The sequence below is a fragment of the Pleurodeles waltl genome, chromosome 8 (genome assembly GCF_031143425.1).
Source record: "Pleurodeles waltl isolate 20211129_DDA chromosome 8, aPleWal1.hap1.20221129, whole genome shotgun sequence".
Taxonomy (NCBI): domain Eukaryota; kingdom Metazoa; phylum Chordata; class Amphibia; order Caudata; family Salamandridae; genus Pleurodeles; species Pleurodeles waltl.
This window is the reverse complement of record NC_090447.1, coordinates 415,067,666-415,211,844: the sequence shown is the minus strand read 5'-3', so window position 1 is coordinate 415,211,844 and position 144,179 is coordinate 415,067,666.

Sequence of the window (144,179 nt, the reverse complement as noted above, 5' to 3'; positions counted from 1 at the left end):
CAGTGTACTCTCCTGTTGTTCTGGAGGCCCATACAGCAGTCGGTACTGGGGTAGGACCCCATCCACCAGTCGCTCCAACTCCACCGAGGTGAAGGCAGGGGCCCTTTAACCAGTAACACGAGCCATGGTCGGTTTCAGACAAAGGTAACAGCAGCACTTGCAGTGTAGGTCCTCTCCTGTTGAAAGTCAGGTAGCAAGTGAGTGAACAGATAGAAAATGGCAGTCACATCCGCGGCGGTGTGTACAGTCACTGCTGGCGTACATCACCATTGGCCACTGTACCCCAGAAGGCCGCCCACCGCAATGGCACACAATGTCCTCATTTCCACATGCCCCTCCTTACAGGACAGGCAGACACCATTTCAGGGGGGGTGCAGGCCATGGTTCCTAACTACGTCACAGTACAGAAATGCATGATTTGGACATCTCAAAAAAAATAATGTTACACTCACATTCTGCATTAACTGTAGTGGTGGGAATGTACAGATAATGACCAGCTGATCACTCTTTTGCCCCATAGATTGCAACCACTGCGGATGAATAGGAGATGGAGACATCCCCCGTGTACAGACCCCTGGTGGACTTGGCAACAATGGAGGACAGGCACATTATCCTCACCTATAGACTTGACAGGGCTACAATCACAAAGCTGTGTGCCCAATTGGAGCCTGACCTAATATCTGCTATGCATCACCCCACTGGGATCCCCCCTCTTGTGCAAGTGCTATCTGTGCTCCATTTTTTGGCAACTGGTTCTTTTCAAGTGATAGTGGGCTTGGCAGCAGGTATGTCACAGCCAATGTTCTCAATAGTACCCACCAGAGTGTTTTCTGCCCATATTAAACACATGTGCAGCTATATAGTTGTCCCCCAGGTGGAGGATTTGGCCACAGTGAAAGCTGACTTCTATGCAATGGGACATATCCCCAACATCATTGGGAGAATCGATGGAACACATATTGCATTTGTCTCCCCAGTGAAATGAACAGTTGTTCAGAAATCGAAAGTGTTTTCACTCCATGAATGTCCAGATGGTGTGCCTTGCGGACCAGTACATCTCCCACGTCAATGCAAAGCATCCTGGGTCTGTGCATGATGTCTTCTTCCTGTGGAATAGCAGGATCCCAAATGTGATGGCCAAACTCCAGAGGCACATGGTGTGGGTAATAGGTGAGCCCTGGTTCCCACCCCTTGGATGTTGGTGTAATGGTATGGTGTAGGCCCTATGGGTGAGTGTGTGGCTAACAGTTGTTCCTCGATATTTGCAGGTGACTCTGGTTACCCCAACCTCTCATGGCTACTGACCCCTCTGAGGAATGCCAGGACAAGGGCAGAGGAATGTTACAATGAGGCACATGGGCGACAAGAGGGATTATAGAAAGAACCTCGGCCTCCTGAAGGCCAGGTTTGGTTGCCTCCATCTAACAGGTGGATCCCTGTGCCACTCACCCAAGAAGGTCAGCCAGATCATCGTGGCATGCTGTATGTTGCACAACCTTGCCTTGCGACGCCATGTGCCTTTTCTGCAGGAGGAGGAGGCTGGAGATGGCCGTGTGGCAGCAGTGGATCCTGTGGACAGTAAAGATGAGGAGGTAGAGTTTGAGGACAACAGAAGTGCAATTATTTGTCAATACTTCCAATGAGACACAGGTAAGACAGTGTTAATACACATATAACTGTAAGTTTGATGTCTGACATTGTCACTGGCAGGCTGTGTTTTCCTACGTCTATGGCCACTCACTGTACCCTTTGACATCTATTTTTGCAGATGTTGGTGCCCCACTATTGATCCTGGTGTGTTCAGTGCAGCCAACTACAGGTTTTTCCTATGTAAACATTACTGTACAGTTAAATTGCAATGTATGAGCCTGGTTAAACGAATACATTTTTAAAACATTTGACATACACCATAATTGTATTTTATCAAAGTGTGTTTATTGACATGCTCTGAAGAAGAGGGGGTAGTGCAATTGGCTAGGGTGATGATGGAGGAAAGTCCAGTCTATTTGTATAACAGGTGCATTGTCCAAGGGGGCATAGGAAGGGGAGCAATGGCAGTTCAAGGTGAACTGGGTGACAAAGTGGGACACAAGGGTGAAAATCAGGAGAGTCTTATTTCCTGGTGGGGGTCTTGGCAAAAGTTTCTGGCTTCTGCCTGAATCGCAGGGAACGTTTGTGCGGTGGTTCTCCTTCTGCAGGGGGAGGGGTGCTGGTGGCCTGTTGGTCCTGTGGCGGGGCCTCCTGTCCACTAGCAGCAGCGGAGGTGGAGGGCTGTTCAGTGGTTTGGCTAGTGTCAGGGGCCCGGTGGTGTGCTACTGCCTCCCTCATAGTGTTGGACATGTCTTCCAGCAACCCTGCAATGGAGACCAGGGTGGTGTTGATGGCCTTCAAGTCCTCCCTGATCCCCAGTTACTGTCCCTCCTGCATGCCGCATGTTCTCCTGCAACTTGTTCAGGATCTGGCCCAGGTTATCCTGGGAATGTTGGTATGCTCCCAGGATTGCAGTGAATGCCTCCTGGAGGGTCGGTTCCCTGGGCCTGTCTTCCCCCTGTCACACAGCAGTCCTCCCAGCTTCCCTGTTGTCCTGTGCCTCCATCCCCTGAACCATGTGCCCACTGCCACTGACCCCAGGTCTCTGATTGTCCTGTGTTTGTGGGTTGGCCTGGGGTCTTGTAGTGGTGGACACACTGCTGATTGACGTGTCCTGGGGACAGAGGTATGGGCCTGCTGGGTGGGTGCTGTGCTAGTGTTTCCTGAGGTGGAGGCTCTATGGTGGTGTGAGAGTGTGCCTGGGTAACCAACTGTCCGGAGGTCCCTGATGGGCCAGGTTGGTCATCCGGATCCAGGTGACCAGAGCTGCTGTCATCACTGTGGGCCTCTTCGATGGGGGGGCTAAATGTTGCTGGCACCTCTTCGCTGGTGATATTGGCTGGGTTACCTTTGGGAATGTAAATGTAATGATATTGTTTCTGCATGTGACATATTGTATCTGGGTGTGTTGCCCTCTATGGTTGTTATTACCCTGCCAGCTTTGCCTTGTGTGAGTTGTTATTTGGTGGGCTAGGTGATTAACTCTAGTGTGCATGCTGTGGTGATAGGTGTCCATGCGGTCTGTGAGGGGTATCCATGCATTTGTGTTGTATGCAGTGCTTGGCATTGGGATGAGTGGGTTGTGATCGTGGGGTGTGTGTGGGGTGGTGGAGTGATGGGAGTGAAGGTGAGGGTGAGTGTGGGGTATGTAAAGGCATGCAGGTAGGGGGGTGATAGTAATAGGGAATTGACTTACTAGAGTCCAGTCCTACTGCTATTCCTGCCAGGCCCTCAGGATGCAGTATTGCCAAGACTTGCACTTTCCATATTGTTAGTTGTGGGGGAGGAGGTGGGGGTCCACCACCTGTCCTCTGTACAGCGAGTTGATGTCTTGCTGTTATGGAACCCACCTTCCCCAGTAGGTCGTTTCACCTCTTCCTAATGTCATCCCTTGTTCTGGGGTGCTGTCCCACGGCATTGACCCGGTCCACGATTCTCCACCATAGCTCCATCTTCCTAGCAATGGAAATCTGCTGCACCTGTGATCCAAATAGCTGTGGCTCTACCCGGATGATTTCCTCCACCATGACCCTTAGCTCCTCCTCAGAGAACCTGGAGTGTTGTTGTGGTGCCATGAGTGTGGTGTGAGTGGTGTGGGTGAGGGTGTGTGTGGTGATGTGCTAGGGTGTGTGTTGTGAGGTGCGTGGGTGGTGTATAGGTGATGGTGGGATCTGGCTCTGGTTGTGTGAGTGGTCTTGCTGTCTCTCTCTGGTGGCAATTGTTTGTATTGGTAAAGGGTTGTGGGTGATGTGGGTGTGTGTTTTATAGTGGTGTGGGTGTGTGGGTGTGGTGTGTGTATGTGTGTCAGGTGTGTGTGTAGTTTGAATTGACCAATGCAGTGTTGTTTTGTTAGGTTGTGTGTATTTTGAGCGTGGCGGTGTGTACCGCTGTGAGAAAACAGGGCTGATTGCAGAGGCCCCATAACTTTTTGCCCCCATTTTCCTCTTTTTGCTGGTGTTTTCCTGACTTTGATGGTGCCCTGGGTACTGCTAACCAGTCCCAGGGCCTGTGCTCTGTGTAAAATGGATATATGCAAATTAGGCTAATTATAATTGGCTAAGTTAACCTACCTATAAGTCCCTAGTATATGGTAGGGCATGTAGGTTTAGGGACCACAGCATAGGTGGTGGACACCTAGGTGCATTGCTGAGGTGCCCAGTGTCATTTTAAAAGCAAGCCTGCCTTGCTGGCTGCTTTTAAATTAAAGTTATATGCAAATTCGACTTTGGAATTAAAGGTACTTCCAAAGTCTTAAACTACCTTATTTTTACATATAAGTCACCCCTAAGGTGTGCCCTATGTGCCCCTAGGGCTGGGTGCCATGTAACTATAAGCAGGGACTTTATGAAAATAGATTTATAAGCCCTGGTGAGGTAAAAACAGCCACATTCGTTTTTCCCTCATTGAAGTAAATGGCCTTCATAGGCTAGAATGGGCAGACTTTATTTTAAATTTTAAAGTCTCCTTAAATGTTGCATACCAAGAATTTGGTATCAAATTAATTGTTGTAATAAATCCTACAACTTCCAGTTGTTGGATTTATTATAACTAGTTCAGGTAAAAAGTTTAGACTTTACCTAAAAAGTTGCCAATTTCAGCTCTGCATTGTTTTTGCTGTTGTGCTCTGATTGGCCAGCCTGCAGCAGCTTCTGTCAGGCTGCCTTGATGAGGTGTGAAGTGGCCAGGCTTCACACAAAGGAATGTGCTTGGGGGAGAGAATCTCCCCTCAGCAGATGGTGAGGCAGGAAGGGGGAGGGCTGCCAAACTGGTCTTCAAAGGCAGAGAAGGACATTTGCAGCACCCAGCAACACCCCCACATCCTGCAACCCCAGACAATTAGGTGCCCCCTTGATTAGATTAGGAGAGGGCAGGAGAGGGGTGTGTTTATGATTTTTAGCCACACCAGTGGGTGGGCTCAGCCAGATGTAACCTCCAAAAATCAGATTCATCCATGTTGGATTTTTAGAGACTGTTGCCTTCTGGGATGGATTTTTGCCACACTTCCCAGGAAGTGGTCATCACAGGGGGACGACCCTGTCCCTGATTGGAGAACCAGGGCCCCCCTGCTTTTCACCCAGGAGCAAGGATAAAACTGGCAGACCTGCACCCACGCCTCAGATCCCCTCCAGAATTCAACAAGAAAGGAACTAAAGAAGAAGAAGGACTGCCCTGCTGGACCCCTGGCCTGCACCTGGACCCTGCACTCAGAAGGACTGCACCAGCTGCACACTTGGGCTTCACCACAAGAAGGACTTTGCCTGGCTTCAACTGGTTCAAGGAGGGACTCCCTGTTTGCTACAGGTGAAAAATTGCTAACCAGAGTCCCCTGCACCAACTCCTGAAGAAAGCGACCAGCTGACCACTGTCCAGTGGCCAAAAAGGAGTTTGCGCCAGGTGCATTCTGGGAGTTGAAGTCCGCACCCCCCAAGGACCATCACAGAACTTCTGGACCCTTGGGGTGAGCTGTGGACCCCAAAAGAACCTTAAAAGAACATCTGGGTGAAGCCCCAGAAGTTTGGAAAAGATTTGAGAATTTTTGGAAAAAAGCTCCAGAGAGGGACCGACCCGCCGCAGAAATTCTAGCCGGCTTGCCTCAACCGCGACCCGGCCTGACTTCGTGGTTCGTCCCGGTAAAGAAAAACATCCAAAAAAGAGACTAAGTCCGAACGTAAAAAGTTGACCGGGACCTCCCAGCCATCGTATCCGAGAAGGGCTCCATGGACGTCGGATCAAGATCCAGGTTTACCCCGGTCGAAGGATTTTCATCTCGAAAAAACAACTAAGTCCGAAGGTAAAAGTCTCCACCGAGGAAACCCACATCGCGTATCCGGACAAGGGCTCCAGGAGGTCGGATTCAACTGGCAGGTTCGTCCCGGTGAAGAAAAACTTCAAAATAAAGACTAAGTCAGAAGGTAACTTTTTAACCGAGGCCTCCCGCGACCTGTAGCCGAGCAGGGCTCCATGGCGGTCGGCCTGAAAGTTTGACTTTGCCCCGGTCGAGGTGCAACCAGATGACCCGATTGGCGCTTTTTGTTTCTAAGTGCTAGAAAAGTAATAATTCTTTAAAAATTCATATCTCCGGTTCCCCTGAACCGATTTTAATCGTTTTTGTGTCATTTTAAAGATAAAAATATAAACTATTTGTATAAATTGGTTTTGGATTTTTAAACTGTTTCCTATGTTTTATTTAATTACTGTTTTGTGATATTTGAATGCTTTACACTTTGTCTCCTAAGTTAAGCCTTGACGCTCGTTGCCAAGCTACCAAGGGTTGAGCTGGGATTAATTTACTGAGACCTAACTGTACCTATGTGGAGGTTAGTGGCTTGTTGCTAGGTGTAGGTACCTACCTGCCCTACCAATAACCCATTTTCCAACATAATTGGAAGCAGCGAGGGGATCCTGTACTTGTGTTCAATATCACGTTACAGTTTTAGGTAAAACAAATTAAAAATCCTTTAAATTGTCCTAGTGCAAAAATTGTTTTTAATTTTTTTGGATTAATTTCAATTATTGAATTTTTTAAATTTTTCTAAATTCTTGTTTCCAATTTTTGCAAAAAGTTTTTGTTGACACAAAACTAGGGAACCATGGAGCTTGATCTGGCTAGCCTACCCACACTGACAGTAGTCCAGCTTAGGGGGTTGTGTATTGAAAGAGGGTTGCCTGCAACCACTGATCTCAGGAAGCAAATCCTGATCACATCCCTGACAGCATGGGCTGAGGCCCAAGAGGTAGAGTCAGAAGAAGCTCTAGAGGAGGGAGAAAGAAGGGAGGATGCAAGCTCTAACCACTCAGGGGAGGGAAGGCATCTGAGCCTAAGTGAGGATGAGGAAGAACGGTCCTCAGTAAACACAGTCACTAGGGGCAGATCCAAAGCTAGTGGTGGGAAGGGGGTCCTTTCAGGAGGAGAGAACCCATCCATCAGAGAAAGAGAGCTGGAGGCCCAGCTAGCATACATAGCTTTGGAAGCAGAGAAGCTGGCCCTAGAAAAGAAAAAGTGGGCATACAAAGAGAAAAGAGATGAAAGCAGCGATAAAGAAGCTGAGGTGTCCATGGGTGGGGGAGGTTGCCCCAGATTACCCAAGGGGGTGGTTCCTGCTTATGTAGAGGGGGATGACATAGATAAGTGGCTGGGGGCCTTTGAGAGGGCACTCCAAATGAGAAGGGTTAGGCCTCAATTCTGGGGTTCCCTTTTGTGGGAGTTGGTCCCCAACTCAGGGAGGGATAGGCTTCTGACCTTAAGGGGGGAGGAGGCAGATTCATACCCTAGTATGAAGAGGTGCTTAGCCAAGAAGTTTGGTCTGACCCCAGAGCAATATAGAATGAAGTTCAGGGACACCCAGAAGGTCAGTACCCAGTCTTGGGTTGACTTTGTGGACATTTCACTAAAGGCACTAGAGGGCTGGATTATTGGTAACAAAGTAGATACTTATGAGGGGTTATACAATCTGATCATGAGAGAGCACATCTTGACCAATTGTACCCAAGAAAGGTTACGCCAGCATCTAGTGGACTCTAAGCAGACCAACCCTAGAGAGCTAGGGGAGGCAGCTGATGAGTGGTTGAGAACCAGGGTGGTTGTCAAGTCCCAGGGGGGAGAGTCCAAGAAGGGGGGGACAGGTCCCCAAAAACCTAAGGAGGGAGGTGATAAGCCCACCACAGAGACTCCCTCTGTACCCCAGAACCCTAAGAAGGAGGAGAGTAAATCCCACTCCCACTCTGACAAGCAAAGACAGGGAGACCCAGGGTTAAAAAAACTCTTGGACAGTAGGGCTTGCTTTGACTGTCAGCAGACAGGTCACTTCAGAGGAGATGCAGCCTGTCCAAGGAAGGTGGTTAGCACTGGGCTGTCCAGTGTAGCCATAGAGGAGGATTCCTCAGATGATGAAGTCCTCCTAGCATTGAGCTGGGAGACAGGACCAGATGGTAAGCTGGTGATCCCTGAGGGTGGGAGTAGGCACTTCCACCACATTCAAGTGAATGGGATCCCTACCACTGGCCTGAGAGACACCTGTGCCAGTCACACTATAGTGAGTGACCGGTTAGTGACCCCAGACATGTATGTCCCAGGAAAGACAAAGAAAGTCAGGATAGCCACAGGGGAGGTCACCTCCAAACCTGTAGCCATAGTGCCCCTAGAGAGGGAGGGTATCCTTGACTGGATTAGGGTGGTAGTCAGTGCTGACCTTCCCCTAGATTGTATCCTGGGCAATGACCTCCCAGAGGTGAGTCTGGTCACAGATGGGGTGGTCGCCCAGGGCGCCCCCCCAAACCAAAGTCCTGGGGAGTCAGTCCCTACAGTTAGGAGACAGGGGTCCCCAAGAAAAGGAAAGAAGAAAAGGAAGGGTAGGCCACTCTTAAAGAGAGTTCCAGGGAGCCAAAGGCCTTCTGCCCCAGTAGGGGGGGAGCCCAGAGTTGGCACTGGTGAGGCCTCACCTGACCCCAAGGAAGTCCTGAGTAGTCAGGCAGCTGTCCAGATGCAAGGTGTTGCCCCTGCACTGACAGAAGGGAGAGTGGAAGGAGGGTGTCTGCCACAGGAGGTGGTAGCCCCCCACTCTAGACAGCAAGAGGGGTACCAGGACCCCAAAGTTGCCCCTAAAGCAGCTCAGCCACCTGTCAGTGGAGAGCTTAGGGTGTGGTTCTGGGTACTGACAGCTGTCAGTAGCCTCTGCTGGGTGCTAGCCTTCCTGGCAGCACTGTACTTGGCCTGGGAGGCAGACCCCAAAGCCAATAGCAAAGTAGGCCCCCTGACCCTATTGGTCATGGTGGGGTTGCTCAAGTGTTGGGTGACCTCTTTGGGTAAGCTAGGTGTTGCCCTAGCAAAGTTTGGAGTAGGGGAGGTGGGCACCTCACTACCCAAGTTGGCAGAGAGAAAGGAGGAAGACCCCCCTAGAGGAAAGTTTCAGTTTGAGTTGGGTCCTTTTACTGTTGGGATGGCTTCACTACCCATAGGGAGTGACCCTGACAGGAGGATATAAGGCAGAGTAGGCACTGCAAAGGGACAGCCAGTTTTCTTCACTGTCTTCCTCGCCTAACAAGCCAGTTAGACTCTCCCAGGGTTGGGCTGAGTCTCCTGGGCGTGTGGGCTGGGGGGGGGGGGGTTGTGTGAGAAAACAGGGCTGATTGCAGAGGCCCCATAACTTTTTGCCCCCATTTTCCTCTTTTTGCTGGTGTTTTCCTGACTTTGATGGTGCCCTGGGTACTGCTAACCAGTCCCAGGGCCTGTGCTCTGTGTAAAATGGATATGCAAATTAGGCTAATTATAATTGGCTAAGTTAACCTACCTATAAGTCCCTAGTATATGGTAGGGCATGTAGGTTTAGGGACCACAGCATAGGTGGTGCACACCTAGGTGCATTGCTGAGGTGCCCAGTGTCATTTTAAAAGCAAGCCTGCCTTGCTGGCTGCTTTTAAATTAAAGTTATATGCAAATTTGACTTTGGAATTAAAGGTACTTCCAAAGTCTTAAACTACCTTATTTTTACATATAAGTCACCCCTAAGGTGTGCCCTATGTGCCCCTAGGGCTGGGTGCCATGTAACTATGAGCAGGGACTTTATGAAAATAGATTTATAAGCCCTGGTGAGGTAAAAACAGCCAAATTCGTTTTTCCCTCATTGAAGTAAATGGCCTTCTTAGGCTAGAATGGGCAGACTTTATTTTAAATTTTAAAGTCTCCTTAAATGTTGCATACCAAGAATTTGGTATCAAATTAATTGTTGTAATAAATCCTACAACTTCCAGTTGTTGGATTTATTATAACTAGTTCAGGTAAAAAGTTTAGACTTTACCTAAAAAGTTGCCAATTTCAGCTCTGCATTGTTTTTGCTGCTGTGCTCTGATTGGCCAGCCTGCAGCAGCTTCTGTCAGGCTGCCTTGATGAGGTGTGAAGTGGCCAGGCTTCACACAAAGGAATGTGCTTGGGGGAGAGAATCTCCCCTCAGCAGATGGTGAGGCAGGAAGGGGGAGGGCTGCCAAACTGGTCTTCAAAGGCAGAGAAGGACATTTGCAGCACCCAGCAACACCCCCACATCCTGCAACCCCAGACAATTAGGTGCCCCCTTGATTAGATTAGGAGAGGGCAGGAGAGGGGTGTGTTTATGATTTTTAGCCACACCAGTGGGTGGGCTCAGCCAGATGTAACCTCCAAAAATCAGATTCATCCATGTTGGATTTTTAGAGACTGTTGCCTTCTGGGATGGATTTTTGCCACACTTCCCAGGAAGTGGTCATCACAGGGGGACGACCCTGTCCCTGATTGGAGAACCAGGGCCCCCCTGCTTTTCACCCAGGAGCAAGGATAAAACTGGCAGACCTGCACCCACGCCTCAGATCCCCTCCAGAATTCAACAAGAAAGGAACTAAAGAAGAAGAAGGACTGCCCTGCTGGACCCCTGGCCTGCACCTGGACCCTGCACTCAGAAGGACTGCACCAGCTGCACACTTGGGCTTCACCACAAGAAGGACTTTGCCTGGCTTCAACTGGTTCAAGGAGGGACTCCCTGTTTGCTACAGGTGAAAAATTGCTAACCAGAGTCCCCTGCACCAACTCCTGAAGAAAGCGACCAGCTGACCACTGTCCAGTGGCCAAAAAGGAGTTTGCGCCAGGTGCATTCTGGGAGTTGAAGTCCGCACCCCCCAAGGACCATCACAGAACTTCTGGACCCTTGGGGTGAGCTGTGGACCCCAAAAGAACCTTAAAAGAACATCTGGGTGAAGCCCCAGAAGTTTGGAAAAGATTTGAGAATTTTTGGAAAAAAGCTCCAGAGAGGGACCGACCCGCCGCGGAAATTCTAGCCGGCTTGCCTCAACCGCGACCCGGCCTGACTTCGTGGTTCGTCCCGGTAAAGAAAAACATCCAAAAAAGAGACTAAGTCCGAACTTAAAAAGTTGACCGGGACCTCCCAGCCATCGTATCCGAGAAGGGCTCCATGGACGTCGGATCAAGATCCAGGTTTACCCCGGTCGAAGGATTTTCATCTCGAAAAAACGACTAAGTCCGAAGGTAAAAGTCTCCACCGAGGAAACCCACATCGCGTATCCGGACAAGGGCTCCAGGAGGTCGGATTCAACTGGCAGGTTCGTCCCGGTGAAGAAAAACTTCAAAATAAAGACTAAGTCAGAAGGTAACTTTTTAACCGAGGCCTCCCGCGACCTGTAGCCGAGCAGGGCTCCATCGCGGTCGGCCTGAAAGTTTGACTTTGCCCCAGTCGAGGTGCAACCAGATGACCCGATTGGCGCTTTTTGTTTCTAAGTGCTAGAAAAGTAATAATTCTTTAAAAAATCATATCTCCGGTTCCCCTGAACCGATTTTAATCGTTTTTGTGTCATTTTAAAGATAAAAATATAAACTATTTTTATAAATTGATTTTGGATTTTTAAACTGTTTCCTATGTTTTATTTAATTACTGTTTTGTGATATTTGAATGCTTTACACTTTGTCTCCTAAGTTAAGCCTTGACGCTCGTTGCCAAGCTACCAAGGGTTGAGCTGGGATTAATTTACTGAGACCTAACTGTACCTATGTGGAGGTTAGTGGCTTGTTGCTAGGTGTAGGTACCTACCTGCCCTACCAATAACCCATTTTCCAACAACAGCCAATGGATTACCGCCATTGAATGTCTGCTGCAGTGATTCGTGGGTCATAATGTTGTGGGTGTTGTTCTGTTAGCGTAATGGTGTGGGTTTGGATACCACCAGTTTATCACTGACCTTTGGGTTGGTGGACTTGTGTGTGTGGCTGTATAGTGACAGATTGGTATGTGTGTGTCATAATATGGTTGGCGGACATCCGCTTCAGCGGCGGTATGTTGGCAGCAGTCGGCATGGTGGTAATTGGGAATTACTGCCAATGTCATAATGAGGGCCTTATTTTGTAATCTTGAATCTCAACGATTACTATAGTAAGCAAGGGTTTTCACATTGGTTACCCCCCTTTGACAAATCCTGGAAGTAGAAGATTTGTACTGTAGTAGTTCTCATTAGGCACTTTTAAGGGATGGGAAATAGTTCTGCCAGCTGTTATTTTGTACCTATTGGTAATTTAATGACTGCATACCTTATGGCGTCCTTGTGGGACAGTGTATGTTCAACATAGTAGGCACATAGTAGGCCTGAGTTGGTTATGGTGACAAGCCAATGATAGCGGCTATATGTCTAATTGATTCCTTTGGGGACATCATTTTTAACACATATATTAAAAGCCAATAAAGACAAATTGGTATGGCAGTGTGTGAAAGTCAGTAGAAAGGCATTTTGTTCCATAAATCTCACAGATTACTATAGTGAATAATTGTTTTTTTAATTGCTTATACCCGTGAGAAATACTATGGTAAAAGATTTGAACTTTGATAAAAATATATAAAAAATAGTTAGAGGCATTGTACATAGTTTTGCCAACTGTTCTTTTGCACATCACTGCATCAGTATTTGTATTTTTATTTGCTTTGCGAATAAAGCTTATACTCAGTGCAGAAGCCCTGAGTCAGTTATGATGACAAGCCATTGACAAAGGGAATACACTTGTTTCTTCACTGGAGAAAGTATGCTTTGGCCATAAGTCCAATCTGTGTAACTCAAAAAGTTATGACAAATTCCTAACTGTTATAAAAAGCATATGTTGAAGTGAATTACCCTTTATGAATGGATTGTTATTATGCTGTGTTAAAGCTTGTAGATAGATATTTTTTACATGGAATCTCACAGATCACTAGAGTATATTAGGGTGTTGGTGCTGGTCATCCTATCTGATAAAAACTGAGGGTAGAAAGTGTTTAGTATGATAATCCTTAATAAACTCTCTTAGGATAGGTTGACAGGTTTAGTTATCTGCCAGGCTTTTGCAATTAAAACAATTCAGCAAAAATACATGCTGTTCAAGTGTCATACACATCCTTCTTCCATACATGACTGCATACAACATGGGGAAGTGCGACAGCCCACTATAGCTATGGGATCTATTGTCCTTCAGTGATGGCTGATCACATGTGTACATTCCCCTTAAAATGAGTAGCCTTCAGTGCCACGACTTCTGGGGCATTCATTTCATTTTTTATTTTCTCCTTTTGAAAGGGTCCCTGTAATTTCTTCTGTTCTCATGTTTATTGCGTTTTTATAGTCTCCCGCAGCTCTCCAGGCAGCTCTCCTTCTAATCATTTTATCTGCAGTGTGATGCAGCCCACACAACCATACTTCTAGACCAATCAACAAACATCTTAATATGTTTTTCTCCCCAGAGTATCAGCTAGGATTGATACAACAATGATAAACTTTGTACAATACCATTCAAAGATGGCCTCCCACTGCAATGTTTATAGAGCAACCATTTTGGAATGGTATTGCACAATGTACCATTGTTTTAACACTCCAAGATGGACAACACATTCTTCTAAACCTGGCAGCCTTGTTGGAACTTGAAAACAACAATGCACTGTGGACAATGCTAATGTGGATGGGTAAGTGGGTGAATGCAGTTACTGTGTAGATGAATAGATTCATGAGTGCCAGAATGAAAGACATAGTACGTTTGATGACGTAAGTGCCCATACTCACCAGTGAAGATGCACGTTCATGTATAAGCCAGACCCACTTGCATTGCTTGTTTGCATTGTCTCTACTATTGTGTGTCTCTGCTGCAAATGAATCTTCTTGTGCCTGTGCACTCTGTTAGTGGTGCTGAACTTTCCTTGTTGGTATCCCTAGGGTGTTGGAATGATTTATGTATCTACTCTATGTTTTCTTGTCTTCCATTGCAATATAGGCTTCACAGTCTACTGCTCATTCTCCTTGATGTGCTCTTCTTAAGTGGGGCACTACCTGTCTTGCAGGTAATCAAAAAAGACAGTTGTTTTAAAATTGAAAGCTAAGGATTTTAAAGATAGCAGAGAAAAGTCACAATTGTTTTAAACTGTAGGATTTAAAGGAAGATTTACAGGCAGCTGTCAGCCTAAAAGTCGTTTGAATGCCTGGACAGTACCAACAAAATAGTATTACAAATAACTTGTAAGATACACCTTTTAATCTCAGTGACACAGTTTCTGAAAGTCATTACTTCAGTGACCTTTAGTTATGTCCCAGATTTTACCCCATTTGTTGATGAAGTAATTTGTAAAATAAGTGACTAAACAGTTTACAGAGTTCATGTGTTGTGATGCAGAATCCTTAATACTCTTCTCAAGCGATATCTAATGCCTTTGAAAAGGCACTAAGCTTCCTTTTTCAGATGCTCATACCTGGACAACTCTACATTGGTTTATACCGCAGCCATTTTGTACAGAAAAATACAAAGGGCCAATTTCATAAAAACATATAATCTAAAAATATGTATATTGGAATTTGCAACTTCCCACCAGATTCACATATATCCATTTTATAGTACAGATAATGAAAACCATTGTATAGATCACAATCAAATAACACATTAAAAGGAAGCAGTAATTGTAAAAGTGTAAAAATGTATTGTAAATGGTAAACTCTAAAGGAGTTTACAAGACAAGACAAGACTCACAATCACTAGTCAAGGAAGTATCACCATTTTGGGGATGGCTATGCCGCTACTGACAAGAAGAAGGACTTCCAGAAAGGCAGGTGTGACATAATAGAGGTGGCCGCTGCCAACAAGTTACAATCAAGAAGGTCTGGGACATGGAATATCTAAATGACCAGCCTAAAGAAGGTTCCCAGTGAATAGGGACCCTCCTCATATCATTGTTCTGTGGTGTAGCCCCAGTAGCAGTGGAAACATACAGGATTTTCCCCAGTAGACGATAAGTCCCAACACCAAGCTGAACTCTGTCAGGAGAGTGGCTATTGAAGTTAGGTCGGAGGTGACATCCCTCAAATATAGGAGGAAATTACCTGCATGCAGTGCAATTGCATGAGGGCCATCCAGTAGGGATATTTCCTACTCCTCCCCCTCACCAGTGTCCTGGCTGCTAGCGGCTCCATCACCAGGATGAACAGGAGAGGTGAGAGAGAGCAGCCTTGTCTAGTTCCTCGCCCAACCAGGTCAGAGTCATAAATGCAACCCCTAGAGATCTGTTGTGGGTGGGTGTTTAATAGTCAGATTAGCTTGATAATGTAGGGGGCGAAGCCAAACTTTGCCAAGACTGCAAATGAATAGTCCCAGTTGAGTAAGTCAAACACTTTATTGATATTTAGAGCAGTTGTTTCCTGCCTTCTTTTTTGTATTGCCTCCATTATCCAGTACAGCTGGCAAATACACATAGAGGTATTACTTTTCAGGAAAAAATATATGTCTTGGTCCTTGTAAATCAATCTTAGTAATACCTGCTATACTCTCTGAGTTACTACTATGCTCAGAATTTTGGTACCTATATTCAATATCATAATGGTGTGATGGAAAGCGATATCTAGGGAGTCCTTACCCAGTTTTAGTAGCAACACCATGGAAGTCCCTCATAGTGTAGTGAGAAGGCTCCCCAGTGTAAGCACTGTCTTGTATAGTTGAAGTAATTTGAGTGCTAGTGCTCCCTGGAATGCCTTATGAAATTCAGCTTGGAAGTCATCCATCCCTGGTGATTTACCACTTAGCAAAGCCATTGTCACAGCTTTCACCTTCTGGACTATAAGGAGGTAATGAGGTCCCCCCACTCTACTGGAGAAAGTCAGTGGAGGAGTGCCAGCTCCATTAATGTTTTGAGGCCTCCAAAGGAGGGCTGTAGAGGACTGCATAATAGGACGTAAAGACATCATGTATTGCTTGTTGCATGTGGAGAAGGCCTTCATTTGGGCCTCGGAGCTTGGTCATGGATGGCATTTTAGTTTCTCTATTTGCAGAGCGTTTAAGTTCCAGGACTATATTGGGATACAGCCCTTCCTCATTGCATGCCCTGTAATAGAGGGTTATGGCTTGCAGTCTTATTTGTCCCACTTGCCCAGATAGTCAGGTGGGACAAATAAGAGTGCAAGCAGATTATGCATCTGGCCATGCATAAACCCTGTGTACTGGAAAGCAAAATCCGTAGAGTCTGGTACCTGGATAACGATGAAGCCAGGCATCTGTCAGGGCCCATTGTTTCAGCCAAAGCTGCAAACTCTTAGCATTGGTGACCCTGATGTCACTAGGGAGTGGGAGGTGAGAACGATCCATAATAGGGACCAGAACTGAGTTAAAGTAGCCCTTAGTGACAATGTGACAAGTGCCCATTTAGGCTACTGGATAGTGGTGATAGCAACATGGACTGTTATAAGTTTGGGGCATATACTCTGCCTATACAGATGAGTTTGCCATTCAGGTGTGTTTTGAGGGGTCAAATCTGCCCTTTGGATCCACTTCCTGCAATAGGACCTCAACAAGGGCCCAACCATCACCAGGATAAGCGCACCTCTGGCATATGCAGAAAAGTCAGTAGTAGTCACTGACCCCTCCACCATTTCTGAAGCCAGGCCCATTCAACCTGAATGTTGTGCAACTCTTGTAGTTAGTGCAATGTGTTCCCCCGTCTGCTTGAGAAAGATATGGATGTGGTAGCGTTTTGTGAGGGTTTCTATCCCACAAATATTACTGAAGAGCACATATGACTGATGTGTCATAGGTCTGGGATGAGGACCCCTTGCCTATGACACACCATATGGGGGCATGCAAGGCTTGGGTCAGGAGCAAGGGGATGGTATGCTAGGGGTACCCACCAAGGATATAGAGTATTAGCATGGTGGATAATAACCTTTAATGCAAAAGTCAAAAGAACAACAAACAACAAAGAGCAACAATACTGCAGGCAGTTTGGCAATGGCCTGTTGCCCAAACTAAGTAACCAGCTCTTCATCTGGGAGGGGTGAGATCAGATAGAAATTCTCAGGTGTTTCCCGTGGTCAAGTATCTGATAGAATGGGCAGACTGAGTGACTCCCACCCAATCCAAGAGAACATCCGGGCCATGGAGGGGATGAGGTCAATATGCTAGAGTTAGGTCCCAGCTAAGCTGTTTTGTAAAGTGCAGCCATTATTCTATATCATTTTGTCTGCTAATTGCCGGTCACATGTAGGAGTGAGCTCATATGTGGCAGACAGGAAGCTCAGGAGAAGAAAAAGAAGAAGTCTGTGGTTGTCTTGGAGGGCCAGGTTAGGTTGGTGAGCTTCCTTGAGGAGTGGGTCACAGTCTTTAAAATGTAGGAGCTTGGCAATAGTTGGATGCAGTGAAGACCCCAGGGCCCTTCACCAGTAACTGGTGGGCTCTTTTGATGGAGAAAAATGGGGTAAGGTCCTCACCTGGCAGCAGGTCCTTAAACCACTTTACCAAATGAGACATCATATTGGAGCACTTGCTTCCCTGAAGAAGACCAATTATGCAAATGCTGCTGTGTTGAGTGCTCCCCTCTGCATCCTTAGCTCACGCTGCCAGGAATTGCACCTGCTGGCCTGGCCTGGTATGTAGTGGGTACCAAAGGTACTTACACCTTATACCAGGTCCAGTTATCCCTTATTAGTGAAATGTAGTCAGTGTCTAGAAGCAAGGCTGTCTAGAGGTAGCTGTAGGCAGAGCAGCCAAGGAACTAGGAGACATGCAAAGCTCTTCCAATACCACTGTAGTCACACAGTAGTCAAACATATGAAAAACAATACTCATTGTTACAAAAATAAAGGTACTTTATTTTAATCACACAATGCCAAAGATACTTTGAAGACTATGGGGGTCATTACAACCCTGGAGGTCAAAGACCGCCAGGGCTGTTTTGGCGGATTTCACCACCAGCAGGCTGGTGGTGAAATCCCTGGTATTATCACTGCGGCGGAAGCGCCGTGGTTGCACCGCCGGGACCGGTGGTTTCCCGCCACTTTAGTCCCGGCGGGAGTAATCCTCCAGGGCAGCGCTGCTTGCAGCACTGCATAGGGGATTACGAGTCCCCCTCCCGCCAGCCTTTTCATGGCGGTTTGCACCACCATGAAAAGGCTGGCGGAAAGGGGAGTCGCGGGCCCCTGGGGGCCCCTGCACTGCTCATGCCACTGGCCCCCTGCCACGACCCGTGCAGCTTTTCACTGTCTGCTATGCAGACAGTGAAAAGCGCGACGGGTGCAACTGCACCCGTTGCACGGCCGCAACACCGCCAGCTCCATTTGGAGCCGGCTCCTGTGTTGTGGCAGAGATCCCCACTGGGCCGGCGGGGATCTCCTGATGGCCGCGGCGGGAGTGCGGCTGCATTGGCGGCCGCCTGGCAGTCAGACCTTGGCGGGCGGCTTCAGCCGCCCGTCAAGGTCGTAATGACGCCCTATAATCCCTTAGGAGGTAAGTAAGTTACACAATATATACGCTAGTAACCAAAAACAGGCAGGTAAATAGTCAGAAAATAGTGCAAACAGTGAAAATTACAATAGGTTGAGATGGGCCTGGGGGAACACAAACTATATACTGAAATAGTGGAATATGAAAGTCGGTTTCCCACTTAGGCAAGTGTAGTGTGCACAGGGGCACCCAGAGTGTAAGAAAACGCCAAAGGGAAGTAAATACCCCACCCCACAGCCCAGGAAAGCAGGAGTAAAACACGGCAAGTTTCCTAAAACACACTAGAAGTCGTGTTAGAGGATAATGCAAAACACCAACAATGGATTCCTGGACCTGAAGACCTATGGAAGAAGGGGACAAAGTCCAAGAAACATTGAAGAGCCCAGTGAGAACAGGAGCCCCTGCTAACCCCGATGAAGGTGTAAAGGAGGAACCACTGGTGAGAAGACAAAGTCAGTATTGCACCAAAGAAGACAGATGCAGGTTCCTGGTTAGTGCAGAAGATGTCCCACGCCGGATGGATGACTGCAGTCTGGTTTGCTCACTGGATTCCGCCAACAAGCCTTGGCTCACGCAAAACATGCAGTTTGCAAAAAATTGCGCTGCCGGGACCAGGAGGGACCTGGTAGCATCTACTAAGGAGTGGGATGCAGAGGGGGCTCTCAGCAACTCAGAGAGCCCTCAGATGACCAGGCAGCATGCACAGGAGTCCCACAGCATGGGGACAAAGGAGGTGCAAATGGAGGCCCACGCAGCATGACACAAAGGATTCCCATGCCACCGGAGAACCACTATGGAAGCTGTGCATTGCAGGATGGAGTGTTGGGGGCCTAAGCTGTGCATGAAGAACTTCTTGGAAGAATGCACACAAGCTTTGGCAACTGCAAGTCACATGTGTCCACGGGGGTACTGTCTTGTGTGGGGAGGCAAGCTCTTACCTCCACCAAATTTAGCAGTTGGACATTGGGACTGTCGGAATCACTTTAGTCCACCACCTGTGTCACTGGATCCATGCCTGTCATCTGGAGAGGGGACCCAAGCCACCAGTCATTGCTGCAGAGAGGTGCCTGATGAAGCAGGAAGTGACTTTGTCACTCCACAGGAGATTCCTTTGGTTCTTCTGGTGCAGGCTGAAGACAGGCAGTACTCGGAGGATGCACAACCTGGAAACTGTTGCAGTTTCTGGCAGGGCCTGAAGATACAATGTTGCAGAAGTCATCTTAGCTTCTTTGTTGCAGTTTTGTAGAGTTCCTGGAGCAGTCAGTGGTTGATCCGTCTGTAGAAGATGAAGTAAAGGATGCAGAGGATTCCTGTTTGAGTCTTGCAATCCGGATCTGAATAAGCACCCAGGGGAGTGACCTTAAATAGTCCTGAGAGGGGGATTTGTCACCTAACCAGGTAAGCACCTATCAGGAGGGGTATCTGATGTCACCTGCTGGCACTGGCCACTCAGATGCTCCCAGAGTCCCCCACCAACTTGGAATCCAAGATGGCAAAACCCAGGGACACTCTGTAGGAGCTCGGGCACCACCCCTAGGGAGTTGATAGACATGGGAGTGGTCACTCCCTTTTCCTTTGTCCAGTTTCGCGCCCGAGCATGGACTGGAGGTCCCTAAACCGGTGTAGACAGGATTGTGCAAGGAGGGAACCATCTGTGCCCTTCAAAGCATTTCCAGAGTCTCTGGGAGGATACCCCTCCCCGGCCTGTAAAGCCTATTTCCAAAGGGACAGGGTGTAACACCCCTCTCCCAAAGGAAATGCTTTGTTCTGCCTTCCTGGGATTGAGCTGCTCAAGCCCCAGGAAGGCAAAAGCCTGTCTGTGAGGTGGCAGCAGCTGGGGCTGCAGGGAGAACCCCAGAAGGCTGGTTTGGAAGTACTGGGGGTCCACTGTGGAGTCCCCAGAGTGCATTGGATTCTGCAACCAATACTGGAATCAGTATTGGGGTACAATTCCCCACTGTTGCTAGACACCTTACCTGGCCATATTTGGAGTTACCATTGTGAAGCTGTACATAGGTATTGACCTATGTGCAGTGCACACTTAAAATGGTGTCCCCGCACTCACAAAGTCCGGAAAATGGGCCTGGATGATTTGGGGGGACCTCTGCTAGTGCAGGGGTGCCCTCACACACAGGTACTTTGCATCCAGTCTTCAGAATTGGAAGACCTGATATAGGTGATTTATAAGTGATCTGGTGCAGTGCAAATGGCTGTGAAATAGTGCATGCACTATCTCACACAGGCTGCAAGGCAGTCCTGTAGAAGCCTTTGTATGTGCTCCTTATGGGTGGCAAAATAAATGCTGCGGCCCATAAGGATCCAGTGGAACCCCAAGGCCCTGGGTAGCTAAGTATCATATACTATGGACTTAAAAGGGGGACCAGTATGCCAATTTGAGTGAAATACTGAGTCACTAGTATGTAGTGACACATTTAGAAACAGAGAGAGCATGAGCACTGGAGCTCTTATTAGCGGGACTCCAGTGACAATTTAGAAAACAGTGAAAGACACTGACAAGCAGGCCATAAACCATAAGCACTGGGATCCTGACTAGCAGGATCCCAATGACACAGTCAAAATCACACTGACATCATGCAAAAATAAATTGGAGGTAACACCAAAAAGAGGGTACTTTCCTACACTCCTCCAGGTTCCACAGATGCTTTTGAAGTTATGAAGCTTGAGGTTGGAGGTCTGACATAGACCTCTTTCCAGGGGTAACTTGTTCAACCAGCTTTCTATAGTCTTGCAGGAGTAGTTTATTGTCCTCAGCTACAGCTGATACCTCGGTCTGCAGGCAAACCTGGGATGTCTCATTCACTGCTAAAATGGCATTAATTTTATCCTGATGAGGTGGGCCCCCTACTACCTCCAAAACCTGGACCAGGCAGCAGACCTCATGGGTTGGACCATTGTTTTAGCTGGTGTCATTCACCCCATTGTGCGGTTCCAGGATGTGATAGGGTGCTGTTCAGGCCCTCTTACGTTGCTGCTAGCTTTAGCTGGGAAGTAGAGGCAGCATGAGCAGTCTGGTTTGATGCACATCTCTGAGGCCTCCCAGGGGGAACTAAATGGACATATCCTCAGTATTTGGCTCTCTTCAATGATTTTATCCCTTGGGACGTTATCTGGCCAGTTGCCTGGGCCCCCACTAGGAGGGTTCCAGCATGGGCTGCATCTATGCCCCTCAAGCGGGAAACCATTAGGGTAGTAGCGCATGACGTGGCAGCACAACCACTCCTACAGGTCCAAACTATGTATGGGCCCCCAAAATCAGTCTATCTATGTGCCTTAGGGCATTCTTGTGTTATTTTGTTTTGTGTTTGAGGGCCCCATCCAGGCAGATATCCATGATGTCCCAAGTCAGTGCCCCCCGGGGGAACAACCCAATTCTCTCTCTTGGCAGGGCCTACTTACCCCACCACAAGCATAACACCGTTGGATGGGGCAGCATGAGCAGTCTTGGTGGGTTCTGTTAGGGTTACTCCAGTGTAGACACCTAGTAATGACCCGTCTTGTGTCACAGGATCCAGTGCTGCAGGGGCCCCCGGTTTCTTTCACACACAGCTCTCCCTTAGAGCTCGTATGCCCAGGGTAGATCCTCCATTGGGTGCCTTCTTCTGGGCAAGGGCTTCAGTGAGTCACCAGGCTCCTTGTGAGCTATCGCTGGAGCCAACCGCAATACGATGTCGAGACACCAAGCGTCTCTAGGCCAAGTGCCTGCTGCTGCCTCAATCCAGCTGGGCTCCTCGCCGCTCAATACTCTCCCCCGAATTAAGCACATCAGGGACCCCACACCTCTTCACTCACTGCCTGGTGTCCCCAGGTTGAGTGTTAGTGCTTGGAAAGTGTGTAGCATCTATTGCTGGCTTCCCAGCTGCTGGGGCTTTGTCTACCAACTGTACTTCACCTTAAAAGACCAACCACAAGTTTTAAACTTTGATATCTTTGGAATTGTAGGTGTTAGAGAGATTCAAGCAGGATACCATACTTAATATTTAAATGTTTAGATCCCATGGTACTCATTGGGAATGGGCATGGGCTGATACGTGACCAAGAGATGGAGCAGGCTTGCCAATGATGATGCAAAAAACATCTCTGTAGCTTCATGACCAAGACAATGCTTGTCTGTCCCTTTGTTTTGCTTCTTGTTCAACTATGCTGTTGTACATCATGGTTCCTGGCTGGCCTTGTTTCCTTGATGCAGGCTGTGTATTGACCTAGTTCTTGTGCAAATCTTCAAACAGTAAGGGAAGCTCCTCTAATTGTGTGTTCTTCAAAAGTGCACAGAGCAAAGGTGTACATCACTGCAGGCTTTTCCCTATCCTGAGGTAGAGAAACCACAAACTAAGGATCTGCACAAGGTAATGCATTTTCTGTAATCTCCTTGGAGTCTACGTGTTGTACAGTTGAATGTCTCAAGGCAGCTAGCATTTATCCTCCTTTGGAGACCAGAGTGGTAAGTTTGGGAAAAATAAAGGTTTGAAAAAAATATCAAATCACTCTCTCATTTCGAGAGAAGTGAATCTTCTTTCTATGAGTGTAATTTTTGCAAGCATCCGGAGGGGGGGGGGAGTCCAGTGGACTAGTCATGTTTATAGGCATTTAAACAACAGAGAGTCTCAACAGAATACCACTGGTGCTAGGCAACAACTAGGCGCTTTTCCCCTAACAGGTAAATCTACACTGAATAAAGAAAGAGAAAGAAAAGCCTCCTCTCAGCCAAGAGGGAAGACTGGTTTCAGGACAGTTCTCTAAACCCTGGTGTTAACCTCACTCCTATCCCTTCCAGCCAACCACGAGCCATAAGAAGACCATGCTCGGGCACACTATGCAGGGGACACAGGTAGAGGGAAGAGAGAGAGAGAGATAAAACACTCTGCCACTATCTGAAATACTTGAAGGTAGTGTAGTGGGCATCTTGAAATTGGCTGGCTGGTCGCTCTTGATTGTTACTCTTATCCCCCTGACGGTACAGCAGAGTACAGGTGGCCCTTTGAAAAAAACTGGGTTAGGAGAGTCGAGTGCCAGAGAGGTAGACCAATGCTTCCCTAATGATCCGAGGAGCGGATGAAACAAGAAAGGAAAATACAAAAAAAGGTGCAGGGACACAAATGGTGAAAACTATTACTATCGGAGCAGAGAAATTGGCAACTACTGTTTGTAAGTCAAAAGTGTGCGGTTGTAACTGATGCTTAAATCCCACCTTTTTCAATTGGCACGGAAACCTATCAACTTGTTCTTACTTTTCTTATCGTGCACTGGAAGCCATATTCCACAGTCTTATGTGGTCTCTCATCCTTCACCTTTCAGTTTCTAGTTGCTTTTAGCAAATCTGTGCTGTGGAATTCTGGCTATGTTACAGTGCCTTCCAGGCATTTGACAGTGCCTTCTAGGGAAGGATTCCTGCCAGATTATGCAGACTGACCTCCCCCCATAGACAAAGAAGAATCGGTAGAGAGGCCATCTTGAGCACCTATACGCATGGTGTTCAAATGAAAAACGTCAACAACTTTCGCCATAAAGATCGTTGACCTCAAAATCCATTTGAGAGTATCCTGTTCCTTACCAGACACACTAGCGAAGGCATACCATGCAAGACCATCACGGGAACAGGATTACAAACACAATACCACAGCAAACACAATTGTTTATAGCACGTAAACATTTTAAATTAAGTATATCGACAAATCGTACAGTGATACATTTCACTATATTGTGAGGACACAATTACCTTTTCTCATATTATTCAATCAATAGCAAACAAATAAAAACTCAAATTAAAAGGAAGGTGTTTTGTGGCAAGTAAACTCTACAAATAGTTTAACTTCTCCAGAGAAAAAATAGGCCCTCATGTTTTCAAGTCTTGCATGCAATGCAGTGTCATCTGCAGCAATTCTCACTAAACAACTCTGGTTGCTGTTACAATGGCCAAAGGCTATTATGTCTAAATAGTTCATGTCTAAATATTAATAGGATCCTGAAATACAAATACCATTAGGTGCTCCCAATCAGTCAGGACATGAGAACAAATGCAAGCGCTACAAAAATCTGCAGCTTTCCAGGATCAGCTAGCTTTGTGAATTCTCGAGGTACAAGTACTATGAACATATCACTGAGCAGCGTGTCATGTACACACACCTCAGCGAATGGCTTGCAATATGCATTTAGACCGGGACTTGTGTTTAGAAGGGCAAGTGTGGGAGGCAGAGGTAGAAGGGAACAAGGAGCAAACTAGGGCCCAGATTTACTAAGATTTTGCACAGGGGTTAGGTCACTTTTTGGCAGTGCCTGACACAAACTTTATTTTGGGATTTATAAACCATGCAACTCCAAATTTATGGGGTTTTGTGAAAAAGAAAAAAAAGTAATGCAATGCAGTGCATAGTGCTGCCTTGCATTTCCATTGCATCAGGTAGATGTTACATAGGTGGTGCATGGGCATTCATGTGCATCTACACATGTATACTTGATGATCATATTTGAAAACATCAGTTTGTGCCAAACTGGTGCACCTCCCAGAGGCTGGCGTAACATGCAATGAATTCCTGCACAAAAACTATCCTGACCACAACACAGGCTTTGCGATATGACCCAAGGGTGTTGGCTTTGGCACCTAGCGGCCAGAAGTGAGCTAATGCTAGGAGAGAGCAGAAGTATGCTGCTTGTTTGATAGTATGGCACAGTACTTCCCTATCTCTTTCACACAATGCAACGCAGCAACTCCACTTGGCGTGCATCTTTGCATGAAATGTTTGTAAACCCGGCTCTAAACTGCAAAATATTCATCAATAAAAAATCAAAATAAAGATAAAGTCCCAAAATGTACAAACATCTGAGGCAAATATATATCTGGTAACTTCCAAACAGGAGGAAAAAAACCATGCGACTTAAAGCAAACCTCCTCCCTTTCCACCTTTGGTGATAATGACAATTGTTGGAAATGCACCTTTTATGCAGGGCCACCCCAGATGATTTTGCCGTTTACTGACAATTTTTGCTGGCTGTATAACTCTGTGCACTTTAGCCCTGCTAACCAGTGATAAAGTGGTTGTACCCTCCCTGTTAAAGCCTGGTAACATTGATATACACCTGATTAGCACATTTAATTTACTCTTAGTCCCTAGAATTTGGTATCACATTTCCCCATGGCCTGTAAATTAAATGCTACTAGTGGGCTGCAGGATTCATTGTGCCACCCTCTAAAGTAGCACTGTAAAGCATGTCTCTAGGCCTACCACCTCAGTCTGATTGTGCATTTTCAAACTGCCAATTCAACCTAGCAAAATAATCCTTTTGCTAGAACAAAACCTTCCTTTTTAATTCTTATACGACACCTCCAAGCTAGGCCCTAAATACCCAAAGGGCAAGGTGCATGATATTTAAAAAGTAAGGTATAGACTCTTTTATTTGGTTATTTAATTAAAACATTTCCAAATTAACAATAAAACTAATTATACAATCCTGATAAACATGAAAAATGTGTCACAAACATTGTGATCAATTCAAAGTACTAATGCGTCCTTAATCCATAAAATCAAAATCACTAGTAATAAAACCAACCTATTTCTCTGGTGAATAGTAATGACTTAGTTAATGCTGGTACAGTACTTTCAGTGCCAGAAAAACTCAACTGTAATCCTCACTAGATAATTTAAACTGCAGTTAAAGTAATATATTTCCAATCCCATCAATATAAACGTTTTTTGCTTATTGATTAATATCTCACTCATTTGCCCTTTTAGTGAGATGAGGCTTCAACAACCAAACAGGGAAAGCCATTCATTTTGCACAATATCCGAAAGCTGCCATGCTATATGGGGCTTGCATCTAATACTTTGTCCAAAAATTTAACTAATCTTGTCATTAAGCTGCAATCAGTTCCTTGAAAACAATGTGATAGGGCGAGCTGGTAGGAGTTTATACTATGTTCTCAAAATAAAAGCTTGAGCGATTTCCATCTTTAACAATTAAAAGCTTGACAGAAACAGAGAACAAGGGCCAATGACTTCTTCAGATATGTGCAAAAACGGCAAGCTTGACTAGTTCTGGTGCATTTCCAACTTTGTGTACTCTCGCCAATATCACATAAGCCCAAACACAATATTACATTTTTTAGTTTAAGTTCACAAAATATTGGCATCAATGAATATTCCAGCAGTGCCAGTTTCGCATAGGTTGTCATGGTAAACTGATTTTTTTTTGTATTAAAAAAAAACAAAACACTCAAATCGAGTTATTTAGACTTTGCTGATATTGTGCTATTTGTAAAAAAAAAATAATAATCTTGTATGACATGTTAAGAACCCCTGGAGGAGTCATACCTAATTCTAGGGATGGGTGGAACTCTTGGAGTGTCACTCCATGGAATTCTGTGGAGTCACATAAGAGCTCCTCAAGATTCCACAGAGTTCGGTCAACAGGCGGAAAACATGCACATGTGCTGCTCAGTATGCAATTCTACACCAGTAATGTGAACAGTGCTGAAACGTCAGCTCAAATGGCACCATATGGTTGCACAACAGTGCACAGCCATTCCATTCACTCCAGCAGCAGCAAATCTATCTGAGAAGCAGCCCACGTCCAAGATCATTTGCGACTGCCTACATTAGAAAATCACCATAGGGGACACCAAATCACACTCGCAAGCTCACATTTCTGGAGCTGTGCTTGAAAAGAATTTCACGACATTACACAAACCTCAGCTTAATTCACACAGAGTAGACGTAATCCAAGGTACGGATTTAGAATGAATGAGTTCTTGGCCAAGATGGTAAATAAAAGAGCCAATAATTGCCTGTGTAATTAAAAAAAAAACATTCCAGTAATGCTGCCTTTTGGGCTAGTATCTGCTATGTGAGACAGAACTCGAAATGAATCTGGACTTCCCACGTAGAATTAGGGAGTTTAAAGATCCTTATATTCATCCGGGATTGCACCTGATTAAGCCATCAACTAAATTTGTCAGGAGATGCTTCAAGCCCATATGTTATTGAAGGTTAAATATTTGGCATTTTTAGCTTGGAATAATGGTAGCAGTGATGGTCCTGTGAGATTTCGATTCACTTTGTGTAAAGTGAAGGCTATTTCTTTTGTTTTTTGTTAAAATAGAGCTCAATTGATTCTCATAATATAGCCTTAGAACCCGCCGTAGCGGGCTCTACCGGCTATTAAAGGCCCGCTCCCGAGTTAAATGCCCGAGCCGAAGGCAAGGGCATTTAACAAGGGAAAGGGCCTTTAATAGCCGGTAGAGCCCGCTACAGCGGGTTCTAAGGCTATTAGAACATTCTGCCACTCAGGGCAGAATGTTCTCTTAAAAAAAACAAATTGCTCACAGAGCCGGAGGGGATTAGAATCCCCTCGGGCTCTGTGAGGCTTTGTTCACAGCTGCTGCTGTGAACAAAGCCCATTGGAATGTTGGCGCTGTGGGCTTTTACCGGCCAATTAATTTGCATGCAATTGGATACCTACATACTTAAAAGACTGAACTCTAGTAATAACATAAGATTCTATTTTCCATGTTAGGCCTTGATTGGAATGTTTTCTCACAAAGGTCATTACTTTTGTTTTCTTCCTGGTAACAGCCAAACTATTATTTCTACAATAGCTTTCAAGTTTGGTTAGAGAATGTTGGAGTCCTATGGTAGAATGATCCAACAAGATTGTAATCAGCGAATTGCAGAAAGCAAAGTTGTTGACCATTTGATTTTTGCGGACAAGCACTCTGATTTAAAAATTGATATCTCCATATCCGCGACAAACAATGTAAATCAATTAGGGGCAAGCACACACATTTTTTAAGCCTTTATTTACATATGATTAGAATACAAAGCTGTGACGGGATTTGACAGGTTTATTGGCAGACCTCATTTGTTTAACTTTAGCAATAGCAAATTCCTGTTAATGGTGTTGAAAGCATTCCTAAAAACGATAATACGTGCATTCAACGGCCTTGTACTAAATACAGCATCGCGAGCTGATAGAACCAGCGTCACAATATTGTGGATGGTTCCGTTGTTTATCCAAAATCGAGTTTGGAACGACGGTGTCAGACCCACCTGTTCTGCACACACTTGGATATCATTTAGAAGTATTGAGGCATAGTATTTGCCTTCCATGTCCTGAAGGGCTACCAACCTATAATTCAAATGATCATCCTTATTTCCCTTTTTATTGATTGGATAGATGTAGGACCCCTGCCGGGACAAAGGTAGTGAGTTGGTCAAAAAAGATTTCCAAAACACTTTACCTAATGCAAATATCCAGAAGAAGTGGCTGATTTTAAAGATAGTAGTTGGCATCCTATTTGGCCCTGGCACGCCATAATTCCTACTCTGCAAGATGATCGTCTGTAAATGTACCCATCCTGTAACAACTGCTTATTTATCATCCCACACTGCACTATTTAGATGGTTTGTCAGTGACAACTCAGTTGGCATGGATAATTTAATAAACCATTTCCAGAAAACATTAGAATTTGTTGAAGAGTATGCTTTATTTAGAAAACATCAGATCTGCTCATTTGAAGTTCTTTTGGTCTCCAATATTAGCTTTTTATAATTTTTACAATGGTTGACCATCACACTTCCCCTTAGATCTGTCTCATATTGCGATTTTGAAACTAATCTTGTTAAATTCATACGTTTTCTCTTCTCTTTGAGTAAGGCAATAATGCACCATGAGTTCTCATTTTTCGACAGGCAGCTTCTATCTTACATTTGGGGTTACTATTATTCAATTATAGATAATAATTCCACCGCTTCTGTCCAAGTTTGTTGGCTATATGGATTATTGTCCAGGAAAATGGTATCGATAAAGTAGAGCAACACCCTTGAAGTAAATCTATCCATTTGCTCTTCCACTTTAGATGATCACTTCACCTACATTGCCCTCAATCTCACAGTTCCTTCATATATAGGGCAAGACCTTGGTAAATTGTGTTTGCCATTGTTAAAATGATCTCCTGTGGGAACTTGTCACTTTGTGAGCGGTGCTTGATTGTAAACTCTTTCACATATCCAAAAAGGTAGAGGGAAAGAGTTGTATAAACAATAACAGCATTACGTTTGGGTACAACATGGGTGAATGCAGCAGAATGATCGAATTTAGTATGCCCACTGATTACTCTTAGACTAACAGAATGAAGTGTTTCAGTTAAACATTGGCCAAGGGGATCCCCTCTCTCCTGGTGGAATTGTGATGGTGTAATTTTTTCATTTTACATCTTGAGCTCTGGTGGACGCTGCTTCAGAATGAAGAGTGCAAGAGTGTTAGAAACTGGGACTCTAGTTTTGAAGCAGTGTTCACCCTGTCCAAGGAGGGACCACAATCCTAGTCAGATACACACCATCTTGGCACAGAACAGTCAGGCTTAACTTAAGGGGCAATGTGTAAAGTATTTGTGCAACACTGAATAACAGTTACCCAGTGAAAGAAACCACAAAAAGATTCAACACCATATTTATCTGATTAAATTAATCATACCATATCATTAATATGGAGTCATACCAGATATTAGATTGCATAGGAACTGAGTTGTGAGTTTAGAAAAATATTTTTGCAAATCTCCTCATTGTGTAAGAGGAGTGGTTATGGCTTGGTGGTGCCCAAGTTATAAGGTGGAGACGAGGGAAAGGTCTTTCCTCCGGTGTCTTCCCTAGTAAGCCAATGAGTGGCGTTCAGGAAACAGGCTTGTTCTGCAAAATCTATGGGCCCTCTCTTTATGGGAGTAATGGTGCAGGTTCACAGGTGGGTTTGCAGTTGGAGGTTTCTACATGTCCTGGGGATCCCACCCACCCAAGAGTGGTGTCTTCTGCTTTGTCGACAGAGAGACCCCGTGAGACAGGCAGCAAACTGAAAGAGCAGCCCCTAGTGCAACCCTGGCAGGTAGAGGCAGCGGCAATACACTTGGGGCCATGCTTACATGTTTTAGAGGACAAAGCACCTGCATTTTAGCAGTGGTAAGGTGCACAGTTCTCTAAATGCCAGCAAAAATCTTGGGGACAGCCACCCAATCACTTGGGAGTTCTCTTCAGTAAGGTGGAAGAACCTGGAGACACCATCAGCAATGGCGTGGTCTGTGCCAGCATGGTGTCCCAACGTAAAGTCCATTCTCTGTAGGAAGATGGACTACCTTAACAGTTTGGGATTCTCACTCCTCATCAGTAATAACCATCTGAGGGGCCTGTGGTCTATCCGAACCTGGAAGTGAGTGCCAAACAGGTATGGGCTTAGGGTCTTCAGCACCCGCCCCAGAGCAAAGGCTTGCCTTTCAATTGCGCTACACCTCTGTTCCCTGGGAAGTAACCTCCTATTCATGAAGGATACAGGTTGATCCAGGCCCCTTCATTTAGCTGTGAGAGCACAGCCCCTATGCCATGCTCTGAGGTGTCCGTCTGGACAAGGATTTTTTTTTAGAATCCTGGGGCCTTGAATGCTGGTACCATGCACATAGCTTCCTTCAGGGTGTTGAAGGCTTTTTGGCAGGCCTCTGTCCAGATCACCTGACGTGGATGTATCCCGGAAGTCAGCTCTGTCAAGGGACAAAAATGGTTCCATATCGTTTGACAAATCTCCTGTATTACACAGTGAGGCCCAGGAAGGCTCTTACTTCAGTCTGGGTCTTGGGGGTTTCCAAGCCAGAATGGTGTCAATCTTGGATTGCAAGGGCTGCACCTTGCCACCCCACACTTTGTGTCCCAAATAAACCACATGTCTGAGAAATTAAATATGATCATTCAAGATTAGACTTGTTAGGGTATAACAATACAGTTTTTATATTGAAAAACGTAATATCAACAAAAGTATGAACAAATAGTGCCACAGGTGGACTGTCCCCAGTGTCTATATCGTGGGAGCACCATGTAGTGAGCCCTGGTGTAAGGGAGATCAGTGAAGAGAACTGCTCCAACATCTGGCGCAGTCCCTCTGATGGGCTAGGGTCTAAGTAGGGGAGAAGTTGACAGCCTCCACTGGCCCATCCTGCTCCTTGGGAGACACGAGGTCGGGAAGAGGTTCACTCTCCTCTTCCACTCCATCATCAGTCACCAAGAGCATGGTCACTTCAGACCTTCTGTAGTGGGGCTTGAGACAGTTCATATGTAGAATCCTCAAGGGGTTCCTAGGAGTTTTGAGGTTCACCAGATAGGTGACATCGTTCTTCCACTCTTTACCCTCATAGGGCTCAGACCAACAGTCTTGCAGAGCACTGGGCTCCACTGGCTCCAGGAAACACACCTTTTAGCCAGGCTGACACTCCACCAAAGTGGCATGCTGGTCATACCACCATTTCATGTCCTTCTGGCTGGCTTTAGGTTCTCTTGGGTGAGCTTCCTGAAGCACGCAGTCTGGTTGTAGAGCAGGGCCACCAACACATGTTGCACCAGGCTCAGGATCCTTAGGCTTGCTATACAGGAGACCATTCTTCCAATAGATCAGGTCTTGCCAATGGATTCACCAGCTGTCTAGCCTCAGCCTGCTGCCAAAGACCCTCCAGAGAAGGTCACTCCCTCTGCGCTTTGCAGAATTCCTCCCTGGTAGGACCTCCTTCCTGCTGCCAGTTGGAGACCTCAGGCAGGTTCCCCAGTCTGGCTATGTCCTCTCCTGTAGGTACCCGGGAGTCCCCCTCCAGGTCAGCCTCCTCCTTGACCATCAGAATGTCTGGAGTGGGCTTTTCAGTGCCCCATGCCCTTCCACTGGTTTGCAGTACACTGGGCCATAGTTGTAGGCTCCACATCCCTCTGACCCTCCTCTTGGGCTGACATGGACCATATGATCAGGCACACCCACTCAGGTAACCCCATCATCTCCAAATGGGACCTGAGTTCCACGTCTATCCAGATGATGTGTTCCAGGTTGTTCCCCAGCAGACATTCCACAGGCATGGAAAAACTCACAGCTACCTTCAGCAGACCTGAGACCCACCCCCACACAAATGGAACATGGGTCACTGAGCAGTGGCTCTCATAGTTGTCAGCAGCAACCACCTGGTGGAACATTTTAGGGACTATCTGCTCTGAAGGCACCAGATGGCACCTAACCTTGGTCATACTGGCACCTATGTCCCTCAGAGCCTCCACCTTCTGCCCATTGATGGTCACCTATTGCCTATACATTTTAGTATTTTCAGGCATGTGGGCTCTATGGACCACCTCCCCATCACCCAGGGACACTAGGGTTAACTACATCTCCTCCCCTATCACCATCTAGGGACATCTCTTCCTCAAGCACTATACTAGCCATTCCCTGTGGCTGCTCACAAGTGGGCGCTGTGTTCGCTTGGGACACTAAGCATCTCCCTTGTAGTTCCCCTCCTGATGACATTCAAGGCACTTCATGGGAGCTTCCCTCCAGATTTCTTCCCATGGGACCAATTTTTCTTCTTCTCGGAATGGGGAGAGGAACTATGGCCCACAGAACTATTTTGGGGCCTTTTTGAGCGCTCCCTACACCTTTTGTCTCCCCTCCTTCTTCTGGTGAGGACCCTGCCCACCTTTGGTATAATCCCCCCCCAGAAACCTTTGTATGGACTTGGATGTTAACATAACAGTCCGCCTTATTAGCAAGCTCTCTGGGGTCAGTGAGCTTACTGTCCGTAAAGTGTTGACGTATATCTATAAACCAAAGATTGAACAGGTGCTTTGTTGCAAATAAATTACACAGCCCCTGATAACCTGTTACTCCACTTTCCTTCACCCAAACATCCAGTGCCTTGAAAAAAGTATCCTGGTGAGGGAGCTTTTTACTATCCATGAAAATGTGTCTGTATTCTTCTAGGGTTAGACAAAACTTCCTCATAAGCCTCCTTTATGGTGGGATACCTCATCTGATTATCATTTGGCAAGGCCGAGAAGGCATCTCTTCCTCCATTAGGAATGAGCCTTCACAAGCCAGCTCCCCAATCTGCCTTAGGGACCCTGTGCAAGCATAGGGCAATCTCATATGCCTCCAGCCACCTGCCAATGTCACCCCTACCACAAATTCGGATGCTAGATTCTTAGGTATGTGTACTTTGGAAGACACAGTAGTATTGCTGCCACCATCCTTGCTTGACTCCACCCGCCTGGCCTTGTTGTCCAGCTCCTTCACACTCAGCTCTAGTTTTAATTGTCTCTCCTGCCACCTGTCCTCCAGCTCCTCTGGGGACAGGCCTTTGGATGAGACACTACTCCCTGCCATGGAAGGGGCCCTTAATCCTAGGAATAAGCTGCTCATCTCCCCAACAGACAGCAGTCCAAAGCCTCCAGTCCAATCCTGTTTCAAGTCATCCTCCACATCCACTTACTCTTCAGTCTCCTCTGAGGTCTCATTTGCCAAAGCATTGGCTTCAGAATAGGCTCTCGGAGCCTTTTGCAATTCTGCCTTTTTTCTCCTTCCCTGCAGCCCAAAAGCCCTACAGAGATCCTTGATCTGGGCCACAGTGCACTCCTCAAGCTTGGCCAACTCAAACTTCATCCTTGTAGGTGCAGATGTAGAACCTCCAACTAGAGACATGATTTAGAATTTTTTTTTTAAATGACAATCAGGGAGAAATGAAAATTTGAAAATGCCATTTGAGAAGAACAGGGAGAGCAAAACATGCCAGTGGAGATGAGAGACAATTAACTCGAATTGGTTTAAGTGTGAGAAGTAGTCTACACCAAATAACTGTAAAGCACTGCACAAACACAAGTTCTATCCTCCCCACTTATCACCAATGTTAGAAATTAGGCACCATATTTACTAAAAAGTGGCGCAGTGCAGTGCTGTGCCAAAATTGGCAGTGCCGCACTGCATCACTTTAGAAACGCAGGGATGTGCTGTATTTATTAGAATACGGCACACCCTGCAATTCTGCCTGTGCTGGCGCTAAATTGAGCTGCCTAGCTCCAAATCAGGCATCCTTGCACCATCATGCAAGGATGCCTGCGTTGAGGCGGTCCTGCACATAAACAATCACTAATGGTGATTTGGCACAGAATGCAGCACACACAGAAGAGGCAAAGTATAATTTTGAAATGATTGTTTATATGCGGGAAGGTGTCCCTTCCTGCACATAAACAATCGTTTATGGCGTTTTGTCTTTCTCTGTGTGCTGAAGAATGCAGCACACATAGAAAAAGTAAATAATGAGGACGAATAAAAGTATGCACCTTGCTAATGCCACCTCCGTATTCGCGTTAGATTTTGGAGCTGCCTCAGGCTTACGAAAACACGTAAATCTGAGGCAGCATCAAAATGCAATCGGTGTTGCTGTGGCACACCCACAGCAACACCCATAGAACGCCCCTTCCAAGCAAAGAGCTGCGTGGGAGGAGGCTGTATTAACAAGGTGGCGTTAATCCACAAAAAGTGGCTTAATGGCACCTTATAAATGTGGTGCAGGGCATAGTGCCACCACAGCGTCACATAAAGTGATGCTACGTGGGTGCTAGGGGCTCATAAATATAGCCCTAGGTCTCTAGTTGGCGGTGGATTGCACCCTGTCCAAATAGGGACCACAATGTTAGTCAGGGAAGTCAGATAAGCACCCTAAATTAACCTGTGCTCACCTCCTTGGTACAGAGCAGTCAGGTTTAACTTAACTTTTGCACAGCTTAATTACAGTAACTCATTGAAAGACACCACTAAAAGACTCCATACCAGGTTAGAAAAAGTAAATGATATTTATCTGATTAAATTAAAACCAAAACAACAAAAATTCAATCAATTAATATAGAGTCATACCATGTTGGAGATTGCACAATAATTGAGTTGTGAGTTCAGAAAAGGATTACTGAAAATCTCCTCATGGTGTCAGAGGAGTGCTTATGGCTTTCTGGTACCCAAGTTATAAGGTTGAGGTGACGCAAAAGTGTTTCCTTTGGTGTTTTCCCCAATAAATCAATGAGTGGCATTAGGAGAACAGACTTGTGATGCAAAATCTGCAGGGCCCTCCCTGTATGGGAGTTATGGAAGTTGTTCATGAGTTAATGTACAGTCACAGGTTTCTACACATCCCATGGCTTCCCTGAAGCCACAAGAGGTGTCTTTGGCCCTGCTGACAATGGTACCCCACAAGACAGGCAGCAGCCTGAGGGAGCGGCCCCTTCATGACCCAAGGGAGAGTTGCTCTGTTGTGCAGCTTCTCAGGCTGTCGGCACCAGGTGCTTGGGGTTGTTGGTGTTGGCAGCCCTGCATAGACACTTGCCCCACTTCCTGGGGTTGAGCTGCTCTGGCAGCTGGCTTCCTCCAAGGTAGGTGGGGCCAGCGGCAGATGTCTCTGGTGCCGGTCGCTTTGCGCTCTGCTTGCTCGTAGAGGCTGCAGGATCCCGGCAGCATGGGTCTTACTGAAACAGGCATGCAGAAAAAAATGTTGGCAGCCAGGGTGATTCTGGTGGAATTGATTACATAGCACAATGCAAACCCCAGTTGGGCTTGGCAGACAGTCCCAAGGATGTCACCGCAGGGTTGAGCTCGCAGGAGGCTCCACACTGAAATTCTCCCCACAGCATTTGGTCACGCTCCTGGACTTGAGCATGCAGTGAGCAGGGGAGGTGGTGACACAAGGTACTTGATGTTCCGGGGACTTCACAAGGAAAACTGGGGGCAAGCCAACAAGCCCTTGTAGACCCTCTGTGAAGTCACAGGGAGGCAGGTCCAGTCCCTCTCTTGCAGAGTAGGAGCAGAAGGCCAGCACAACAGAGCAACAGCAAGTTGTCAGTCCCTCCTACAGTCCAGCACACAGCATCAGTAGGCCAACACAGCAATACAGTGCAGGGTGTAGCCCCTCCTTTAGTCCAGCAGTCCTTCTTCTTGGCAGAGTCCTTGTTTTAATGGAGCTCTGGTTTTGTGGTGTTTGGGATACAGCATTTACACTTTGGTGTCCAGTTTCTGGAAGGTCAGGGAAACTTCCAGACCTTCCTTTGAAGTCCCCAAGGTCCCTTTCCTGCCCCCACCCCCAGAACCTACACAGGAGGTTATGCAGTCCTATGTGTAAAGAGAGACACAGCCCTATTCAGAAGTAAGTCTCAGCTTCTCCCTCCCATACAGCCCAGGAAAACCAATCAGCCTGATGATGGGCCATCAATATGCTAATGCCACACCCAAGCGCCCTTTTCAGATTTACAGTTTAAAATCCAACTTCATCATGAGTTGTGATCTCAAATTGTGAGTCCAGGGACACCAAACTCCATATTTCTATCTCTTCTCATTTGGATTTTTTCCTTAAAAGATATTTTAAGGCAATCCCAATGTTGTGCTATGGGAGAGATAGGCTTTGCAATAGTGAAAATCGAATTTTGCAGTTTTTCAGTACCTAGACATGTGAAACTCAAAAAGCACATTTCCAACCTTTTATATACACTACACCCTGCCCCTGGCGTTAACTGGGGTCTACCTTAGGGGGTGACCTACATGCACTAAATGGGAAGGTTTGGGTCTGGCAGGTGTGTACACTTGCCAGGTTGAAATGGCAGTTTCAAACTGCACACACAGGCTCTGAAGTGACAGGCCTGAGACATGTTTGATAGGCTACTGAAGTGGGTGGCACAATCAGTGTGGCAGCCCACTAATAGCATTTAATTTACAGGCCCTGGGCACATATAGTGCACTTTACTAGAAACGTACAAGTGAATCAAATATACCAATTGTGGAGAAGCCAATGTAACCATGTTTTGGAGGACAAAACACCTGCACTTTAGCAGTGACTAAGTACACAGATCTCTAAAGGCCAGTAAAAATAGGTCAGAAAACAGGATGTCAGAGGGCAAAAATTTGGGGGAGGCCAGGCCAAGGATGCCAGGTCCAACAAGGAGATTGAGATTAAAATTACCCGAAGCTATAATTCCTGTGCCTGGGTTGCTTAGGATCAGCTCATCAAATACTTTCCTAGAAAGTCCACCGTTAAACTAAGCGCTTTAGATCCTGGCCTTAATATATGTTCGATATTATTATCTTTTGATGCTCGATATATGGGATAGACAGATCAACTCCCAGGAGCCATGTTTTCCAGGTAATTCATTATTTTACTTGGAACTTCAAAGCAGTTCTTATAAAAATTGAGAGACCAAATGTCTCTGTTTTGCCGATGTTTTTGTTGCATAATTAAAGTACATCTGGTAGCCTGCAAGAAATGGTGAATCAATTCCCTATGTTTCTTCAAGAAACATTACATCAAACGTGGACAGATATTTCATTGCTGGGTTTTAAGTTGATTCCACCATGCTCTTTTCCATGAAAAAATCTGTAATTGATTGATTTCATAACTACAGGGATCTGATTGCTCATTAATTGCTCCAACTTTAGGAGTACTCTTGGTTAGCAAATCTATTGTTGATGTTGGCCAAGTTGTTTTGTGATATGGCCGTTGAAAACCATGGCCAATCCTGCCACATTTGATCACCTTTGTTCAAGTTATAAACCCTGGTCCTCTGCCTACCAATATTAGATGTTATTGTATTGGTCTCCATGTAGTGAATGGGCTAACGCCTAGGTTTTTCATCAACCTGTTCAAAATAATTGCTCCGTTCACTGCTATGTCTGCGATGAATGGCCACATTTGATATAAAAAGTGAATTGCTGCAGTCAAATGATCCTGCCTTGCATTATCATTTTGTCCCACATCCTTAACATTAGCAACTGTCTAAATCATCAAAACAGTTAGAAGTCGTTCAGCCTCTATTTGTATAAACTGAATTCCCCACTACAGCACGTGTTGCTTCTGAGCTGTTATTCATTCAAATTTGGATTTGGAGCTCAAAATGAATTTACCTGTTTCATTTAGTTCCCACAGGCCCTGAGGTGAAAATGCAACTTTATAAAATTGATTGAGCAGAAAATAATGATTTACTGGAAAGAAGTTTTAATAGCTTGTAAATGTTACTGCATTTTAGGTAGTCTTAGGTACCATGTGAAGTATAAAATGGTTTTAGTAATACTGCTGGTTCTTAGTTGCAAGAATTGATTCCTGTAAAATTCTGTGTGATCTCAAGAATTGTTTGCGCCTCCATTGCCACATCGATGTTAGCTCCACAGTTTTGCAATTGAATATTGTTTGAGCTTGTAGTTAAGTTACCTAAATTTGAACACTTTGAATATTAGACATATTTTCTCTCACTTTGGCAATTTCTTTCTCATTAGACACATTAACTGCTGAGTCTAAAGTGAGGTAATAGACATACAAGTTGATGACTGTGGTTTTAGCAATTTATCTTCAGCCTTGGATACCAGAGAGGATCATGCAGATGATTGCACTTCTTGACTTTCTTCTTCATTAGCTGCTGATTCAACTACAGATTGCTGATGGGATGTCTCTGGAGATTTAGCTATTTTCTTTCAAAATAAAAGGGTACAATCTATATTTCAGTAGAGACTTCCGTTGCTTTAGCAGTGGTCAGTTGATTTTCTAGAATGGTATTTTGCCTTGAAGAGCCGTTATCATTACACCATTCAATGCAGCAGTAAATTCAGACCAAATGGCTTGGTCATTGTTTGCATCCTCAGATATATTAGGTGCTGACCCCTCTACGGTATGGAATCCCAATAATTTACAATGCTAAATTCCAGGAAATCCTTGTTGGATATCCGATAATCGTTCATGTAGGCCTTTTGTCCACTATCAAGTACCACTTTCAATTTGTACAGCTCTTCATGACTGAGGGCTAATAGAAAAGAAGCATTTGCAATGCAATTGGTCTCGCATTTCCTCGAGTTGGGGCAATTAGCACTGTAAATTCCCAACTAGACTTTTCTTGCCACATAAATTGAAAATGAAAAGTAAAACAGTTTACATAAGTGAGCCAATTCGGAGCGCCACGCCGCCATAAGCCTAAGCACAAAGGAGAGACACAAAAGGTGAAAGGAGTTCACTCACAGTCAAACGTATCAGCAAACGTGCAATTATCCAAGTAACAAGGTCAATGGCCAAGGCGGTAACAAACCTGGCCCACGGAGGAACAAACGTAAGTTATTTACGAATTAAAACAAAGGATTTTTTAAAGGCAAGCGCACGAAAGAGTGATAGTGATGGGTGTGTGGTGGGCGTGGTTAAAAGCCCACAGATAGATTACAACGTCAGAATGCTTGTGCTCGACCTAAACATCCTCTTTGTGCTCTTTAGAAAATATTTGCATAGTGCTGACTGAGCCAGTTCATTCACATCTTGCTGTTTCGAGCAATCACTCTAGTTGCACTTATTTTATTTTGGAAATGAAGTCTTATTCCATCACTTTTCTTCTTAAGTTCTTGATTGTTAGAAATGTACATTTGTGACTTAAGCAGTTCCTTGCTGTTTTGGCTGAATCTAATCATGTCCCTGTCAAACGTGTTACGTGACTTCAGATTCAGATAATGTTGAACCTATGCATCACTAGTTCTAACCATTTACGCTCCTTAAGTAGTTTAGGTTGATTTTATTAAATTTGCTTTATTCAAGCTTTTCTTTTGAAGGCGTTTTTTAAGAGCAAAAGTGAATGTTGTATAATTTACGTGAAAATCGTAGTTTGATAGTTGTCAATTGATTCCATGAAAAATACATTTTTTAGCTTGATAGTTTTTAATTGATTCCTAATTGGTTCCTTGAAAAATTGATTGATTCCTTGGAAAAATTAATTTGAAATGTAATGCTTTTAAAAATAAAACACCTAGGCTAAGTGCTTCATTTACAAGGCCCTAGCAGCACACTGCACCACCAGAGCATCATTTGTCATGATGCTCTGGTGGCACAGTGTGCCGGCCCATATTTACAAAGCCACCCAAAGCCACCTCACATGGCTTTTCATGGCCTTGTAAAAATGACCCCCGTTCACGCATAAATCTTCATGAAAGGGGTGTTACATGGATGTTGCAGTGGGGGTTTCCATGCAACACCCTTTGAACCTCAGGGAATCTGATGGAGTCCCAGATTTACAAGGCTGGGAATGCGTTAGATTCCTATGCCACCTCAGAGGTGGCATTAAAGTGGTGCAACGAGGAGAAATAACATTATTTCTCCCTGTTTTTTCCTCTTTCTTTGTGTGCTGCATTCTTCAGCACACATAGAAAGAGGAAAACACCCCTAATTATTGTTTATGTGCAGAAAGGTGTCCCTTCCTGCACATAAATATTCATCTCTACAAGGGTGCCTGCATTGGTGCTAGGCAGCAGTTTGTGCCCCAGTGCAGAGTAAAGTACAGGGATGCATCGTGTTTCTGTAAATACGATGCATCCCAGCACTTTCAAAATGATGCAGCATGGCACAGCAAGCTTGCTTGCAGCGCCATGCTGCATAATTTTTTTGAAAGTGAGACCCAGAGGGGTAGATTTAAGAGCCCCTAATGACTACTTGCGCCACCATAGCTTTATTATTTTTACGTTAATGTGACCCAACAAGCCTAAAATCGCTGTGCCAAATTTAGGAAGTGGCACAATGCATGCATTGCACCACTTTGTAACCCTTTGACCTACATTACGCCTGTGCCAAGAATTATGTATGCAAAGGGGGCGTTCCCCCATAAGGCGGGGGCGAAAAAATGGTGCATAAAAATCGAAGAGATTTCTTTACATCACTTTTTTCTGCACTTTTAATGTCTGCTCAGAACAGGAGGTAAAAGGAGGCACACCATTGTTTACAATGGGTCTCAATGGGCTTTGCAGGATTAGCATCAACATTGTTTACGCTAATCCTGAAAAGCTCTGAACTAGCGTCAAACATTTTTAAGTTAGTTGCCCTAAGTACCGCCATTGTGCGCCATATCCTAGATACGGCAAACACATGGTGACGTTAGGGGGGCGCTAAGGGGTGCAAGAAAAGTGGTGTTGCACTGGATGCAACACCATTTTTCATAAAATCAGGCCCTAAATCTGATAGCCAGACAGAGTCCTAGATGGAAAACGCACTGGGAGCCCCCTTCACTGGCTGACCTGTCTGCACTCCCCTCACTCTCTTCTCAATCACTGGCCTCTCACACAGCACAACTCACTGGCCTATCCAAATCTGCTTACCAGCTCTCTGACCTTAGGAGCGGTGTATGCGATACAGAGGGACCGGAGGTCATGGAGGGGAAAGCCTTGGATCCTACGGTGGCAAGAGCACACCAGGATGTTTCTGCAGCTTACCTGCCCTTAGTTGGAGAAATAGATGATCTAGTAGTTTGGGCAGGCCTGAGTGGTTAAGAAACTGGAGCTGAAGGCCTCCAATCCTGGTGTTTAATGTCCTTTTTCTTGCCTTCTCCAAGCTAACCAATCAAACGCTCAAGTCACAAAATCTGGGAACTCCAGATGATGCTAAGAGTAGGGACCAGACAAGCAGAGTGCTCCACAATCTTGCCTCCCTTTGCCATACATCCTGAGATCCAATCTCTGAACCACCTCTTGCTTGGGGGCCAGATGGGAAGACTAAAATCTGTGCAGGCACCCGGGTAAATATGTGTGTGTATCAGGTACATACTGCATACCAGTAAAAGAACCAGCAGCAACATCTGTCTTCCTCTGGCCTTTCACAGTCTTCTGCCTCTGAGCATGCATGCTGTTAGAGGCATGAATAAAGAGTACGGTAGAAATCCACATCAAGAGCTTTGGCAATCTAGGAAGTAGGGCATGTCCTGGGTGTGAAAAATTCTCAAAATCGTTTTTCACAGTGGCCTGACTGAATATCCCATAGGTTACCACTGGTTTACACTATTACCTTTAATATGTGCTAAATTCGGTTTGGGAACAGATAGAAAAATGGTTCAAGGACTCAGTTTATTAGTAATTTAAAAACCAACATTGTTGGAGGTGGCACATTCTGGTTGGCTGAGATGAGGCCATAGCCAGGCAGAACCTGCCACTCCTGTCAGGGATGGGTGACAACACTCACTGTATAACCTGCGCTCACCCTGGTGTAGCTTGGCAGAGAGCAATCCTGCTTATCACAGAGGCAATGTGTAAAACACTGGCAAAGGACGTCCACACAATATGTACACTGAGCATCACAAAAGAGTCTTCACATGATGTGTATGTAAATAAAGTTTCAATTCACCACACACATGAATTAACACTACATGAATGTTATGTAAGTCTGGGCATAAATCACATTAAAAAATATTACTAATAGTATGAGGCCCAACAGTGATAATATAAAATCAACAGTATGTACACATGAGAAAATGAATAGTTTCCCTCCCTGAACCCACATGTGGTGCTACTGCATTGGAAGCACCAGACCCACCCCAAAGTTCACCCCAATTCAATCTAAAACCATCGTAGGTTGCATCTCGGTTCCCAACTATAGCAGCAATGTATACATCTAGAGAAATATAGCACTTTTGAAATAACTCCGCGGCCGGGGTGACACCAGTAAATGTCAATGCCAACCACAATAGTAAACAGCGTGCACAGCTATGCGGCAGTGCAGTGAAATCTACCAAAGACACCATCTCCCACACACTCACTCTGCACTGCTATGCAGTGCCACAGATATCAGCTACACTTGTCTACACGCACTCACACACACTTGCTTCCAATCCTTTAATATGGTGCTCTGACTACTGGCAGGTGAGATGTAAATTCACTGTAGACCCCTCTTGGACCCAAACCCACCTTCACCCTCCAATCAATTTCCACCCCCCTCTCTGAGTTAGAAATGCAGCAACCTTTCCATAGATACTAGGCCGCTCTTGGCTGGTGGTTACACTTAAACAAAATCCAGAGCATAGGTATTGGGGAAGAAGGAGAGATTGGCTGAAAACAGTCTGCAAATGGTGCTTTTTGGTTCTCACTCGATGAGTTCACTCAAGGGTCTCCACACTGGCCTTCTGGTGCACGCCCAGGTTGGCAAAGCAGAGTGGGGAGAGTAGCCTTGGGACACAATGTTCACGGTGGTGCCCAGCCAAGCCAGACACACCATTTTGCAGATAGTTACCAATCTAGCACCTCCCAGGACAGGAGGCACCACTGCTGGGGTGCAATGACTTGGACCACCATAGGCATTCTGGTTGCCCACAATAAATTTGCCATGTCCAGTCCCCTCCAGGCATGGGTACATGGTCTGGTGCGCGATGACCTGAGTCACACAGATACTTCCAAACAGAAATGCAAAGTGCTTGATTCAGGGCCTCCCTCCGATGAGGCCCAATGTCTGGTGTGCGATGACTTAAGTTGCACCAGACAATCCCGCTTGCACATGACAAGTTACCAATGTAGTACCTTCCAGAAATGATACACCATGTCTGCCACACGATGACTTGAGTCGCACCAGACTATACTGCTAGATGAAAAGTTACCACTGCAGCATCTCCTGGGGATGAGACTTCCCCGCTTGGTGCACAATTAATAGAGGCACACCAGGCACTTCTGAACACACAGTCAGTTCCCATTTCGTACCTCCCTGGAATGCGGAATAACATCCGATGCACAATCACTTGAGTCGCACCAGACAAATCCAGTCACTCACAGAGAAGTCAGTTCAGTAGTACTGCATGACGTAGAATACTGCACTGCTCCTGGTATATCCCCACCTCTGAGGGTCACAATCAGTGACATGGACATCACACGCAATGAACGTGTAGTCGGCAGTTACACAGGATATAAGCGGCACACTCAACAACACCGGGCCACATGGGGTCCCACAACCAGTAATCCGTTTACTACGAACCAAGTGCTTGGGTGCAACGTGGCCCCTTGATGAAGGGCCACATTCCATAAATGCGGGCTGTACTTTGCGGGCTCCGCACCAGGCCAAACTGGTCTCTAGGTCCAATACTTATATCAACGCTCACACTGCTATTACCAGGTGGAATCTAGCAGACGACATAGATGCATCGCAGGGCACTGCTATCCAGATGACACGGTAGATGGTGCAGGTCCCTCACAAAAGGTTTTGGATGTACCTGAGACCTCCTTGCAGAACAAGGGGCAAGCCAGCAGGCCCTTGGAGAGCACATTTCTGAGTGTCACTCTACAGCAAGCAGTGTGCCCATCTATCCAAGATGCAGAAAGGTGCGCAATTCCTTCACAGGACATTAATTACTCCTGTGCATAACATATTCCTTTGGCAGTGTGCACCACGCAGTTGGGGGTCTCCATCCTTTGCTTCTGCAAAGGTATCTCTAAAATGCTGAAGTGTGCTTCCCCTAGTTATACAGAATTGGGCCTTTGAAGTTTGGGTGGTTCAAAGGGTTCCACTTTGAACCACAAATGGCGCCTCTAAATTTCAGTCCTGTCTGCCATGGGGCCCTGGAATGTAGATTCTTATCTTTAGTGGTGCCATTATCTGGCTCCAAGTGGCCAAGGCACATATTTTCTACCCTGTTTGCGCTGAATTAGTGTAATTTATTTTAACGTTAATTCAGTTCAAACTTAACTCCATATTTATATTTTGACGCTAGACTAGTATATTGGAATTAAAGTCATTTTTGGATGTGTGAAACCACCTTGCGTCAAAGAAATACAGGGTGGGCATTCCCATCCAAAAAATTTCTCTAAGGCCCTAGCACCTTATTTATCCTCCTGTGCAAAATGGAGCATGAGAGGGAGGAGGGCCTAAACAATGGCACTAAACCTGCTTAGCACCAATATATAATGCCTTGGTCTGGGCAGGCGTTAGGGGACCTGTGGACCCATTTCCATGGTCAAACACCATGGAAAGACCCCACAGGTGCCTTCCCCAAGCCCCAGGAAAACCTCCACCCACACCGAAGGAACACCACAGGACCCCATCCAGGTAAGTAGAGGTAAGTATTTACATTTTGTTTTTAAAGTGCCATTGGGGGCCCTGAAATGGGTGCCCCAACATGGCACTGGGTGCAATGGCCATGCCCAGGGGACCCTTGTCCCCTGTGCTGGCCATTGGGGTGGTGGGCATGACTCCTGTTTTTTATGAGACAGGAGCCATGTGGTGTGGATGGCTTTGCATCAAGAAATGATGCTAGGCTGGTTAGAGTCATCTTTTTTTAACCAACCTAATGTCATTTTTTGGTGCAAAACACCATTCTCCCATACCGCCACCCCACCTGGCTAACGTCGTTTTCCATGACATTACCCCACCCTTTGCACCAGACTATGCCACAGATATGGTGCCCATTTGGTGCCCAGCTGGTGTCCTGGAATGGCGCAATCCGGCGCTCTATTTCTTGACGCAAAACTGCACAAACGCAGTTTTACATCAAAAAGTATAAATCTGGGCCCAAGTGTCAAAACATCTCTCTCCAATCTACCCAGCCAGGCCCTCAGATGGCAGAGGTCTGTCATTTCAGTTCTCTAAGTTTTATAGTTGTTACTGGGGAATGCACAGAGGTGTTTTCCCCCAGCCCCCAGTGAAGTGAAAATTGAATTGAAAAGGCACACAAAAGGGATTGTAGAAGTGGCAGTTCCAAGGTATTACGGACAAAAACACCTTTACCATTGGGAAGAGTTTGTCTTTAGGAATCTAATGATAGTAAACATGATAAGGCTGCTCCACTGCAATCCACAATTGCAGATAGGATTAATTATAAACGTACCCCGATCTTAACCTATGGGCAGAGCAGCTCTCAATAGTAGTGAAAACACACATGGGCATTCTTCACTCCATTGGCACATGTCCCCTGGCACACACCCAAGCCTGCAGTGGCAGGCTGAAGACACAAGCTCTGAGAACACCACAAGGGTGCAAGTGCACCCCTACAGGCCTGTTGTGCAGGCTAAGTACATATGTAAAAACCCTCATGTGCAAGTGTGCACAAACCGGCAAGCTGTGCCATGCTCAGTATACATACAGCAAAGTTCAAGTATGCACATACAGGCAAGTCATGCTAGGCTCAATATATATATAAAAACACCAATGTGCAATTGGCCACATATAGGCAATTCAGGTCAGGCTCAGTATATACATGAAAGCTCTGATGTGCAAGTGTGTACCTGCTGGCAAGTTGCGCCAGACCTAGTATACTTCTGAGAACACCAGTGTGCAAGTGTGCACATATAGGCAAGCCTGGCTATGATCAGCCTACACATGAAAACACCAGGGTGCAAGTGTGCACCTACTGGCGGGGACCCCTTCTTTACTTATGTAGAGAGGGTGCGTGTGCCCTTTTGCCCTGTACCTACAGTAGAAATGTGCATCCGGATCTAAGGCAACTCAGAGAGGATCAGCAAAACCCCAGGGAAGAGCCAATCTGCTCAGTAGGGGAATCTATGTGGGGGATCTCTCCTAGCAGGTCAGGGATGCCTTTGCGTCCCTGCCCTGTCTTGAGCCTACCCTCTGCCCGCCCTCTAGGGGTGATGTAGGGGTTACGGAAGGCCTAATCAGGGCTGATCCCAGTGGGGAAGATGCCACACTTATCGTAGGTGCACCTGCTCCTCCAACACCTGCAATAACAGGCCTAATACATGTTTGTTAGACTACTCTGGTGGGTGGCACACTTTGCGCAATGTCCCATTAGTGGCCAGGGCTGTACCTGCCCCAGGTATGTGGGGTACCTTTTTACAGGGCACTCATGAGTCTGGCACCTCAACCAATCACATAGGTGCCTCTTCATGGCATGAATTGTAAAGGCGCGCACACTTTCCCCCTGCAGTACAATGGGAAGGTGCCCAGAGTCCTAAGGTCACACACAGAGTGTCAGCAAAAGACTGCAAGAAAAAAAGCAAAAAGTTTCAGGTAAATTCCCTCAGAAAGGCCACGACCAACAAACGTGTTAGTCAAGTCGGGATTTATAATGCTACTTTGGAAATTACACTTTTAAAAAGTGTCCAGCTGTCACCTGCCCCCAATGACTCCTCTGTGGTGAGATGTGTATTGCTCTCAGACAGTGGACAGAAGATTCTGGGTATAGGGCGGGAGACTCCTTTCTTTACAGGAAGCCCTGTGGAGCTGTGTCCAGTTGATTCCTGAACTTCAAAGGATTCCAGCCTTGTCACTGGCAGATGATGCCACATCTAGGCCTGTTCTCCCTTTGTCTGTCTAGTTAGGCTCGCCCCAAACCCAGTGGGACTATAGCACTTATCAAAGTTGGTTTAGGAGGTTGACAACATCTTGCCCTCCACTCACAAGCTTGAATTGGGCATAAAAGTGGACATCACTGATCACTCCCCAGAACACTCCTGGACCTGTGAGGAATCAGAAGAAGGACTTTTCCACAGTCTGAAGAGCCTTAAAGGAAGACTGTGCCTTCATGCCTTTAATTCAGAGCCTCAGATGTGACTCCAAGGGACTGCTCGCTGACCTCCTGTTTGAGCTACAGAATCACAAAAAGAATCCAGAGGCCTCTCTTCCTGCAACTGCCTACCTGTCCAGATATACTGGTCCTGCCCTGGTTCCCTGCTGCTAGCCTACACTGGAGTGAGTCCTAGGCCCCAAGTGGCAGCCCCCAGGGCCTGGACACTAGTCTGGTGTTAGAGTGCCCCCCTCCTGTCCCCTAACTGCAAGAAGTAGAGGGCTTCATTGGGACAGACTCCGAGCAGCATTCAATGCGCATCAAGGCATTCCCAGGAGTTAACTTCAGACTTTACCCACTCAGAGTTTTCCTACCAGGACTGCGATCTTCAGGTACCTGCCATTGTCAAGCCCTGCTTCAGATCCAGCTCGCCTCATTGACAACTCGTCAATGACCACTTTTTCTCTGCAAAAGTGAAATGGTAAACTTTCCACCAGGACAAACCTGGTCCTTGTATCTGTCCCACTCTCCATCACAATCAGCCTTTACTTTTGACCAAGTCTAGCCCAACCAAGTGGCACTTTTTGCAGCCATTTTTTAATGCAAACTTTAAAAAGTCATATCTCTGGTTCTACTGATTCTAATTGTTTCTCATTTTGTTGACATCTAATGTTTGAAAAATATTCTCTATTTTTTTTAATTGGTTTCGGATTTTTGCTTGTGTTGTGTTTTCACTTTATTACTGTTTAAGTACTTCACAGATGCTTTACACATTGCCTCTAAAATAAACCTCACTGCTTTGTGCTAAGCTGCCAGAGGGTTAAGCACAGGTTTATTTAGTGATTTAGTGGTTCACTTTGCAAGGATTGTGTTTATTATTTGAGATGTGTTCTCACCCCCTCAACTAATGTTCCAATTTCTTACAAAAATTATGCCTGCATCTATAGGACACAGGCCTTAAGAAATATATGGTGTGCATTTGGACTTTAATGTATATAGGCCAGGACATGACTCTTTGAGCTCGTAAAATCCTCTGCATCAAGCCAACATGCAGGTCAAGCTGTCGCGTGGGCTCTCATTATCCTAAATGAGACTACTGAATTTCTAGGTAGCAGGGTCGTTCCTGGTGTGGGGGACTGAGTCTGACCCACTTAGAAGGACCTCTATCACCTTCAATCCGGTTTTGCTCCGGCTAACTAGCAGTGCCTCACCTCTCCCAAGGGGGATGGATGATCGGGCAGCCGAGCCGAGCGCATGACATCTTTAGAACTTCTCAGGGAAGTCGTGGTCACTCATTTACAGTATGATCTCATATACAAATGACAAAGGCAGTTTAAGTTTTATAGATTGTTTTTAATAAAACGACTGCATTTTAGATAATAAGGCGTGAGCCGCAATAACCAGAACCATACAACACAGTAGGATTGAAATAGTAACGATGAGAGTGAAACATAAGAACAACGCTATCATAGTGTTAATAGATTCTGTTCTCTCTAAGTAAGTTCTATTTCGAGCACAGCATGTTAAGCTCTAAACTTGCCTTTCAGATTCCCTGGGAAGACATCAACCCTCATACTTGAGCAAAGGCCTGTGATCTGGTTCAGCATCTGCAACAGGGCAGTGAGCGTCTAGTTGTGGTTCCCTGGTTGGAATCTCCCTCTTGCGTGTATTAGGACAAGGAAGTGTTTTTATAAATAACATGTCAGTGTGATCACAAAACGTCCCTATGCAAGAATGTATATCTGCAATCCAAAGACTAAACTCCTACCACGTCTATCGGCAATGTACCAGACTGTCTCCTTGACTGCAGCACAGAGTGAGCAAGAATGTGTTATTGAGAACTCCAGTGCTGAAGTAGGCTAAACAGTGTGATATAAAAAATAAAACAAGACCGTAGAACTGGCTATTTGAAAAATAACAGTACGAAGCTGAATAGAATGCATTTAGAGCAAAGTGCACAGAGGCTCTATGCTGCGAGCAAAGGAATAAAATACATACAGGGCAAAGTGCACAAAGGCCTAACGCCTGAAGCTAACGCGCAAAGGATACGTAACAATGACCACACTACACCCTCCCCTTGTCGGTAGTAAGTGGTTCTAATCAAAACGAAAAATAAAAATATGCCCCAGATATAAAAATATACAAAATACATTTCGACAAGTCCAGAGGACACCAAAGCACAAAAGTAAATTTAAATTTGTAAGAATGTGACGGAAAAGCCAAATCGTTACAATGTCAATTTAGAAGAAACCCAATTTCAAGCCACGGAAAGCAGGATATCCTCCACTTTGGCAGATGTCAACACCGGAAAATCCACGCCAAATACTATCATGGAGCAGGTGTGTTCCAAAGCCCCAGAACCATCCAAGGCGGCATCCCGTGCAGGGCCTATGAACGAGACAATACCATCTTCCTCCAGGAAGGGAATCTCGTAAACCGCCTCACGAAGCAAACGCAACCGCAGTGCACATGTCTGGGAATGAGCCCGAATCGGGAACATCAACAGATTAGCATCAACCACTGGGGGGCGCAGCAGTGAGAGACAGAGAGCCTTTGCATGTTCAAACGAGCACCAAAGGCACCGAAACAAGGGTTGCACACAATCCAAAACTGGTCGGAATGACAGAGACCAGCCACACTCCAAATATCCCAGGAGTGTTGCTCCAAAATGCTGCATCATGCGCTCACGACACAGCTGTGCTAATGGGAGCGCCCACTTTGGATCTTGTTGCGGCGGGACAGCCATTGCGAAAGAACAACAGCAACAGCAAAACACCAGCCAATAAAGCCAAAGTTATCGGAAATCCTCCAAAAATGCTTCCGAAAATAGAATGAATAGCCGAAGGTATCAAACCGAAAATAGAAGATAAGGCATGAGCAAACCAGCACCAATGGCTTTGAAAAAATGTACAATTCCAGCAGTGCTGGACGCATTAAATATGCGTCCCACGAGTACACCAAAGTGGCTCGGAAAGTTAGTATTTAACAGGGACTGTATTTCTGCAGATCACCTCGCCACCTGAAGTGCGTAGGTCTCGCGTGCAGATGTAAGGGCCACATTCTTTTGAAACAATAGAGCCTTTAGTCGACTCAACTTTTCGAAATTCACCTTGGAAGTAGCAATGTGAGGCCAGATGTCTGCTACCTCCCTTAATTTAGTGGGGGGAAACAACACATTCCCGTAGCACGTATCGGCCTTGGTGACCACGACCACGTAAACTATTCCGGCCCGCATACCACAACAAGCTTCACTGTTAAGAAGCACGTAGCTGCCGTTTGAAAGCACCTGGAATGTGTTCTTAATCACGGGGACTTGAACTCCCTTTAGATAGCAGGCCAAATTTGCAACCGAGGCATTACACGCCCCATGCAAGGACAGCTGCTTACAAACCATTGAATGGCTGACAGAAGTTTTGCATTCGTTACCGCTAAGAAAAACCTCCCTCATACCATTAAGACATCTGTATAAAAAGGGAAGCTCCCACACCTCATGTATGTAACTGTCTCCCAATTTCTCATATCTGCCCACCGGAATATGCTTCAATCAAGAAGTGAATTGCAGAGTGGAAATAGGCAAATTTATAACCCCGTGTATCAACCATTCAGCTGACGGAATCTCAGCCAAAGTAAAAGGCAACTTCTCCAACTTTTCAATATTCAACATAACATATGTCGCCTCCTTTTTTGCCATCCGCTGTTGTTGACGTGTCAAATTAAAGGAAAAAAATATTTCCCTGGCTCTGATGTGTTGCCTTCAATGTCTGTAGTGTCCAACCCAACTGCATAATGGACCGCATTTGACTCTGTCCATGATATAAAGAAGACATATCTGATCTAATAATGTCTATAGCAGGGGAAACAATGTTGTCAATCGTATATACATGGTCGGACAGGGTATGTATTCCATTATCCACAACAGACAATGCTTGTTTCAAATTTTCCTGATCTATCCGCCTCAACCGGGCCGCCGCCTCCTGTTAGGAAAGTTTCCATATCTCATTGTATACTTCATACAAAAAACGTTTCCTCCGGGGCACTCTTGGACCTGACAAAAAATCTTGCAAGTCAGTATAATTAGACAGTAACGTGAGATGTGTCTTAACTGCATCTAGCGTGGATGATTTTAACCATTGTTGACAAAGTTTCCCCACGCTATATGTAGTAATGATATCATCATGTTCTGGTGATATGTAGCGAAGGTCTGCCCTACTAGTCCTGAAACCCCCCGAGGAGGTGACAAAACATTGATGACACCCATTAGTGTCTATGGGCAACAATAACCACCCGCCTGGACGTGTCAATGAAGTGTTAAGCGTACCATTCTGGACCCAGTCTGTAAGCTCACTAAACGTGGCATTAATATATTGCTGCCAATCTTTCATTTTGGAAGGGACAGGTATGCCAGGCATATTCAAATCTCTAATCGTCGCTAAGCCCAAACAGCTAGTCTGTTGTACAGTGTCATTTAGGAAAATCATTTGGACAGGAATGATACATGCCCTAAACAATGTTTCCCTACCCCGCGTTTGCCAATGTTTTGTTCCCCAAACACTTTCCAAATCAACAGTTTTGGACCAGTATTCATACCCTTCAATAGATAGTTGGGAAACAAACAAATTTGAATACAGTAATTTAGTATCAGTCAACAACATTTGCTTATTAGCATGCGGAGTATCTTTAAAATAATATGACTGAGCACTTTGTTGATGATGCCCAGAAAAATATGCAAAGTTGTCATAATAAGTTTTAGAACTCCCCAGCTGCGGAGGAGTCAGGAAATGTTCCCATTGCATATACTCAAATATCGAATTAGGGCTACTGCCCTTATAAATAAAGTGGTGTCCATAATAATTATAACAAAACATGTCACCATAATTATCTCTAAATTGGTAAGCATCTTCATTTTTATAGACAGTATAATACTGCAATTCTGTCAACATAGAATCAACTGTCTTCACATCCCAATCATCGTATACAATGCCTGGTATAACTATATCATTCATCGATAACTTTTGAACATACGGTATTTGAATTATTTCAGTGGGACCATATATATCAAACATTACTCTATTCCACACAATCCCATCCGAAATAGGTACAGCAGAAATGTTCACAAAGGACAAGTCTCTTCGAACCATATGCGATGAAAAATGTGGTTTCAACACCTTCTCCACCTGCTCAATCTCTGATCGTTCAGGAAGAAAATGACCATGTATTACCAGAAAAAAGGTAACAACAAACCCTAGCCACAGGAAAAAAGCCATCACAGTCATGAAAAGCCACAGATAGTTCCAAGTATGTTTAAGCCAATACATCAGCTTACGCGGACCCAGGTCTGGTGTTGAAGAGGACGAAGAGTCCGACATGTCATCATCATTGTTATTAAAGCAGCCGTAGGCAGTTCTCGCAAAAGGTGCCACCGTAAACAAAGGAGCAGTTTGTGTCTCTCGCCGTGGTACGCTGTAGATAACACCTTCAGCAACATCAGTAGTCACAGCAACTTGATCAAAAGAATCCAAATTATTTGCTGTTAGTGGAACAATCGTAAGATCAGCTTCCACCCTCCCCAAGCTCGGAGAGGAAACAGCGTTGATGCAAATCACCTGCAGCGGAACATCTTCCCCAGTAGTGAGAGGGATTCGGGAACTACTGGGCGTTCCTCTTGGTCTGCTGTGCAGAATCGGCCACATGTTGTAACTTGACATTGTTGATGGATACAAAGCGATTTCCTTTGGCCCCTTGCAATGGTGGCAAAATCACAGTTCTTGTGCCGTGGATCCCCAGTACAGGGACTGGCGCTCGATACGAAGGGCCAAATTATTTTTTCACTGCGACCTTTTCACGCACAAGATCCCCAACTCTGGGAATCCAACCAGTAGGCGTTACTCGTTCATTCTTAATTCCTGTGGAGGCAGCATTTGCAGAAGAGTTATCTTCACGGAATTGTTGTAAACCCTGCAAAACAGTGACACAATCATTTATGTCAAACGGTGTTTCCGCCGCCTCCACACCAGGACCATCTAGATCTGGAACAAACATTTGTGTTCCAAACAGGCACTCATATGAAGAACGACCCCCCAGGGACCTTCTAGGCAAGTTATTCAGTGCTCTTTGTACTCCATACAGGTGTGCTAGCCAACTACGACCTGTACCTATAACTCTGGCCGTTAAGGATTGCTTTAAATCGCGATTTAAACGCTCCACAACAGAAGTTCCCTCGGGATGAAATGGAGACGACAACTGGAGCTGGACCCCCAACGAAGCCATGGCGTCCCTGAAGCAGGGCCCTGGTCCAAATGGAAAGCCGCAACTGCATATATATCGACAAAGATGCGCAAATCTTTAATAACAGTTCGAGCGTCAGCCGAGCGCTGTGGCCACACCCACACAAATCTGGAGCACGAATCTACAGCTACCAATATATATTTGTATGCACTATCTGGTGTCAGCGGACCAAAATGATCCAAGTACACACACTGTAATGGTTTATTTGATATTAGAAGGGGCGTCTGCTGCGGGCGTCTAGCCGTGGAAACTTTAATTTGTTGACAGATGTCACAACAAAGGACATACTGCTTCGTCTCTTTATAGAGACCAGGCCACCAGTAACGGGCCTGTAAGAGTGAAATTGTGGCAGCCACGCCAGCATGTGCAGATGCCGCCCCCTCATGAGCTGCAGATATCAATTGAGGTCGCACAATTTTATTGGGCATGTCGCGTACACCAACGCCTGGGATTTTAACTTCAGCGTTCAGCATACTACCTATGGAGTAATGATATTTAGACGGAAATCCTTTAGGATATGGCGTGCCATCAGCCGTAGCTTTTATGGCTGCCAAAATCTCTCTGTCTGGTTTGGAATTCGAACGAGTTACTGCGCCCACAGTGGCAACAGCCACTGCCTACTTTGTGGCTTCATCAGCCAAAGTATTTCTAGCAACGTGTATTCCAACACGCTGGTGTCCAAGTGTATGTACAACATGGACCTTAGGAAGCGTCTCCTTCAGATCCGCAACCTTCCCCCACAGTAACCTGTGTTTTATGGTGTTACCCTTGGAATCTCTGAACCCATTCAAACTCCAGTAATGCAAATATTCATTGAAAGACTGAACACAGTAATAGGAATCACAAACAAGCAGTGTAAACTGTGCCGGATCCGCATGTTCCAATGCTAATAACAGAGCTTTCAGCTCAGCCAACTGTGCCGTACAGACTCCCAAGGTCTGTGTATAAGTCTGTTGGGGGCAGAACTTCTCCCCCTCCATATAGCCGCTCACCACCGCACATGCAGCAGAATACTGTTGTTTAGTTCCCACCGCAGGTTGCGCAGAGCCATCGGTGTACATGACCACTTGATATTGATCAATAGGCAACGTGCCAGCGGGAACCGGGTATTCCATTTCATATTGGAGAAATTCCTGTGTCTGCAGTTTTGGGTCAAATATGTAATCTATATCAGTGGCTGTCAAAGACGTAGCCCATTGTATCCATCGCGGGTGTAAAGCTTTCGCATTAGGAACACTCGCTTTTGTAACAGCTTCTAAGGCTGGAATCGGGGAAACTTGAGTACAAGAAAAAACAAATGAGCTACAACCAATGTTCACTTTTATCCAACATAAAAAGAAACAACTAAGCTATAACAAAATTTCAAAACAAGAAATATTTATTACAAATGTATGTCAAACAGAAGCACATGTCAATATTCAAATGTGCAAATATATAAAAATAAACATGGGAAAACACAAAAAGAATTTCTATAAATATTTACACCTATACACAAATTGGTAGACAAAGACGAACTGACACATCAGACAAAACAATGAAAATAATCCAACCATAGCATAACACAAACATATACAAAATATATATATATTTTTTATATAAAAATACAGTGCAAAGAAATACAAACAAAGAATATACACTTTCTTTTTCTGGAGCTGAAATGATATTCACACAAGTATCATATTACAATTCAATTCCTGATTATGTCTCCATTTTGCCTGATTGTGTCTCCATTTTGTGTGATAAAAGATTTTGGGTTTTTTTTAAATATAAATATTTCGACACCATAAATTCAAGGTCCATGTAAGCAACAAATCATAGTAGGAACAAAGCCAAACAACAAATAATAGTAGGAACAAAGCCTACGCGCGTTTCGGTGGTTACCACCAAATTCAACAAGCCGCCTTCTTCAGGGCCATTCCTTTCCCATCCTTATTGCATAATATCGCAGATTAAGGAGGTTCTCAACATTCCCATTATTATAAGTCCTGATAGACACAAAAAATAGAACAAGATGATACATTTTGATCCAGATTCTTGAGATTCCACTATCAACCAGTGACTAATACCAACAAGATCCCCTACCAATGAATAATAGAGTGGAAAACAAAAAATGCAAAATACCAAACAAAGAAATAATAAGGTGAAATAAAATAGGGTGCAAAGTGATCCAATAAAAAATGAGACGTGAAAAATCACCAATAGAAGTGAAATAAACAAATAATTACAAGACACCACCGTCACCCTTGTGTATAGAATCACCAATAGCAACATTCATAGAATAATAAATAGATTAATGAATAAATACCCGGCGATGGTGTTGCTGAGTTTCCTCAATTATAATGCAAACAAGGTTCAGTTTTATAATTTCTACTTCCATTCGCAAGTGAATCCTTATGAAAACACATAACCAGATATAAGAAGTTACCTCACTTAGTTTGCCAAGACACACTAAATAACTAAAAAGGGTGAGACATCCTAAGACTCTACCCCGAGAACAAAGGCTGATTCCTTACACCTACCCGAATGGTCTTTAAAGTAGGAAATTTCTCAGGGGGTTCCTCCAAATGATTCACACACCTCCTCTGGCTGCATACGACAAAGGAAACAATAACAGAATAGAAGGATTTGTCAGCAAAAACTAATCCCTCGTGTCCCTTTATCAAGTAATCTATCATTTTGCATTCATTTCAATTGGAAGCACCGTTCACATGGAATCCGACAGTACAAGAGACTCGTGTTCTCACTAATGATGTAAAACACCTCACAAACACAGCAATCTAAATAGCTTTGTAGATTTTAAAGAAAACTAAATGGATAGCGCTAAAACTATATGTTCCCTGTCTATTGTCAGCGCAGGCTGATTTTCATACCAAAGGACATACCTGAACTTTCGCCGATTCTTGCAGACGGCGCTAATCTCGAGCGTCCGATGCAAATATTGCTGAATAGTGCTGACTCCATTTTAAAGTCAGGCAACGAGTTCCTGTCCTCACATAAAAGAAAGCGAGACTACCCACATCAATGCGGGATTGCCGATTTTCACAAAAACAGTGTTGGCCATCTTATAGTGGCTCCAAGTACGAATATCCTTTGATTCTACTAGTGCCAGAGTAAGGGTGCACTCCAATAGGTACAGCAGTTCACCCAAAATGTAGAGATTCATATTAATGGCGATGCACTTCCTCGAGGACATCAAAAACAATAAACTTATACTAGAGTTAAAGAATAAAAGTAAAAATCAAAATAGAGAATAAGGATAAAAATAAAACTAGTAATAAAAATAAAAATGAAAATAAGACTCTTTGACTAGAGAGTCACAGATTTGACTTGCTGTTACAGTCATTAAGTCACATCCACTCATATTCGGTCTACTCACTTCCAATCAGAGAACGACCGCATAAGCTATCAGCTGTGTAATAATGGCCATCGGGGATCAGTCAGCTCTTGACATGCCAGAGGGGAAAACAAGGGAAATTTGAAAATAACACAGAAAACTGTCAGCCATATACAAAATAATCATAGTCTCACAGGACTAATAGGGAACCTCTAACTTTTGACAAGAAACACATTCTGAATACCTAGGGGCATTCAACCTAAAGCATTTTCCCAAGGCGTACATTCATTGAGCCCATTACAGTGTGTATCCAAAATAAAGATCCAAAAGACTTCCCGCTTTTTTCTTGTGTTCTCCCTTTCTTTCCCTGGTATGTCCTTAATTTTTTCAAGAATTGTCCAAGACAATTCATCCAAACAGTGTTTTTCTTTCAACCAGTGTTGTACCAAGGGAGCTCCCTCCCTCTTATTGCGAATATTGGATAGATGTTCTGAAATTCTCACTCTCATTTCGCGTCCAGTCTCACCCACATACCCAGCTGGGCAGGGACAGGTAATCAAATAAATACAATTTGATGTTTTACAATTGGTCATATCACTCAGCTTGTACTCCCTTTGATTCCACACTAGTGAGTAGCCCATTGTATCCATCGCGGGTGTAAAGCTTTCGCATTAGGAACACTCGCTTTTGTAACAGCCTCTAAGGCTGGAATCGGGGAAACGACAATGATGCGTTGGCCCTGGGCAAGAGGTCGTTCTTTAATCACAGCCATCTGTACAGCAGTGAGAATTTTCTCAGTTTGTGCAAAAAGTTGTTCAGCAGTAGAATACAAGTGAGACTTGTATCCTATCGGGACTGTCTCACCCTCATTAAAGGTGACATACGTAAACTCAACGGCCCCAGCTATAACCCTGATGACCAGATGTGTCCTATTGTCCTGTGTATGTAAATGCTTAGCAGCTAGGAGATCAGTTTGCAAGTCTAGAAGAATATGTGTATGCTCAATCGTCCAAAATCTACTTGAAAAATCCGGGCGAATCAACTCGTACAATGGTTTGATACGTGTAGCATAATCAGGAATGTAAGTTCTGCCAAAATTTAGAAATCCCAACAACGACTGGAGTTTCTTAATCGTATTAGGAGGTTGCAACTGTGCACATTTTTCTAAAAAGTGAGGCGCTAAGCTCTTACCCTCGTATCCCAGGAAAATGACGCTGAGGAAGGCAATTTTCGACTTTTTGAAGTTAAATTTGTAGCCAATTTCAGCAAATCCCACAACAATGCGGGCTACCCACCTTAAATGTTGTAGTAACTCGTCATCTGTGAGGTATATATCATCAACATATGACAAAGCTTCAGGGTCCAACTCGTGCACAATTTCAGTCACACGAGCCGAAAACAGTCATGGGCTATTCCTATACCCCTGAGGCAAACAACAACAAAAAATTCTGAGAGCCAAACGCACTAAAGCTTGTAAAATCCCTACTTTTGGGTGCTATATTCTGGCAGAAGAAACCATTCGAGATATCTAAAGTGGTTTTGTATTTTTTACGCACAATATTATTCATGAGTGCTGCGCTATGTGAATTTTGTATAGCATATGTGCGTGCATGTCCGTTTAAATGTCTGTAGTCCAACACTATCCTATAAGAATGGTCCGGTTTAGCTACAGGGAATAAGGGATTATTCATCGGCGAGACACAGGGTTCAATTACTCCCTGGTACTCCAATTGTGTAAGTATGTTCCTTACCGATGCCCTTGCTTCAAATTTTATAGGATATTGCGGTTGTGGCTGAGGTTCGCCCTTAATCGGAATTACATGATAAGGTGAATCCCTATCCCACCCAACATGATTTCTATATAAGGCGGGTGCTTGTGCCAGAGCCCATTTAATGCTATAGGACTCAGCAAGTTCTCCCGGAACAAGTGGTGAGAACGAAGGTGTAATAACCTCCTCCCCAACTGGACAGTCGCGAACAAAGTCAGGGGGCCAATCCTGTTCGGCCAGCAGAATGTCATATATTTTTACTACACGATCCCAAAAGATGGCGTTTATAGTGCGCTCAATGTCCCCTTCTAATAGTAAAGTTACTGTATAAACTCTATCGGGATCAGAGACACGCATATCTGCTGTTTCGACTTGTATGAAGTCATCAGTTGCTTTCACCTCCAGATGCTCTAGAAGATTCTGGCGAACTATTGTGACCTCTGCCGCGCTGTCTAACAGTGCTAGTGCCCATGTCTTGTTCTTCAAGAGAACTCTCTTCCAGTGTGGCATGTCTAACTGAGACCGCCGCCACTTTTTTCTTTTTGAACTGCTGTTTTTGTTGGATCGGTTTCTCTTCCTTCTTGAAAGAAACCTCCGATGATTCCTGTCTCGGTTTCACGTACTCTGTTCTCCGCTCTGACTGCCCACCTCTCTCATTTTTCTTTTCCAATGAGTCCTGAAAGGAACGAGATTGGCGTGTATCAGTATATTGATATCTATCAGGCGTCTTCAAATTATCCCTATTTCTGAGATTATACCTTGCCTGCGGGGTCTCCGGTCGTGGAGATTCTCCCCTTTCTTTTTTAGGTGTTTGTTGTTTTTTCTCCCAGCGCTTTTTAGTACCCTCAGGTTGCAGTGGTTTAGTAGTATCCTTACTAACCTTACCCTGAAACTGTGGTTTCTGTGGTGTAGCCCCTAGGCTATCACGACCGATACTAGAATATGTCTCCGCTATTATTCTCGCAGTTCCCGCTCTTGATCTAGCTGCGGGACGTCACGAAGACGCATACGCACCGCCAGTGCTACTGCCTCCCCTTTTAGATTACTCAATATGATGGAAGAAACCGTGGCAAAATTGCCTATCAGCTGCATCCCTAAATCTAAGGCCGGGGCAGCCCCATATTCATCTTGAATTTGTTTGAGCACTTCCGGTAAATTAGCCAATGTCGGTGTACCGTGTGCTGTAGTATAGAGCGCGGCAAACACCGTACCCCATGTATTACAATGGTCCACAGTAGGAACCATACCAAACGGCAAACTCATCGTTAATATTCTATGTTTATCCTGAGGTCCCGTATGGGGAAATACTGCTTCCAGCGTATACATTTTTTGCGCCAGCCAAAATGGAGTCTCCTCTCGTTTAGCCGGTACTTTGCCCATAACAGAGTGCACAGCAGATTGATACCCGGAACTACTGCATGTGGTTGTGCCGGAGCAGCACGCTCTGGGTTTGTGTTTAGTGTCTGCATCACAAATTGAACTAAGCGTTAGAAGGACCTCTATCACCTTCAATCCGGTTTTGCTCTGGCTAACTAGCAGTGCCTCACCTCTCCCAAGGGGGAGGAATGATTGGGCAGCCGAGCGCATTACATCTTTAGAACTTCTCAGGGAAGTCGTGGCCACTCAGGTCCCAACCAGCTCTCTCATTTACAGTATGATCTCATACACAAATGACAAAGGCAGTTTAAGTTTTATAGATTGTTTTTAATAAAACGACTGCATTTTAGATAATAAGGCGTGAGCTGCAATAACCAGAACCATACAACACAGTAGGATTGAAATAGTCACGATGAGAGTGAAACATAAGAACAACGCTATCATAGTGTTAATAGATTCCGTTCTCTCTAAGTAAGTTCTATTTTGAGCACAGCATGTTAAGCTCTAAACTTGCCTGTCAGATTCCCTGGGAAGACATCAACCCTCATACCTGAGCAAAGGCCTGTGATCTGGTTCAGCATCTGCAACAGGGCAGTCAGCGTCTAGTTGTGGTTCCCTGGTTGGAATCTCCCTCTTGCGTGTATTAGGACAAGGAAGTGTTTTTATAACTAACATGTCAGTGTGATCACAAAACGTCCCTACGCAAGAATGTATATCTGCAATCCAAAGACTAAACTCCTACCACATCTATCAGCAATGTACCAGACTGTCTCCTTGACTGAAGCACAGAGTGAGCAAGAATGTGTTATTGAGAACTCCAGTGCTGAAGTAGGCTAAACAGTGTGATATAAAAAATAAAACAAGACCGTAGAACTGGCTATTTGAAAAATAACAGTACGAAGCTGAATAAAATGCATTTAGAGCAAAGTGCACAGAGGCTCTATGCTGCGAGCAAAGGAATAAAATACATCCAGGGCAAAGTGCACAAAGGCCTAACGCCTGAAGCTAACGCGCAAAGGATACATAGAAATGACCACACTACAAAGCAACACATGTTGAACTAGCACAGAGCCTCTACCAGAAGAATAACGTTCAACTGGTCAGGGTTGTTTGTATGGGATCACCTAGGATCTAAAGGTTTTGAGCTGCCTGCACATGGCATCTATGGTGGCTGACCATCAGCCAATTGTAATTCAACCCACTGTTTAGCACTTCATTGCCAGAGCTTGATTATGTCGATCTACTACAAGCTGGAATTAGTAACATCAGACATTATTTGATATTCACATATGACTCTGTCTCTCATCTGCAAATATCTGCCTACACGCTGAGACACTCAGGTCTGTCACTATTTCTATATTTCATTTGATCTGAGCTGCTCTTTGAGCTCTTTGAATGAGTCTGGACTTTATATGACACCATTAAATTCTGTGATGGTTTTGTTATTTCTTACATCATTTGTAAAATTAGTTTAATTAAATCTTTATTTTTCATGTAAGTTAGGGCCTGCTTTAGAAGTCGGTGGAGGGGAATAAGGTGTCACTAATGTGACAGATATGAGATTTTCCATGTTATAATCCCATTCTATCCTATGGGGATTGTAATATGGCGGGCGGGATATCTGTAATGTTTGTGACGTATCATTCCCTCCACTGACATCTAAATGAAGCCCTTAGTTAGGCTCTTTAAGTTATCCATACTACACCTGTATTGTTGTTTTGTTAGCTCTTGAAAATACCACACACCATTTTTCACAGGGCACATTGCAGCTCATGACAACCTACCAAAGGCAAGCCAAGCCCGCACAAAATAGGTTAACCTTATTATCAGGTAATGTAAGCCTTGTGCAAGCTCTGTCACAACTAACACCAATATCATTGCCTTTTATTCCCCTTGTTTAAATGTCTGATTCCCCATATGACTGACCTCTTTGGTTATTGGCACCCTTAATTAAATATATTTTGGAATCTCTTTTGGGTTAAAGTAGGGTAAGTATGCATCTACTTGTGTCCAAGGGTTAGTAATAAAGATGTTTGAGCAAGAATCCTGCTATGATGCTATTACCGTATTTTCCAGTTCAATATCAAACTCTGGAAAAACAATCTTGAAAATGTTATTCTTTTCATTTAATTTCAATTAACGCAGTAAGGAAAATGTAGGATGTGACAAAGAATTACTATAGGAATGTGTAAAAGGAAGTACCCAATATCAGCCAAAGTCGTTGGGCAAGGCAGATATCAACCAATGTCATTGGGCAGTAAGGTTGGGGCTGAACTAGGATGTTGTTGAATTCTGATTATGGTGTGATGAAACACTGTGTCCTCAAAATCATCTGCATGCATATCACCCATGGACTACTGTCTACTCAAATACAAACTTTTACCAGCATTCACAAAAGGGGAGGGGTCCCAAGAGATGCCACTCTTCCCCTTTGCGAATGGGTTACCACCTCCTTTAACAAGACAGTAACTTTCCAATGGCTTGTGACCAGAAATGCATTCTAAAGCCATTAGTACATTGCATACCAAATCACAGTTTGAAAGGGGCGTAACCCTTTACTAAATTGCAATATTGGTTTAGTAAATACAAACAAAACAATTTGTGATTGCAAACCCTGGGACCGCAAAATGGCTTAGTGCATCTGGCCAAAAAGTATTTAAAATATATGAGTTCTTAAAAAGAAAGGAAAGAAACGCAAAACCAATATAAACTTCCTAGTAAGATTTTCTTTTGTAATGCCTGTTACAGAAACATAAGGTACAAGGTTGTATTACGTTGATGCGTAAAGGTGTAGGAAATAGAAAACCTCCGAATGTAAATCTTCATGCTATGAAGGCTAAAATAAATATTGCTTTTATGACAGATATGAGGAACAAAAACATTCAAACGACGATCTTGCTTTTTGTATATAAATAATTGCTACTCTCAGGAGCCTTGTTCCTTCGTAATAACTAGGGTATGTCAAAGGCCGGTGGAGCAAGTTTGCACTTTGCAAAGGGACAATTTTACACTGAGGCCCATATTTATAATCTTTTTGCGCCACATTTGGGTAATTTTTTGACGCAAAAGCTGGCAGCGCAAACTTACAAAATGTAATTGTATTTTGTAGTTTGTGCCACTTTTGCGTCAAAAAGTGACACACATGCGACGCAAAAAAAGTATAAATATGTGCCTAAGTCTGGACCGACAGCAAGTGCAGATTGACTTTCTCACTGTACGAAAAGTGAAATACGAAGTTTGCACCAACGAATTTTAAAAAAATCTTTATTTATCCATTTAATGCTGTGAAGCAATAGAGTGCAGAAAGGTAAACGAAAGCACCTACCAATAATGACTGATTTCCCCTGATCAGTCAATGCAAATGCCAGTTCAAAATTGATCCTCCACAGTTGAAAACTTCTGATTCACCGGTGCAAAGCGCATAATCTAACAGTTTATTACCTGCTTTGGGAAATGTGATTTCCCAAAGGGGGAGCTATATCAACTAGTACATTTTCTTGTTACTTAATTATAGTTTACTGCTATCTTCGTATGCTAAAGGCAGAGTTTTGATGCAAAAACCGTCTAGAACATTGTTTACCCCATTTTAACATACCTTCAGGTACATTTCTGTTTTGTGATTTCGACTCACTTAACCATTCGTGTTCTTGGTTTGCAATTTAATACCCAAACCCCAGTAGGTAGCATAAATGTGGGCAGGGCCAGCCTTTAGCATGGACGAGCTGGATGCAGGCCCCGGGCATCGACCTCCAGATTGGCGCAAAGATGTTTTGACAAAATATAAAAGTAAAACTATTGTGTGGACAAAATACTGTGTCAAGAATATCGTGGGCAAAAATATCTTGAAGGTACACATCTGTGGGAAAGCAAAGTTTTACTATACTTAACTCCACACGTCTCTTGACAATATATATATATCTTCAAGTTACTTAACTGTGGAGATAGGAAAACTAAATCTATACTTTGACATGATATTCTGTTCACACAGTAATTTTTACATCAATATTCTGTCAAATAATGACCTCACTGTAATGAAAAGTGTGTTATTCCATTTTTCCAGCACACCCACATTCACATTTAAAGAAGGCACATGGGAGGTTGGCTCCAAATTTGGTTTCATCCAGGGTGCAATCTGTGCAAAGGCCAGCTCTGAATGTGTTTATCACAAATTGGGCCCTGTGCAGTTCTATTTTAATTCAAGCTCAACTGAGGGAAAAAAGGTCAATTTTGTAAGAGCTTATATTAGTCTTGCTGGAGGGATGAGGCCTTCTGTTTGTAAAAGGGGGGAGCAAGCAAATATGAGTCAACCCTTAAGATGCCTTTAAAAATGGGACATGAACCTCTTTTTAACATATTTATTGCTGCACATAATGCTCACTGGAGTTGTATTAATTCAGCAGAGTTGTCCTAATGAGGCAAAGGCAGAGATTCCGCACACAGTTCATAAATTTGAAGTGAGCAAACCAAGGGCGTTTGAAAAGAAAGATAATTTAAGGTTAACAGCGGCACACAGTAAACGTCAATTAGACCTTGTAGTGTTGCGATATTAAGAAGTCTGAAACTGGGGAGATGCATTTTGATGGTCTCCTAAGTAGGAGAAGATAGTTATGTTTCAGACAGCATATTAGAAAATCTTTTCAAGGGCACTGTGAGCTTATCTGTCACGGTAAAGTGCAAATATGAGTATATTAAATATTGTAAATTGTTTCTAAGTAGCACCAACTATGATAGGGAAGCAACTAGTCTCAAACTTTGGTGGAGGCTAATATATCCATTAGTGGAGGTGGAGAACAGGGGGTCTCCCTTTAGATTTCTGATGCAGCACATAAAACACAGAGTCATTCTTTGAGACCACATGAGGCAAATAGTGCACTTTAAAGCACACTGGTTCAGTTTACATTGATCTCGGTATTTCAGGTTTTTGTGGTTCTCCCTCAAGGAATTTTTGAACGTGAAAGGCAAATGTTTTATTTTAGTTAGGGCTCCCAGTTTCATGTGTCTATTTTTTAAGCATATCTGTCTGTATCTATCCATATTTAGTTTTTAGCCATTTTATTGGTATATATCCATATTTATTTCATGTTTCAAGAATGAATGGATTGTGAAATTGGTTTATTTCCACCGTTATTTACCTGATGAACATGCATTCATACTTTTATGCCTTTCGTGTTTTAGCAAATTAAGGAGGCAAATATAACAAAACACTACGCCAAAAGATAAATATCAGCATTGTATACAAATGTATGTTAACAGATGCCTATACTTAAGGGACTCTCATCCTGTTTTTAAAATCCCCTTGGTGTCTGTCTGCTTAGCAGTTGGTCTGTAATTCATGAAAAAAAAAGGGAGAATCGCTCACAAGAAGCACAATTTTCTATACTTTTCCGCTTTTAAAAATAAATACAGACAGGAAATAGGTTGTTTTTTGGCGGTATGTATTTGTATAAATCAGTAAAAATGGAAAAATGGAAGCCTTAATTTTAATACACAATAAGCCACCAAACGTCGTACAATGTGAAACACCAGATTTTATTTTACATTACAATCTTTGTCAAATCATAAAATTCAAACACACGTGTCTAGTTGTGTCAACATAACCAGTCTTAAAAAATACTTTTACAGGATATTTGAGCATCCTTCTTGCAAAAGAAGGTTGGAGAAAATGGAAGCAAATAATGTAGTTTGAGCACGTTTCTTTGGGTATTGTTCTGTTCAAGCTTAATTTACCTGCATACAATACTTCAATGCTATTTGTATAGTAATCAGTTTTGTAGCTGTATGGTGGAGGCTGCTTTATACCATAGCTCTATAGCACATAGACAGTTTAATATATATTCATTAGTACTTTGTGACAGCTCCCACCAAATATTTTCGGATGTGAAATGCTTGGATAGTCATTTAGCATAAAACACAATCTATGTTTGATAACATTTGCTCTAATACCCTGCATTAAAGATAGAAACTGAGCATATAAGTGTGATTATCAATGATACCCCCACATCACACATGGATGTCAATCTAGGATTGACAAGGGTACGCGATGTTGATCTAGTTTTGCATTTAGTACTCATCACAATGCACTTGTTTCCCCATGTCTCCGTGGAAGGATCAGAAAATAAACAGAGCTTTAGAAGTCTTATTTGTTTTCTTTAAACTACATTTCAAACCCTCTACATAGCCACTGGGCAGCAAGTATTTAGCAGTTGTGGAGCTAAGCATGGGTTAAGGGATCAAGCTAGGATGCCACTTCAACTATTGCTGGCATTTTTGTGACTAACTGCCATGGCCATCTCAGGGCTGATATCCAAACTTGCAAAATACCCTTGAACACAAATTGGAGCAGATTATTAAATAGTAATAACATTCTTGATCATAATTTGCAACAGTGCTTGAAAAATTGCAATGTATTTACTGATAACAATGTTTGCATATTTTTATTGAATTCTTGTGTGAAGCAAATCACATATGAAATAAGACTTCCTGGGGGGAAGTTTAGAAGCAGCACCAAAAAATAATCTTAGAAAGAACTTTGGCTACATAAGGCTGTCTTCTAATAAGAATGATGGGGCTAAATTAGAGCAATCACAAAATGTTCTAGAATAGTCATAGTGTGGGAAAAAGACTGGGATGCAGACAAACTAGTGTTTGTTGTGGCAGGCAGAAAATTAGACACAATCAATAGGTCCTGCAAACCTAATCCCAACCTCATTTGAGGTAAAATATTGGCATAACTGAGCAGGAAGCAATTGCGCCAGAGAAACAAATGTCCTTTCCTTAGCATTATCCATTGTCAGCACTGCCCCTTCTGATAACATAGCCTTCACCCCCTACAAATTATTGCTGAAGACAAGACATCTCTAATCATGCTGACTTCGGTCCTCAAAGAAGCCATCTCTCTCTTCCAAATTCCCTCCTGCTGTCTCCTCATCTAATTGTAACTTCACAGGGAGGATCATACAAGGTCTGCCATGAGGCCCTATGTAGCAGGTAGGCAGCTCCTGCTTCAAAGGGGCTCTTCTTGGCCTGCCCTTATATCTCCTGGACAGTCCACCTTCATTTCTAACTCTATGCTATACCCAACCCTCTTACTGTTATTCTTCATTCTGAAAAAACACTTCTTTTCCTCTTTTGATCCAGCCTTCTCTTATCAGTTCCAATGTTTTCTTTTCCCTGTACCTTTTGGCCAGATGACCATGGAAACTATATGTAAAACACTGTTGAACAGCCAGTTTGAGATACTAATGTACTGAGTAAGTCCTGCTCTAGCCAAAAGGCTCCATTTTCATTTATTCAGTCTTGTATCCTACCTTTCTTGCTCCTTTTTTCTCTTTATTTAAGTCCACCCTCCATCAGTGTTTACCAAGAAGAATACCAATAAACAGCATACCATATAAAGTTTGTCTGCACAACTGTAGTAACATTTTTTCAAAGTCCAAATTTCTAAACACCTTCAAATTGTGCCAATGTTTATACAAACATAGGCCCTCATTCCGACCCTGGCTGTCGGCGATAAAGTGGCGGTAATACTGCCAACAGGCCGGCAGTAATTACCGCCAAATTATGACCATGGCGGTGATATCTCCGAAAGACAGCCAATGTACCACACGGACCGCCAGTGTGGAAACAAGAACCACCATGGCGGTAGCCGTCTACAGCCAGGCAGAAGTCAATGCTCCGCCCACCATATTAAGACCCTGCAAGCCACCACCTTTTCCGGGGCGGTACCAACGACAACAAAAGCCTGGCGGAAACAGAGTTCAGAAGTGAAATGCCTCACCATTGGAGACACAGGGAACAACCACGCCGCCATGGAACCAGAACAACGATATTCTACGTTCTGCTCCGCCATGAACGCCAACGCCGGTGAAGACGGTGAGTACAGCCGTCTAGCACACAAGGGAGGTGGAAGGAAAACAAGAGTGACACACACACGCACCACACACACCCCATACACACACCCCATACACACAACCAGATGCACAAGAAAGAAAGTTAATCCCCCTAAATCAGATGAATAATGCATGGACAAAACAAATTTACTAAACTGAGTTTAATAATATCAACACAGTATAAAAATAACTTAACCAATGTTACAGGTATCTATGAATGTACAGAAAAAGGGACACTGCCCAGTCCTCAGTTTGCGTGGGCCACATGGCCACAGGGCAAAGTTCAAGGCCCTACTTGTCACCTGCACCCATATGGAGAGAACACTGCAGGGGCATCAGTTGGCAAATAGGCAGGCACCTCAGGGCACCTCAGCAAGATGCGGAAATAAGACCACTGGTTCTGGAGAGGGCAACATGCCCTGTGCTTGGTCTTGTGGAGTGATGGGCCACAGTCTCTCGAGTAGGTGTTTTGCCCACTGGTTCTGGAGGGGGCAGCATGCCTTGTGCTTGGTCCTTGGGAGTGATGAGCCACAGTCTCTCAAGTGGGTGTTTTGCCCACTGGTTGTGGAGGGGGCAACATGCACTGTGTTTGGTCCTGTGGAGTGATGGGCCACAGTCTCTCGAGTGGGTGTTCTGGAGGGGGCAACATGCCCTGCACTTTGTCCTGGGGAGTGTGAGGCCAAAGTCTCTCAAGTGGGTGTCTTGCCCACTGGTTCAGGAGGGGGCAGCCCGCACAGCAGCCGCTGGAGGCAGAATCACACTGCATCCGCCGGTGGTGATGGATGCACTGTGGTGGTGGTTGTGGGAGGCTCCTTCACATCCCCTACACCCTCGGATGGATGCACTGTGGAGGTGCTGGTGGTGGGAGGCTCCTGCACATCCCCTGCACCCGTGGATGGATGCACAAGCATGCTTGGTGGTGAGGGCTCAATGATAGCTGCTGGTGCATGCTCTTGGTCCTTCTTGTCTGCCTGTGCAGACTCCCTGCCCTTTTTGCGTGCTGGTGCAGGCTCCTTGCCCTTCTTGCCTGCTGGTGCATGCTCCTTGCCCTTCTTGCATGCTGGTGCAGGCTCCTTGCTCTTCTTGCCTGCTGGTGCAGGCTCCTTGCCCTTCTTGCCTGCTGGTGCAGGCTCCTTGCCCTTCTTGCCTGCTGGTGCAGGCTTCTTGCCCTTCTTGCCTGCTGGTTCAGGCTCCTTCCACTTCAGTATAAGTGGCCTGGAATCCTTTCCACCACGAGGAGGTGTGGATGGATCTGGGGCCATGGACTGTGTGGCTGAGGTGCTTGGCTGGGTTTGTGATAGCCTGTCCATACATGCAGGACGGGGGAGGGGGAGGGAAGAGGACTACAGTGGATAGGAAAAGTTTATTAGGGACATTGGGGCGGGAAGAGGGAGAAGGAATGGGAGTGGAGGATGAGGGAGTAGTTGTTGGAGGTGTCTGTCTGCTGGATTTGGGTGCAGGTGCATGGGTTGTATGCTGTTGTGAGGTGGATGGCTGTTGGGTGTCTGAGTGCTTGTGTTTGTGTACTTTAGGAGGGAGGACAGACACAGTGGGAGAGGACACAGGGGACGTGTACATGGATGTTTTGGAGTTGTCTGCCAGTGGTAGTGGATGAATATTTAGTGCATGCAGGTGTGAGTATGGACGTGACTGGGAGGGAAGTGGTGGAGGGAGAGGTGGGGAGACAGTGGAGGCAGTGTATTTTGTATTGTCTGCAACAGTATGGTGTTTGCATGAGTGCTTGTGGGATGAAGTGTGGTGCTTTTGTTTGCCTGTGACACTCTTGGGTGTTGTTCTGAGTGCATGCTCGTCTGGCTGTGTGCTTGGGATGGGTTGGGGTAGAGGAGAATGGGACTGATAAGAGGAAGTTGGAGGGGGGATGGTAGAAACAGGGACATTGGCTGCCATCAGAGAGGAGGCCAGAGCCTGGATTGATCTCTGTTGGGCCGCCAATACAGTTTGAATGCCTTTCAGGAATGCATTAGATTGTTGCATCTGGGCTGCCAGCCCCTGGATGGCATTCACAATGGTTGACCGCCCTACAGAATGGATCTCAGGAGGTCAATAGCCCCCTCGCTTGGGGCAGGAGGGCTAACTGGGGCAGGGCCTGAGGTACCTGCGGAGAAGGAGATGCCCATCCTTCTGGGTGAGCGGGCACAGGCAACTCGATGAGGGGCTGTTGGGAGGGCGGTGCTGGTATAGGGGGTGGCGGCTGTAGCTGGGGTGGTCACCGAAGGGTCCGCCACCACCAGGGAGCTTCCATCAGAGGAGTTATCTGTGTCTGAATTGTCCCCTCCAGTCTGCCGTGGAGCTCCCCTCGCCCTATGTCCCACTGGTGCCCTCAGTGTTGGTGGACTCTGCCTCCTGGGTCCTGTGGGATGAAGCTCCCTCCATCGCCGGTGCCTCTGCTCCTCCGCCAGATGATGCTAATGCAAATAAGGCCAGGATGACAAAACAAGAAAGCGGGGGAGAGACACAAAGGATGCACTGGGTCAATAGCTTCACCACCGTTGGCGTACACAGCACCTTCACACACAGGAAACAGGCCTACACTCTATGCATTGCACCACCACTGATATCGCTAGCCACCAAGGAATGAGGAGGGGCACACACCGCCAAATGCAGCACACCTGGGACCCATGCATCCTGGACCAGTAGTGGATGCTTACAAGCTAGGTAGGCAGGGTTACACCTTCAGAAACCTAGCCCCCAGAGGACCTACACTGCTATGTCAGGCCTGCCCTAGGGGCACCCACTGACACACATCCACCACCCGGATACCACTCCACCAGCCATAATTTATAATGATAGCCACTGTACTCACCCGCTTGAGGCTGCTGTGATGACCTCAAGCACCCATCCAGCTCTGGATAGGCCACCACCAGTATGCGGGCCATCAGGTGGATCAGGGTTCGATGTGCACCCGTTCCTCATTGGGAGGCCATCCCCAGCTGGGCCTCCGCCATCTTCCGTGCCCAGCGTCTCAGGTCCTCCCACCGTTTCCGACAGCGTTTGCTCCAAGGTCCGCACCTCCTTGGCGATGGCACGCCATACACCCTTCTTTTGATGGGCGCTGACCTGCAAAGGAAATACACACAGGAAAACGCCATAGACAAACTGTCCAGCCTGTCACACATATGGCCAACCATACCCGTTTCCATCACCATTGGCACACACATAGCCCAGCACACAGGGTGTACCCCGCAAAGAAGACATCCCCCCCCCACATCGAGGCCTTCACACACACAGCTCCATGCATTCATATCACATGGATCTTGCCAACAGTTTACTCACCTGTTGGTCTGGAGGCCCATACAGCAGTCCGTACTGGGGTAAGACCCCATCCACTAGTCTCTCCAACTCCTCCAAAGTTAAGGCTGGGGCCCTTTCCCCAGTCACACAGGCCAAGGTAGGTTCCAGACGCAGGTCACAGCAGCACATGCAGCGTGGCTACTGTCCAATGGAAGGCCAGGGAACAAGTGAGGAATCAGACAGAAAATAGCAGTAACGTCTGCGGCGGTGCATACCGTCACCGCCTGCGTAGATCACCATTGGCCACTGTACCCATTAAGGCACAATATTAACCAATGAGGAGTTGCACAGCGGTTCCCGACCACCTCCTGCCACGGGGCACAACGTCAGCGGAATTACTTAACTTCCACCTGTCCCTCCACACAGGACAGGTGGACACCATTTCGGGGGGGCAGCCCTATGGATTCATGCTGCATCACAGGAGAAATAGACACATACTGGACAAATCACACTGACCCATTACAAGTTTACAGATTGAAAACTACTGTTGTGGCTCCAATGTCACGTTTGTGACAGCCTCCTCACTCTTATGTCCCTTAAATTGCTACAGCTGCGGATGAATAGGAGATGGAGACATACCCCCGTGTGCAGACCCCTGGTGGACTTGGCAACACTGAAGGACAGGCACATTATCCTCACCTATAGACTTGACAGGGCCACAATTGCAGAGCTGTGTGCCCAATTGGAGCCTGACCTGATATCTGCTATCCGTCAACCCACTGGGAGATCCCCTCTTCAAGTGCTATCTGTACTCCATTTCCTGGCAACTGGTTCTTTCCAAGTGACAGTAGGATTGGCAGCAGGAATGTCACAGCCAATGTTTTCAATAGTGCTGACAAGAGTGTTGTCTGCCCTGATAAAACACATGTGCAGCTACTCGTTTTCCCCCAGGTTGAGGATTTGGCCACTGTGAAGTCCGTGTTTTATGCACTGGGACATATCCCCAACTTAATTGGGGCGTTTGATGGTACACATATTGCATTTGTCCCCCGCAGAAAGAACAGGTGTTCAGGAATCGTAAGAGTTTCCACTCCATGAATGTTCAGATGGTGTGCATGGAGGACCAGTACATCTCCCATGTCAATGCTAAGTATCCTGGGTCGGTGCATGATGCCTTTGTCCTGAGGACTAGCAGCATTCCAAATGTGATGGGCCAAGTACAGAGTCACAGGGTGTGGCTAACAGGTAAGCCCGGGTTCCCACCCAGTAGATGTTGGTGTATGGATATGGTGTGGCCCATGTAGGATAGTGTGTGGCTAAATGTTGTCCCTCAATATTTGCAGGTGACTCTGGTTACCCAAACCTATCATGACTGCTGACCCCTGTGAGGAATGCCAGGACAAGGGCAGAAGAACGTTATAATGAGGCACATGGGTGAACCAGAAGGATCATTAAAAGGACCTTTGGCCTCCTCAAGGCCAGGTTCTGGTGCCTTCATCTAACAGGTAGATCCCTGTGCTACTCACCCAAGAAGGTCTGCCAGATAGTAGTGGCATGCTGCATGATGCACAACCTGGCTCTCAGACGCCATGCACTTTTCTGCAGGAGGAGGAGACTGGAGATGGCCGTGTGGCAGCAGTAGACCCTGTGGACAGTGAGGATGAGGAGGCAGAGGATGAGGATGAGGACAACTGAACATCAGTTATACGACAATACTTCCAATGACACACAGGTAGGACAGTGTAACTTTACATTTCAATGACTTTGGTTGTAATCTGTGTGGCAATGGCATACTAATATTTCCCACTTTTATGCCCACTTACTGTTACCTGGCAATTCATTTTGCAGATGTTGGTGACTTGACATATACTCCTGGTGTGATCACTACAGCCAAATACAGGTCATTAATCTATGCCCATTCTATTAATTTGCAATGTTTGTACCTGTTTCAAATAATACATGTTTGATATACATGACATACTCCAAATGGATTTTTTTCAAAGAGTGTTTATTGAAGTGCTAACATATGGGGGCAAGTGCAATGGGATGGGGTGATGATGGAGGAAAGTCCAAGGTATTGTTCCAGTCTGTTTGGAGCACAGGTACATTGTCCAAGGGGACATAGGAAGGGGAGCAATGGCAGCTCAAGGTGGAAAGGGTGACTGAGAGGGACACAAGGGTGACAATCAGGAGAGTCTCATTTCCTGGTGGGGGGTCTTGGCAAGTGTCTCTGGCTTCTGTCTGGATCGCAGGGAATGTTTGTGGGGTGGTTCACCTTCTGCAGGGGGAAGGGTGCTGGTGGACTTTGAGTCCTGTGGTGTGGCCTCCTGGCCATTAGAGGCAGCGGAAGTGAAAGGCTGTTCAGATGTCTGGGTAGTGGCAGGGGCCCATAGGTGTGAAAGTGCCTCCCTCATAATGTTGGCCATGTCTGCCGGCACCCCTGCTATTAAGATCAGGGTGTTGTTAATGGCCTGCAAATCCTCCCTGATCCCCTGATACTGTCGCTCCTGCAGCTGCATGTTCTCCTGCATGTTGTCCAGGATCTGGCCCATCGTGTCCTGGGAATGTTGATAAGCTCCCAGGATCTCAGAGAGTCCCTCCTGGAGAGTTGGTTCCCTGGTCCTGTCCTCCCCCTGGAACCCAGCACTCCTCCCAGTTTCCCTGTTGACCTCTGCCTCTGTCCCCTGAACTGTGTGCCAACTGCCACTGACCCTAGGTCCCTGATTGTCTTGTGTGCGAGGTGTGGCCTGGGGTCCCTGTAGAGGTGGGCACACTGCTGATTGATGTGTCCTGTGGACAGAGGTGTGGGTACACTGGGTGGGTGCTGTGGTGTGGATCCTGATGGGGAGGCTCTGTGGGGGGGTGACAGGGCTTAGGTAACTGGCTGCCCAGTGGTCCCTGATGGGCCAGGTTAAGTCGTCCAGATCCTAAAGACCAGAGTTACTGTCATCACTGTGGGCCTCTTCTGTTGGGGGACTGGATATTGCTGGCTCCTCCTCTCCGCTGACATTGGCTGGGGTACCTGTGGGGATGTAAATGATGTGCTATGGTTAATGTGTCTGACATATTGTACATCCATGGCTTCACCTCTATGGTTGGATTTGTCCTGCCAGGTTTCACTTGTGTATGTTAGTGTATGGTGAGATTGTTAGTTCTCTATGGTGTGCATGCTTTAGTGATGAGTGTCCATGCAGGGCTTTGAGGCGTTTCTACGCATTGGTACAGCATGCAGGGCTTGGCATTTGATGAGTGAGATGTGAAGGTGGAGTGTGTGTGATGTAGTGGAGTGATGGAGTGAGATGGCATGCATATATGGGGGTTGATAATAATAGAGAGTTGACTTACCAGAGTCCAGTCCTCCTCCAACTCTGGCCAGGCCCTCAGGATGCAGTATTGCCAAGACTTGCTCCTCCCATGCTGTGAGCTGTGGAGGAGGAGGTGGAGGTCCACCGCCAGTCCTCTGTATGGCGAGCTGGTCCCTTGCTGCTATGGAACTTACCTTCCCCGTAGGTCGTTCCACCTCTTCCTGATGTCATCCCTAGTTCTTGGGTGCTGTCCAACAGCGTTGACCCTGTCCACGATTCTCCGCCATAGCTCCATCTTCCTAGCTATAGATATCTGCTGCACCTGTGCTCCAAATAGCTGTGGCTCTACCCTGACAATTTCCTCCACCCTAACCCTTAGTTCTTCCTCTGTGAAACGGGGGTGTCTTTGTGGTGCCATGGGTATTATATGAGGTGTGTTGGTGAGGGTGTGTTGGGTAATGTGTTGGGGTGTGTGATGTGGAGTGCATGAGTGGTATATAGGTGTGAGTAGTGTGTGGCTCTAGTTGTGTCAGTGGTCTTGGTGTCTGTCTGGTGGCAATGATTTGTAGTCGTAAAGGGTTGTGGGTAATGTGGATGTGTGTTTTATAGTGGTGTGGGTGTGTGGGTGTGCTGTATGTATGGGTGTCAGGTGTGTGTTGTTTGAATTGTCCAATGTAATGTTGTTTTGTCTGTGGGTGTCCATTGTGAGTGCAGGGCTATGTACCGCCAATGGTTTACCACCGTTGAATGTCCGCCGTGATGATTTGTGGGTCATAATGTGGTGGGCGTAGTTCTGTTGGCGTAACGGTGTGGGTTTTGATACCGCCAGTGTATCACTGACCTTTGGTCTGGCGGATTTGTGTGTGTGGCTGAATTTTGTCGGATTGGTGTGTATGTGCCATAATATGGTGAACGGAAATCTGCTGCTGCAGCGGTAAGTTGGCAGCCGTCAGCATGGCGGTAAGTGGGATTTACCGCCAATGTCATAATGAAGGCCATAATCTACCTGTATTTTGGAATTCAGAGGTTATATCAATGCTCTATATGCGGAGTGCTAGGTTCACTTCTTTGTGTCAGTTACCTCTCAGGCACTGGTAAATTAATGTAAAACCAAAAAAATATATTTGAGGCACCCGAAAATAGGATTAACAAAGCAGTAACTAAAATATGCAGTTACATTTGGAATCCTAATTTAGTACTTCACGTTGAAAGTAGATACACCCACAGTATTTAATTTCTTTTAATCTTACTCAACATATATGAACAATTATTTGATTAGTAATGCAACAAATGATTATTGGTAGTTGCATTGGACAATGTATCTTTCATGACCCTGTCACTTTTTGAGTGCTCTCAGTTAAACAAACAACATATCAGCAGTCTCAATCAAAGGATCTGATGTCAATAATCATCAATGATTATCAAGGATAATGAGTAAAGAGGTTGGTAAGCAATATGAATACCTTCAAGGTGACAAGAAACAATTAGCCTTCACAATTTTGATGTCATAAAGGTGATGTTTAGGTGATCTCTAGAGACTGAATTGGTCAATTGAATAGTATTGAAGCTGGATCTAGGTCGTACATCCTACTAAAGCATATTCAATTAAACATATCATATTAAAGACACATAATACGGTCTAAAACATCAGGGTTCTGCTGTGAAGTTTGTCAGTGAGCTGACACACTGATGACCTCCACAGTGAAATCCTAGGCATAGTAGGATGCATATCCTAGCTCTATAACCTATTTCTATCCAATCAGCATGAAATGTTATGAGTATTTGTATACTGCATTTTACCATGAGTATGGCACTAAGATTCTTCTTCATTCCATGCACCCTTTTTGTATGATTTCCAAGAGGTTGGTGCTACTGAATGTTGATCTCTTACCTGCATCCCACCTACCCCTGCCTTTTCTTGATTGTTTCTACCGGGAAAGAGGCCCCTACCACCGATCGCTGACAGAATATCGAGGAAATGAGGAAAATAATATTGTATGGACAGAATATCATGTCAAAAATACCCCAGTACACCTATATTAGTGGGCATGTCCAGACCATATGAAAGAAGTCTGCTGAGTCCCTTGCACACCGTGGACATTGAGCAGAAGGGCGACGACCTGCCCAATAGAGCCGGTCAGGGGATAGGTACACCCCATACAAAAAGTACAGCTGCACTGCATGCAGTCTTGGAGACACCACCAGTATTCTGGGTGCCATTAGTGCTTCCACCCAATCAGTCTCTTCAATGGGTCCCAACCAGCCCTCCCATTTGTTCCTGATATGGTTTAGCTTGCTTGGAGCATTGTTAATTAACGTCTTGTACATTTGGGATATACCATTTTTTCCCAAGGCTCCCATTAGCAGCTCAGCCTCTAGTGGACTGTATTCCAGCACTGAGTCTGTGCAGGACAAGTGCTTGCCCAGGGCATGCTGGAGTTAGAGGTATCTGAAGAACTGCACGCAGGAGAGTTAAAAGTCAGATTGCAAATCATGAAAGTATTGCATGGCATCCCCCACCCATATGTCCCCTAGGTGCAAAATGCCCACAAGGTCCCATTTCTCAAACCCTCCCAATGTGGCCAATTTGCTCAGCCGTCTGTCGTGCCACAGTGGAGTCTGTTGGGTGATGTCACTGCTCTGAGTATGTTGCAGTGCTGCCCGCCAAGCGAGAAAGACCATCCTGGTCACTGGATCCATAACTCTGGGAAGCGGTGAGCCATGAAGAAGACCTAGAATATGTGGAAATCCCAGTGTGTTTAGCTCTAACTGGTCGGCCAGGTCCGTCCACCCCCCATTAAACCAGTCATGCACCACCAGGAGTTGTGTCGCCAAGTAGTACAGGTATTTGTTAGCCATACGCATCCCCCATCATAAACCCCCCTCTGGCAGTGCTTTAGTGCTATCCGGTGTCTCGCGCCATACCAGAGGAATGAGGTGGTAGTTCTCTCAAGTTTATGGAACCAGGACGTGGGATTAAAAACTGAAAATTTTGGAGTTTTATATAAGGCCACGCGGCCCAGGATGTTTAACGGCAATACTTGCCATCTTTGTAGATCCGCCTTGATTTGGGATAGCAATGGTGTCAGATTTAGGGTGCTTGTGAGTTCCGGAAGAAGGGCCACCCATATACCCAGGTATTTAAAGCTCAGCTAGTGAATGGGAACCACTCCCTGCCAATCATAGCAGTCTTGCGACAGTGCTAGGGGCACCAACACCGATTTGGTGGGGTTCATTTTGAGCCTCAATGCCTCTTCATAGCAACGCAGGAGGTGGAACCTCCTTGGGCCCGTTTCACTGGGCTCCTTCATGTAGAACAGAACATTGTTGGCATACAGGGGCACAAGGTCTTCAGAGGCTTGCTCCCCAATTCCAACTGTGATATAGGTCAATCCACTTCCTAGTATAAGGCTGTAAGGTGCTGTACATGGTTGTCCCTGAACACTTTATAATATTCTGACGGGAACCCGTCAGGCCCAGGAGTCTTACCCGTCCCCAGCGAGGAAATGGCTTCCCCAATTTCTTCACCTGTTAGAGGTTCGTCAAGTATTTTTGCCTCTGCAGGGGGCAATTCGGGGAGGGGAATGTCTGTTAGGAATTGGTGGGCATGATCTGACTCAATCACCGCCGATGCCTGATATAAGACTTTGTAATATGATGGAAACATGTCTGCCACTTTTTGGAGCTTGGAGACAAGTTCTCCATGTGCTTTAAAGATTTCAGGGATAATTCTAGATGATTGATGATGGGAAGCCAACCAGTAAAGCAGCATCCCGTTCTTATCCCCCCATCATTACACCATGGCATTGGCTGCTCGCCAAAGGTGTTTAGCCGGCTCCAGAGAGTGGTCACGGATCTCCTCTCAGATCAGTAGGAGCTGTCTGGCCACTTCTTCACTTGGCTGCTCACTCTGTTCCGCCTCCAGTTGGACGGCCCAGGCCTCCAGCTGAGTAATGTAAAGGGACTGGGAATGGTCTCGGGAGCAGATAAGGCACCTGGCCGCCCCCCGCATCACTGCCAAAGGACTCCCGGTGATGGAACCAAAACCCTGTTGAGGGTGAAATATTCCACGAGTGTCTGCTTCAGTTGTTGGACATGAGGTTTGTGCTGCAGGTACCACGCATTCATTCGCCACATAGGGCGAACCATCGCTTGAGTGGGCCCCATAACAAACTGGAGCAGCGCATGGTCAGATATCCCACACAGTAAGATTTCAATGTGCATGAGATGACGGCAATCTGTGGCCAGCAATAAAACAAGGTAAATTCTAGACTGCGTGCGCTGGGCTGCCAAAGTGTGTGTAAGGTGATGGTGCCATGAATCGCATAGCCCTATGGACACCAGCCACCCTGACAATCGGGCAGCTGTGGCCCGCCTGTGAGCCGGCGGGGACCCAGTCAGTCCAGTGTGGGGTTGAGAACTGCAATGATGTCTCTCTCTAACATGGTGGCTCCCCGGGGTTGATCCAGGAGCAGGACGATAAGATCATTTAGAGTTGCATGTACTGCTGCGGGTGGTGCATATACGCTAATGGCATTGATAGTGAGGACCTCAACTTTCCCAGTGAGGGCCACATATGGCCCCTGTGGTCCCTCCACACCTGGGTGACCGCAATAGGAAATGGGTGGTGGAGCAGTATCGCCACTCCCCTCAAGCCGTGCACAATCCCGGCATGGTATACCCTGTCAAAGCCCTTAGGAGCCAGAATTGGACAGCGGCCCCCAAGAAGATGAGTCTCTTGCAGCATAAGCATGACAGGCCGGTGGTGGTGGACATATGCTAGTACAGCTGCGTGCTTGACCATATCTAGAAGATCATTAACATTCCATGAGATAATGTGTACCGGCCCCATTTTGTCTACGGGTGCATGGCAATGGAATTGGGTCCTCCCAGGTATCCTTTGGATCCTCCCCCAATAGTGTTAGCATACTGTCTCGGTGTGTGTCATACTCTCCGCTGTACAGCAGTGAATGCCAACCTCCCTGTGCATTTGTGAGTAACAGCAAACAAATGATGAACCTTGCCAACAGTAATGAACACCTTGTCCCATTGCCTGAACTCACAAACCCCCCAACTCCCATCCCACCCCATACTTCCCCCAAGAAGCATCTGTTGCCCTTGTAAAACATCTTACTCACTAACACAGCGAGTTCTAAACACCAATCTATTGAGCAGTGGTGGACCCCTCCATAGCTACAGATTAAAGAGTGTTGGATACTAGGCAGTTATAATGCAGTGTGTGCCACTTTTTGGAGCTTGGAGACAAGTTCTCCATGTGTGTGTAGTGTGTGCTCAGTGTGAGTTGTACTCACCCTTCCCCCCTCCCCCCTTCCCTTCCCATTTTGAAATTACAGCACCGGACTTTGGGACAGATCGTAGCCACTAGCTGCCTCCAAGAGTTCAGGCATTGGTCCCTTTGCCTCCTCCAGGGCCACTGCTTACTGATTGCTCCTGAAGGGTCCCCGTTGCGGTACCCCCGAAGGGGGCCCCACGGGGAAACCAGAGTGCGACCCCCTCCACGCCCTGAGCCTCCTGCTGACTGTCCACTGGTAATCTGTCCCGAGTGTGTCATGGGCCACTACCAGGGGGACTCAGAGGGACATCCTTGGTTATCCATGTCCTTGCCGCCGTAGGGTTTTCTTATTATTATGCACCACTCGGAGCCTCGCAGGAAAAAGAAGACGGTATGGTATCTCCATTGCTCTCAGTTTCTGCTTGACATCTGTGTAGGATCAGCATTACATGTGAACATCTCTTGTGTAATCCGGAAACACAAGGACCTTTGCTCCATCGTAGCACAGATCACCTTTGGAGAGTGCCTCCTTTAGTACTGCATCCCTGTCTTTAAAATTGAAGAAACAAAGTATCACCGGTCTTGGCGGGGAGCCCGGCAGAGGCCTGGCCTGCAGGGCTCTCTGAGCTAGCTCTATAGCGAACCATGGCATGAAGCGGTCTCCAGGCACCCAGGATCTGAACCAATCTTCCAAGAAAGAGGCGAGAGAGGAGGCTGCTGTGTTCTCTGGAAGGCCTACGATATGAAGGTTATTGCGCCTGGATCTATTTTCAATGTCCTCTGCCCTGCAGTGTAGTTCCGATGTATGGGCCGATAGCGTGGACACTTGTGTTTTCAAGGCGACCAACTCATCTTCCATGGCACATATTCTCGATTCTGCTTCTGTGATCCGAGCAGTAGCAATACGAAGATTCTGGTGCAATAGCGCCACATCTACTTTGACCTCCCCAATTTTGGCTTCCACCACTGTCTGGGATGTTTGAATGGCCTGAACAATGGTTGCCAGGTCTCTGGTGGGCACGGATTTCCCACCAGAGCTGCCCGGTGCCAGGTCTCCAAAATGAGTTGCGATGGGGCCTGTAGTAAATTCATCCATGTGCGTTTGCGCCAAGATGGTCCTCGTCGGCTTGTCATTGCCCATTATGGCTATCGTAATATACTGTTATTTCAGTAAGGGACACTATCTCAGCAGCCCACGCCAGGCCAGCACCTCCCCCAGCACAATCAGCTGGGATCTCTGCTACTGGACCCCAGGCTTCGCAGGGCCTCAGTGTGCAATCCAAGTCTTTCTTTACAGCCCACCATCAAAAAAGGCTCACTTCAAAGCACTGTCTCACCCCGAGGCCGCAGTGCCCGGGCTTGGAGAAAGACGCATATAGTGGCCACTGCTTTACCTAGTCGCACCACTCTCTGACCCGCTGCAATCCTGCCTCCAATGGCCATGGGATCACTAGGCCTCTAGCTCTACCTTTGTGATCTTCATTTGGAGTGCTCACTCCATGCACCTCTGGCCGTCCCACCTCGGTGCGGCCACTCCGTCTCTCCAGTCGCATCACCTAGCTGTCCTCACTCCACTCTGCGGTGTCGCCGGACACCGGGGGCACTTTAAAGGGGGCCTGCGCCTAGATCCAAGAACCAAAGCAGTCCAGGCCTGCCTGCCACCACCTCTTATTGGCCCCACCTTCTGCACACCACCTGCTGCTGCCTGGGTTGCCTTTCCCTCCGGGCGGCCTCCGATCTCTTGCGTGGTGGGCAGGGAAGCCATTCACCTCTCTTCCACGCTGAGGCTGCTGATGCCCCGGCACAGCCATCGGATGAGCGCCTTGTTAGCAGCGCCCAGCTGCCATTTTAGGCGCGACCTGGTCTGTGTCGACTCACTACACCCCTGATCCCCGGGGCTCTGCTTTCCAGTTTAGACGCTCCGGAGGCATCGGATGGTCTCCCGGCACCTGTCCCGCTCAGGAGAAGGGCTGAGATGGGCACTGCCTGAGGTGGATGACAGAAGGGACAGGAGCACTATGAAGGTGCGACCGCCATCTTGATGCCTTGGCCCCACCCCCCCCCACATTTGAAAATTAACTGGGCCAAACCACTTAAGTTCACATAACTCAAAGTTTTTATACATGGTACAAAGATGTGCACTACAACATACAACAGTTAAAAAACATATCTCAAAAGATTTTGAAAGGCATCAATGATAGTGCTTTCATAGCCAAAACTAATTCTAAATTACTACCATTACTCCACGCCACAAGACATAATTTGGATATTTGTCAAGTGCTGTGATTTTAAAAAGCAGCATAACTGATGCACTTCTTCACATTTGAGACTTTTATTTATAGGGGGCTACAGTATGCAACACTTTGCAACTTTAGCATTTCTTGAAAACTGTTTAATTTAAATATACAATTTGTGTTCTACATTAAAAAGGCTACACAATATTTTATAGTTTTGCAGGATTGTAAATGTTCTGAAGTGTTACCTTTTTATCAATCTCAAAATGATGAAAAGGTAAGATGCCATTGTTGGATTTTGAATTCATATCCTTGTCTGGTGGGCTTTAGGTCTCTGTAAAAGTAGAGTTGGTTGAGACTGAAGGTTCAAGCCAGGCTCATGCCAGATGCCTTGCTCTGGCTCAGTTTGAGGTCCTCTTAGACCCTTATGTCAAAAATGAGCCAAACTCGCTTGAGGTTTCTCGCTGCCACATCAATGCAATGTAAAACTTTGTGCTAAGTTTTGTTTTGCTCTTTGCATAGTAATGACGGTCTAGTATTTCTTAAGGTCATATTGGTTTGGTATACTAATTCTAATTCAATTTTGGATGAAGCTGAGGATGGCGAAGTCTTTTCCGATATGAAATGATACTTCTGAGTGCCCCCGATTCTTTGAGCATCAAGAAGTTCTTTAGATTGGGCTGCTCACATTTTCTTTTCCCAAAGATCATATGATGGGTGCTGGGGAGTTTTCCATTGTTGCAAGATCAAAGATTTTGTGATCAGTGTTGCAATGAAGAAATATTGCTTTGAATGTTTTGACAAACCAAAATGCTCAGATATGCCAAAAAGTGCCCCCATTGGTTCTGGTGATAACAATACCTGGAGTCTCACATTGATCAACTGACATTTTTTTACCCAGAAGTTGGTGATGATAGGGCAAAGGTAACAGAAATGAAGCCAATCACCATCCCTGCAATGATATCAGAAACAGTTGCTCAAAATTGATGGAACCAGCTTGTTAAGTTGTACGGGTGTATAGTAGAGCAACCACTTTATGAAAAATGACATTCTTTTAAAATTAGCACCTCTTAAAGCATTAAAGGCCTAGATATTATAATGTTTCCATGACTGAGGATCAATCACACAAGCTGTAGCAGCTGTTATCCTGCTTAGCGCAGGAGGAAGAACTTTGCCTGGCTACTCTTCTTGAAGAATATGATACCAGTTGCCAACCCCTGTCCATTTCTGAATCCACATTGCTTGTGTAATTTCAAAAGATAGTGATTCAGATGAATAGTAGGCTACAGAACCCATTGATTGAATAAAGTAAAACATCTGAAAATAAGAAAAGCTTAAACATGCTGGAATAGCTGGATTATTAACTTTGAGTTGCACCCATGTTTTAATGCTATCTCCTATTATGGAATCCTAGAGCTTTACTAACCCCACATTGTCCTAATCATTTATAACTTTACTGGTGAGGGTGGAGCCCAAATGCTAAATCTTTCCTTAGGGAAATAGTTGGATGGAAACAAGTAAAGGTCTAACTTTGTTGAAGCTCTGCATCTCTAGACCAAAGAAGGTTTGGCATCTTATATCTGCTACGTTTCGGGAGCCATGGCACTTTAAGAAAATGAGATAGATAGATGTTATTTTCCAGAAGCATCTGTTTCAAATAACAGTTCGAATCCACATAGTGTGTAGTAGCAGCATTTACAAACCAGTCTATACAGGTTACCTCATAATATTTTTTTTAATGGGGTTAAGCTAGGCCTCCATCCTCTATAGTCAGCTGGATTGTCTACAGCTGAACTCAAGTTTTTTTATTTGCCGAAATGAATTTGTGTAGCATTGTATTAAGATCCTTGAAAAACTTTTGGGGAGCCTTGATCATAACGTTGGAAAATATGAATAAGAATAAGGGTAGTATCATCATCTTAATCAGGGCGATGCGACCACTTATTGTGAATGATGAATTCTGCCATTTGCTCCTAAGAGCCTGTGCTTTCTTGAGGGTGGGGAGACAGCTCAGCGAATAGAGATCAGACATATTTTGAGAAACATAAATACCAAGATATCTGATATCTGATAGGGTGGGGAGCCTGGTAATTATTTTGCTTCTCGACTGGCAATATTGTATCTTGGGTGTTAAAGAGCAGTATCTCAGATTTCGATTTATTAATCCGTTAGCCTCCCAGATTAGAGAACGTTTGGATTTTACTGAAGGCATTCTCAATATTCTGACATTCGGCCGCAATATACAAGATTGTATCATCCGCAAAAAGTTTTAATTTGGTGCGGCTAGCATTGGGGGTTTTATTGAATTTTCTTGCCTCAAAGCCTAAGCCAATGGTTCGATAAAGAGAGCAAAGAGGACCGGAGACAAGGGGCATCCCTGTCGAGTCCCATGCCATATCAAAACCTTGCAACTACTCGTTAACTAAGATGTTGGCCTCCATCCCTTGATAAAGGTTAGAGAGAAGTTGCACTATTTTGTTGGGAAATTTGAATCTTCTGAGGATTGCAAAGAGTAGTTAACGTTGCACTAGATTTTCCGCATCAAGCATTATTACAGCCTCCTTGATTTTATTCTTAGAATAGTCAATTGCCTGGAGCAAGAAATTTGTGTTCGTAGAAATAAATCTTCCCAGGAGAAACCCACTCTCATCATGATGAATAAGGTCCTGGGCTAAGGGTGTAATGCGGCTGCCAAGATTTTCATAAGGATCTTATAGTCATTATTAAGAAGGCTAAAAGGGCGCTAAGAGTCAGTTTTTTTGCCAGGTGTATCTTTCTTAAGGAATCTGACTAAGACCAACCGGGTAAACGAGCTAGGTACTTCTTGTCCATTGAGTACAGCCTTAAATAATACAGCTTGGCTCACTGTAATCTGCTCAGACAAGTCATTGTACAATGCTGCAGGAAGATCATCTTCGTCAGACGCTTTGCCATTTGGAGAGCTCTTAATGGCTTCAGCTACTTCTAAATTAGTGATTGGCTGCAATAGTGCAGTCTGGAGCTCTTATTGAGACTCTGTAGAGAAACTGATTCAAGATACTTATTAATAAGATCGTATTGTACTACTGTCTTGGGAGTATAAACATTTGTATAGTGTGCTACGGATACCTTTCCTATCTCCTTGGCCTAATCCACAGTACGCCCTTGTGACTCATCAAAAATAGATTTGATTAACAAGGCGTTCTGACGTGTTTTGACGTAGTGTGCCAGAAATTTACCTACATGCTCACTCTCTTCGTAATACTGCTGAAAACATGTATTGTGATTCACGATCTCTTGTGATAACAAAAACATTTTCAAATGGGCTTTTGCATCATGCAGACGAGTCCATTACTTATGATCATGGAGTAACTGATGAAGGCGCATTGCATGATTATGGCTATTTAATTTTTCCTTCTTAGTTTTTCTAAGAAAGGCATTGAAAGCAATGGCTTTCCCTCTAATATGTGCTGTGCAGGACTCCCAGATAGCAAAGATAAAGGTAGTTGCTTCATTTCTGGATAGAAACTCGACAACTGATACTCTCAGAGCAGAGATCCAGCCCGCATTGGTTAATAAAGATTTGACTAAAGACCACCTGGGTCTTTCTATATATCGACAAGAGGTAGATAGTTGAACCAATGAAACAACATGGTCCGAAAAAGGGTTGGATATTATGTCTGAGCCAGCTCTATCCTACGAATGAGAGACCAAAAAAAGTCAATCCTTGAAGCCGAGTTGAACCTTTTTGAAAAACAGGTATAACATTTGTCTTGTGGAAGGTCCAGCCACGAAGGATCCTGCAGTACCAGATTGCAGATACATTTTGTCAAAATTCGGGAGGCTCACGGCTTATTTTGTGAATGATTTTTAAAGCAGGTAAAAAGAACTGCAACCCCACGGATGGCTGCGCTAGCAGAGGTGAAAAAGGAATGGGAAATAAAGTTAGGAATGCTAGGAGAATTTGCCTTTCACTTAAAACGAGTTTCCTGTAATAAAATCACCTGGCCTTAAAATGATCTTAACCAATGGAGTATAGCTCTGAATTTATGGGAATTGTTCAGCCCGTTCGCATTGCATGAAACAATTTTGAAGAAGCTGGAGCGGCACATATTGGTTTGGCTGTCAGTCATTTGATAAGAAGATAGGAGTCTTTGAAGGCCTGTTGGCCCTGAGCTTGATCTGGCAGTCTATTGGTGGCTATGAAAAGCGTATCCTCAATGACCTTTGTCCTCAACATACCATTTTTCCTCAGCACAATAATCTTAAACCAAACATTTTGAGCCTCCTTGTGCTCGTCACCTGCTCTTTTCACCCATCCTAGTGCAAGGATCCACCCACCAAGTGATCCCACCCTTCACCCACAAAAATGGGCCCTACCCATCGTGGCCTTGCCCTCCCAATGTCCCCGGATTCCTCCAGTGAACAACTCCCTGAACCCCTGATAGGAGTGCACTGACATGGCACCCATTGACCCTGTGTCTGGAAAAAACAGTAAGTGTAGTCCAGTGAGAATGTACATTAAATAGATACACCAGGGGAGGAATCAGAGAAAAAAAAGAGCTTGAGATTGAATTATTGAGGCCATATCACTAGTTGTCATGAAGATTCTCATTATGTTAATGAGGCTACTGGATTTGGGCGGCAGAATCACATGGATTATGGGTACTGAGTACAATTCCACACCAGGTGACACCCATCAGCCTAATCCAGGTTTTCTGGCTAACTGGAAGCGCCTCATCTCTGGCTGAGATGATTGTGGCAACTGGCTGCATGACAAGAAAGTCTCCTCAGGGGAATCGTCGTCAATCAGATCTCATCCATTTCTCTCAGTTGCCAAAGTCTCAAATAAGCTGAGACAAAAGAGGCAGAACATAGCTCAATAAAGATTTACTGAAATAACTGCATCTTAGATAAAATAGCACGTATTGCAATAACTAGAATGATAAAACACAATAAAAGCAAGCATAAGACTAAACAAGTGAAACACAAAAACAGTCCTACCATACTGTCAAATAGGAGGGGTCTATAATCCTCCTGCCTATGCTATGTGTGAGCCCAGCATAATAAACCGAATCCGCCGTTCAGGTTTCCCCTTGGAGAACATCATCCCTTATACCTGGAGAAAGAAGCCTGTGGTCCAGACAGACACCGTCACCATGTGAATCAGGGGTTTGGCCGTCTAAGCAAGCAGCTGTATCAAAGCAATCAGCATACAGTTGTGGTCATCTGGATGGAATCTCCCTCTAACGTGTTGTGGACAAAGGGGTGTTTTTTATAATAAAACAGATGAAATTCTAAGAAGTTGTCCTCTCGTATGAGTGCGTGTTTTCTGTGAATATTGGAGACACAGCATCCCACGTTTGTCGGCAAACCTATCTGACTGTAGCCTTGGAGAAAGCACAGAGTGCCTACTAAGAATGTAATGCTTTCCTAGGCAAAAGGACGATGAGATAGAGAAAATAAAAGAGCACTGCAAACATGGCTAATGCTAGAAAAATAATGCAATGCTGAATAAAATATATCTAGGTGAAAGTGCACAGCTGCAGGTCTAGTTAGCTAAAATAACGTGTCTAAAATATGGCTAAAATAGCTATACAACATAGGCCCTCATTCTGACCTTGGCGGTCTTTTCGCAAGACCGCCGAGTTACCGCCGCGGTGAAGACCGCCGACCGCGGCGGTATGCCGCTGTGCGCATTCTGACCGCTGGGAGCGTTCCGCCGGAAAACCGCCAGCAGCCACACTGGCGGTCGGTGGGAAAGTGGAGACTGGTCAACCTCCACCGCCACGCCAGCAGAACACCGCCCACAGAATTACGACCCACATTTCTGTGTGGCGGTCTTCTGTTGGCGGTCTTCTGTTGGCGGTCACCTCCCCATGGCTCCCGTCGCCTCCCGGAGGACCAACGCACAAGGTAAGTTGACCGTCCGTGAGGGGAGGGGGTGGGGGGGTGTTGTGTGATGTGGGCGTGCATGGGGGTGTGCGTGTGAGTGTGTAGAGGGGGTGTGTGAGTGCGTGTATGCGGGCGGGGGGTGCTGCTGTGTCTATGGGTAATGTGTGCTGTTCGGCAGGTGCGCATGTCTGCATGTATGTGTGCGGGTATGTGTCCCCGTTGTGTATGTGTGTGTAGGGGGTGTGTATATGTGCATGTTGGGGGTGTGTGCATGTCGGGGTGCATGTATGTGCATGTCGGGGTGGGGGTGGGGAGGGGGTTCGTACCACCTCTGGGGGGTGGCAGGGGGGTGGAGGGTGTGGGGGGAGGACTCGGGTGGGTAGTGGGGGGTGGGGGAGACCCCTATCAGTGCCAGGGAAGGAATTCCCTGGCCCCGATAGTGCTTACCGCCATGGTTCGCACGGCGGTTCCCGCCCGCAAGAAACCGCGGCGGTAGGCAGGGTCATAATACCCTTGGCGGTCTTGGGACGACCGCCGGGCCAGAGTGCGCAAACTCCAGCCCCGCGGTCATGACCGCCGTGGCGGTCGGAGTGGAGAAGTGGCGGTCGGTCGCGGCGGGGACCGCCGCGGTCAGAATGCCATTTTTAATACCGCCGGTCTGTTCGCGGTCCGACCGCCGTCTCTCCGCCGACCGCCAGGGTCAGAATGAGGGCCATAGTCTTCTCTTACCTAGCAACCTAGGTAAAATCTTGATCTGCTCTTAATATCTTCCTAGCACCTATGTTACTTCTTGAGGGAGACCAGAAAATCTCTTGCCCGCTGATCGCTTTGAAAGAGCTGAGCCTGGCCCTTATGAAAAAACTTCAATTTTGCAGATTGTCCTATGCCAGCAGGGGCCCCCAGTCTTTTAAAGTCATCAATAAGGCTGACGAGTTCACGGCATCGACGCGCTTTACCTATGGACATGTTGGAGAAGACCCAGAAGGAGAAGTTGTTTTCTACTTTGAATGTTCTAATTTTTATAGCTTGAGATAAAATCTGTTCCTTTATCCTGTAATCACCAAAATTGAGCAAGATAGTGTGTGGATATTTAGAGTTCTAGGACCGTGCTAAAGGAACTCTATGAGCCCGCATGATGGTGAGGTCTGGATATGCTGTGATCTTGTCAGGAAGAATGCACTTATGGATTAAGTCCATAGTTACTTTATAGACTAAGAACACAGCTTTTAGCTCTTCAGGGATTCCAACAAATCTCAAATTAGAATGTCTAGATCTATGTTTGATGTCATCCAGTTTGAACAGGAGTTCCTCAAGCTTTGTCTGAATCTGGCTTGTCACAGTTTCATGCCTGCTGTGATCATCTTCAAGGTTAGAGACCCTCTGTTCCACTTGGGAGATCCATAACGTCAAGTGCGATATGTTGGAATTGAGCTGGGCTAAGTGATTGTTGGACTTCTTGTGTGCCTCTTCATGAAATACTTTCAAGTCACGTAACTCCCAATGGATCTGATTCACCCTGGTCTCTACCGTCAGGCTAGTGGCTACAGCTATTGAGCTAGATGAACTAATGAGTGAGATCAGAGTAGGTTGTCATCCCTGTCATTCCTGTCTGACGATAGGTCGGATGCCAGTGGAGAAGAATCGTAGGACACAGGAATGATTGAAGCTGCTGTATTGTCGGTGGTTTGATTATTCAATGCTTCCTCAGTCACTGAGGTACCCTTCTCTTTTTTGAACACCTTATTACTATATACTGAAAGCAAGGGATAGGAGGGCTTTCCTATAAGAATGGGCTCCATGGAGGATGGGGCAGGAGGTGAAAAGATCTCCATATTTGTAGAGGAAAGTCTCATCAAGTTGTTGGAAGAAGGAGAACCCCCTCACTTGAGCTAGGTAGGGTGATGGTAGTCCTGGGCACGATGGTATCTGGGATGCCCCAGACTCTTGTTGTTGCGTAATGCAGGAGTTTGCTAGAGGTGATGACATAAACGTAATCAAAGCATTTTTTTTATCCTGGGGCTTTTACATGTGATCCATGCTGTCCTGTTTTGGGCCAGGCTTTTGCTTTCCTAATAATAGGGGAGTCAAACCTTTCACTCTACTTGTTTTTTGGGATTTGCTGGCTGCATGTGTTTTAGATGAAGCATCACGGGTAATGCGTTTTGCTGGGAGGACATTTTTAAAGGGGAGCCGGAGGGAAATTAGGGTGCAACAGGCCCAATCTGTGCTACACAGACCGTTTCCACTACTGCTCTAGGTTCTTACTCCACCTCAGGAACTGTCTAGAGCAGAAACCAGAGGCTGCTATACCCCTACATAGCCCTAGATCCTTAGCCCTTGGAGGCAGTCAGTGATGCAATTAGTTCGTCAGTTCACAAATTTCAGATGTCCTGTCAACTATTAATTAGGCATTTGGTCAACACGTAGACAGCCAAACATTTTATAATGTACTGCCATGTGGTCTCCCAACTCCTGGCTCTACTGTAGGCCCACACATATGGATTGATTTGCAGAGCCAACTGGGGGGGGGGCGCAGAATATGCCAACATATGACAATAGTTCACAACCAAGCCAGTCCCTTCACAGTCTGTTACTCGTAACTTGTAATTTTAGGTACAAATTGTTCAAAGTTCCAGAGTTTTTTTTTTTTAACGTCACTCACTGTTGCACATTATTTCTCACCGATTTACTGAAGATACTGCAGTATCATAAAACACAGTGACTCCACTGTTGCTCTTCAATGCCTTGAAAGATCCGATCCTTCTCGCAGTTTAGCACCAATATACCAAAGTCATATACCTGCAATCTGCTACTGGAGGGGGGACTGAGAATCAAGTGCGCCTCCCTGAAGACTCTCCTTCCTCCCCCCTCGCACGCGATAAAACAATCACCTCCTCCTCACTCTCCACCTTTTTAGTGCCCATCCATCTGCCCATTACCTGCCACTTCAATTCAGCTTGATGCAGCGCGACCGTATCGATGTGACGACAAAGAAAAAGCCAGGCCCGTCTCCACCCTCAGATCATCCTGCTTCAATGCCCTGCTCCGACGCTCCCCACAAATTAATCAATCGCCTCCTCCATCAAGCGTGGCTCGTGGCATACAAGCGCTGTAAGAGCCTGGCCCTGCTGAAGCTCACTGGCCGGGCATCTTGCCACTGACCTGGACACAGACTCGTTCACGGAGCATGACGGGAGCTCCACGTGACCTCAATCCGACCCATCAACCCTTGAGGGAAGTAAGAGCCATCTAGTGGCTGTCATTCACAATGTGAAACCCGAAAAAAGAGATCTATTCCGGCTTTCCCGCTTGACCAAATGTTTTGATCCTAGGTAATATTTAATTTCATCATACCCCCTTTTACTTCACTATTGCATATAAAAGCACCGTGAGATATACAAGATTGGGATGTGCATTGTACAAAAACATCTTGCATTTGACCTAACAAACTATAACGTTTCTACTTTATAATAAGAATCTAGGCCACATTTAGAATGCACATGACAATTGCGTTGCCTCTCAGTTCACTAATGGCATTGCCAGTAGGGTGGAGGGGGCATGGATGTTTTCTAAGTTCATGATAAAAAGTATCACTTGTAATAAATAGTCCATAGTGCAGTGATATCTGAGGTACTAAGGTGAAATGCTTCTGCATTTTAAGAATTGCTCTATTTAGAATTTTGGATTACCTATTTTTGTGTGATGTTTTGTTTTGTCGAACATTTCTTTTGCTTGATTCATGCACCTACTCTTAGAACTAAAACACATCCTCGGCTCAGCTCTCTCTGTTAATTTGCTGGCTCAACCTCCTCTATAAAAAGACATCTTCACCAAAATACCTTTTGTTAGGACAATATATATTTTTTAATTAATGTTGTCACACTGCACTTTATGATTAATCTCACACCACTAAGAAAATAAAACAAATCACTGCAAATATGTATGTTATAATGTCATGCACAACTCTAATTCCCATCCGTATATTGCAAGTTGTGATTTTCTAGTCCTATCTTACAAGGTTAAAAGTGAAATATAAGTCTACAAATGCAACATGTGTTGCACTAAAAGGCTAAGATTGATTGTGCTGGCAAACAGAACGTGGAGCCACTTGTAATTATTGTTAAATATTACCAAATTTAATAAAATGCAAAGAATTACTTTAACATGAGCTTGTTGTTAGAGAAGATAGTACTTGTTGGAAAGTCATCCTTTTTGCCATGATCACCCCCCTTTTCTGACAGATGGTAGTGTTTACTGACTCTTAAAGTGCCCTGGGTCCTGCTAATCAGGCCCAGGTCTAGTGCCCTGTCCTCTAAAGATGTTTGATAATTGGTCTAATTCTAATTGGCAAAGACAATGGGGGTCATTCTGACCCTGGCGGTAAAAACCGCCAGGGTCGCGGATGACGGAAGCACCGCCAACAGGCTGGCGGTGCTTCCTGGGCCATTCTGACCGCGGCGGTAAAGCCGCGGTCAGAAAACCGGGTCCGTCGGTTTTCCGCCGGATTTCCCCCGGTTGCCCAAATCCGCCATGGCGGCGCTGCAAGCAGCGCTGACATGGGGATTCTGACCCCTTTCCCGCCACCCTGTTCCTGTGTCCTGGGGCCCCCTAACAGGGCCCCAGCCTGCTTTTCACTGTCTGCCTAGCAGACAGTGAAAAGCGCGACAGGTGCTACTGCACCCGTCGCACACATGCAACACCACCGGCTCCATTCGGAGCCGGCTTCAGTGTTGCAGGCCCCTTTCCCACTGGGCCGGCGGGCGCTAACTTGGCTAGCGCCCGCCGGCCCAGCGGGAGAGTTGAAATGGCCCCAGCGGTCTTTTGACCGCGGAGCGGCCATATGGCGGTTACCGCATGGCGGGCGGCTACCGCGGTTAGAATGAGGGCCTATGTACCTGTATGTCCCTAGTATATAGTAGGTCATGTAGGTTTAGAGATTATTGTGGGCTTAATGCACTTACCCCTGCACTAGTGTGTTCTCATGTGTCATTTTAAAGCTGAGCCTGCCTTGTGGGCTGGTTTTAAAATAAAATTGTATCCAAATTCTACTTTGAAATTAAAAGTGCTTCAAAAGTCTAAAACTACCTTTTCATTACTGATATGTCACCCCTAAGGTCTTCCCTGGGTTCCCCAAGGGTAAGGTGCATTGTTATAAAAAGCAGGGACAATATAAAAAACTTTTCATATGCCCTGGTAAAGAAAAGCCAGAGTTGTTTTCACCCTATTGTAGTTATAATAGTTGTCTATTTTTATAAATTGGTCTCTGCCTTTCAATTATTTACTGTTTTGATGGTATTAAATTCTTTCCACATACATGTCTTCTAAATTAAGCCTTACTGCTCCTTTGTTAAGCTACAAAGGGTCTATTGTAGTGCTGCTCACCCCATAAGCTAACATGGGGAACTCTTTATTACATTTAATAAAGTACATCCATGCTTTGCATCTAACTAGCAATATCATTTAAAGTATCAAATTAATGGCCACATTAAAACCAACAACTTGCCAAAGTTGGATTTATTGTAAATATTACAGGAAAGCAGTTTTAGAACTTACCATCCTGAAGTTACCTAAAACAGTGCTGTAGCAGACTCTTCTGATCAGTCAGCTTTTGACAGCCTGAGCCAAGCTGCTCCCCTATTAGGTGTGAGGAGGCCTGATGCTGCACAAATACAGCCATTTGGTGGGATGAGATCTTCTTCCTGGAGAAGCCAGGGAGAGGAAGGGGGGTGGGGAGATAAGCTGGACTTCAAAGGCAGGAGAAGAGTTCAAAGACTGGAGAACAGAGGTCACAGGACCCAAGCCAGCACCCACTTCCCTGATCCCCAGACAGATGGGAGCCCCCTTATTAGATTAGGAGAGGGACTGGATTGTGTGTGTAGTCAACAGCTGACCACATCTTTGGGTTGGTCTACACAGACACACACCAAGGAGAGATTTATTCCATTTTGTTTTTTTGTGAGAATAGAGCAACCTGGTTAAAAAATATGCCACACTACGCAGTACGTGGTCAAAGCAGAGGGAGGTAATTTTATCCCTTTTGGTTATGGTGCCCCAACTTCTGCAAGCTCAGAATGGAGGGTAAATGAAGAGGGTAAATGTGGAAGAGCTGCAGGACCTCCTGGAACAACAGAAGAGGAAGAACTGCCCATCTGAGCCCTTGGACTGCACTACAAAAGGCTTGCACTCACAAAGACTGTAATCTATTGCCCTCACAAGGCTCCCCAAGGAAAGTACTGTGCCTGACTCAAAGCAAAATAAATGGACCCCCTGATCAGCAACAGGTAAAACAAAGCTGGAAGAAGTCAGTTGCCAAGCCAAAAGAGGATCACCCCAGCTGAAAAGTTGCAACTGGATTTTCCCTGGACTGAGCAATTGCATTATGGGAAATTGAGCCCTAGCCCCTAAGAGGCACTCCAGAGTCTCTGAACCCTTGACTTGAGCTAGTGGACACTTAAGGTCCCCAACAACTCTCAGAACTAACAAGATTTCAAAGTTTGGAAACTTTCTGGAAGGTTTTACAGAAAAGCTCTAGTAGAAGAGTGGCTTGATTTCGAGAGTCGAGCTGTAGTCATCGACTCTTGAATTGGCCTGACCGTAGTGGTTTGTCCGGTTGACAGCTCTGGGGCTCTGTGCCATCGACATCTAGGACAAAGACTTCCAGAGGCTCTCAGCAGCATTGTGCTGCACAGACTGCCATTGTTGAATCAAACTCTGGATCCAAAGAACCCATGGACTCGTTGTTGAGAGAAAAGCTCCAAGAAAAACTCTAAGGTGGTCATTAGGAACACAGCGGTAAACACCGCCGACCACTGTGGCGGCGGTGAACAGAAGTCCGCTGTTGGCAGTGAATAGAAACCCGCCATATAATGAACCAAAATCCTGAATCCGCCAAAAATGACCAGTCCACCAGTTATCGCCACGACCCTGTTGACGGAAATGCTGGACCTTGCACCCCACCACCGCCAAGCCCACCCACATCCCGTCCTCCAAATAATGATGCACAAATCACTTTGGCGGTCAGTGGAAGTCCAACGACTATTGGCGGTCCCGGCCGCCACAGGTGGCAAGTGGAGCCAACAGCAAGAAGTGCATACATTGGATAAGCTAGAAGCCCACACATCCACCACACCATAAAACACCCACATACACACCCCACAATTCTTTGCACCGAAACCAGGACAAAGAAGACAGAGAGCAGCAGAAGCAGACACCGAACGCCACTATACACGAGACTCACACCGACCCACAGAAGAGCACCCTCACCACAATTTCACCCCCGACACCATTCACCACGCTCACCATGTCACCCCCAAACATCCAAGCTTCATTGAAAGGGAGCTAAGGACCATGGTGGATGAGATGCTGAAGGTGGAGACACAAATCTTCGGGGCACAGGTGCAGCACACACCCATTGCCAGGAAGATGGAGCTATGGCAGACCATTGTCAACAGGGTCAATGCAGTGGGACACCATCCATGCACCAGGGACGACATCCGCAAGAGATGGAACGACCTGCGGGGGAAGGTCAGGGGCATGGCATCAAGGCACCACATTACAGTCCAGAAAACTGGGGGAGGACCACCACCAACACCACTGAATACACCGACTGGGAGGAAAAGGTACTGGCCATCCTGCACCCTGAGGGACTCACTGGACTCACTGGAAGAATGGACTTGGGTAAGTTGTCTACAATTACCCCATATACATCACACCTGAAATGCATGCACCACCCCACCCCACCAACACCCACCAGGACCACTACTCCTCCCAGCCCACAGCCACTGAATCCACTCCCCCTGCATGCCCACAAACCCACTAACAGGCCCACATCCCTCCCCCTGTACACAGCCGCCTACCCCTGCAAGGATTCACAATTTCGATACACTACCCACAATGCTACTACAATTCCGAAACAAAATGCAGTGCAAACCTCACAAAGGCACCCTGCATGGCCCAAAAAACGTACACCTGCACAAAACAGCCCAGCCCTGTGTACCCCTATCCGATCATGCATTTGTAACAGACATGTTCATTTCCCCCAACAGGCACCACCACCCATGCCACCCTGACACAGACAGGACAAGGAGTGGCAGTGCCCTCCATGGAGACAGAGGCACCTCACAGGACACTGGGGATGGATCCCTGGACACTGATGAGCAGGCTGGCCCCTCACACAGTCCTGGTCTGTCAGCATCCAGCAGCCCCACCCAGGATACCACTGACACCCCTACCACCCAGCCAACAACCTCAGCCCAGGGCAACCGTCCCCACACCTGTGTATCCAGGCCACAGACTGGTGGAACACAGGTACAGAGGCCACAGTCACTCCCTACCAACAGGAAAGAAGACGATGGTCCCAGTACAAGTGGTACTGCCAGACCTGTGCAGGGGGCACAGAGGGCTAGGCCCAGTGGTACGGCCTCAGTGGCCCAGGGGGGAGGCCACAGGATGGATGCAGCAGCCCAGTACGTGATCTCTGAGGTCCTGGGGGCCTACCAGCATACCCATGACAGGTTGGCACAGATAGTATCCACTCTGGAGCAGAGTCAGAAGATGCACAGGAACACCACCAACAGGCCATGGAGCAGTGGAAACAGCACAATGCCACAATGGCCAGCATAGCCGGAGCACTGCTGCAGCTGGTACAAACGCAGGACAGGAGCCCCCCACTACAGCACCGGAGACAGACCGGACAATTACAGCAATAGCAGCAATATCCCACGAACTACCCTTAGAGGAAACACGGGGTCCAACCATGACATCCCCTCAAGGTCAACAGCAGGCGCCCAAACAGAACCTCAGGCCAAGATATGGGACTGGAACCCCTGCCAAAAACAAGCCCCTCTCCAAAAAGTAACTCTGCTACAATCTGCCCACCAACCACCCCACACAATCTACCACCAAACAGTGCTAACAATTAATAAGTACTCATGTAAGCATTGATGGACCCATCAATACCAACGACAAGGCTGCCACCATGTTGCCATAGAGTACAACCACCCATTACCAACTGCCATCACTGTAATTTGCACTATTCAATCCCTGCCACAAATAAAACACATATCACACCTGTAACACTGTCCCCTGTCATAATGTGCTAACAAAGTGAAGTATGGAAGCCAGTGGCTGATAATTACTTTATTGGTAATGCAGAGCATGAAAGAACACCTGTGTGCCTAATTGCTGTAGAAAAAAATAACAAACTACATTGTATTTGGTACCATGCAGATCTGGACCCAGTTCCAAATAGTAGATTCAACCCCCCCCCCGCCAGATGACAAAGCACACTGACAGTATGTGTCACAAACATCAATGTCTGCCCTTAGTCCCACATAGTTACTGGAAGTAGAGTTGTATCAGTTGGGTCCTTGAATTGACATCTTCCCCTTCCTCATCATCATCATCATCAATCTCCTCCCCTCTCTGAGGAAGCTGGTCAGGATTTACAGCACCATCCACCTCCAAGAGGGGTATAGAAGTCCTCACTGCCACGATGTGTAGCATGCAGCAGGCCACCGCTATTCTACACACCTTTTCAGGCCCATAGGCCATGGAATCCCCAGAGATATGCAGACAACGAAATCTAGCCTTCAGGATACCTATTGTGCACTCTATCACCCTCCTAGTACATCCAGTGGCCTCATTGTAATTCCTCTCTGCATCTGTTGCAGGATTCCTCACTAGTGTCAGGAGCCAAAGCAAGTTGGGATAGCCAGAATCACCTAGACAAATGTGCAAAACAGAGCAGTCAGAATCAAGCCTCTGAGTCAGACAGCCTGGCTGTCTGCTAGGTGGCAGTTACTGACAGAAACACCTACCTATGATCCACCCTGTCCTCTTGTAGTTGTTCCATCTTCTATGGCACACTGCTGTTCCTCAGCACAAGGAATCATGGACTGAACCTGGGAACATGGCATTCACATATGAGATGTACTGGTCTGCAGTACATACCAATTGGATGTTCATGGAGTGAAAGTTCTTTCTGTTTCTGTACACCTGTTCACTGACTCTTGGGGGAATTATAGGTATGTGGGTGCCATCAATGGCACTGATCACATGGGGTATGTTTGCAAACGCAGAGAAGTTAGACTTGAGGGCAGGGAGTTCAGTACTTTGGGGAAACCTCACATAGGACTGCAGGTGTCGTACAAATGCATTTAGAAAACTTGTCAGTATCATACTGAACATTGGCTGTGAAAATCCTGCACTCATGCCCACTGTCACTTGAAATGAGCCTGTGGCCAAGAAATGGAGTGCAGAGAGCACCTGCACTTCAGATGGGATGGCATGCTGATTATGATTTGCCGGTGTCAGTGCTGGATCCAGTAATGTACAAAGGTCGAGAATAGTTGCACGGGTGAGTCTGTAATTTATTATGATGTGACGCTCCACCATGGTCCCCAAATCAACAAGTGGTCTGTACACCGATGGGGCCCTTCCTCGCCACAAGGGTCGGTACCTAGGAGGGATTTGAAACATGTGTGAGGAACACACAGACACACGCACACATTGTCATTCATTGTGCACTGCTTACTTGAGTGTAGGGACTCAAAAGTTAGTTTTTCTTGACAGATATTCATCTAGACCTCAGTGAGTGAACAGGGTCTGATATGTGTGGTATTGTCAATAGTCACATGCATAGGTGTGTTAGGTGAACAATAGGCCTGCATTGTGCAGATATCATTTATAATAATGCGTAGTTTTGGCCAAAATGTCTGCCCCCTGTAATCCAGAACTGTCGTTGTGGAAGTGACCTCATACCACTAGCGGTTGACGTAGCAGCATAAGGCGGTGATTACCGCTGTTTGCACCGTCATTGGTTAACATGGATCCCAATGGGGAATCCTGGAGTATCATGATCACCGCCGGCGGTGACGGTGCACACCGTCGCGGTACGTATGCGAATCCGTCATCCCAACTAAGCTTGACTCCCTGATCTCATGCAAACAGGTACTCCACTGTGTGTACTGCTGTGTCCTACCTCTGGTCATGGAAGTGGCTCGTGTTGCAGGGGAAAGGGCCCCGGCCTCACCCAGGAGGAATTGGAGAAGCTAGTGGACAGGGTCCTGCCCCTGTACGACAAATTCTACGGATGGCCAGTGGTACAGGTGAGTCAGGGTTTGGGGGGCACTGTTTGGGTGTAATGGATAGTGTTGTAGGACATATGTGTGCACCTCTGAGCCTGCGTGGGCCATGGTTCATGCCATGCTGCGTGCGTATGTCCTGTAAGTCTGTCAGTACTGACCTTCCCATAGTGGACGTATTGCCAGCTGTACATATTTTGCAAGTGCCTGACCTCTGTGTTACATATCTGTGTCTCCCTTATAGGTCAGTGCCCACCAGAAGAGGGCACTTTCGCATGCCATCGCTAAGGAGGTGCGGACCCTGGGGGGTCTACAACCGGCGGAGCACCCACTGCAGGAAGAGGTGGGAGGACCTGCGGCGCTGGGTGCGAAAAATCTGTGAGGTCCAGCTGGGGAAGTCCTCCCAACGTGGAAGGGGTGCCCTTCGGGCACTGACCCCCTCTCATGCTACGCATCCTGGCGGTGGTGTACCCAGAGCTGGATGGGCGCTTGACGGCTGTACAGCAGTCACAAGGGGGTGAGTACTCATGTCACAATCTTAACCCTTGATGGATGTCTGTGTGTGCATTAGGGTTCATTCTGATTAGTTGCAGGGACTCTGACTGTTGTCAATCTACATGATGGCCCCCGTAGGGTGTAGGGGTGTCTTGGTCAGGTCTCCTACACGTTGGGTCCTTAGGTATTTCAGGGGATGGGTGTAGAGCAGGGTTTTGGTCACTAGTCAGGTGTATGGCCATGGGCATAGTGAACGGGGCTGCCTGTTTGGGGTGCCTTCAGGATGGGTGTATATATGGCCACTATGTTCACTCCTTTCAGCTATTTACAAGTGTCTCTCCTGTTTTGTCTCCTCATCCCTGTTCTCTTGTGTTGTTTGTGTACATGAGCAACATCTGGCGAGGAAGCGGAGGCACCGGCAAGTGGGGATGAAGCGGCCCACGGATCCTCGGAGGCAGAGTCATCCGACGCCAAGGGGACCAGTGGGTTGGAGGGCAAGGGGAGTACCACGGGGGAGGCAACTACCACTGGAGGTACTGACTCCGATACCTCCTATGATGGGGGCTCCCCAGCGGTGGCGGACCCTAGTGGGCACACTACTACAGTAACATCTTCCACCACCCCCATGCCATCACCGCCCTCCCTTTTGCTCCCCACCGAGTTGCCCGTGCCCGCTCACCCCGAAAGGTGGGCGTCTCCCAGGCACCTCCTCCCCTGTCCCAGTCAGCCCTGCTGCCCCCACAGAGAAGGCTATTGACCTCCTGAGAACCATCTCTGTAGGGCAGACAACCATCGTCAAAGCCATCCAGGGGCTAGCATCAGAGATGCAGCAGACCAATGCCTATCTGGATGGCATTCACAATGCTGTGTCTGGCCTACAGAGATCTTTTCAGGCTCTGGCCTCCTCTTTGATGGCAGCCAGTTTCCCTGGTCATTCCATTCCCCCTCCAACCTCCTCTACCCCTTTCAGCACCCCACTCCCTTCACCCATCCAAAGCACATAATATGTCACGCAGTCAAGCACCTCAGCACACAAGAAGCACACTTCTAAACACAAGCACCACACCTCCCATCACAAGCATTCACACAGCAAACATACACATGCACACACAGCAACATCCACTTCCTCTAGTGTGCCCACCTCTTCTGCCTCCCTGTCTGTCCCCTCTACATGCACACCCTCATGCACTGCCCCTCCAGTCACTGTTGCTGATACTCTTCCTGCACTCACCACAATAGCAGACATCCATACATGCACCCCAGACACCACACCTGCACTCACCACAACTACTGTAGTTGACACATGCAGCACACTCACCAGACTTGCAGACAGCCACACAACATACATCCACACTGGCAGCCTGTCTTCTCCCACTGTGTCCACCCCCTCCTCCAAAAACACACAAACGCACCAAGACACCCACCCATCACACATCCACCACACCTCAGCATCCTGTTCAGTCACCTGCACCCACAACACGCACCCCTACACCACTTGCATCCACACCCTCTGCCTCCACTCCCTTGCCCTCCTCCAGGCCCAACCCAATTGCTCCAAAGAAACATTTCCTCTCCCGTGCTGACCTTTTCCAACCCACTGGCCCACCCCGTCTTGTCCCTAAGCGTGCACACCTCCTTGCCCTTTCCACTCCTTTCACTTCACAGCCCACCCCTGTCCGCCCTTCACATTCCTGTGCCCCTTTCCCAGAGAAGAAGAGGCCCCATGCAGAGCCAAGTCCAACTGGCTCCACCCGCTCGAAACACACCCCCCACCTTCCAAAGCCAAACCCAAACCCCCTCCACCTTCCGAGCGCAAGTCCAAGCACCACCCCCGTCGCAAATCCCCTTCCCGCCTACCCCCTGCCCCCGTTCTGAGAGGTGCCTGGATGCCCCATTGTTGCCCCATTAGGTGGAGTACCATGCACTTTTGGGAGTCAGGTTGGGGCCATTGTGGCCCATGGGACTTCTTGCACTATGGACTGGCTGTTGGCCTTGTTGGTAATAGTTGGCTCTGTGAGCTGGAATAAATATTTATGTGTGGCATGTGTTTTGGTGGCACACTCTTTCATTGTTTCATTGTTTGTGGGTGTGGGCCATTTGTACGTACTATAGTGAGGTTGGATTTGCCTTGTGTCGGGCAGGTACCTCTTGATGTGGGCTGTATGTCTTGTGCTGCTCTGAAGGGTTGGGGGGCGTTGTAGGGTGGGTGTAGTGGGTGGGTACCTAACTGTTTCCTTTTCTCCCTTGTTTCGTAGGTTGGGGTATTTACTGTGGTCGTCTTCGTCGGCGGTCTCGGTCGTGGAGGTATATGGCAAGGAGCAGGGCTGGCATGATCTGCAGCTCTCTATCCATGTCTGCTTCAACACGTTGTGTGGGCCTCCGCCAAGTGTTTCCTTATATTTGGTTCATTTCCACCTGGACTTGCGTGGCAGTGGTTCCCACCCTCGAAGTGGTGGCGGACTAGTGGTTTATTATTTGATGGGCAGGATGGGCCTTTCCGTCGGCCTGTGGGCGGACTCTACTGTCGTCGTCGGCACTCCTCTACTGGCGGTGGGTGGTTTTCTGGATGGCTGTGTTTCAATAGGTTCATTATTTGGTGGTCCGGACCGCTCCTCTGTTGGTCGTTTTTACCGCCGGCGGAACGGTTTGGACCGCCATGTTCATAATGAGGGCCTAATTCTGAAGTAAAACTTTTGATTGAGATCTAGCCCTCAGCCTATCTGACCTGTGATCCATCAAGGTCAGCCTAAAACTTTAACTTTGTCCCAGTCCAGTGCACCAGATAGCTGGAACTGGTGCTTTAAGCATTTTGGTGCTAGAATGTAAACATTTGCATTTATTATTTAAACATTCAGATCTCCAATTCCCTACATTAGACTTTTGTTGTTTTGGTGTTGTTTTGAAGATAAACATATTTTCTATTTTTATAAATTGGTATCTTTGCCTGTTAATTATTTATTTTTTTGATGATATTAAATTCTTTACACATACCTGTCTTTTAAGTTAAGCCTTACTGCTCCTTTGTTAAGCTACAAAGGGTTTAGCAAGGATTTATTTACTGACGCTGGACCTATTAGTAAATACTGAAAGTAACAAAACACAAAATAAGAAGAAAGGAAAGTTACATTTTCCAACCATGACATCCTAAAGCACTGGTGTTCAAATTTTGGAACGTGCCCCCAAGGTGGTGTGTGGCATCCTCTCTGGGGGAAGGTACACACTCCATAGCAAGGTTTCCATCCATTGGTCTTTCCTCGTACTTTTCAACACCGTAAGCATGTCAAAATAGGGATCTCTGATTGGAGGAGGCAGACAGAGTAGTTAATTAAAGTGTAGAAGCATCAACACTTGTTTTCCTCCAATCAGAGACAGAGAAGCATGGATGGCAGAAATGTCTTCAAACTATACATTTATACAAATTAGGCTTCTGAATAATTACTGTTTTGCTGTTAAAGTGGAGATTCTTCAGTGCCTTCCTGGTTGCCACTTTCACCTCATTGTTTCTACATTTCACAGCCTCGTAGCTGCATTTCCCTACCCCTGCCTTTGACATTCTTGCCGCTGCCTTTTACATCAAGTTCCTCATGCTGCTGGTGTTCCCTACTGGTTCTTTAAACATCTAAAGCTGGCGATCACTGGCAGTAAGTTTGAATATTTTTCTGTATGATTTTTCTCCCACTCCTAATTCCCCCTTTCTCTCACTGTATCTGTTTCTCGATCATAGCCAAAACCAAAAACGGAGTGTTGCCTCATAGCACACGATACTCATACACACATTCTCACTTCACAGACGTTCACACTCTCAGACAAGCAGACATTCTCTCACACATACATTAGAAAATGCGTGTGCGCATACACAAACATACGCACACCCACACACACACACACACACACACACACAGCTAGCACTAGCACTGGCCCTGGAGCCAGTAATTATTTGCAGACTTGTTTGCATGGTTGGTGCAACTATACCAAGGACCCTTTTCAGGAGAATTTTAACTAAACAAACAGTGCATTGGGATTTTCATTTGATTGGACTAAATCTTTCCACCACACATAATTGCCGGATGAGGCTGTATGGTACTAGATGGGGATCATCAGAGTTAAGGAGGACGCACCGGCCTTATGGCGGTTTTCATTAGATAGAAAGATTCTCATCAAAAGGTGCTGCATCTAGGCCAGAAGTTATGGCTCACTCTTGTTTGCCTTCTCACTTAATATTGGGAAGGCAGTGAAAAGGGCATGGCATTGTCCATTGCACTCTCTCTACCACAGTCCTGAGCTCTTCTGGACAGGATGACTGGGGCAGCCCTAGTACATGCCGATGCCCATTTGCTACCCAGCAATCAGAGCAATAGCACACATCCCCCTCGTCTCCAAGCACTTGACATCCAGAGTCTACTGATATTATGGTGGCTGGGGGAGTTAACGATGCAGGAGCTGTATTCCCCCTTCCATTATTTTGACAGCTATGTACCTGCTTCACACATTTTCCCACAAATTCAGCTGGCATAAATGAGACCACTGCGCTGTGTGCTCTGCAGAGAGGCCAATGACTGAATGTGCATGTCCTCGGAACACCTTTATGACCCCCGGAAAGACACTGTGGGAACCTCTCACTGACTTCAGCCTCGATTGCAGAGCCTTCATTCGTGCGTCATCATCAACGCCAACCCACAACCACGTCTTGCCCAAGCACCTGGTTTCACCTCAGTTCAATGTATGCTTTATATTTGAGAAATATATTGTATGAAAAAAAGACATCTGAAACACATCTTGAGAAAAGCAAATACTCATGGGAATGCAAGATGAAGTAAAACTTGTGAAAAAAGGGTTTGCAGTGCTATCATGGATTACCTTGAGGGGTTTTCCAGCTATTTTTGAGAAATTGATAATTTATTTTACCAGTAAAATGAAGTACATGAACAAAGAGCACTGTGAGGAACTATTTCAGAGTCATTTTTTAATTACTGCTGGGTCTGCTTCATATAGCAGGACCAGCCCAACTAAAGCCTTGGGCCTCAAAGTTTACTTCAAAGGGAGTCCTTTAACAATGCCTATTTTGACAAAAAGTGCACGGGCCAGAACACTCACTATTTACCTTATTGTCTGCAGCATGCACCTTTATGAGCTGTTAACCTCCAGACTCTCGTAGATAAGACTAGGTTTTAAAGTCTTCAGGAGCTCCTTCAGAATATGTGAAGATCATACACATATTTCTGAAAGAGCTTAGCCCCTTTGCTGCTAGTACCCCCCCCCCCCCCTTGCTAAGCCTTATTTTGGCTACTTGGGACAGCTCAGGCTTAGGCTCCCATGAACTTTAGTCCACATACGTTATCCAAACCAAATTTGTGTCTTTGTTTTCAAACATTGTTGGAATTCTAAAGGTACCAAGGTTTGTGGATTCCAATGGAGAGGACCAAGACATTAGCCTAGTTTTTTGGGAGGGAAATGCAAACAAAGTGCTGCAGAAGAAGGTGTATGTTTGTGGTGGTACAATCACCATCTTCCTAGCTTTCAGGAGCAGGCAGACTTGATTTAGAATAACAAACTGTGTAACACAGTTTTTGCGTTTTACTGGAGATGGACCATTTTTTCCTATTTTTTTGCTTTCAACCTCCTTCCAGTTTGTGGTGGGAATGGGTATGAAACCCATGGTGGATCCTGGAAAGCCATACAATTTTAAAAACTAGATAAAATTCTAAATTCAGCAAGGGGTCATTTGTCAATGTAGCGGTGCTCAGTTTACAATCCTTGGAGGATTAATGGTAGACTTGATATTGCCAGGATTCAACCTTTTTTATTACAGATCATGGCATATTTTAACGGCCCTCATGGATTCAAATTCATTATTTATAGACCATGGCATGTCATATCAGCACTCATAACCATGCAGCAGGTGGTGTTTAGGCATGTCATTCACTCCCTCACCCAATGATTGTAAACACAGACAGAGGGAAGCTGTGGTAATAGCTCACAAGAACCATATTTGAATATACACCAGTAACATTTCTTAAACTTTTTCTCTTCATCTCAAGGACAAAAAGCCACTTCATTGCTAAGCAGAGGACCTCTATTTGGGTAGAAGGAGCATCAGAAGGAGCATCAGATGGAGTGCAATATGATTAAACCAGGGAATTGCAATAAGTAGGTAAACATTTGTTTTTGAGTTAAGGTGAATGGGCAGTTTCTTTACTCACTAACTTTTGAAAAAGTAACATGTACATCTTCATCGGTGGTATCTGCATATATGTACCACAGAAGTATGAGCAGGAAACACTTAAAACATTGATCAACATTGATGTTTTATCCAAGTATCATGGAACTATTCCCTAATTGATATTTTACCTATGCAGTGTAAGAAGATAAGTTTTACAAGGCTGCAGTTTCATAACCTGCTCTACTTCAAATAGGTGTAAAATTGCTGCTGTGGTTTGAAAACCCAAATGCATGCTATCCATCAACAATGCGCCTTGGAATTTTGTGGCTTAGGCCAACATGTGGTAGTCTTCTTAAATGAAAGATAGAAAAAGGAGCCGATGGTGAGGAAAAAAAAAGTAAAAATAGAATACTATGATGCCTCCTGTTTGGAGTCTGATTTCTCCTGCATCACTGGTACTGGGGAAATTAGGCCACAATGTGTTTGTGGTGTGACTTAGCTAGGGGCAGTCTAAAACCAAACAAAATAAGGCATCACTTAGAAGCAAAACATGAGTCTCTAGCTGGAAAGAGCAGAGATTTGTTTGCTAGGAAGTTGCAAGAGATGAGTCAGTGGAAAGTAACTGTGAAAAATGTGGCATCCACCCAGTTTTGAAAACATCCTACTAAGGAATGGCACACTGCAAAAATAAAAAACATTTTATAGATGGAGAAAAATTGATTTTCCCAGCCGCTTACGATGTAGCTACAGTAGGAAACTGCTTGGTGAAAACAAAAAAGAGAAGTTTAAAACAATACCCATCTCAGACACAACAGCTTGCCTCCACTTTGATGTTATGCCAGAAGATAACTACAGAGAACTCATTGCCCGCTTGATGACAACAATGAGCAACATCAATATTTTGTGTAGAAAACTATTTACACGAAGTACAGGTTATCCTGTACTGCTCCTTACCAGAAGTTGTAAGTGATTGTGGGGAACCCCCTTCCCTATTCCAACACCCACCTGGTGGAAATGCCTTGGATCCCTCCTCGCTGCTGCTGAAACACCATCAGAACCTGGAAGGGAAACAAAAGAAGGGCACCATATTAAAGAAGGGGCTGTTTTGGGACATAGGATCACTAAAACTGGGGAAGGACTTTGCCTTTCAAATCCTAAGGAGAAGAGCGATCCTGTCAAAAGGCCGGATGGACTAGGAGACCGGCATGCAGCAGAATCCTGAGATAGACATCGGGAAGGAGCAGGATGCCGCAGGAAACCGACAGCAAAGAGCAGAAGGAGCCTAGTCAGGGAAGCTGAAGAGTAAATTCTGGTAGAGAATATACCATGTACTGATATAATGGTGAGAATTAATTTTTGGGCAAAAAGTCTACAAAATCATGGATATGAGGTCTACTCGTATTTTCCTGTCACGTGGACTGACATCCTTGAGCTCATCCTTGGCTTATCATGACCCTTATTCTCTACTTGACCTCATATCCATGATTTCAGAGACTTTTTGCCCGGAAATTCATTGTCACCATTATATCAGTACATGGTACATTCTCTACCAGATTTACCACATGAACGTTTTTGGATTATTGGAAACTATCCAGTTTTTTCCATGAGTACTACCCACATCTACAATCTTGCCTTGAAAAAGTCCTTGTGACGAAACACATGTCGGCTGTTTGAAGAATGTACTTTTTCCATGAAGAATAAAATCTCATCAACCTCTACATTGTGCTTGGACTTTGAACTCTTCTTTCCACTTTGGAAATGATTTTCGGACTACTCTTGGTGTGCCCTGGCACTTTTTGATGTTGTAATTTTTTTATATTTACTGGGGCAGCCCTACCAGGGAATGAAAAAAAGAAGAATAGGCATGGAACGGAGGTACGCATTGTCTCCAATATCTTTAAAGGGAATGGGGAGGCTTCTACACTACACACTGGTCCAAATCCAATTGCCCATACATGTGAATAAATGGTTCGGCTGCATAAGTCAGACACAAAATATATAATGTTCTTCTAGCTATATCCATTTTTTTGGCAAAACAGTTCGACAATAATCTGAAAGTCCTTCTGTGTCCTACTCAATCAAGGACGTTGAGTTTGTCCTCAAACTCAGGGGGTTAGCCCAGAAGGTAGTCAGCTAACACACTTAAGTCTGACCAATTGCCCTCCTCCTTCTCCTGTGATACTTCAGGAACAGTGTAATTGTGTGATATAAAGTGTTGGTTCATTTTTAATGGTCAATCTTTCCATGTTTTGAGGAGAGAGACTGGTCCTTCTGACTGTGACAACTGCTCCAGCTGGATTGAACAGACTCTCAGCAGACACACTAGCTACCTGACAAGCCATATACTACACTTGACTTAAGCCTTGCCACATGAAACCAAGTAATTGCATAGGTTGGGTCTGATTCTTCTGTTGCTGGTGTTGTTGCTGGTGTTGTTGTTGCTGGTGTTGGCTGCTGTGAGACAGCAGCACTTCCGTCTTTGGAGGTTGAAGGCTACATGCCAGAACTTCTGCCTGGGACTCTAAGTTCCAGCCGTTCTTCTTCCAGGTCTCTCATTTGCTCAACAATTCACTTTTAATGAAACATCCCCTTCGGAAAAAAGAATACAAGTGGCCAGTGTTTTTGTACCTTGAATCAAGTATTGTGTCACAGATACACTCTAAGGAGGACAACGCTGGCAGTGGTGGTGGTGAAACCATTGCCACATCCCTCTGAGCAAGTTGAATAGGAGGGGTAATGGTGTCCTCTGAGCCAGCCTCCATTATAATGACTGGCTCATCCTCCTCACCTCCTTCCATATTTCTAAGGCTTTCAGGAAGTTTCATTTTCTCTCGCCTCTTATGGCGGGTCTCAGACTCAGCTGGGGTCCAATCTATGTCCAGATCATTAGAAGGGGGGCTTGGAAAAGATGGCAGAGTACCCCTTCTTTTTCTTGCTGGAGCTCGGGAATCCATTGGTTCAAGAAGAGGTACATCTTGCTCAGCAGGAAGGCCAACCTCCTGTTCTGCTCCTACTTCAGGAAGACCTGTTGCTGGCTCTAGCTGCAGCTTCTGCCGTCCACTTTGCTCAGTTTCTTGTGACAGCTAGGTACTAGTTTGAAGCTGAGACAACTCCAATTCAGACTCTCTGCTCATCACCATGTTTGCAGTGACTGCCTCACTGAGGGACATGGGCTTGGGCTGAGGTTGGAGTGGTGCTGTCATTGATATGGGAGTGATGTTCCCAGCTTGCTGCCTGGAGGACGGTAAAGCAGGCGCATGAAGGTGCCTTAAAAAAAAGGAGGAGAGCAGCAAGCCAGTGGTGGTAATCTTCTTCTTCTCATCCTCACTGGCCACTTTCTTGGCAGCATCCTTCTTTGGAGCCATGTTCAGTCAGTTGGCACTTAGTTGCAGAAGCAGAGGAGTCATGTGTTGTGGTCACTTAACTTTTTGACGGCTTTCTGTCTGGCAGTACTATGGGTGATGTCTCTTGTACACCAGCAAAACAAAGAACCAAGAAAAAAATAGTGAAAAGTGTAATTTTTGCAGTTTGAATTATTCACAACATAGATAAGATAATTTAGTGAGGTTGTCCCAAATAATTAACAGCAATAGTGTGCACATTCCAATCAACATCATAACATAATATTTCAATTCAGGATAACAATATACAGATGTAACCGTATGATTTAAGTGCATCCAAGGGGAGATACCTGTTTCATACAGGGATGTGTGGGGAAAATGGACTAATCCTTAAAAAGTTAAAGCTGGTGTGTGTCTAAGGCAGGCAGAAAGTGTAAGGAAAATGGAAGAATCGTTAAAAAGTTAATGCTGGTGTACGCCTATGGCAGGCATGGAATGCAGGGGAAAATGGAATTACCCTTAAAAAATTAATGCTGCTGTGCGCCTATGGCAGGTAAGGAGTGTAGGTGAAAATAGAATAATCCATAAAAATGACTGCCGCTTTGTGACTGTGGCAGGCAGGTGGTGTAGGGGAAAATTGAATAATCCTTACAAAACAAGTGCCGCTGTGTGCCTATGGCAGGCAGGGGTCCAGGGGAAATGGAATAATCCTTAGAAAATGAATGCAACTGTGTGCCTTAGGCAGGCATTGGTTGCAGAGCAAAGTTACATAGGCGGTCATTATGAACACGACGGGAAACACCGCCGCCCACCATGGCGGCGGTGAACAGAAGTGTGGATGGAAACCCGCCGTATAATGAACGAAAATCCCAACCCTGCCAAAAATCACCAGACCACCACTCCCTGTCATGACCCTGTCGGCGGGAATCTTGGTCCTCCCCACCCCGCCACCGCTGAGCACACCCCCCCTCCCACCCTCCAAATAATGATGCACAAATCACCTTGGCGGTCAGTGGAGAGCACCAGAGGCAGACACCGAACACCACCATATACAAGACCCACACCGACCCACAGAAGAGCACCTTCACCGCGTTCCCAGCCCCAACACCATTCACCACACACACCATGTCACCCCCCAAAACATCCATGCTTCACAGAAAGGTAGTTAAGGACCATGGTGGACGAGATCCTGAAGGTTGAGCCACAAATATTTGGGCCGAGGTGCAGCACACGCCCATCGCAAGAAAGATGGAGCTATGGCAGACCATTGTGAACAGGCTCAATGCAGTGGGACACCATCCACGCACCAGGGACGACATCCAGAAGAGATGGAACGGCCTGCGGGGGAAGGTCCGGGGCATGGCATCAAGGCACCACATTGCAGTCCAGAAGACTGGGGGAGGACCGCAACCAACACCACCAGAATACACAGACTGGGATGAAAAGGTACTGGCCATCCTGCACCCTGAGGGACTCACTGGAGGAATGGACTCAGGTAAGTCATCAACATTTACCCCATCACACAGAACAGTACAGTCACAGTTCAAGTAGAGGACAAGTGTCCCTGGTCTTCAGTTTGTAGATGTGGATAATAAATCTGAAGAGTCCTCAGTTGGTGATGTAAGTGTCTTTATTTGTAGGCCCAATTCGCCACAATTTGACGTAGTCATCCAAGAACAGCCAACACGTGTTTCGTCACACAAGTGACTTTTTCAAGGCTGTAAAACAATAAACGGTGTATACAATATGTGGGAGTAAACATGGGTAAGTAGGCTTGGTCTAAGTCCAAAGGGACAGGTGCCAGTGTAATAATTTACCCATGTGAGTGTGTACACGTATTCATATTCGTGACGTCAGATTGGGTAGGCATGGCAAACCATAGTGAAAATTGTGAGCAAAAAGTCCCACGTGTAAATGAAAGGACACCTAGGAAGAGGAAAAAAGTGAAGAAGAAGAAGAGAGCAACTTACTATTCGAAGCCGTGTGTAGGATTGTGATAATGAACACCCAATACTATCCCCAAGAGAAGTGATATCTAGGTGAAGCCAAGACGGTGAAGTAATAGGAGAAAGAAGGTAAGTGCATACAAGAGTTGGGTATGGAGGTAAAAAATCATACCTGGGCCAGTTGGCCAGGAAGGTAAGTAGTGGGTGGACCGATGTAAGGAGTTGGATGGTTGGCAGTAGGTGAAAGCCGATCCAGTAAATGACGGTAAGCAAAAGAGGCCTTGATAAGCCTCAGTTGGGGACCCTGCGTAGGTAACAAGGTAAATGTAAGGAAAAAGATAAAATGTAGTGACTCGCTGTATCAATTAAGTAAACCTATGGGAAACCGAGAAAGATAGGGCAGGAAATGCTGGTGAGATAATAATGTGCCATATAAGTAGAACAGTTAAACAGGTCCGTTAGTGTCAAAGGGAATCCAACTTGTAGGTGAGGTAAGTGAGCCAAATACGAGCATATGTGAGCATACCAAGATGAGTAAGTAGATATTGGTAAGAGGGAGTGACATACAGGGCATAAACGTAGGCTGGATAAAACAGAAACGTGAAATATGAAAGGTAAAATATCGTAATGCAAAATATTAATAAAAGCTAATGTACATTTAGGCTGGGGGATTGGATAGTCACCCCGTAAGTAACGAGCGCATGGGAAGGCCAGAGGTGAAAAGCAATAATTTCAAGTTGAATGAAAAAAAGGAGAAATACCCTGAAAAAGTGAGGTGAGATGAATTATGAGAGGGCGCAGTGACAGGCTGCCCCTAAACTGTGACCGGAGAGAGAGGTAAGTGTAGGCTAATGGGAACGAGGATGATAAAACAGTCCGGTAGCGTATAGCAGGGGGAATGAAAGCCAGTAATAAGCGTCTGTTAAGGAGTCGCGGTGGTATGAGATGGTAAAAGCGTAATGTACTTGGTACAAACAAAAAGGAGATGTGTGAGTCAAGCGCGACATCCGCGTGGAAGCGGGTCGAAGCTTACCTAGTAGGATACTGAGCCGGTCGTAGTTATGACAGGCGTAAGTTATGGCAATGTGAAAAGTATTTATGCAGTATTAAAACACTATTAAAATATGTTTGAAATGTTGAGAAAATACTAGGAACTCATAGGCATGGGAAATATGCCAATTAGAAATTTACCAATTCAACCATATTAAAGGGGTGAGCACAGACACTTTACTACTGGTTAGCAGGGTTATCATTCACATTCTAAAGCCATAATAAAAAGGCACAGCAAAGAGGTCAAAAGTCCAGGATGATCATGCAGAAAACATATATTTCCTACACCAAGGTAGCTAGGACCTGCTTTCTGATTCAATATTTGCAAAACTTTAACCCCAAATCCTCTTGGCCCCAGGAGATTTGGATACCAGTTCCCACATTAACTGAATTGAAAACTTTTGTAATGATTATAAACCCTAATCTCCCACTTCAGCCCCAAACAAATAATTTGACAAGAGATTCATTTTGCTTGCCAAGAATTCTGTGTTGCCTCTAAATTACCTTGGATTCACCCATTGTTTCTCTTATTGGGTACATGATCACCTGGGTTTGGCTTCGTGGAGGGTGTTCCTAAACAATTTGTGATTGTTAGACATGACAGCCTGAATAGGTTAGGTGGTGGCGTTGCAAAAATATCCACTATGTGAGTGAGCCTCTTACCTTTATTTTCTTGTGTGAGGCTGTTTTGCTTAAATTCAAAATGTATGAAACTTTCACTTTTGCGATATTGCACATTTACTGACTTCCAGGTCTCAGAGCAAGCTTTGGTCCTTTTGTGGCCAAATATTCACACCATTTTCACACACAAAACTAATTTCACAATTCTCGGATGACTTCAGTTTTCATTTAGAAGCATCCTCATGCCAAGGTGCTTGCTCCTTAATTCTTAATTGCTACCATGGCCGGCCAAGGCTTCCATTTGTGAAGTTTCCAACCCATGTTGCTGGTCAGAAACTTGATGGGATCTTTACCAATAATTCTGAGGTTTAGGTTGCGGAAATCATCACGCTAATCCAGATGGATCACTGGGCTATTGGCTTCTTTATTAAAGTTATTTTATCCCCTCACCTTCTTGGGGTATCTAGAGCATCTATTAAGAGTTGAAACTGGAAAAAGATATCAAGTCAAAATCTTAAGAAGGCCCTTGTTGTAACCTTATCAACATTTAAGTAGGATGAGGAATTAGCTGAATTTTCTGAATTGTTATGCTCTGCTTTGAGTATTTTAGCAGAAATAAACCTGGTTCTCTGACAAACTCAAGCTAGCATGGCAAAAGTACAGGTTATTAACATGTTATCTTTGAGGCATTATTAAAATAATTTCTCTTCTAAAGTGAGGACAACCTGTATCTCCTCTTAGGAGCTTTATAAAATTGTAAATTCACTTTCCTGCCCCCCATCAACTCAATTAATTAAAAAAAGAGTACAGACCCATATCTACATGGCCAAGCAAAGCCCTTCTGCATGGCTTTTCATGGTCTTGTAGACTTGGTGGAAGGCAATGCAGCACAAGTTGCAGTGCTGCCTCACAATGCATCAGGGGGCATTCCATGGGTGTTGCAATGGGTTTTCAAATGCAACACCCATGGGTTTTGATGCATTCCCAGATTTAGAAGGCTCTGTAAACCTGGGAATGCGTCAAAACCATACAGCTCCCCAGGGGAGAAATGTTTAAATTTGTCCTTGTTTTTCCACTTTCCAGGTGTGCTGCATTCTGCAGCACACCTGGAAAAAGGAAAATACCTCCATCTCTTGTTTGTGTGCATGAAGACACCCATTCCTGCATGAAAACAACCCCGCCAACAATGCAGACACCCTTGCACTATGATGCAAGGGTGCCTGCATTGGCACTAGGCGGCACTAGGCAGCAAATTGTGCACTGGCGCTGGCTGAAAGGACAGGAATGCACTGTATCTTGTAAATACGGTGCGTTGCTGCCCTTTCAAATAGGGGTAGGGCAACACAGCAAAATAACTTGCGGCGCTGCCCTACACCAATTTGTTTTATAAATATGCCCCTATGATTTTGAAAATGTATTGCAAAATATCCAGCCCCTCTAATCAGGTTCAGCCAGTTCCTGCGTTTTGCAGTGATCCTCCCTCTCTTACCCCTGCTCTTTCCCGTTTCTCCTATGTGTTAATGGCACAAACTAAGAAACATTTTTTCAATTAAGTCTCGTCTCCTGTGGATCCGTGCTCTCCTACAATTCTGCAATTAGTTCCAGATGTAGGGGCTGATTTAGAGTTTGACAGACAAGTTAGTCCGTCACAAACATGAGGGATATCCTGTCCAGCCTATTATAATCTCCATAGACTATTATGGTATGGTAATATGGCGGACGGGATATCAATCGAGTTTGTGATGGAGTAACCCCTCTGGCAAATCTCTAAGTCAGGCCCTTAGTGACTAATCATCTTACTCTGATGCTTAACTATAATAGAGGCAGGTTGCATCCCTAGATCACGGAAAAAAGCAACGGTTATTCTGTTATTGAAGAAGTCCAAAAATTATTGTCCCATATCCTGCTGCCAACTTCAGCAAGGAAATTTAAAAAAAAACATGTTAATCAGCAACTTATGGCCTTTATTGATATGCATGACCTTCTGGACCCATCTCAGTTAGGTTTCAGAACTGAGCACAGTACAGAATCAGCTTTGGCAGCTGTGGAAGACAGTGTGAGATCAGTGGTTGATGGTGGGGAGGCTGCGCGTTTTATTATATCAGACCTGTCCTCAGCCTTCCAAATGGTCTCTTCCAGACTATTGATATCTTGTCTTTCTAAACTTGGGATGAAAGGAAAAGCACTCAGCCTACTGGAATCCTTTCTTGTAGATACATCTCAGATTGCTAGGGATGAACAGTTTGTCTTCAAATCCTTATGTTTACTGTGCAGTGTTCCCCCAGGGCGCAATTTTAAGTTCTACTCTGTTTAACTTATATGTTTCTTCCTTAGCAAAACTGATTCAGGCTTTTGGTTTTCGGGTACTGTATACCAATGAAAACCTGAATATTGCCACTATTACCGATTATGTTCTCCCTGTAGGTGCAAATGTTAGGCGTTGCATGCTGAAAGTTAGCAAATGGATAAAGGACAACTACTTTAAACTTAGGGGCATATTTATACTCTGTTTGCGCCAAATGTGCCTCAAAAAGTTTGACACACATTCGGCGCAAACCATGCACCATATTTAAACTTTGACGCCTGAGCCTGCGGACGTCAAAATTCCTCCATGGGAGTTATTGTTTGGATGCGAGAAACTGCCTTGCGTTAATGACATGCAAGGTAGGCGTTCCCGCCCAAAAAATGACTTTAAGGCCTGTGTGCCTTACTTATACTCCTGTGTCATTTTGACACACAGGAGAGGGCGATCCTTAAAAAACGGCGCACAGCCTGATGTGCGCTGTTTTTTAACACCTGGGTAAGGGCAGGCGTTAAGGGACCTGTGGGCTCACTTCTGCCCCAGGGAGACCCGCTGTCACCTTCGCCCACCCCGGGAGGACACCCATGGATGGGGGGACCCATCCCAGGTAAGTACAGGTAAGTTGAGGTAAGTAATTTCTTTTATTTTTTAAAATGGTATAGGGGTGCCTAATTTGGCCCCCCCTACATGCCACTGTGCCCAATGATCATGCCCAGGGGACAGAAGTCAAGGGGGCATGACTCCTGTCTTTGCTAAGACAGGAGTCATTTCAATGGGGGTTATGCGTCATTAAATGGCGCAAGTCCAGTTTGAGGCATGATTTTTGCCTCAGACCTGACTTGCACCATTTTTTGATGCACAACCCCCATTTTCCCCTACGCCGGCGCTGCCTGGTTTGAGTCATTTTTGTTTTACTCTGACCAGTCCACAATGGAGGCTAACATCATTCCTTAAATAAGGCAACCGTTAGCCGGCGGTAAACATTTTTATGCAAACCAGCACCGGCGCTGGTTTGCATCAAAAACTATGAATATGGGCCTTAATGCGGATAAAACTGAGGTCCTTATTTAACTACATAATTTGATCTGGACTTCAATCTAGTGGCTAGAGACAATTGGCCACCTTCCTTCCCATGTCAGCTCGTCTAAAAAACCTTAGGGTGATTTTTTATGAAAAGCTTTCTTTTGACAAATGTCAATCTCCTGTTTTCATATGGTTACTTCTTCGAAAAAAGTTTTACCTTTATCCCCACGGACTTTCACAAAGTGGTCATCCTTGTGCTGGTGTTTTCTCAGTTGGAACATTGCAATGCCCTATGCCTGAACATCAGTCAAGCCTTCCTCAACAAACTTCAGGTAGTCCAACAGTTTTGGACCTGCTTGCACTGGCTTCCTGCTATGGACAGAATTATATTTAAATTATTGTGCACTGCACATAAGGTACTGCGTAATATTGTCCCTCCTTTTCTTAGACCTAAGTTTCAATGGTAATCACCTATAAAAGTGCTGCTTTCAGAGGATGATAGGTTAGTGGTAGGACCCAGGATCTGCTGTGCAAGATGGGGAAGTGGAAGTTTTTCTTATGCTATAGTCAAGTTGTGGAATTCTCTGCTGTGTCATATCACGAAAATTGAGGATCATATGCTGTTCAGTAGAAATCTCAAGACAAAGTTCTTCTCTCTTTCAGTTCTTCAGTGTTTTCCTAGTGTCTTTCCTGTCTATTGCTTTCATTTTCTGCTTTTAGCACTGTGATACCTTGGGGTATTTGTGCGCACGCTTTATAAGCATGTTTTCATTTTATTCCAATTTTAAATTTTGGGGCCACTTCACAAACAAAAGTAATAGTGTGTGAAGTAGCACCTCAGTAGTAGTAGTTTACATTTGAATTGGAACTAAGGCCCTCATTACAACCCTGGTGGTAAAATCCTCTTACCGCCGTGCCGACGGCCACCAATATACCGTACCCACGGCGGTAATTCGCCACGGGTATTATGACTCACACAGAGAATACCGCCGCAATACAGACACCCACACAAGTCCGCCACACCAAAGGTCAGTGATAAACTGGCGATAGCAAAACCCACACCGTTACGCCAACAGGAATACGGCCACAGTATCACAACCCACGAATCAACACGGTGGTCTTTCAACCGGGGTAAACCATTGGTGGTACACACCGCCGCGCTCAAAATACACACACAGTTACAAAACGACACCACATTGGACGATTCAAAATACACACACCTGACACACATACACACACTACACCCACACACTCACACCACTATAAAACACACACCCACAATACTCACAACCAAAAAAAGATAGCAAGCACAGAGAGGCAAGCAAAGAGCACACACCCAGAGGCACAGAACACCATCACTCCTACACTATCCACACACATCACAGTATAAATCACAACACATCACCACACACATTACCTCACACATATCACTCACAGCACATCCATGGCACCTCAAAGACACCCCAGGTTTTCTGAGGAGGAGCTAAGGGTCATGGTAGAGGAAATCCTCCAGGTAGAGCCACAGTTATTCAGATCACAGGGGCAGCAGATGTCCATTGCAAGGAAGATGGAGCTATGGCGGAGAATCGTGGACAGGGTCAATGCCCTGGGACAGCATCCAAGAACCTGGGATGACATTAGGAAGAGGTGGAACGACCTCCGGGGGAAGGTGCATTCCATGATTTCAAGACACCAGATTGCTATACAGAGGACTGACGATGGACCCCCACCTCCTCCCCCACAACTAACAACATGGGAGGAGCAAGTCTTGGCGATCATGCATCCTGAGGGCCTCGCAGGAGTAGCAGGAGGACTGCACTCTGGTAAGTCAAATGTTTTACTACTTTATCCCCCCCTTCCTGCATGCCTTCACAAACTCCTACTCCTACTCTCACTCCCATCACTCCATCACCTCACATCTACCCCACCATCACAACTCACACATCCCAAATACCAAGCCCTGCATGCAAACACAATGCAAGGACACACATCGTCACATCATGCCCAGTAGAGAGACTCACCAAGCCCACACAATCAGCAATCACACAAGGCCTATGCGACAGGGAAACCACAATTATATAAGGGAAACACGCCCATTGCACAAGATGGCACACACAGATACAATAACAATGTATTTGCATCCCAACAGGACCCCTACCCAATGTCACCAGAGAGGAGGTGCCAGCTACATCCAGTCCCCCCACAGAAGAGGCCCACAGTGATGACAGAAGCTCTGCACGCCTGGATCACCATGACCAACCTGGCCCATCAGGGACCTCTGGACAGTCGGTTACCCTGCCAAAGTGCCAAACCACCACAGAGCCTCCCCCCTCAGGAAACACCAGCACAGCACCCACCCAGCGGGCCCATGCCACTGTCCCTAGGACATGTCAATCAGCAGTGTGTCCACCACTACAGGGACCCCAAGCAAACCCACAGACACAGGACGATCAGGGACCTGGGGTCAGTGGCAGTGGGCACACGGTTCAGAGGACAGAGGCACAGGACAACAGGGAAGCTGGGAGGACTGCTGTGCAACAGGGGGAGGACAGGCCAAGGGAACCGACCCTCCACGAGGCACTCTCAAACATCATGGAAGCATACTACCATTCCCCGGAGACCATGGGCACGGTACTGGCCAAGTTGCAGGAGACCCAGCGGCTGCGGGAGGGAGAGTACCTGGGGATCAGGGAGGACCTTACAAAAATCTACACCATCCTGGTCACCATTGCAGAGGTGCTGGCTGACATGGGCAAGACCATGAGGGAGGCAGTGGCACAACAAAGGGCCCCTGACACTAGCCAACCTGATGCCTTCCACCTCCGCCAGCGCTAGTGGACAGGAGGCACCACCACAGGACCAACAGGCCACCAGCATCCCACCCCCTGCAGAAGGAGAACCGCTCTGCAAATGGTCACAGCGATCCAGGCAGAAGACAGAGAACATTGCCAAGACCCCTGCCAGGAAATAGGACTCTCCTGATTGTCACCCTTCTGTCCCACTCAGTCACCCTGTCCACCTTGAACTGCCATACTCCCCTTCCTATGCCACATTGGACAATGCACCTGTGATACCAAGAGACTGGACTCTACCATGGACCTTCCTCCACCATCACCCCAGCCCCTTGCACGTACCCCTTTACTATTTACCACAAAAAATAAACACCATTGAAATATAAACCATACTGGAGTCAGTGTAATGATTCAAAAGATGTATTCTTACTACATTCCCAAAGCACTGCAACGTCTATGTTAATTGAATTATACCAATGTATGACAGTTGGTGGGCAGCAGTACACATAGCAGAAGCCACAATGGGGTACACAGATCTGAAAAAGGGAAACCCAAAGGTAACAGTCAGTGGCCATACACAGAGGGTAAGAGGATGCCATGCACAATGTCCTAAAGTATACTGAAATATGAAGAGGAGTTACAGTCTCTTACCTGTGTGTCACTGGAAGTACTGCTGGATAGTGTCTGTTCTGTTGTCCACATCTTCTTTATCTGCCTCCTCTTCCTCACTGTCCACAGGCTCCACCGCTGCCACAAGACCATCACCAGGATCATCCTCCAGCAGGAAAGGCACCTGGCGTCTCCATGACAGGTTGTGTAACATACAGCATGCTACGATGATCTGGCACACCTTCTTGGGTGAGTAGTACAGGGATCCACCTGTCAGATGGAGGCACTGGAACCTGGCCTTTGGGAGGCCGAAGGTCCACTCAATAATCCTCCTTGTTCGCCCATGTGCCTCATTGTAACGTTCCTCTGCCCTTGTCCTGGGATTCCTCACTGGGGTCAGTAGCCATGACATGTTGGGGTAACCACAGTCACCTGTAAATATCGTGGGGCAATTGTGAGACACACACGAACCCTTAGGGACAACCCCATACACAGACACCTACATATACTGTGTGGGGACCTTGAGCTCACCTATTAGCCACACCCTGTGCCACTGGAGTTGGCCCATCACATAAGGGATGCTGCTATTTCTCAAGATATAGGCATCATGCACAGAGCCAGGATACTTGGCATTCACATGGGAGATGTACTGGTCTGCCAAACACACCATTTGCACATTCATCGAATGATAGCTTTTTCTATTCCTGTATCCCTGTTCATTTTTACGGGGTGGGTGGACCAATGCCACATGTGTACCATCAGTGGCACCAAGGATGTTGGGGATATGTCCAAGGGCATAGAAGTCAGCTTTCAGTGTGGCCAAATCCTCCACCTGGGGGAACACGATGTAGCTGCGCATGTGTTTCAGCAGGGCGGACAACACTTTTGTCAACACATTGGAGAACATTGGCTGAGACATCCCAGATGCCATGGCCACTGTAGTTGAAAGGACCCACTTGCCAGGAAATGGAGCACTGACAGGACCTGCACTAGAGGTAGGGATTCCTGTGGGCTGGTGGATAGCTGACATCAGGTCTGGCTCCAATTGGGCACCCAGTTCTTGGATTGTGGCATCAAGTCTGTATGTGATTATAATGTGTCTGCCCTCCATTGTCGACAGGTCCACCAGGGGTCTGTACACCGGAGGATGCCACCATCTAATATGCTGCCTCAGCGGTTCTAGCCTATGGAGGAGAACGGTGATCAGAAGGTCATTTACCACATAGATAGCACAAATATGTTACATTAATGTCACAGGACCAGTGTGTGTAATCGAGAGTCAGTATATATGCCAATGTGCCCCCCTGAAATGGCGTCTGCCTGACCTGGCGTAGTGCAGCGACGCGTTAGGCGGTCGAAGACTGCCGCGCAATTCCGCATTGGTTATCATTGGGCCCTATGGGTTCCAGGAGCCAATGGCAATGTACACCGGCGGTGACGGTACGCACCGCCGTGGACGTCACCGCCATTTTCTACCTATTCACTCACTTCCTACCTGACCATCAACAGGAGAGGACCTACACTGTGTGTGCTGCTGTAACCTGAGTCTGGAAGCGACAATGGCTAGAGTGTCTGGGGAAAGGGTCCCTGTCTTCACTGCGGAGGAGTTGGAGAAACAGGTGGATGGGATCCTCCCCAATACACGTTACTCTACGGTCCTCCAGACAAACAGGTGAGTACCCTATGAGCATGATGCGTGGGCAATGCCTGTTTGGAATGGTATGGATGTAAGCCACATGTTGAGGGATGCTACGGCGTCCTGGCCTGAATGCTGCATGAGAGGTGATCAGTGTATGTGCGTCAGAGCATGGGTGGGAACAGGTGGGCAATGAGTATGACGGTCCGGATGGGTGAGTAATTACAATTTCCGCAGTCTTTTCCTTCTAGGTCAATGACCACCAGAAGAAGGGTATTTGGCATGCCATCGCCAAGGAGGTGCGGACCCTGGGGGTCTATCACAGGCGGGGCACCCACTGCTGCAAGAGATGGGAGGACCTGCGCAGCTGGACCAAGAAGACAGTAGAGGCCCAGCTTGGGCTGGCCTCCCAATGTGGAAGGGGTGCCCGTTCCACCATGACCCCTCTGATGTTCCGCATCCTGGCGGTGGCCTATCCCGAGTTGGATGGGCACTTGAGGGCATCACAGCAGCCACAAGGGGGTGACTACAGATTCAGAAAGCTGACTTTGCGCACTTTAGGAACTAACTGGGTTGGGGATGTGGGCTGTGGGTGCCCCTAGGCCAGGACGATCATGCCAGGGTAGGTCCCTTGTTTGCAGGCTCTAAAGCACACCTATCCCAATGGTACAAGTGGCCAACTACTACTGGGCAGGGTCCTGTGGGTGTCAGGTGTGCAAGTGCTGGCGTTAGGCATTGTACCCCATTGGCTGGTGACTACCCTTGTGAGTGGTTGGGCATGGCCTAGTGCATAAGGCTGCTCCCTGTGTGTTGTGTATGCCAATGGTAGTGGTGTTGCTGGCATTGACCATGTGTATCCTCTGTCTTTCCCCCCTTCTTGTTTTGTCACCCTGTCCCAGTCCGCCCTGCTGCCCTCAGTGAGGAGGCTATTGACCTCCTGAGATCCCTCACTGTTGGTCAATGAACCATTCTGAATGCCACCCAGGGTGTCGAGAGGCCTTTGCAACAAACAAATGCATACCTGGAGGGCATTCATTCTGGCAAGGCGGCCCAACAGAAAGCATTTCAGGCTCTGGCCTCAGCACTGATGGCAGCCATTGTCCCTTTGTCCAGCCTCCCCCCTCCAACTTCCACTACCCAGATCCAATCCCCTCTACCTCAGCCCATCCCAAGCACATCTTCAGACCAGCATGCACACACATCAACACACAAAAGTGGCTCAGGAAAACATAAGCACCACACATAATCACACAGGCACTCACACAAGCACCATACCCATGCACACATACCAACATCCACTTCATCGACTGTGTCCCCCTCCTCCTTTTCGTCCGCCTCCCTCCCAGTGTCGTCTCCACTCACACCTGCATGCACTACATCATCAGCCACTGCCTTCATCACCAGCACGCCCATCACAACACACTCCTCATGAGCAATCACCACCCCCACAACCATGCACACGTCCCCTGTGTCATCTCCTAGTGTGTCTGTGAGCCCTCCTCCCAAAGTACACAAATGCAGGCACACACCCACACCACAGCTTTCCACCTCACAACAGCCTCCAGCCCATGCACCTTCACCCAAACTCAGCAGACGTACACCTCCTACAACCACTACCTCTTCCTCCACTCCCACACCCCCTCCATTTTCCCATCCCAGTGTGTCAAAAAACTTTTCCTGGCTAACCTCTTCCCTACACCTCCCCCTCCCCGTCCTTCCCCTAGGGCCAGGATGTCTAGATCCCAGGCCAGCACCTCAGCCACAAAATTGGCACCCGCTGTGGTCCCTGCAAGTCTGCGAGGATCGAAGGGGGCACCTGTCAGGGCTGCTAGTGTGCCACCTACCGATGCTAAGGACCACCCAATTCCGCCACCTGCCAAGGTTAAGAAGGGGCCGGCATGCAGCAGGGAAAAGACGCACCACCCACCCAGCAAGGCCTTATCAAAAACCAAAGAGGACAGTGCCAAGGTCCCAGCAGCGACTACCAAGGTGAGGAAGGGACACAAAAGCAAGGGCAAGTCACCTCAGGGCATGGAGCCTCCTGGTGAGGGACTGGTGACCACCATTTCTCCTGACAGGCCAGCAACCTGTACCACGGTAAGCACCGCCGCAATGACTGCCACCTGCACCGCTACCTGTACCGCCATCTCCCCCGCCATCTGCACCGCCGCTGCCACAACGACAGTCACCAGCATCATCCCCAGTGGTCAGCCTTCCGAGGCTGCTGGAGATGGCCTGGTGTCTCCCTCCACTACTACAAACACCTGCACCACGGGCAGCACCATCTCCGCCGCAGACACCGCCGCAAACACCGACACCTGCACCGCCATATGCACCGCCACATGCCCAACCAGTGCCACTACATCGGACATCAGCAGCATCCCCAGTGGGCAGCCGTCCAAAGCTGCAGGAGACGTCCTGGACCTTGCACACATCACATGAGGCACCACCACCAGCACTGGCACTACCAGCAGTTTGCAGCCTAAGTCGCAGCTGGATGGAGTGTGGCTCTGCCTCCATGGAGTATCATGCTACCTGTTCCCTGCACATCTCGTGCCTCAGACACCCAGGTGAGGGAATGGGAACTGCCACACCCCAGGTGCAGCATAACTGGGCACAAGGCCCCTTCCAGAACCAGTGGAGATATGCATCTACTCACCCAATCCTTGGCAGGATGAAGCACACTGGGCACAAAGCCCCCTCCAGAACCAGTGGAGGTATTCATCCACTCACCCAATCCTTGGCAGGATGAAGCACACTGGGCGCAAAGCCCCCTCCAGAACCAGTAGAGAAGCCATCCACTTGAGAGACTGTGGCCTTGCACTCCCCAGGACCAAGCAGTGGACAACCCACCCACTTGAAATACTTGAGAGACTGTGGCTTTGCACTCCCCAGGACCAAGCAGTGGGCAAACCACCCGTGTGAGAGACTTGGGAGACTGTGGTTTTGCACTCCCCAAGATGAAGCAGTGGGCAACCCACCCACTTGAGAGACTTGCTAGACTGTGGCTTTGCACTCCCCAGGACCAAGCAGTGGGCAAACCACCCACTTGAGAGACTTGAGATACTGTGGCTTTGCACTCCCCAGGACATCGCTGTGGGCATGTTGCCCCCTCGAGGAGCAGTGGCGTAGTACCATCTTCTGGCTGAGGTGCCCCCTTCTTCCCCCTGAGGTGCCTGTATTTTTTTGACCTGATGCCAAAGCAGTGTTCTCTCCGTATTGAGGCAGGAGTCAAGTGTGGGCTTCATCCATGATGTTTGGGCCCACTGGTCCATGGACATTTACAAGGGACAGTAGTGTAAGGCCTTCTGTACATAATGTAAATATTTGTATATACTGATTTTTTTTATTTTGTTTGGTATCATGTTCTAAAATATCACTGATTGAACTCAATTCCTTTTGTCCTTGCGTTCTCTCAGGGGGTTACGGGGTGTAAGTGCAATGTTGATGCATGTTTTTGTGTGTATGGTGTTGTGGGTAAGGGTGGGGGTGGGGGTGTTGCGTGTTGCGTGTGTGTGTCACTCTCTTGCCCACCTTTCCTGTGTGATATGTGCAGTACTCACCGTCATCATCGCTGCCGCCTTCTTTCTATTTCCTGGTGTATTAGTAGATACACAAACATGGGGAGGACCTGCAGTTCGGGCTCCATGCGTCCTGGTTCTTCGTTGAGTGTCGAAAGGTGAGTGATTCCCCCTCAGTGTACTGTTTCCGCTGTGCTTTTGATGTCATTGGTACCGCCCGGAAAAGCTGGCGGATTGGCCTCTCATAATACAGTGGGCAGTACATTGACTTCCGCCTGTCTGTATGGCGGTGACCACCGCAGTGTTTGTTGCTACCACCCTGGCAGTCGGAGTGTTAAAGTGGATGTCTATGTTGGCGGTTTCCGCTGTGGTCATGATTCCATTTTTTTTTATCGCTGGCCTGTTGGCGGTGGTACCGCCGCTTTAACACCGACCGCCAGGGTTGTAATGAGGGCCTAAATGTTTTAAGCACTTTGCTTCTAATGGTAATATCACTCTGGGAGCTATATTCATTTTACATAGATTTGGTCAGTTTATGGTTTGGTAGTTCTCTTGAAATAGTATTGTCATGGACAAAAAATTTGATTGGCTAACTTTGATGGCTTGGTACTGAGGAAGATGGCCACTAGCTAGTATGGCTCTGTGACAAACAGGGTGTTTTGTCAGACTCCTGATGAAATTTGCCCCATCTTAACATCACCGTGATGTGCCACTGCTCTGGGAAGCCTCCCTGCTCCAGATGAGCTACTCCTTTCCTTCAGGTGACTGTTTTATTGTGTGTTATGGCGGGCGCTGATTGACAGTAGTCTCAACCACTATTTAGTTTAACTTGCTGCCTAAATACTTAAAAACAGTTTGTGAATGTGGAAGCTTCTACAATACTCCTTGCAACTGTCTTCTTGCACCTAACTATTTGAAGGTAAATAACCTTAATGTATCTTTGCTCCATAATGCCTGCAAAATAACTGATATACTAAGTTATTGTATGTTCTCATAAACTACATGCAAAGTTTTTCCTCAACACTCTACAGTGGAGGGTTTTTCAGAGATAACTGTCTTTGACATCTTGCAAACACTTTTATGGAGAAAACGTGAAATTTAAGCTGTAATTCCCCTGATATAAAGACAAACTCCAAATCAATAACTTTTCCAGATCCTAACCCCTTTTTCATTCTGTTGGACATCATGGAAGACTCAAAACCCACCCAAGCTTCCCAACTACCATCAACTTCATCAAATATTCCTGTTTCTGTCACTAGCACTACCAAATCAGCATAAAAAATGTCTGGCACCGCTAATATGGCATCTCATAAAAGAGCAAAAAAGGACCCTTCCTCACCAGCAAAGTCTCCTACTCCTATTTCTATGAAGGTTCTTCCTGAAGAAATACATACGCTTGAGCCTTATGTGGAGGAAACAAACCAACACATTCAAAGCCTGAATGATAAATAGTCCATTATTGAGAACATAGCTCACAATGATGGAACAGAGTATGGGCCTGATTCTAACTTTGGAGGACGGAGTTAAACCGTCCCAAAAGTGGCGGATATACCACCTACCGTATTACGAGTCCATTATATCCTATGGAACTCGTAATACGGTAGGTGGTATATCCGCCACTTTTGGGACGGTTTAACACCGTCCTCCAAAGTTAGAATCAGGCCCTATATGTTCTATGCAGATTATTGCTAAAACAAAACACTTTATTTCAAACTTAGGTTTGTCAGCTTAAGAAACAAGTGGAATACCTTGAGAATTTCAGTTGTGGTAATAATCTCTGTATTTATAGTCTGACAGAGAGTTTGGAAGACCCAAATCCTGTTTCCTTTTTCCAGTTCTTCCTCCCGAAGGATGTTAGACTACCAGATAGGCCTACCTTGAATATTCAAAGAGCTCACAGACTTGGTCATAGTCCATGGACTGCATCCTCTTCTCAAAAGCCTAGAGGTGTAGTAATCTTTTTTCCAGAATACGCTGACTTGCTAAAGATTATTCAAGTGGCTAAAAGTAAAGGTCATATTTCTGGGTTGGGGTATACTTTTCCCACAACTTGGCTAACAAGAGACAGAAGGAAAAGATTTCTTGCTTTGTGCCTATCACTCTGTAATCTCAATGCCAGGTTAGGTTTGTTCTATTCCTGCCCTTTTATGGTCACCTATAATAATAAAACTACAACATATGAAGATCCAGTTCATTTACAGCCACATTTAGGGGGTCGTTATGACTTCGGTGGGTTGGTTTATACATTCTGCCGAAGTCCTGTCAGGCAGGTTGCTGCCACTGCGGTGGCCTCCCATGTGCCCCATTACGAGTTTCCTACTGGGTCAGCGGGCGGAAACAGACTACAGCAGTGGTTCCCAACATTTTAACTTCTGTGGACTCCCTCTTTATCATTATTGGAACCCAGGGACCCCTACTAAATCATTTTTGGAATCCTGAGACCCCCCCTCTAAGTCAATACTGAAGGCTGGGGATCTCATCTATTAATATGATTTAATTTTCTAAGCAGTCGAAGGACCCCTGAGGAGTCTTCGTGGACCCCCAGAGGTCCCCGGACCACAGGTTGGGAACCACTGGACTACAGCATTGTCTCAGGCTCATAATCAAGCTGGCGGCAATGCTGTAGTGCGTAAGGTGCACCAGCACCCATCGCAAAGTTCACTATCTGCAAAGCAAGCTGTGAACCTTGCAATGAGGTTGGCCAGGGGGGTCCCTGCACCCCGTCTCCGCCTGCCTTTACATGGCGGTGCTACCACCATGTAAAGGCTGGAAGAGAGGGGGGTCGTAATCCCAGAGCGGCACTGCTTGCAGATTAGGACTGCCAGCACCACCAGACCCTCCTGTGGATCTAAACTGGCAGTGCTGGCAGTCCGAACACAGCAAGACTGCTGCTGTCATAATGTGGCGGTCAGACCGCCACCAAAACGATTGGACCACCGCTTTGGCAGCAGTCAGACTGCCAATGCAACCCTGTCATTCAAATGCCCACCATGGTCGTAATCAAGCCCTTAGACTCTTGCATAGGGAAATCTATAAACGCCGCCAGACTTTCTACCATTGCTTGAATGCTTTTTTCTAATACTTGGTATGATATCTTCGTGGTTACTTATATCCCATGCTATAACTCATTAATATTTCTATGATGATCTTTGTTTCATATTTTTCTCTCCACGTTAGGTGTTGTGCCGTGTATAGATGATTTGTTTCTATGTCCGTTCACTTGGATCAATGTTTTCCCTTCATGTGCTCTGGAGTCTCGTCCTTCTCATGTGACTTCACCATCCCCAAATCTGTGTCTGTCCTTTAGGTATGTCCTTCTTCCTATTTTATTTCTGTTCTTAGTCTGAAATCTCTTTAAAGCCACAGCTAGAGATTTTATTATTTATGTTTCTAAAAAGAAAAAAAAAAATCACCTTTTTCTTTTTCTCTTGCCTATTTTTCTTTTTCTTTTTTCTCTTTTTAGCAATGGTTATTTTAATACTCTTTAACATAAGTGTTTATTCTTGGTCTTCTATATCCATTTTCTTTTTCATATGTATATATTTACTTATGGTATTGCTCCATTGTAAATGTCTTTGAAAGTTATTTTCCTGGAATGTCAAAGAGTTAGATTCACCTATTAAAAGACAAAAAGTTCTTACCACTTATCCTAATTAAAAACAGATATTGTTTTTCTACAAGAAACTCATCTTATTGCTTCTGAAGTTCAAAAACGTAAACATCAATAGGTAAGTTATATTTTTTCTTCCCTAGGTTCTTCGAAAAAGAATGGTGTTATTTTACTTTGTCATAAAGCTTTCAATGGTATGTTGGTTTCTTGAGATGTTGACATACCTGGAAATGGGTGGTGGTACATTTGCATGTTCACAAAATGTCCATTGTTTTATTCTAGTATATTCTCCCACCAAACCAGACGATACCCTCTAGCCTGCTATCTCTCACAAATTGATGTATTTAACAGTTGATTACATTGTTTTTGGAGGAGACTGTAAATCTGGTTTTCCATCCCAAGATAGAATGTAACTCTAAAGTTACTTTCATCCCTTCCATCATGCATCAGCAACACACTATAACTACAACACAATGCTCTCTTGTTGACAAATGGAGACTTTGTAACCCATTTTCTCTCTAACTTATTGCTCTCAATCTAGAATCGATTAGTTGTTGATTCTAAACGTCTTGCACAAAATATCCTACATTCCAGCATAGGATCTATATTGATCTCAGATTATGCTCTCATTACTTTAGATTTAGACATACTACCGGTAACAATTGGTAATAAAAGATGGTACTTTAACACTTCGCTCTTCTTAGCTACTTCCTTTATCACATCCTTTGAATAATTCCTCCCTTAATCTTTCACCTGAAGTGGTCTGAAATCCCTTTAAAGCCACAGCCAAATATTTTGTTATTTCTTATGTTTCAAAAAATAAAAAATAAAATCCTTAGAACTTTTGAACCATTTCAAACATATGGAAAACTATTAATTTGCTACCAAATCTGAAGATCACATAGATGATTTGATTAAAGCTAATTTTCAATATAATAAACTCTCTACACAACTGCTTCTGCGTAGCTCCCTCGAGCAAGCGCTAAATATAATAGAAGCCAAAATAAATCAGGTAAACTTTTAGCGAATTATCTAGAAACTAAAAAAGAATGTATTAAAATTGATTCCAATCTGCGAGCTGATGATTACTTGGTTTTTAAAGATATGGAGATATTATATGAATTTAAGACCTATTAACAGCATATATATGCTCCTGAAATAACCCATCTTCCAGAAGATGTAAAGAAATATCTGTCATCGATCTAGAAATGTTTTGACACAACTATTGACCTCACCTGCCTAGAAACTCAAATTTCTTCCAAAGATATTTGTACAGCAATTGAGTCAATTAAAACAGGGAAGGCCCCTGGACCAGATGGCTTCCCCATTTAATTTTTGTTACATTTGTCTAAGCTGTTAGTTACTAGAATTAATTAACTTTTCTTCTACCTTACTACAACTAAATCTACTGGTGGTACCTTTTAAGAGGCATTGATTTACCTTAACATTAAAGATGCCCGTGATCCTTGGTTGTGTAACAATTATAGACCAATTTCCCTTGCTAACACTGATTAGAAAACATTTGAGAAAATACTTGCTTTACACCTTCATCCCTTTCACTGCCCCTTGTAGGTAAAAGAACAATCAGGGTTTATCAAAGGTAGCCACATTTCAGATAATACTAGAATAATTATCAACATTATAAGTAAATCCAGATTTTATAAGCAATCATTAGCTGCTATCTCCCTCCACCCTGAAAAAGCAGTTATTCACATGGATTGGTCTTTCGTTTTTCCCACTGTTTCATGGTTTGGTTTTTGACCCACTTACATTAACATGGTCTTCTATTTACAGCACCTAAAGTACCTGCTTTTGCTAATGGCTTAATATCACCCTCTTTCTCTTTACAGAAGGGAGTTAGACAAGGTTGTCCTCTCTATCTTTTACTATTCTTGCATTAGAACATTTTCTTAAAAAAATTCTGACATTTCTGTTTTTAAATGGAGATAAGCAAGGTATAACAATCACATGAAATCTTTGTTATTATCATCTTCTGCCATTTCTAATATTTACAAGCTCCTCATTGTACCCCAATTGATAGGGTTAAATTAGAAGTTGAATTGCAATTGGAAAAAGATTTCCAAATGTAATGGCCCACTACATTATGGAACAAACTTTGGTTAAATCTTTGCAAAGCATCAAGATTTGCCAACACAACTCAAATCTTACTCTTTATTTATAACAGACTTAGGGTTTCCCCAGTTACTTTACACAAAATATATCCTGTTATCGTACAAAATTGTTGGTCATGTAATCACACTAATGCTGACCCTTACCATATTATGTATTCCTGTCCACCCACTCATGCATTTTGGATTAAGGTGTGGAACCAAATTAATTCTATCTCCCAAACTAATGACCCTTTCTCATTTACAAATGTTTTTTCTGGGAACTCTCTCAGATTCATAGCTTGCGTCCTCATGCATTGTTAAAATAATTGAATTGCTAGTTGTGATTGCATTTCAACAAATTACTTGACTTTGGAAAACTTCCTCTAATCTTTAATTTCAGGCTGGTGGTATGGTGTATATTACAACCATAGCTTCTATACAGCCTATATTAACCCTATTTTCCTTGTTGTTAAGAGAGACATTATTTGGTCCACTATTACTAGCGTCATAGATACCTCAGCAAGGAACTTTTTTCTCATCGCCCGTCTGAAGAAGTTACTAAACCTCCATGAACTGTCATTTATACATTTTAATGCTTTATATTTAAACATTTGTTGTTACTTCTCTCCCACCTCACTGCCCCCTTTGTTTCTCTACTTCCCTCACTTGTCTTTGTGCGTTTGCTTATTTACTTGTATTTGTGCATCTGCAATCTTCAAGGCGTGGGTGCTGCCACCAATGTTATGTCATAGACATTGTGAAAAATCATAGTGTCACACAAAGAACAGGTAGCAAATGAGCCACGCCCATTCAGCAGCAGAGTGGTAGGGAAGTATCATGGCGGTCATTATGAACATGGCGGGAAAGACCGCCGACCGCCGTGTCGTCAGTGAACAGAATCCCGCCGTTGGCGGTGAATGTAAACCCGCCATATAATGATCGAAAATCCCAACCTGCCAAAAATTCCCACACCACCACTCCCCACCAGGACACTGTCGGCGGGAATCCAGCACCACCCAACCCCGCCACCGCCAAGCACACCCACATCCCGCCCTCCAAATAATGATGCAGAAATCACCTTGGCGGACAGTGGAAGCCGGACGACCATTGGCGACTGCGACTGCCACGGGCGGCAAGTGGACTCAACAGCAAGAAGTGCACACATTGGATAGGCATTTCACCCACACACCTGACACACATCCAGAACCCCATAAAACACCCCCAGACACACCCCACAATCCCTTGCAATGAAAACAGGACAAGAAGAAGGAGAGCACTAGAGCCAGACAGCGAACTGAAGCATACAGGAGACGCACATCGACCCACAGAGGCGCACCCTTACCCCGTCCCCAGTCCCGAAGCCATCCACCACACTCACCATGTCCCCTCCCGAAAATCCACTCTTCACCGAAAGGGACCTAAGGACCATGGTGGACGAGATCCTGAAGCTGGAGCCACAAATATTCGGGGTTGAGGTGCAGCACACACCCATTGCCCAGAAATTGGAGCTGTGGCAGACCATTGTCAACAGGGTGAATGCAGTGGGACACCATCCACGCACCAGGTATGACATCCGGAAGAGATGGAACGACCTGCGGGGGGAAGGTCAGGGCCATGGCATCTAGGTACCACAATGCAGTGCAGAAGACTGGGGGAGGACTGCCACCAACACCACCAACTACACCGACTGGGAGGAGAAGGTCCTCATCATCCTGCACCCAGAAGGACTCACTGGACTCACTGGAGGAATGGACTCGGGTAAGTCATCTACAATTACCCCATATACACCACAACTGCAATGCATGTACCACCCCACCCCACCCCACCCATACCCACCTGGACCTACACCCCACCCACCACCCTGCATTACCCACAACCCACTAACAGGCCCACATCACTCTCGCTGTGCACAGCCACCCACTCCTGCACGTACCCACAATGGAACAATACCCCCCACCACAATGCAACCCCACCACTGGTGCTAAATGCTATGCCAACCTCACAAAGGCACCCTGGAAGGCCACTGATATTAACACCAGCACAAAATAGCACAGTCCTGTATACCTCAAACCTACATGCATATGTAAGAGACATGTGTATGTCCCCCAACAGACACCACCACCCATGCAATCCTAACGGACGGGACAAGGAGTGCCACAGCCCTCCAGGGAGACAGAGACACCTCACAAGACCTTGGTGAAGGATCCCTGGACACTGATGAGCAGGCAGGCCCCTCACACAGTCCTGGATTCTCACCATGCAGCAGCCCCCCCCCAGGAAACCACTGTCACCCCTAACACCCAGTCAAGACCAACAGGCCAGGGGAGGCGTACCCACACCAGTGTACTCAGGGCACAGACTGGTGTAACACAGCTACAGAGGCCACAGTCTCCCACCCCCAACATGCAGGAAGGCGAGGGCCCCAGTACAAGTGGCACGTCAAGACCTGTGCAGGGGACACAGGCACAGGGGGCTAGGGCAAGTTCAAGTGTCCCAGTGGGTCAGGGGGGAGGGCACAGGATGGGTGCAGCAGCTCAGGACGTTATTGCACAGGTATTGGGGGCCTACCAAGATACCCAAGACAGGTTGGCACAGATTGTGTCCACCTTGGAGGAAAGTCAGAGGATGCAGCAGCACAACACCAACAGGCAATGGAGCAGTGGAAAGAGCACAATGCCACAATGGCCACCATTGCTGGAGCACAGCTGCAGTTGGTAAAAAACCAGTCTGACACCCACACCGGACAAGAGGCCACCACAACAGCCCTGGACAACCAGCATCTGATGACCTAAGCAGCAGAAACATCACAGGAAATGCCCTCCCAGGAAACACAAGGGCCAACCATGCCACCCCAAGAAGCTCCACAGCAGGCGCCCAAACGCATTCTTAGGCCATGATATGGCACTGGAAACCCAGCTAAGAACAAGGACCCCTCCAACAATTGACTCTGCTACTAATGCAAAGCAGCCATCACACACATTCACCAACAACACTTAGCTGAGGGCAATTTGAAGTACTGTTCGACAAAATGGACCCATCTAAACCATCCAACAGGTCTGCCACCAAGTTGGTTTCGATGACACCCAACCCTTACGACTCCCATCACTTTATATAGCACAATTCACTCAATTCTACCAATAAAACACATTTCACACCTGTAACACTGTCCCCTGTCTTAAATTGTGAACAAAGTGGAGTATGGATGTAACTGGCAGAGAACAACTTTATTGTCAATTTTTGCTTGATGGTGGTATTGTGTGCCCAAATGGTGGCCAGGAGGGAATGCATATATATTCTGTCAGTACCATGCAGAAGTGGTCCATGTAATGCCTATCATGACCAATCCCCCTGTGGTAGGTTATGGCGGTACACGGGAACAGAGAGGCTGACTCTGGTAAGTATGATTAGTGGGTATTTGATTGTTCTTTATTATCTTTTCCTTAATTAAATAGACAATATCCAATGTTCACTGTTTGTCTTCACTATGAACTTGTGACCGCTCTTGTCTTGTCTTTGTTAATCTTCTCTTCCTCGTTTCTTTCCCCTTCTTTAGGTGTGGAAGAACTGGATCCCTCGAGCGTTCCGGGTGACCATAAACAACAAAAAAACAATATACGTTTGGTAAGATGTCTGAGTACCCTGGGCGTTAGTCTTCTACACCAGATGGGGAGGGAGCAAGCAGGGGTGGTAGGTGAGGTGTCCCACAGTGCTCGTGTAGGGGTTTGACAATGGTGGTACAATCCTCTGTTTTCACCCTGTCTATCTTCCCTAGTGCTGCCGTGCCTTCCTTTTTACACAAACCCCCTCCCTTGATCCCGTCCCCGGTGCCCGTAGAATACTGTGCTCCCCTTGTCCCTAGGAGGGACCGTACCTTTGAAAGCCACGACCCTCCGGGGTCGTGGCGGGCCTCTCGCGTCCTTGCCTCCTCTCCACTGGTGGAAACAGTTCCGGTTCTGTCGGTCCTCCGGGAGGCTTTGGATCCGTCCGTGTCGTTCGTCTCTATCTCTGCTGGTGTTCCACAAGTGTTCCTCGTCTCCGTGGCGTTCTCTTCCCTTTGTGCAAAGTCTGTCGTCTCTTGTATTCCACGGACCCGGAAGCAATCCTCCGATGCGTTGCGTAGCGTTCTCAGGTTACTATGGGAATGCGGAACGGCCTCGAGGGAACCACTCGACAGACGCCGGCTGAGGAGAGGAAAGGGTGCGGTCACAGGAACCCGGCTACATTCCCCATCCCATGATCAGGACTGTTCGGGGGCCGAAGAGGAATGAGGAGGAAACCGAGACAGATAGTCGGCGGGTCCTTGTAGTGAACAAGGAATGTGGCGGACCTGGAAGGTAAAAGGTTGCAGTTCTAGGAACCAGCGTAACACTCTGGAATTGGTGTCCTTATGGGAGGAGAGCCAAGCAAGAGGGGCATGATCAGTGTACAGAATAAAAGATCGGCCTAAAAGGTAGTATTGTAGAGTCTCTACCGCCCATTTAATGGCTAAACACTCTTTTTCAATAGTGGGGTTGTGAAGTTCTCGTGGAAGAAGTTTCCGACTTATATAGACAACTGGGTGATCAAACTTTTCGTCATCGGGTTGGGTGAGGACGGCTCCAAGGCCGATGTTGGAGGCATCAGTATAGAGGTGGAAAGGTCTAGAGAAATCGGGACACTTTAATACTGGCTCAGTGGTAAGGAATTTCCGTAATTGCTCAAAGCTATTATACTGTATCTCGGAAAATGGTGCTAACGTAGTGGGATGGTGTTTGGCTAGTAGATCTGTGAGAGGGGCAGCGATGGTGGAATATCTGGGTATAAACCTACGATAATACCCTACCAACCCTAAAAAGAATCGGAGGTCTCTCTTCGTTTTGGGTTTGGTTGCTTGCATTATGGCTTCGATTTTGGATTTTTGTGGTTGAAGGGTGCCATTACCTATCACATAGCCTAGATAGGATATTTCTGTATTTCCTAACATACATTTCTTGGAATTGGCCGTTAGCCCGGCTTCTGCCAGAGCGGTAAAGATCTGGTTTAGATGTAGTAAGTGGTTATGCCAGGTGTCGCTATAGATGACAATGTCGTCTAGATAGGCTGCTGTGAAGTCCTGGAATGGTTTTAGCAGTCGGTCCATCAAGCGCTGAAAAGTAACAGGAGCCCCGTGTAGACCGAAAGGTAAAACCGTGAACTGATAGAGGCCTGACGGTGTTGAAAAAGCTGTTTTTTCTTTTGCATCTGGGGCGAGGGGAATTTGCCAATACCCCTTTGTCAGGTCAAGGGTGGATAGGTATTTTGCTTTCCCTAACCTCTCTAAGACGTCATCCACTCGGGGAATGGGGTACGTATCGAATAGGGATATATCATTGAGTTTGCGGAAATCGATGCAAACCCGAATAGACCCATCGGGTTTCGGAACAAGCACTACAGGGGAATTCCAAGGACTAACAGAGGGTTCAATCACCCCCAGAGTCAGCATTTTCTTTACTTCTTCCTCAATCACATGTTTCCGGGCTTCGGGTATACGATAAGGTCGAAGGCGGACTATCTGTCCTTTGGGAGTTTTTATGTTGTGGTATATCAAATTGGTTTTACCCGGGATTTCTGAGAAGAAGTTGGAATGCTGGTCTAAGAGGGCACATAGGTGTTTCTTTTCAGTATGATTTAGGGACGTATTTATACAAGGGTTTTCTTCCGGATTTTGTTCCCCCAAAGAATATCGTTCTAAGTCTAGCTCTTTGGGTGGTGAGAAAAAGTATCCGTTGGCTATTTGATCGTCAGCCTCCTCAGCTGGTTTCCATAAATTTATGTGATAGATCTGGGTTCTTTTTGAGGTGTGCGCTTAACTCTATAAGGTAAGTAACAGGAGTGACTGCTTTAAGAACTCTATAGGGGCCCTGCCATTTGGCTATTAACTTGTGTTCAGAAGTTGGTCTCATAATGAGTACTTGATCATTTGGGAGGAAGGAACGTAATTTACTCCCTTCATCATAATAGGTTTTTTGATTAGATTGTGCTGTCTCAAGGTGTTGGTGTACGTCTTCCCATAGATATTTTAACTGGGTTTTTAATTGCTGAACATACTCTAGCAAGGGTTTTCCCTCTTCCTCTTCCTCCTCCCATGTTTCTGCTGCTATATCCAGAAGACAACGGGGTTGTCTACCGAAGACTAATTCAAATGGACTGTGACCCGTAGAGGACTGTTCATGCGTTCTTATTGCATAAAGGACCAAAGGTAACTTCTGATCCCAATCTGGACCAGAATCGTCAACTATTTTTTTTAATAGTGTCTTTATGGTGTTGTTATAGCGCTCCACTAGACCGTCTGTTTGGGGGTGGTACACTGAGGTCTTTATTTGGGAAATCCCTAATAACCGACATATCTGCTTCATAAGGTTCGATATGAAAGGGGTACCTTGGTCTGTAAGGATCTCCTGGGGAAACCCTGTCCGAGAGAAGACTGTTATCATAGCTTGGGCTACCAATTTTGTGGTCATACTGGATAAGGGAATCGCTTCGGGGTACCTTGTAGCGTAGTCTACTTTGACCAGAATATATGTGTGCCCCTTGGATGAGGGAAGAAGTAGACCAACCAAGTCCATACCCACCCGGCTAAATGGGACCTCAATAATGGGTAAAGGAAGTAGGGGGGCTTTCCTAGGTACTCCGAGCTCGGTAAGTTGGCATCTAGGACATTGGGAGCAGTATTTCCGGATATGGGCATAAACTCCTGGCCAATAAAACCTTCGCATGAGGTATTCTTTTGTTTTATCTCTGCCGTAGTGACCCCCCCCTGGTTGATTGTGGGCTAGGAACAGTACTTGGGTTCGATATGGTTCAGGAACAACCAGTTGTTGTTTTGTTTCTCCTGAGTTAGTTGTAGTTATTCTATAAAGGGGATCTTTCTGTACTAGGAAATAGGGACCCACCTCGTTCGTGACCTCTGTTTTGGCCACACTCCAGGCATTGGCAAGGGAAGGGTCTTCTCTCTGGCTGGCTCGGAAAGTCATAGGGGTGGTACTAAGTTCTGCGACTACCTTGTTGTCTCCGGTCTCTTTTCGGGTTTCTTGAAATCATAGTTTCTCCTGTCTTTTTTCATTTCAAGTGAGTTTTCTCCGACTTAGAGGGCATTCAATAACACAATTGGAAAGTGGGGCCTCTGTCCACCATTCCGGAATTGTCTTTTGGATACGGGTTTGGTCTAAGAGATCAGAGAACCGGACATAATCAGTTCCTATTATACAATCTTCAATTAAGCGGTCCATAACCCCTACTGGAAAAATATCTTGATAATGTCCCCATTCTACCGTAACCAAGGCTAGGGGATATCTTTCTTTATCACCGTGTATACAACAAATAGTGACCAACTGGTTGGTGGTCAAGTCATCAAGTCCCAATAGACCCTTCTGTATAACGGACTGACTACAACCCGAGTCGATTAAGGCAGAGATGGGATGCCCGTTTATCTTGATAACATGTTTAAATTTCGCATTTCCTTTCCCTGTACACAGGACTCGGCGACGAGTAAGCCCGATTTCCATGGGCTCAGCCCCTTCTGATTTCCTGGGACAGACCCTTGCAATATGGACCCACTCCCCACAATTAAAGCATTGCGGTGTCTGCATGGGGTGACTTTCCGTCAGTTTAGGAGACCTGAATTCGTCCGGCTGGTACCTGGGCACTGGTTTTGGTGGAGGGGTTGGGGTCTTTAGGACTGTTCTGGGTTGGAAGGGTTTGACATTCACCGACCGGTGGTAAGCACATGCCAAATCTATAGCGACCTCCGTGTCTATCTTGGGGTGCTGCCTTATCCAATTCTTGGTACTCGGGGCAAGGAGTCTAGGTATTGTTCCAGAATAATGGTCTTTATCACATCGTCTCTGGTTGTCCCTATGGGTCCCAACCATTTTAAGGCTAGGTCTTTCACTCGGAAGTAGAATGTGCGAGGATCCTCGTTTGGTCCCCATTTTACTTTTTGGAACTTTAATCGGTAATATTCTGTGTCATAACCAACGCGTTCCAGAATACTCCTTTTTATGTCCTTATAGGGGGTGGTGCCATCAGGATTGGCAGCTTGGTAGGCCGTTTGTAGGAATCCGGTGAGTAACGGCGCAATGTACTGTCCCCACCGATCCTCAGGCCACTGGGCTGAGGAGGCTACCCTTTCAAAGTTCGTAAAAAAGGAATCCGGGTCTTCGCCTTCCTGAAACTTTTGTAAAACCGAACTGGGGACATTGGGATGTACTTTACTGGCTGCTATCGTGTCTGTTAATTTTTGTAATGCCGTCTCATGTACAAGCTGATTATTGGCCAATATTGTAGCTTGGCTTTTTAGTGCGGATTGCAGAGCTTCTCTGTCTTCCTTGGCCTCCCGTTGATGGGCCTCCCACACTAATTGTAAGTGTCGTTGTCCTTCCGCTAGTTGTTTAATCATATCCTCAAGGGTAGGAGTCTCACTCATGGTGTAAGCCGCCAATAAACCACTAGGAGTTAAAAATCCCACTTCTGACACCCCTGTGGTAGGTTATGGCGGTACACGGGAACAGAGAGGCTGACTCCGATAAGTATGATTAGTGGGTATTTGATTGTTTTTTATTATCTTTTCCTTAATTAAATAGACAATATCCAATGTTCACTGTTTGTCTTCACTATGAACTTGTGACCGCTCTTGTCTTGTCTTTGTTAATCTTCTCTTCCTCGTTCTGTTTCTTTCCCCTTCTTTAGGTGTGGAAGAACTGGATCCCTCGAGCGTTCCGGGTGACCATAAACAACAAAAAAACAATATACGTTTGGTAAAATGTCTGAGTACCCTGGGCGTTAGTCTTCTACACCAGATGGGGAGGGAGCAAGCAGGGGTGGTAGGTGAGGTGTCCCACAGTGCTCGTGTAGGGGTTTGACAATGGTGGTACAATCCTCTGTTTTCACCCTGTCTATCTTCCCTAGTGCTGCCGTGCCTTCCTTTTTACACCACCCCCCTCCCTATATCCCGTCCCCGGTGCCCATAGAATAATGTGCTCCCCTTGTCCCTAGGAGGGACCGTACCTTTGAAAGCCAGGACCCTCTGGGGTCGTGGCGGGCCTCTCGCATCCTTGCCTCCTCTCCACTGGTGGAAACAGTTCTGGCTCTGTCGGTCCTCCGGGAGGCTTTGGATCCGTCCGTGTCGTTCGTCTCTATCTCTGCTGGTGTTCCACAAGTGTTCCTCGTCTCCGTGGCGTTCTCTTCCCTTTGTGCAAAGTCCGTCGTCTCTTGTAGTCCACGGAACCGGAAGCAATCATCCGATGCGTTGCGTAGCGTTCCCAGGTTACTATGGGAACGCGGATCGGCCTCGAGGGAACCACTCGACAGACACCAGCTGAGGAGAGGAAAGGGTGCGGTCACGGGAACCCGGCTACACCCCCCTATATGACAGAGCACACTGACAGTATTAGTCACTAACCCCAATGACAGGCTTAAGTCCCACACAGTGATTGGAAGTAGAGTTGTATCAGTTGGTTCCTGGACTGGACATCTTCCCCTTCCTCATCCTCATCATCACTCTCCTCACCTCTTTGAGGTAGCTTATCAGGACCTATAGCATCCTCTACCTCCAAGAGGGGGATTGAATGTCTCACTGCCACATTGTGCAGCATGCAGCAGGCCACCACTATTCTACACATCTTATCAGGGCCATAGGACAGGGAACCCCCAGATATATGTAGACACCTGAATCTAGCCTTTGGGAGACCTATAGTACGCTCTATTACCCTCCTAGTACGTCCATGGGCCTCATTGTATTTCCTCTATGCATCCGCCCTGGGATTCCTCACTGGTGTCAGGAGCCAACGCAAGTTTGGATAACCAGAATCACCTACAAAATGGTTCAATACAGACTCGTCATTGTTATGTCCCTTAGTCAGACAGGCTGGTTTTCAGCAATGTGTCAGTTATTGACAGGCAAACTTACCTATGATCCACCCTCTGTCCTCTTGTAGTTGTTTCATCTTCTGTGGCACACTACTGTTCCTCAACACAAATGAATCATGGACTGAACCTGGAAACATGGAATTCACATGGGAAATGCACTGGTCTGCAGTACACACCAATTGGATGTTCATGGGGTGAAAGTTCTTCCTGTTTCTGTAAACCTGTTCACTCACTCTTGGGGGGATGATGGGTATGTGGGTGCCATCGATGGCACCTATGACATGGGGAATATTTGCAAAGGCATAGAAGTCAGACCTGATGGAAGCGAGGTCAGTACTTAGGGGAAACTGCACATGGGACTGCAGATATTGTACAAATGCATTCAGAAATCCTGTCAGTACCTATCTGAACATTGGCTGTGAGAAACCAGCACCCGTGCCCGCTGTCACTTGAAATGAGCCTGTGGCCAGGAAATAGAGTGTAGAAAGCACCTGCACCTCAGCTGGAATGGCATGCTGATTACGATTTCCCGCAGTTATTGCAGGATCCAGTAATGCACAAAGGTCCTGAATAGTTGCAAGTGTGAGTCTGTAAATGATTATGATCTGACGCTCCACCATGGTCCCCATTTCCACAAGTGGTCTGTTCACCAATGGTGCCCTTCCTCGCCACAAGGGTCGATACCTACGAGGGGTTACAAAAAGAAGTGATGTAGACACATTCATAGGCACACTACTTAACATTTCTGCACTGCATTGTTCATTGTAGTGTCTCCACAATAACTGCTACCGGACAGATATATATGTACATCACTGGGAGGAAACAGAGTAATTTCTGTGTGCTACAATATGGAATGGATAGAGGCCTAGGTGCTTCATGTGGCTAATAGGCCCTACATTGTGAGTAGTAGGAAATTCAAGATGCGTAGGTGATGGCAAAATGTCTGCCCACTGTAGATCTGCCCCTTCATTGTGGAAATGACCTCATACGCTAGCGGTTGATGTCTCAGCATAAGGCGGTGTTGACCGTTGTTCGCACCCTCATTGGCTAACATGGATGCCAATGGGGAACCCTGGCATATCATGATCGCCGCTGACAGTGACGGTGCATACCGCTGCAGAACGTATGCACGTTCGTCATCGTTTGATCACTTGACTCCCTGATCTCGTGTGGACAGGTACTCTACTCTGTGTACTGCTGTGGTGCCATGTGGTGCAGGTGAAAGGGCCCCGGCCTTCACCCAGGAAGTGCTGGAGAAGCTATTGGACGGGGTCCTGCTGCTGTACGGCAAACTCTACGGACGGCCAGAGGTACATGTGAGTCTGGATTTGGAGGGCAATGTGTGTGTAATGGATGGATTGGACATATGTGTGCTCCTCTGAGCCTGCATGGGCCATGGTGCATGGAATGCTGTGTGAGACTGTCCTGTATGTCTGAGGGTACTGTCCGTCCCACGTTGGACAATTTGTGGTCGGCGGGACTCATCTCCTGGCAGTGGTGGTTCGCGGGATGCATGTGTTTCGTTTGGATCATTATTTGGCAGACCGGACCACTCCTCTGTTGGCGGTTTCTACCGCCACCGCGGGGGTAGTGGGACGGATCGCCATGTTTGTAATGAGGGCCTATGTATCTAGTGTGTCGTTTTTTTTTAGAAATTTTCCCAAATATATAACTAATGCATGGCAGAGCAAGGTAGTGCCATTGACAGAGAGCAGATATTCAGTTGAAATGGATTCATGAAATGGTTATTAAATGTGCATCAGATGTATAGTTTTACTGCTAAACATATACTGAGCAAAAATACAAATTACTCATTATAATGAGTGAAAAACGGGTTTCAGTGCAAATTGATCATTAGCGTGTTGCACAAATGCCTGGGTGTGTTATGATCCTATTAAAATCTATGTTTCAATTACACCTCAGAATTGTAAAAAAACACGATTTTTCACTTTTACTTTTATTCCTGCTGATGTATTTTACAATATTTGAAGTACTTTTTAAAACATATTTGACATCTTACAGGCCTTCCTTTCATGCTCCCTGTACCCAAACAGGAACTTGGTTCATGTTACAAAATTCCATCACTTTTCAATTAGAGAAAGGAAAAGAAACTGACAAGCTCAATGTCAAAAGAAGGAGTAGCAATTTTATAGAAGACCCGGTCTGACATTTGACCTCTTGACCTCTATCCTTGAATGGAGTGGTATCCTAAAATCCTCCTCATAGCTTATTATCCTTCTGAACTCCCATAAGATTATTTTGGGAGTGCTGCAGTGCCTCTGATGTACCTACTTCTAGCACCCCTAAACTGCCCTCTGTCCCACAGTTCACTCTTTCATCCCTGACAAACCCTTTGTTAGTGTTCCAACATTTATTCCTTTGTTCATTAACGTTCCTCAATGGTTTTCATTTCATTTTGAAAGCAATTTGAGGGGCCCATTAGGATCAAAATCCCTAAAATGCAGTTTAGGTCCCTCAGAGTCACCCTTTGGGTGTGTCCTTGTAAGTGAGAATGCATTCCTCTCTCCACCCTTTGTCCTAAGGTGGGGAGTCCTTACCCTTCTTGATTGATTTCTGGCTGGAGGCAGCAAATTTGTAGTTTTGGGGTGCACTTAGAGGAGCTGCTGCCAGCCCTCCCCTGTAAAATGAAGACCAGAGGTTCAAGGGTACTGGGACTCATTTGTGTGTACAGAAATGTTTAATAACTGTTATGTTCTGAGACAACTGGAATTGCCGTGGTCCTTTGTGAACTTTGATTTCATGATCTCACTGCAAACTGCCTTAGCTGTCTGTCACAGGCCAAACTGAAATCAATACTCCAAGTTTACTAATTAGAGTGGGCTTTGGGTCTGCCCCTAATTTAATCCCCTGCCCCAAATTTTCCTCCTTTCCTCATTATTGTACTCTTCCCAGAGTACTTAAAAGACATTTACGTCTGAGCATTGTTCCATGCTGATATTAGGGAACTACCTTTTCTTCTGAAAGAAATCCTTTGTTGCTTAGCACTCCATGGAATTACATGTCCTGCTCCTTTCTCTTGTTGCTTGCGCTGTTTGTTTATTGAGCATGCACATTCCTTGTGCTTGTGCGCTTTCATTTGGCACCCTTTCTCTTTTTCTTCCCATCGATCTCGGGTCCCTTCCACCACTGTACCACTATTCACTTAATGATCTCCTCAACACTGAGCACTGTTGACCCTGGGTGTTTCTTTCCCCCTTACCCAACTTTCCCCACTGCCCACCACTCTCCACTGCTATTGGCTTTCCCAACACCCATGTAAAACTGAGCTATCATCAGCAAAAACAATAATAACTTCTTGCCATCTTGGAATATTAATTCCTATAATTCTAAGACGTCTGTCACATTGAGTATAAATGCAACATGGCAGAAATCTTGTACTTATATTTTCTGTACTTCCAAGATGGCTACCTCATTGTATCTACACACAAAGTGATTGCATCATGGGACTATAATAGAATGGTATTTATACCTTTCCAAGATGGCAGATTACAGCTATTGGATTTGCTAATGCCAGCACAGTTTAAGAAGCATTGGAAAAGTAAGTAGCTGCAAACAACAAGCACTGTCAAAGCAAGATTGTTTAGTTTTGTTGATGTTTTTATGATAAGAAATTGAGAACATTACCTTTTTTTGTCTATGATTGGGTTATATATACATCACAGTGAGCATTTGTCTTAATGAGCAAATAGAGTTCTAAAGGAACCAGCAACGCAGCATTCCTTAAATATATCTTTTTTATTCCAGTCCAGATGTATACATCCAACCCTGGCAGATCACAGCAGCAAACTGAGTCTGCCTCACATTCTACTCAACATTCCACAAGTTGCTAAGCACTCATAGAATCTTACGAACACCCACTATAATACAACATATCTCCCCCCTTACCACAACAACAAAATTTAAGACACTATAAAAACTGACTATCTATAATACATTTCTGTAAACCAAATAAAACATATATAATCAAACATCATG